Source organism: Pristis pectinata, chromosome 1, assembly GCF_009764475.1.
Source record: "Pristis pectinata isolate sPriPec2 chromosome 1, sPriPec2.1.pri, whole genome shotgun sequence".
Classification (NCBI taxonomy): domain Eukaryota; kingdom Metazoa; phylum Chordata; class Chondrichthyes; order Rhinopristiformes; family Pristidae; genus Pristis; species Pristis pectinata.
The window spans coordinates 33191150-33335328 of record NC_067405.1 but is presented as its reverse complement, the minus strand read 5'-3'; the positions used below and the strand labels follow the sequence as shown (position 1 = coordinate 33335328).

Sequence of the window (144179 nt, the reverse complement as noted above, 5' to 3'; positions counted from 1 at the left end):
TATTTGGCACTTTTCTAATGAATTGCAAAGTCGGTTTGGAATTCATTATGGCAATGATCCAATCTCCAGAGGTGAGGAATATTATGACCATATGGGTCACATTCACTCCTCTTCCAATTGTGTAATAAACTTATTGTTGACTGATAGTGTTAAACCTGACTTCATGGTATTGCATTAATTTTAACATAACAATGCTCAGCAATGAAATTTGATATAGTGGGATCAAAAATTTATAAATAATTATTGCTATTCCAAAATTATTGTTATAGACACTGTTTGTGGTTTTCATGATAAATTGAAATGAATTGTAGAATATGATTCCAAAATATCAGCAGAGTGAGAGAGAATACCATAATTGGTCTAAGAAAATTTGAGTAACTGAGGCCAAGTTACACCCACTATTCTTTCTCTAGCATAACTCAAGTAGTAAGCTATCCACATGTATCTGGCATAATTGCACTGAAGTTAGCTGCTCTTTCTTCAGTTTCTGTTAACTTACATATGTTGTTTGCATGCCAGAAAAGTCCTTCCCTTTGAATTTGGTGCTTGTGCCAAATAATAGATGGGATATAACTTTGACCTGCTGGTTGTTGTCAGAAAAAATGGCTCTCCAAATATATACATGCTGCTGCACAGAAAAAAATGTGAAAATGTTCCTTATAAGACAAATGAAGGGATAGCTTTGCAACTACTAACATTGAGTTTCCATAAGCTAAGATGTGTTCAAAAAGCACCCTGTATTGTGTGGCATTTTTAAAGTAGCAAAATATTGCAACACACTCTACAAGAGCATTGGCTTATTGTGCCAGTATTTGGTTGGAGGAAGTTTCTGCTCAGCCATGTTAGGATAAACAATGGACAATTCAGAGACAGTGGTGGTGTCAACACTGGTAGTGAAGTAAAGCCAGGTACCACCTGCAAACACATTCATAATGATGCCGGACTAGAAATTGAATCCACGTACATGTTTTTCATCTGGAAATTGCACATAAAAGTGATTTTCCCAGGTAATGTTGTGCTAGTGATCATTTCCAGATGAAATTACACCTATTGGGAAATTGGCCAAGGCTCTTCCCTATGCAATTCACATTAGCGGGACTGATGTTTCCCTGACATCATCTGTGCATCTAATGACATCACAGGTTGTGCTCATGTCCTCCCATTCTGACATAAATTGGGGCTTTTGGGTGCAACCTACTGCCTTCATTGAATACACATAAAGGAACTAGGAGCATATCATACTGTGATTGGCAATGAAATGTCAATTTAAGTGCACCTACTATGACATCGATGGCTTGCACACAGCATCTGCTAATCTCAGGTTTCAATGCTCAGGATAAGAGAAACATAATCTCTGGTTGTTCAATCGTTGATTGCAGCCTCTTTATACACTTCACATTTAACTTACATGCTGTGATCCTTGGTTCCTTGATCATTCACATTTTGCAGTGGCATGGAACTTCTTGCAGTACGGGACAGATCATAAATGTGGGAGATGGGGTAGCCATACACACAGGAGATTAACATCTATTCCCAATCCCATATTTTCCCTCACCTCTGTGGTAGCCTTTTACACACTGGTCTGTGATTGCTACTCTGATGCACCTCCCAATTATGAGCGAGGCAGTGGCACAGCTATTGTGTGCCCTTAAAATCATGGAGTCATACAGCACAGAAAGAGGCCCTTTGGCCCACCATGTCAATGCTGACCATTAATTGCTCATCTACACTAATTCCAGTTACTAGCACATGTTCCATAGCCTTATATGTCTTGGCAATTCAAGTACTCCTGTTGATCCTTCTTAAATGTGAGAAGCCTGCTTCAAGTGTCCACTCAAGTGTTCCAGATTCCAACTATCCTCTGAGTGAAAAAAATTCTTCCCCAGGTACCCTCTAAACCTCTCCCCCTTTACCCTAAACCAATGTCCTCTTGATACAACTGTCATGGGAAAAAGTTTTCACCTGTCTATGCCTCTCATATGTTTGTATATGTTAGGCTCCCAACAGGAACTGCAGACAGAGTGATTCTGTGTGCAAGCTGCTGTATGTTTTTGATGGGTTTTTTTGGCCAATTTCACAATTGCACGTTTAGTGCACCAAGAAAGGGTGAAATTTAATTTCTAGATGGTTGACTTTTGAATAATGCCACTGAGAGGCAGCTCCTGCATGAGAAATAGGTGGGAAGCAAGGAGGCAAGGAGGACATTCTTATGGACCATCAGAGATAACAGTGCATGAGTATGAAGAGAAGTCATTGCAGGAGAACCTCTGGCTATGACTGGATGGATTACCAAACCATGTGAGCACAGTCTCAGTTAATAGGATGTTGGAAGAAAGGCATCATCGAACAGTGTGGCATGAGAAGGAAGAGAAAGAATAGTTTACCTTTGTCCCAGTTACAGAGGATGTTACTTGTATATCTGATAACTGCCATATCAGAATCGTGCCAAAGGCCTGATCAGAGTGATTAAAACAAATTTATTTGAGAAGTGAAAACTAAATTCGTTATGATTGTACTTCAGCATTTACATGGGATTTGAGTAGTTGCACTTATTTCATCCAGGCTTTCAACCCAGAAAACATACATCATTTTCCCATATTATTCTTTCAACATAAAAGGACCCCATTTGGCCCATCGAGTCAATGCTATCTCTCAGCTATCCCATCAATCTCATACCCCATTCGCAATCTATTCCCTCTCACATGCCCAAATACTCCACCCTGATTCTCCTACCACCCACCTACACTAGGAGTAATGTGCAGTAGCTAATTCACCTACCAATAAGGATGCCTTTGGGATGTGGGAGGAAACCAGAACACCCAATGGAAACCCATGCAGTCACAGTAAGAACATACATACTCCACATCATCAGCATAAGAAATCGATATCAAACCCAGGTCACTAGTGCCATGAAGCTTCAGTGTGACCCACTAAGCCACTTTGCTGCCCGTCCTCAATCTGTTTTCACCCTGTAATGCTCTGACATCTGGAGCGTTCAGGACATTGAGAGCAGAAAGCACAGAAGAAGCTTGTTTGATCTGTTGGGTTTATGCTGACTCTTTGGAGTGCTGTTAACTTTAGTCCCACTTCCCAGGATTACCTCCATTACCCTTCAGCCCAGTCCTCTTCATGCCCACTTGTCTTTTGGAAGTTCCAATGGAGTCCTTTTCAAACAACGTATCCAGATCTTAACAACCTTCTGTCTAGAACAAAGTCCCCTCACTTCCCCTCTATTACCCTTGCCAATAACGTCATACCTATAGTCTCTGCTTGTTGACCCAATGCTTGGGAGAAAAGGCCTCCAGGTTTATTAAAATATTTCATAATTTTGAATACTTCTATTTACTCCTCCCTTAAGCGCATTTGCCGTGTGTAGAAAAACCTCCAAGCTCTTTACATTTCCAAGTCCTTCATCCCTGGCATTGTACACAATAATCTAGCTGAGGCTTAACCAGTGACTTCCTATTTAAAAAGCCAGTGTTTCTATTTAAATGGCTTCCTTAACCCACCTTATCAGCTTGCCCTGCCAACTTCAATGATTTATGATGTTCATTTCCTGGTCTTTTATCGCTTGTGCCTTCCAAAGCCATCACCCGTTTAGATTACACCACTCCATGTTGTTTATCGAAGTGTTTCTCAAAATGTTACACATTTGCATTAAATTGCATCTGCCATGAGTCTACCCATTTGCAGTTGTTTAGTAGACAAATAATAACAACCTAATAAAACATATTGCAGCTTGCAGCTATTTTTCTAAGAAAGACTTAGCTCCTTTTAAAGTGTATACATGTGCCAGGATTCCCATGAGATTTAAAGTCTGTATCATAATACAGTGGAGCATTGTAAGGTTGAACTAATTGGCACTTCTAACAATGCTGATGCAGAAGGTCCTTTTATTTTGAGTTTTGAAAGTCAGATAAAATGGTGATATGTCATTTAAATTTAGCCTTATGCATGACCCCAGGTAGCGGGAAGTAATGGTTTGCTGGTATCTATGGAAACAGACTGAATAAGTTGGCAGTTTCTTCTGTTAAAAAACACTCGCAGGATGTTTGTCATTTGTTTCTTCCTAGTGTGTGACTTTTTTCCCTTTTCCATTTCCCTTTCTCCTTCCCCACATGGCATTTTTATTATATAGTCTGCTTAGTACAAACTGTATAACAGCAAGTACATTTTATAAACTGACGCCTGAAAAATAAAAAAAAAGCAATATGGCATCTGTGGCTTCCCAGCGTAATGCCTGTGCACTGCAGTATAATGTTATTTAAAGATCAAAATAGCTTAGACTTTCTAAAGAAAATGGTGGGTTTAGTTGAGCCATTCAGATGAGAGCAGTATGTGTGTTTGAGTCCATGATAATATTGGTCAGAGTGTGTCCCTGTGCTCGGAGTGTGTGTGATTTGCATTTGTGTATCAAGTTGCATGTCTGTGTGCGCGTGTGGGTGCGTGTGTGTATTTTGAGTGTGCACTTATTCTGTGCAGCAGAATCTTGTCTCCAGTCTTGGACCTCCTTGCCATTGGACCAAGACCTCATTCTGTGAAATCTGTGTGGTAGCGATGTACAACCCTAACCCCACATTAAAAAACTTCATACCTAGATGTCTTCCAGTCCCCAGAATTGGGATGGAAGCAAGTCATCCTTAATCCTGAGGAACTTCCCAAGAAGGACACTCCTAGATTTGATCAACCTAATACTGTATTGACTGAGGTAGAGAAAAAAATAAACATGGCCCTGTTCAACCCCAATGAACAAGAAGGACTCTCAAATTAAGCGGCCCATGAACGTTCATCTCCATCCTTTGTTTGCTTCATGATGACATGTAAGCCATGATCCTAACCAATGGGTCGACAGCAGAGCCAATCTCAGTGAAGATTGGTGTCAAACAAGACAACATCATTGCCCTGACATTTTTTTCAATCTTCACCCAATGCTTCACCTCACCTCAGACAAACTTCCAATGAAAGTAGAGGTTGTTTTCAGAACTGACGGGAAACTACTCAATCTATAGTGATTTCACTGCAGAACCAAGGTCACCCAAACCTTAGAGGCTGAACGGCAGGATACAGACAATGTTTGAGTTTGTCTGTGCTCCAAGACCAAGCTCCAAGCCATTGTCAACTTGTTCACTGAAGCATGTGAGAGGCTGAGCTTTGCACTTAACAAGACAAATGTCCTCTACCAACTAACATCTCTGGAGTGCTACACCATCCCTCCAACAGTAAAGGTTTATGGTGAGACCTTGGAAATTGTGGATTACTTCTCTTATCTCGGGAACTACCTCTCAGCAAAGGCAGACATTGATGATGAAATTCACCAGCCACTTCAATGTGCCAGCTTAGACTTTGATCGATTGGTGAAGATTAAGATGTCAGATTTCATACAAAACCCATGGTCTACCAGGTGGCAGTGATCCTTGCTCTCCTATATGCTTCTGGGGCACAAGAAAGATACTACCAGCAATTTCTGCAAAATTCTCCAAATTTACTGGAAGGATAAGTGGATTAACATCAGTGTCCTCTCCTGACGAACATCCCCAGCATTGATTAAACTAGCAAAATTCTGTTGTGCTCCCCATGTTGATACCATGCCTGGGAACGAGAGGACAATGAGAGAGAAGAATTTCTGAGGTGTTTTAAAGATAACTTCTTTGATCAGTATGGTTCAGTCCAGAAAGAATGAAGGCAGTGCTGAATGTAATTATGTGAATGAGCTGAGCCAAGTGGGAGTACTGTTAATGAAGGAGCAATGAGAACACAAACCAACACTTTCTCAGGCAATCGGGGGTGTATAACGTGCATGACTTTGGCAACATTTTCCCCACGTCAAGACAAAGTAAGGAACCTTGGATGAAAATGGTGCCCTGAAGAAAATGGAAGAGAGCATTTCTAAAAATTTGCAAAACACAATATCCCCCTGTTATCTGTTATTGCCAACTCAAATGATTTGGCACAGTTCCTCTTAAGAACTAACAGGACTTGGAATTAACTTAACCACAGGAAATAACTCAAATAAAACAACTTTAGCCTGTCAGTTTATATGCAGACCTGAAATGACCACAATTCCCAAACAGAATGTTGTTGTAGAGTATAGAACAAGATAAAGGAAATAAGACGGGCTGAAATTATTCCAGTGACATCTTCCAGTCAATGCCCAGCCAAGTTTCCATTGTCTCAAACACAAACATTCTGATTTGCTTTTAAGTTTATAGAAATTCATGAATCTTTTGTATATGTCATCTTCATAACCCAAAAATTACCATCAGCTTATAAATTTGTACAGGCTTTAAGTCAGAAAATTGCTTTATGGGTTTGTGATGACCATTACACTTGTACTGCATGACAGCCACGTTATGGTCGATAAGGTCTGCAGGTAATATGATCCACAAATATGAGCTAAAAGAAGTAATGTCAAAAATATCATCTTTAGGAATCATGCAGTAAAAATGCCAATTCTTAATTTGAAAAACATGCATTATTACAGGAAGAGTTTCTCACATGCTGAATATTATAAGAGGACTACTATAGTTTCATACAGTATGAAAGACAGGAAGTTCCCAACTATGAGATTGTTTTTCTAGGTTTCTTTTGACTTCATTTCCTGAAGGAAAGTAAGCAACAGGAGAAAAGGGCTGCCAGGAATTTTAGTGGTACCATGGTATACTGTCCAGACCTACCATTAATTGGCATATCCAACCTGAGGACTTGACCCTGAGACCATAGAGAAAAAAAATTAAAAGATTCGTCCCAACATTCTCTGGTATTTTCCTTGTTAAGAAGGTACTTGGACTAATTTGTAATTCGTTCATACGGGTAGTGTGATGGGGTAGCAATTAAGTTACCTGTCTGGCAGCCAGGGTTTGGACCATTGATCCAGAGACACAAATTCAAATCCTACCATGGCAGCTGGTGTATTCAAATAATTAAATGAATCTGGAATTAAGAATTTACCCTAACAGTGATCATTAAACTACCAAAAAGTCATTAAAAAAATCTGGTTCAGTAATGTCCTTCAGGGAAGAAAACTTAAACAAACTTACCAGGTCTAGTCAATACGTGATTCCAGACCCACCAATATGGTTGACTCTTATATGCTTCCTCAGTCAGGGGGAAGTAGGGATGGGTGGTAAATGCTGGAATTTCCAGTGACCTCTACGTTCTGTGACCAGATAATAAAAGAAGTAATAGTAACATATATATTTCACTTGTATGTAAATTGCAATTTGTTCTGCATTATGTTCATTAATTTGAATCAATGCTTGATTTAAAATAGAAGAGTATCCACTGTGTTAAATGTTTGAATTAACCACATTGATTGCAGTATCTGCCCTGAAGTGAACACCAGCTTACAAGACATTTTTGAGCTTGCAAACACTATGAACAATGTTCCACAGTTCCCTAAAAAAATGTTGATCAGCTTTTTCCCATGATAAACATGATAATATTGAAAATGGGTTATGGAGAGCTGATTTTTTTCTATTGTACTAATGTTGACTTGCTTCCAATTTTATTCATGAATCACAAGCATATTTTTAATGTGGCTCATGCTATTCAGGAAATTATATAGTTGGTACCTTGTGTGATGCATGAAATCTTCTTCTTAGGCAGTTCCTTGGGATGGAAGATTACTTGCTTCCATTCTAATTCAGGGGAGTGGAAGTTATCTGTGTGAAACTTCTTTTAACATGGAGTAACCATTGCACACCAACCACCACATGGGCTTGGAAGAGCGAGGTCTTGATGGTCAGTTCTCGTCTACTGCTGATTTGATGCCATTCCTGTCAAAATGATTTGTGATGATTCAGTTAACACATTGGGTGAGATGCCAATCAAAGGGGTTGCTTTATCTTGGTCGTGTCAAGATATTTGAGTTTGGATGGAACTGCACCCAATTAGGCAAATGGAGAGATCCAGGTTATCTGAAAGAAGAAAGGCACGAAGATAGGGTCATTGTGAGAGAAGAGGACAGGGGAAACATAAATGCTTACGCAATCTATAGCTTGTAAATCAAAAGAATTTGTGGATAACAGGGAAGAGGGTTATGAGAAGAACAATTAGATATCAGCATACTTTTGTCTTCAGTGATCTCTGCACCATCTCGAACCATGGACACTGTATAGGCCAAAATGCTCTTTCAAGCTGCTGAATCAATGGACACAGACTAGTCCCTTACTGTTCTGTTGTTGCTCATGGAATTTATACACCATCTTCTCCTTCAAGAGTGAAGGAGATATGTTAATAATTATCCTAAATATCTTCCAAGGTTAAATAGCTGACCATGTGTGGAAAATAGGAAATGTGAACACAAGGCTTGAAATAGTGGCAGGTCTGTGAGTGTGATAGGGCAAATTGATATTAGGCCCTGATTTTTGGAAGTTGTTGATGGGGGTGTATAGCTTGGAGCACTGTGTGAGGTTAATGATATGGTGGTTGAGAGGCGGGACTTGATACTGTCATTGTTAATCTTGGTCATGAGTATTAAGTTCTTACATTTCTTGCAGCAATGCATTTGTGACTTTGGTGCATCATTAAAGCATTGACCTCTAACAAGACCTCACTACGGATCTTGACGGTATCTTGGGTCCCTGTGAGTAGAGGACTTTGTCAGATAAGCTGTCCAAAGTAATGTTGGAAAACTAGGTTAACCATTTTTGCCTGTGCTTTGCCATGATTTCCATCAATCTTCCCAAATCTATGCAATATCTTCCACCACTGTCCACTCTCCATGGCCATGCGCAGCTATAATTGACTTCAGCTGCTGCTTTCTGCTTTTGAAGTTGGACATCATAGGTATTCACTGGCTGGATGATCCAACCTTCATGATGAGGTGGAAGAATGACATTTGCATCTTTAGTGTTGGTTAATTGTGCAATAAAATCTTAGTGCACATTTTCCGGTGTTATCTAATTTAATGCTCTTTTTTTTTAGCTCCCAGTGAGTGAGCCAAATTTTAGTAGTCACCTTGGGTTTTTTTCTCCCACTATAAAAGACATTTGGAACATTTTGGACCAATATACCTGGGAATGGCGCATGGGAGATAACCTCTGGCTTTACATTATCAAGCTTGGCTTTTCCCACAGCTATCTTAGTAGCTGGCATGCCATCTGTTTAAAAGGATGAAGTCCCCAGAGTAGGGCAACCATGGAAAATGAAGACTCAGTGAGGCAAACATTTTTAGCAGCTTATACTTAAACAGCTAAATGTATACAGTAGAAATGCAAAACAAATATGTCAGTAATTAGCACGGATGTGACATCATACTATTGAAGTACATTTTGGCAACATTTACAAATATACCAGCAACAGCACTCAGATTTGTTAGAACCACAATCATAGGAGCTGCATACATTTCATAGGGTTTGCAAATTGCAGATGACGAATTCATGTTTTGAGGGACTTGGGGATATACGTTAGTTGTATATTCTCCTGTCATCTTTCTCCTATTCTGATATTTTATGCCACCCCTCAACTTAAATCTTCTGTCTCCACCTAAGTTGACCCTCCTTCCCCAATCTGACCCCCCCTGTCTTCCCTTCCCCTTCTCCCTCCCTTATTACAAACACCGTTCACTCCTTTCTCTCCCTCACTCTGTTCCTTCTTCCCTGCTCCAAACTACTCTTCCCTCATTCCAAACCCCTTCCTACATTTCCCTCTCTCCCCTTCCTTAAAATTCCTCTCTATCCCATTCCCCGCCTCTGCTTCCCTCAGCCCTTGGTCTAAACTCTTCCCTTCTCTCCCATTCTGTCTCTTCACCCTCTCTCTCTGCCACTCCAACCTGCACTTCATTCATCCTCTCCCTTTGCTTTTCACTCCCCATGGCTTTAAACTGATGTCCTCTCTCCAACTAATCTCCCTACAAAAAATGGCTAATGACATGGACTCAGATCCCCTTGGACACTGATGACAGACTGCAGCTAGGTGCGTGTTATCAATTATCATGCAAGCGTGCACAGCTCTGGAGATCTGAAGAGCCATTGTGGCAGCAGTGACTTGGCTTTCCCCACAGCTATCCTGGTAGCTGGCATGCCATCTGTTCAAAGAAATGAAGTGCGTGGAATAGGATGACCATGGAGAAGAAGGCAGAGTGAGGCAGACGTTTTTATCAGCTGATAATTAAACTGCCACGTGTATACAGTAGAAATGCAAAACAGATTTCCAAGTAATTACCACAGATGTGACGTCATATTATTGAAGTCACCTGAAGTCTTTGGAGTCCTGACAATGAATTACCATAGATCAAATTCAGAATTAAATGCAGAAAATTTTGGAAACACTCAGCAGGTCAGACAGCCTCTGTGGAAAGAGAAACAGAGTTAATGTTTGAGGTTGATTGGGGAAAAAAAGAGAAAAATGAAGGGTCATCAACCTAAAACATTAACCCTGTTATACAGCACCATACACATTTTAACTAAGCACCCACTTCCACATTGGAAAGAATGGACCCCATGCTGTGTGCCTGCCAAATTGGTGCCAATCTCCTTGGCATAGAATGCAGGCTTTCTGGCAGGCTTCCCAATGCACTGAGCATGCCCTTGTGAACACCAATGGGTGATATTGGGCACCTTCTGCATCTGCTCTATTTCAGTCCTTATATTGCATAGTGGAATTTATAGGTGCTTCATGATACGCAGACACATCTGGCATTACCCTCTGAACTATTCATAGAGTCTGAACTGGTAGCTATGACATTGAAATTAAGAAGGTTCATCACTACCTTCTGGTTGCTTCCCACTGTCTGGCCATGTTGCAGTTCATGAAATAAGAAAAGGCGTGAGTGTAAGGCTATGGTACAGGGAAGGAGAGAAAGTAAGAGGTGCATGCTAATACCATCTGCATCCTAACAGTCAGAAGAGATTTTGGGTTGACAGAAAGGCAGAGGTGGAAAGGATTAGCTACAAGGATTCTATCATCTTCAATATATTCAGACTTGTTGGTGGCCACGGTGTCTGCACGGGCAGGCCAGTAATGGCCAACATGTTCTCTACCATGGGTGGTTAGAGCATATAAGCATGGCTGTTCCCGCCATTTAGCTCTGTCTGTCTCTTGGAGTGTGCCATCTTCTCCAACAAGGGACAGGAAAGTGTAATATTGAGTTCAGTAATGTTATTGGGCGATATGGTTGTTGTAATTGAATAGCTGGTTGTGGGTATAAAGTGTTAGAGAAACTAATAGCAGCATTAAATGTGTGAAAGTGGAGTGGAAGCTTCATGAGAGGTAATTGTTGGTAGACAAATGACCTAAATGTGGTAAAGAGGACACCATCTCAAGCTAGAGCTACCATTGGTGGGACATTTGTCAGGGAGCATCTGTGGCAGCACATCTCAGTACTTGGGGCTACAGAGCTGTACTGATCCTCAGCACTATCTGTTCCCACATGCCTTCTTTCTTTGTGTCAGAAGGGCCTCCTGGCCATTTGTAGGTATCAGACATCTCTCCTACTTTCCACAGCATTCATCAAGGCCTCAGTGTATCTTCCCATAGTCTTGGAGCCCACTCTCTTTGTGTTGTACCATTCCTCATACTTTCACTTATAGAATACTCATCACACTTGATTGCACCTCCCATGAAGAGTGCAGCAAGCTAGATTTGGTAATGTACCTATGTATACAGATATTAAGAGTAGGGTTAGGCTACTCAGCCCCTTGACCCTGCTCAGCTGTTTTATGACATCATGCTGATCTAATGGTAACCTCAACTCTGCACTCCTGTCTAGCTGCAGAGCAGTAACCTCTTGCTTATGGAGTACCTATACACCTTTGCCTTAAAAACATTCAAAGGTTCTGCTTTCACCATCCTTTGAAGAAGAGAGTTCCAAAGACTTACAACTTTCTGAAATAAACAAAAGTCTCATTGTCTCTTCTTAAATGGGCTATGCCTTATTTTTAAACAGTGACCTCTGGTTCTAGATTCTCCCACAAGCGCGAACTCTTTTCCATATGCAACCTGTAATATTCCTCAGGATCTTATACATTTCAATCAAGCCCCTCCGCGCCCCCCCTTCTAAACTTCAGCTGATATAATCCTAGCCTGTCCAATCTTTCCTCAGAGCACAACCCACTCTGTCCAGGTATTGGTTTAGTGAACCTTCTCTGAACTGTTTCCAACACATAAATGTTGTTTCATATATAAGAAGACCAACACTCTTTATTGTAGTTCAATGCTCTGCATGGCTGAATCTGATTTCCTTACTTTTGTATTCACTACCCTTAACAATAAAGTTACATTCCACAAGCTTTCCAAATTAAATGCAGTACCTGTTTATGAATATTTTGTGAATCATGCACATCACTGTATTGGCCAGTTTTAACTGCTGCAAACCACGCACTCACTTTCTCCCCCTGCCCCTGCCCTCTACTCACCTAATGAAACATTCAACCAATGAAGAGAATAGTTTGGACTCTGTAATCTTTATAATGAGCATGCACATTGTCTGCATTACACTGATTGGGTGCAGTTAATTGTACATTATAATCCCATGACTATTTCAAAGCTAACAAATATCACTCCGGTGATATTAATGAAGAATTGTTTGAATATTACTTTACAAAAATATTTAACCTGTGAAAAAAAGTTATGGCAATATCACTTATCATTTTGCTATAGATTAATAAGTATTTTAGTAAATTTATATATTTAACAATGCAGTAATTAGGAAATTTGTTTCTAATAGCAATACAGTTGAAAGTAAATGCAGACACTTTTGACTCAAATAAATTAACTTATTTGTCACTTAATATATATAAGTATTGGGCCGACAAGTCTTAGAGTTTTGGTTTAAGCAACGAGTATGTTTATATAAACTTTGGCAACAATCCTATTTCATGTTATTATTTCGAAACATAATCCACGATTAGATTTGGCTTATGAAAGAAAGGCATGAGTTCAATTTTACTTGGGAAGATGAACTGTTTTTAATCAGTTTTATTTCACTCTAGCACTGTCTCATCCAAAGTTTTTGAAGTTTATATTTTGATGTTTTGGATTTGCCTCAGTAACATCTGGAACTTTTTCATAAATGCACAATCATTCTTTTTATGTTTGTGCAGCTTTATTAAATCATTGAAGGCTTAATTTGCAATGCATCATCTGGATTTAATTAGAGTTAATATGAAAGATGTGGCAGTCAGAATGTAGCGGTAGGGGTGGGGGAGGGATTGGGACATTTTACTCCAAGAAGTTAATGTTCCTTCTGACAAAAGATTATAATCTAATTTAGTCAATCTTACTCTCTTATACTGCTTCAAGTTCTTCTTAGAAACCGCTGATGCAAAACTGTGTCTGATTCCCTCACAGGAACTGGACTGAACCAAGCAAAGCTCAAGTAGAGTCATAAAGGCAAATGCGGTCAAAGGAGGTTGAGTTGGTGTTCTCCAATAGTGTGAAATCAGCTCACAGCAAATCAGCTATCTGCTTTACGTTATGCTAATTTTCTTTTACTTTGAAGTCATTGCAAATAGCCAGTTTGTTTTGTAAAGAGCCCAATGATCTTTTCCATTGACTTAAATGTAAAAGAAAATGTGGGCACTTTACATAATGGGATGGTTATTTGCTATAAGCCCATTTTGTATTCTTGGCACAAGGCAAGTTTTATGCCCAAGTGTTTTAATAGCCATAACAGATTAGCACATATGGAATGTAAGCAAGTTTTTATTCTTTAAACGATGGATTTCTACTGAGGAATTGCTGGGGTTTCTGGTGTGTTTAATAGCTCAAATGGTTTTTGATGATGATGTAGTTTATATCTTCTCTTTCTCCTCAAAGTGCCTGTAGTTTGATTGGATTGGAAGTTCATTTTCTTAATGTCGGGTGAATCCATAGAATTCAAAGTGAAAAGCTCTGCATTATAAACTGCTGGATAAGTACTATAAAGTTTGAATTGATTTGAGTAGATGATTTCGAATAACTGAAGACTCTAAAACATTCCCAGTTAACTTTAGAAATTTATGTTTTTCCAATATGTTTGCTGTCTGCTTTTTTATAATTTACATTCTACTTAATCACCTTCTATTCAGTCTTTTCCTACATTTCCTTCCCTCTCCACTTCTCCCTCCTGCACCTCTGCTTCTGAGGTTAGGGGCAGGTGTAACTATCATTGTTACCTCTATGCTTGTCAGTTTTTGTATTTCAGACTCTTGTTCATATTTATGGACTGCAATTGTGAACGTTTAAATGCAAATAAATATCATTGAGGTTTTTCTGCAAAATGATGCAAGCCCTGTAAAACATCTTGGTAAATAAAGCAGAAGCTCCCAAACTGTGCCATGTTTACCCCCGGAGCAGGGGTCATACCCTGCTTGGCAGGGTCAGCTTGATTGTTGCCCTTGCTTGGACCAGCGATGCTAGCTCAAGGCTGTCGTTGCTGCTGACGCAACAGCTGTTCCTCACCAATGGATATCAATAGAGTTAGGCATGCAGTTATTAATCTGGAAGTGGGTGCACAACACAAAATATTTGGGAGTCTCAATTCAGTGGTAGATGCTCAGAGACTGCATGTGAATATCCTGTTTTTGGAAGTTTGTAATTCTTTTGTTTTGCAGTTTTGAATTCACTCGTCATTGCAAGTTTCTTGGAGACGAACCTGTGCAAGTGGTGTGACTATACTAACCCAATATGCGAGGACAAAGTGTGTTACAGCAATTGTACACTGAACTCCTACTGTGTGAGCTCAGAGGAAATATGTGTGGCCATATGGTAAGTGTTAATTGTAGTCTTAGGTTTGGTGAACAGTGTGCCTTTTGTCTGACTAATCTGAAATTATGGTGAACTGTCATTTTCCATAAATGCAAACTTAACCATAAATTTTTACTGCTGTTGCAAGACACACCCCCAAGGGTTTTGTTCTTTAGCAGCCCAAAGGCTTTTATCTAAGTCAACATTACTTTTTTTATTGTTGTTGTGATTGGCTTATGATGAAGCCCTGCTATTCAAGTGGTTACCATTTTCTGAAATATTAAAGTAGCTGCTTTCTCCAGAATATTATTTACATTAGAAACTGAAGACTACAGTAGGATGTTTTAAAGAGGCCCATTGTCCCCACTAGTATTCATTAATCACATGTTAAATTTGGTTTCTGAACCTCCTGTTATCTGAAGATGAAACAAAAAACGTTAACAGTAATTACTTGCTGCTGACTAAAATGTTCCATTGTATCAAAGTGTTTCAAATGAGATAATGGTCTCCTGCTCAGTTAGTTGTTTCAGAACACATGCAAATTCTTAATATGGAAAGAAAAGCTCTTAAGAATTAACAATTATATGAATTTGTATTGAATAACAGCAGCTAAAGGTATTTTCTGAATTCAATTTTCTCAGTAGTATTGGCAACATTTGCAGAGTAGTGGTCATGCAGAACACAGAGATCCAGTTGCACTCTGTGGTGACATCAGAAAGGGTAGAGACCAGTGAGGAGAAAGATCAGCAGCATTTCACTCCTGGGTTTAAACCTGTATTGCTGTGAGATAATGGGTGAATATTCTCAGGAAAGCTTTACAAATTGTGAATGGTTGTACAAGTAACTGAGTTGAAGTGAAGGGCAAAGCCAAGGTGTAGGGGATTTTCCATATTTTCATTTTTTTTTATACATAAATGTTTTGGTTATTTTCTGTAAGTGTAATGAAAAATGCTATGATGCTGGAGGAACTCAGCAGGCCAGGCAGCATCCGTGGAGAAAAGCAGGCGGTCAGTGTTTCGGGTCAGGACCCTTCTTCGGGACTGAAGATAGGAAAAGGGGAAGCCCAATATGCAGGAGGGAAAAGCAGAGCAGTGATAGGTGGACAAAAGATGGGAGACGGGGTGGGCACAGGGTGGTGATAGGTAGGTGCAGGTAAGAGATAGTGATAGGCAGGTGTGGGGGAGGAGGGGAGAGCAGATCCATCAGGGGATGGGTCAAAGGTAAGGAGAGAAAGGAAAAAAAAGGGGTAGAGAAAAGAGAGATAAGCTAGCAAAGTGAAGAGAAGAAGCGTGGTGTGGGGGTAGGGGTTGTGGGGAAGGGGTGTGGGGATTACTTAAAGTGGGAGAATTCAATGTTCATGCTGTTAGGCTGCAAGGTTCTAAGACAGAAAATGAGGTGCTGTTCCTCCAGTTTGCACTTGGAATTCTCCTGGCAGTGGAGGACGCCGAGGACAGACATATCTGTGATAGTGTGGGAGGGGGAGTTAAAGTGACTGGCAACGGGGAGATGCAGATCGCAGTTACGGACAGAGCGCGGGTGTTCTGAGAAATGGTCACCTAGTCTGCGATTTGGTCTCACCAATGTAGAGGAGGCCACACTTGGAGCACCGAATGCAGTAGATGATGTTAAGGGAGGTGCAGGTGAATCTCTGTCTCATCTGAAAGGACTGTTCGGGTCCCTGGATGGAGGTGGTGTAGGGGCAGGTGTTGCACCTATGGCGGGGGGCAGTGGAAAGTTCCCAGGGTGGCACGGGATGGGTGGGTGGGGGGGGGGGAGAAGGAATGAACTAGGGAGTCGTGGAGTGAGCAGTCCCTGAAAAAGGCAGAAAGGGGTGGGGAGGGGTGGTAGTGGGGTCCTGTTGGAGATGGCAGAAGTGGCGGAGAATGATGTGTTGGATACGTAGGCTGGTGGGATGAAATCTGAGGACAAGGATATTCTTTTCTTTAGGTTTGCATATGAGAGAAGCTGAATCATTGCTGTGAACTTTCCAATTCTTATTTACATGATATAAACTTCTGCCTTTTCTCATAGGAGGAAGAACAATGAATCCACAAGTGTTCAAACTATGTGTCACTATCCACACCTACCAGTGGAGGACATAATAATCACAACTTACAATACAACAGTTTGCATCATGACTGAACAGCCTGTTGGGAAAGGGATGGTGTATGTCTGCGGCTGTACCAATGAACAGGAATGTAATGATAAACTTATTTTTGAAGCTGAACTAAATGGTGAGTTTTCTTTCTTTGAAAGAATCTTTTCTGACTACTATTTTTCATACAATGCATTTATCTTTCTCTTATCCCACACCAACTTTTGCAACTAGAAAACTAATAAATTCCTGCAAGATAACTGACAAATGAGCAACTGAGGGAAACATTACGTTATTTGTTAATTTTGTAAATCCTATATAGTCATTTTACCAAGATTTAAATGAAGGTATGTAAAATGTAAGCTGTGTGTAAATGCAGGATAATTTCCTGTTGTGTAATATACATTTAAAACAACTGGAACCAACAAAATTAAAGTATTTCAAGGCTCCTTGCATGAGCATTATTAAACAAAATTGACTGAGCTTTATAAACAAATGTTAGGGCTAATAAGATAAGGAATGTATTAAAGGAGGAATAAGTGTGCAGAAGAAACAAATGAGGGAGGATCATGGCAGCTAAAAAGCACAGCCAACCAAGGTGAAGTGACTAAATTCAGGGATGTTCAAGAGGCCAGAGTTGGGTGAGCACGGAAATCTTTGGAGGGTTGTAAAACTAGAGGGAATACAGAGAATAAAATTCTCATTCATGTTTACATACAAGATGAGAATTTAAAAAATAAGTAATTGTTAACCAGGAGCCAGTCTGCACAGGGCTGTTGACTGAGTGGAAAAGGGCAAGATCAGACATTAGCAACAGAACTTCCTAAAGTCTACTCAGGGCCAAGAGTTTATGAAAAGACAAACTCAGAGTTTTACTGTAAGTTAAATGTTGACATTTTCTTCCTCTCAAGCCATTGCCCCAAACTTGCATATGAAAATATTGATACACCATATAAGGAAATCCTTCGTATGAGTTTAGAATTCACAAAGGAAAGAGAACAAAGACTTCTCTCATTTCACTCCCCTCCTCTAACTGCATGCCATTAATGTCAAATTTTGTCCACGCACAATATTTTTCATTCATCATACAGCTTTTTTTAACTATTTTTCTAAACTTGTATCCTAGGATATTGTTTATATATTCTCCAGCATTTGTTTAAACAGTTAGCATGGTTAATGAATCATTTTACTTACCACATGTGGATGCAAAAATTAAATACAGCCCATTTCTTTAGACTGTGTAATAGCCAATAGATACCTTTGTTTTTTAAGTGGTCATGGACTCTTGTAGAACTTCAAATTTTGAAGCGTCAGTACTCTTGAAGTAACATGCAGTCAAGCATTGTAAATGTAAATGCAACTTGTGTCTAAGAAGGAATAGCTGCATAATCCACTGTTAATTGGAGAGTCCATTCTAAACATTTAGCTGAGAAATAAAACAAAATGGAACAAACTCCTTAAGAATGATTGATGGAATAATAAACTGGAGCACCAACATATGATGACATGGAGTGTTGCACAATATATTTTTAGTCACCATCTCCACACTACTGAGTTTCCAATAAAAATGTAATTTCTCTTAGCGTATTTCCAATAATAAAAAAGGAAATCAGACCTCTGCAAATGAAAATCAAGAACTGTAAGTACAGGAAATAAAAACAGAAAATGCTGGAAAATCTCAGCAAGTCAGGCAGCATCTGTGGAAAGAGATTTATCATTTTCAGGTCTGGGAGCTCTGTAACACTTCCCAGTTGCAAACAATACTATTAAAGGGTTTAGAACTAAATCAGACACATTGTGATGAGATCTAATTGGTGATAATGATACTAACTTAAAATATAGGAGGTCTTTATGCACCAAAATAGTGCTGACCTACAGGGCACAAATCCTTTTATTCCAAAACAGGTGTGAAATGTCATTGTCAATAAACCAACAAATTTGCTTCTGTCTCTTCAGAGATCCACATAAAATTCTATTCAGTTACTGAAACATTCTTGCTGTCAGAATTGAGAAGTGTTTTTAGAATATTTTCTCTTTTTTTCACTAGGTAGAAATAAAAAATAAACAAAAGTGATGTTTTTCTCTAATAGGCTCTTATGATTTTTGCAAACAGTAAACTGTGATGGTACCCCTGTGATATGGCATAACAATATGATTTCTTGCACAGAAACAAATCCCAATGTACATACTTAGCAGGATAGCGTGACGCTATCACAGCACCAGCGACCGGGGTTCGATTCCCATCGCTGTCTGTAAGGAGTTTGTACATTCTCCCGTGTCTGCGTGGGTTTCCTCCGGGTGCTCTGGTTTCCTCCCACATTGCAAAGACGTACGGGTAGGTTAATTTGGGTTTAAAATGGGCGGCGCGGACTCGTTGGGCCGGAAGGGCCTGTTACCACGCTGCAAATAAAATTAAAAATTTTTTTTTAATTTAAATAACTGAAGATATTCCAGTATTGAAAATTAGGCATTCAAAATGTCAATGTTTGACAGTCCCTTGATGATCTCAATAAAATTATGTGCAACACTCCATGGTCTTATGTCAGGTACAGAATTCATGAATGCTGTGCATCGTTTACCTATGATTTTATACTTTAGGATTATTGTACAAGGTTATTTCTGGAATTTTGTTCTTTCTCAAAGTATATTGAAATCCCATTACTAGTGTAAAAAGGTTCTTAGAAATTAGATTTCACTCATTTTTGTAGTAACAAGTTGGTATTTAGCCCTAAGGCCCAATTGGGACACCTTCTAAATTGGTGATAGTTAACTCTAAAAAAAATTTCAAGGAGAATTTGCTTCCCTCTTCCTTTGATAAAACACCGCCTGTGCATTTCTTGACAGCAGTTATACACGGAGCTTGCAACTGCTGCGTCATTTCTTCACTGAGCACTGGGAAGCAAGATGGCTTAAAGTACTCTCCATGGGGATGGTGAGAGGAGGTCTGTGTGACTTGAGTGTCTGTTGCCACATCCCACTCCTCCAACCTGCATTCCCACCACAGCCATTGGTGCAGAGCCTTTCAGTTACTTGTATAAATACAAGTCACTGCAAGGTACAGACTTGTAAAAATATTGCAATCTCTGATTATATTGACAAGGTACTGTGAGACCCAGCAATGACATTTGCAATGAACTGTGCAGTAAAACCTCTGCAGAGAGCAAAACATTTGTCTCGCACAACACAGTAATTCATATGGGCTTGATGGCTTGCTGCAAAGTTTTCTCCTTTTACGGTGAATTTTTAAATCCAGTTTCTGTCAGACTGGATAATTGATCACAATGCACCCTGATGATGTCAATTTGTGCATGAATGATGCTTCACAAATGGGCTTTTTGCAATCAGAAGTGCCCAGCCCAATTTCCCAGTGGGCAGGATGTCCACCAGAAGACATAGAGACTTACAGTACAGATCAAGGCCACTTGGCCCACCATGTCTGTGCTGGGCAGAAAGAGCTGGAAGGATTAGTTTCCAGCTCTTGTCTATAGTCTTATAGATTATAGCACACGCTGATCCAGGAGCTTTTTAAATGCAGTGAAGGTTTCTGCCTTCACCACACTTTCAGGAAATGAGCTCCAAGCTCCTTTTATTCTTTGGCTGCAGCTCCAAGCAGATCTCCAAGTAGTCAATGTTCATCATCATCATTTTCTTATGGAGTTTCCATTTTGTGAAGCCTTATCTAGAAAGTTATGCATCACATGCCTTTAAGAACAAGTCATTTAGCAGAGCACAGAATTTACCAGGCTTCTTACTTTTTTCTCTCCAATCACAACCCCAACCATCATCCAAAACACTGAAGCTCAAAGTTCCCTCCAGGGCCAAAAAAGGTCGCTGGTCAAAAAACAAAATGATATTTCACCTCATAGTAACACCATCCTGGCAAATCACAGGATGAAGAAAGGAAAGTAAAGACTATCAGTGAATAAGCTAACAATATGAATTCTGTAAACAGCTAAGCTCAGATGTTACATGGGTTAGGTGATGTTGAGATAAACAAAGATTATGTTAAATGTTTGCTTTTGTTCTTATTACTTTTGTTCCTTCTGGGAAGTACTAAAAGTGATGGTGCTCTATTGAACCAGAGGCAAAATTTCATTCCAACCATTTAATTCATAGGGATCACATATGATAAAACATGTACTAAACAAATCTTAATCATGATTTGTACATAAAATAGGGCACTCCAATTTCTAGGTTATTGTGCTTCATTTCAATGATAACAGTTTTTCTTCTTGTTCCAGACTATCCCATACCACAAAACAATGAAGTCATTCCTGTAGCTGTATTGAGCCTTCTTCCACCTATCCTTATCGCTTTCATGATAACAATGGCATTTTATCTGTTTCGCACTCGACAACAAAGAAAAGTGACCAAAGAGTGGCCAGAGGTAGAACACCGAAACCTGACTAGGACCGTTGACAGAAAGTCTGGCGAGTACGAGGGTAAATGCTCTGTGGAGACTGATGATGGTCATTCTGACATCAGTGCAACATGTGCCAACAATATCAATCATAATACCGAACTGTTGCCCATTGAACTGGATGGCATAGTTGGGAAAGGTAGATTTGCAGAAGTATGGAGAGCAAAGCTCAAACATAGCACTTCAGGGCAATATGAGACCGTTGCAGTGAAAATCTTTCCTTGTGAAGAATACATGTCATGGAGGAGTGAAAAAAAGATTTTTTCGGATGTTGATCTCAAACATGAGAGTGTGCTTCAGTTCCTTACAGCTGAGGAGAGAGGAAGGGGAATAGAAAAGCAATACTGGCTTATTACGCCTATCACAGCATGGGAATCTACAGACTTCCTCACTAATCACATTCTGACCTGGACAGAGATGTATGTGATGACAGGATCCCTGGTAAATGGGATTGCTCATCTCCATAGTGATTATACCACTTGTGGAACCCCAAAGATTCCTATATCTCACAGAGACATAAAGAGCACAAATGTACTAGTTAGCAACAAAAGGAATGCATATTGTGTGACTTTGGGCTGGCACTGAGGCTTGACCCATCTCTAACAGCTGATGACTTTGCTAATAGTGGCCAGGTGAGTCTCATATGACACTGGAATCAAAATAATGCACTGTAAGTGATAATCGTATACCACGTCAGTTCTAATATGACAAGGTGACAACTATTAAATAAAACAGCAGAAAAGGCATGTTGAAAATTATTTTATTGCTATGTATTCAATTCCAAAAGCTATTTATGCACAATGCAGCAGATGCACAAAATCAAGCATAAGACTGAATTTGTATCCCCTTTTTATATTTTTGCTTGTTTTACATTGTAGGCACATTGAAGTTTACACTTGCATGTAATAATAGGGCAGTGCCTAATCTCTGGAAAATGTGATATTGTGGATTTATCTGGTACGGACGTTCCCCATGTCAAGCTATATGCCAAAAGCTCTGTAGGCAAAATAAAAAATTCAGTGCTTCAGTTAATGAGGTATACTTTGGTACCATTATTGCGTTGCAGTCATAATTCTTACTGACTATCACCGTTCCTTCTCTCCCTGAAATAATTATTTTTGCTTGCCTACGATGTTACATCAACCAAAAGGCCATTTTATATATAAGCCTAGAAAAGAGATAAAATTTTATTCCATTATCAAAGGCACCACGATACACCTTGATTCTGTCTTAATGTATTTTCCTCATACATATACCATTCAAGAATTGATACCAGAAATAGGGACCTTGGTTGATTTTGGCCCACGATTAGCACATTGATATTGGTTTCCTTCAATGTTTTCATTTTGTTCACTCACAATAAATTAAATCTGACTTACTGTCACAGGAAATAATTGGTAATTGGTTTATTTTTGTCACGTGTACTGAGATACAGTGAAATGCTTTTGTTTGCATGCCATCCAGACAGATCATTCTATACATATGTACATCGACGTACTACAAAAGGAAAAACAATAACAGAATGCAGAATATAGTGTTACAGGACAGAGAAAGTGCAGTGCAGGTAGACAAATAAGGTGCAAGGGCCATGACAAGGTAGATTGAGAGATCAAGAGTTCATCTTTATCGTACAAGAGGTCTATTCAAGAGTCTTATAACAGTGGGATAGAAGCTGTCCTTGAACCTGGTAATACGTGTTCTCAAGCTTTTGTATCCTCTGCCTGGTGGAAGGGGGGAGAAGAGTGAATGACCGGGCTGGGAGGGGTCTTTGATTATGTTGATAGTGGGAAGTGTAGACAGAGTCAATGGAGGAGAGGCTGGTTGTGTTCACAACTGGGCTGTGTTCACAACTCTCTACAATTTCTTGTGGTCTTGGGCAGAGCAGTTGCTATACCAAGCTGTGATGAATCCAGATAGGATACTTTCTATCCCATAAATTAAAGATATTTCCCTTAAAAATGCTTCAATATCTATATTAGTAGAATAAGGATAAATTAATTGAAAACCCTTTTGCTAACAAATGAAGAGAATTACTGCTCCAATATTAAAGCTTTTTTCTCCAATATCCCAGTGTGTAAGCTGAAAACAATAAAATAATGGGCCAAGGCTGTGGGAATGGAAATTCCCCAAAGCTTCCTGAAGCTTAAAGGGGTAAACATATGGAAGTAATGGAAATATCTTAGTTCACAAAAACAGTCAAATGTGCCAATCTCATAAATGTAATCAGCTGAATTATATCTATTGTGTCCATATCTAAGTGGAAAAAAAGCTAGCTAAATAATGTACACATCTTTAAAGGAACCTGGAAAAGGAGACAGCTGTTGCAATATTAGTTCCGACTGTGATGGAACAATTAATCAACTGCAAAGTGTATTTTTTGTATATTTCTGTATTCACGATTAGATTAAGATAAAGGGAAAAAGAAATGAATGAATGGATTAGAGAAGAGGGTAGGTAAATGAATGGAATTGTATGCTTCCAACAATAGTAAATTGCCCAACATGGACTAGTTGGGCTGAATGTCCTTTCTCCATGTTGCAGTTCCCATGTGTTTCCATGAAATAAGCAGCCACAATTTTCCCACGCACAATATCTGTTCTAACTTATTTTACATGCACACAAGATATGACACTTATACTGGATAGTTGTTAGAAACAAGAATGCTTACTCACGGATCCACAGTTGTAAATAGATTACCATCCCATGGTATGGGTATCTGAAACTAGAGGGCATAGGTTTAAGGTGAGAGGGAGAAGGTTCAATGGGGAACTGAGGGCCAAATATTTCACACCAAGAGTAGTTGGTATCTGGAATGAGGTGCCAGAAGAGGTGGTGGAGGCAGGAGCAGTAATAACATTTAAGAAGTGGCTAGTATTTAAATGAGGGAGGCACAGAAGGATATGGAATTATTGCAGGCAAATAGGATTAGTAATAGGTAGGCAAGATCGTCAGCATAGACACAGTGGGCTGAAGGGCCTGTTTCTATGTTGTACAATTCTGTGACCATGACTCTGTTACATTAATCAGAGATCTGAAGTGAACCTTCCTCAAAATTGTATTTGAAAGCCAAGCAAAGGCACTCACTTTGGATCTCTGCCATTCCTATATTCTTCCTGAGATTTTCTTTATTCTGTCTAATCAGCTCTATTCCTTGTTTACAATGACAACTTGAAGTGATTTAAATCCTTTAATGTAGAAAAATGCCTAAAGGCCCTTTAGAGAGGAATAATTTTTGAAAGTGGACCAAGCCAAAGAATGAAATATTAGGAGGGGTGACGAATGACTTGATTGTAAAGATATATTTTAAGGAAAGTCTTAAAGAGAGACTGGAAAATGAAGAAGCAGAGAAGCTTAGAAAAGGAACTCCGGAGTAGGATACCTAGATAGCTGAAGGCATGGTGAAGCAACGAGTGTGCAAGGTTGGAATCTGAGAAACGGCTGGTTTGGGGATGTTGTAAGGCCAGGGGCAGTTGGGAATAGGGAGAGAATAGTCTATGAAAGTATGTCAATGCATAAATGAACACTTCAAATTTCAGGAATGAAAGCCAGTTCCTTTTCATTTAGTTAAATGATACTGGTGACCAAGTACTCCTCTCATTCTATCTTTTCGAGGTTAATCCTGATCTTGATTCCCCAAGATATTGTTCATTATCTGCTGGATCATTATTGTTTTAGCTCTAAATATATCATAGGCTTTTTTTATCTTTATTTTTCAATTCCCTAGTTGTCTGAACACTACTATTTTTGTAACAACTCAATGTATTTGTTATATAGATGTCTGGTTTGTATCCCAACAATCTAATGCCTGAAAAAAATTTCTCTTGTTTTTCCAGAATTTCATCTGCCAGTTTTCTGTTTCACTTTTTCTGGGATAGTTCCCTGTTTAACTTCTTGAACTTGCCTTTTTTTAATTAAGTGCTTTGGAATGTTTCCTCTCCTTTTCAGTTCAGATATACGCCAGTTGTCATGTTGAGATATGAATTCACAACCACTGTCTATTATCTTAACCCTTTCCCCCATGGTACCCTTCTGTCACAGACTGACTTCACTATCCCAGGAATTAATGTTTAAATTTATTATATGTCCCCTAACTAGCTGAGAAGGTAGGAGCAGGCCTTCACCTAGAGCAATAGTTGGGTTCACACTAAATGTATTCATGCACACTGTAATTCATAATATAAGATGCTAATGGGATTCAACAAGATCTCTAACATCTCTAACTTGCAATAGTTTGTTAGCAACTGGTTTTGCTTTTACAATGAGTACTATGCATTATATTATATTTATATCACAGAAAAAGACAGTCTAATGCAATGGCTGCAAGCTGGTGTTTATATTCCACAAAATACTCTTCCTGTCCTTCTACCCCAATCAATCATTGAAAGTTTATGACACAGAGGAACCCATTTGGTCTATCATGTCAGTATCATTTGAATCCAATTTCACTGCAGCTTCTAACACTTGGTCTGCAGCCCCACAAATCCTGACCCTTTAGGAACATGTCCAAATACCATTTACATGTGATCTTGGCTTCCAGGTAGTGAGTTTCCCTTGCCTCTCTTCTAAACCTGTTACCGATTACTCTAAACTTATGCCCTATGGTTTTTGACCCATCTGCTAAAGAATACATGTCCTTTCTATTCACTCTATCTTGGCTCCTCAGTTTTATACACCTCTGTTAGGCCTCCCCTCAGCTTCCTCTGTTCCAAGAAAAATCACCCCAGCCTATCCAATCTTTCCACATAGTTACAATTTTCCTATCCTGGCAACATCCAAATGAATTTCTTCTGTGCACAGTGCAATCACAACTTTCTTGTAATGTGGTGACCAGAATGGTAAGCAGAACTCAAAGAGTGGCCTAACTAGTGTTGGACACAATTCTCATGTAATCTTCCTGCTCTTACATTTTATGTCTTATCTAAAAAGGCAAACACACCTTACGACCTTTTAATGAACTTGTTTACCTGTCCTGTTAACATTGAGGTTGTACACTCCAATATTCCTTTGTTCCTCCACTCAGTATCCTACCATTTAAGACATATTCCCTTGCCTTGTTCCATCTCTCCAAAAGCCTCACATTTCCGTGGATTAAATTGCACTTTCCATTTTTCTGCCCAGCTTCCCATAGTCTACAGTTTTCCTCCTCATTCCCAAGCACACTACCAATGTTTGTTTCATCTGTAACCTTTTTCATGCCCCAAAGGTATTTAGGTTGTGTTCTGAACCCTGTGGGGTCTCAAAGGTAACAACATCCAGTCACAATATCACCTGTCCACTATTATGCTTTACTTCCTGCTATTGAGCCAATTTTGAATCCTTTTTGTCATGTGCTTTTGGGTTCCTTAGGATTTAACCAGCCTGCATTGCGGGACTTTAGAGTCATAGAGTTATAGAATGATACAGCACAGGAACAGGCCCATCTGTGCTGACCAAGTTGCCTAACTGAGCTAGTCCCATTTGCCTGCATTTGGTTCATATCCCTCTAAACCTTTGCTATTCATGTACCAAATACCTTTTAACCATCATAATTGTACTCATCTCTACCCACTTCCTATGGCAGCTCAATCCATATGCCCACCACTCTCTGTATGTGTGTGTGTATATGTGTATATATATATATATATATATATATGAAAAGTTGTCTCTCGGATCCCTTTTAAATCTTTCCCCTCTCAATTTAAATCAATGTCCTCTGGTTTTGGACTCCCCTACCCTGGGGAGAAGACTTTGGCTATTCACCTTATCTATGCCCCTCATGATTTTCTAAACTTCCATAAGGTCACCCTCAGCCTCCTAGGTTGCAGGGAAAAAAGTCCTAGCATCTCCAGCCTTTCCTTATAGCCCTAGCCCTCCAGTCTCGGTAACATCCTTATAAATCTTTTTTTGCACCCTCTCCAGTTTAATAACATCCTTCCTATCGCAGGGTGACCAGAACTGTACAGGGTACTCCAAATGTGCCCTTACCAAAGTCTTGTACAGCTGTAACATGACATCCCAACTCCTGTACTCGATATTCTGACTGATGAAGCAAGCGTGCCGAACACCTTCTTCACAACCTTGTCTACCTGTGTCGCCACTTTCAAGGAGCTATGTACCTGCACCCCTATCACACCCTCCAGAGCCTAACCCATTTACTGTGCAAGTCCTGTCTTACTATGCTCGTCTTACCAAAGTGCAACACCTCGCATTTATCTGAAATAAACTCCATCTGCCATTCCTCAGCCCACTGGCCCAGTCAATCAAGATCCCATTGTAATCTTAGATAACCTTCTTCACTATCCACTATATCATGAATCATAGTGTCATCTACAAACTTATGACCTTGTCAAAAGGCTTATATGAAATGCACTGGTCTCATCAACCTACCTTGTTACCTTCTCAAAGAATTTAATCGTTAGTCGGATATAACCCTCCCACACTAACTGTTCCTCTTAATCTATACTTTTTTTAAAATGAAACTTTATACTGTCCTTAAGAACGGATTCCAATAATTGGCCCACCACCAAAGTAAAAGTAACTGTCCTGAAACTACTTGGTTATCTCTTCCTTTGTAAAGAATGATACAATGTTAACAGACAACATATCAATTATTAACATACCCTGCTGCTCAGTTCTTCATCCCTTTAAATGCATCCATGCCACCTCAAATTAAATAGTATTGCTTCTGAAGAATAACAGCAGAATAATAACTGGACAATAATAACATAACAACAAGCTTGATGCACTGTCATTTTATCCTAGTTTTCAAAACAGCCATTACTAAATTTTTAAATGAAATTTTAAAATAAAGTTCAGTAAAGTTCAGAGCATTTCTTTGAAATAATACTTACATTTATTCATGCTCAAGTAATTATCAAAGTACAGAGCTCTTCCATTACTTGCATTTCAATACAACAGAAAATATCATATATATTGTTACTCTGAGACACAAATTGGTGTGATGAACTGCATTACATGCATAAACTATCATAATTACTTCCTACCATAACATTTTCTTAGTTAATTTTATTATGAGATTAAACAATTCTTCAACTGAAGAGTCATAAAATTGTTTAACATGGTTTAATCTTATTGAAGGCATTACGTAATCAGATTTGAAATTGCAGGATGTTGCCTGGGATGGAGCATTTCAGTTATGAGGAGAGACTGGATAGGCTGAGTTTGTTTTCCTTGGAGCAGAGGAGGCTGAGGGGAGACCTGATAGAGGGATACAAAATTATAAGGGGTATAGTTAAAGGTAGATAGTAGGGAATTATTCCCCACTGCAGAGTTGTCAAAAGCTAGAGGGGATTGGTTTAGGGTAAAGGATAATTGGGCGAGAGGGGATCTGAGGAAGCTTTTTCAGGGGAGCTTTTTACACCCAGTGATTGTTTGGAATCTGGAATGCACTGGCTGGATGGATGGTGGAAGCTAAGAGTATCTTTAAGAGTATATTTAAGAAATACCTGGATAAGCACTTGGATTATCAACACAAAGAAGGCTATAGCCTATGTGTTGCCAAATGGGATTAGTATAGATAGGTGCTTTATGGTTGGCATAGTGGGCCAAAGGGTTTGCTTCTATGCCTTATGACTGTTGTTTTCAAGATTCCCTGCAGAAAAAAAAACTTGTGTTGCAAAGAAATGCAAAGAGTGAGAAAATAATGATCCATCTACGATTTCAGAAGTTTAAAATGAAGATTTTATATCTGATTTTTATTTTAATGTTCCATTCTTTATGGTTACTCATTGTTATTACATTCAATGGTCATAGACTGCCTGGAAACAAAATTTATTATCTTGTTGAACAGGTTGGCACTGCCAGATACATGGCACCTGAAGTTCTGGAATCTCGTGTTAACCTGGAAGATCTTGAGTCGTTTAAACAGATGGATATATACTCAATGGCCTTAGTATTATGGGAGATGGCATCTCGGTGTGAGGTCATTGGAGGTAAGATTAAAGTCAGTTTATCAAATATGCATATTTGAATAATACAAAGAAAATGCTATTGTATGAGAAATAAGTAGAGAAATGGAAGTGCAAAATAGGCACAATGTCCTATTATGAGGACTTGTTTTTCCTTCTATATTATCCTTGCACAACTGTAATTTAAGTGCTACTATCTCTCATACCTTTTGGGAATCAAATGGCAATGCCAGTATCTTCTCATGCTCCTCATCCCTTTGGTTTCTCTTCTGTATCATACTTGAATTTGCATGTTACCCTGACTAATTTTTTGATGATTCAGGACATCAATAAATCTAGTTCAGATGAAGGGTCTCGGCCTGAAATGTCAGCCGTCCATTTCCCTCCATTGATGTTGTCTGAGCTGCTGAGTTCCTCCAGTGTTTTGTGTGTTGCTCCAGATTCCAGCATGTACAGTCTCTTGGGTCTCCATCAATAAAACTGTGCCATGCTATTGCAAACACTGCTAAAGCAGTACCATTCCTGACCTAATGGAGAAATGCAGAACAAACAAGTCCTATCAGTACTACTTAACAGTGAATGCAAACAAGGAAGGGAGAATTAAAGGAAGCTACATTAGATAGCCCCTGAAAATGAACATTGAGATCCCTTTATAGGATTAACCCATGATGGTTGCATCAGCAGCACTGCCAACCATTGTAACTTTTCAGTGTCCCACACCTGAACACTCACCTATCAATAATTGCAATCAATCAGGACTCATGCTGGCATTGGTTCACTTGAGCTTCATGACTCATTATTGTGACCATGTTGAATCCTTAACCAACAAGGAAGGTCAGCCTGCTGCCATGCAGCTCATGCTGCTACCTTGACAGTGATGCCAGTGTTCAAAGGGGCTCTCACAGTGTCACAGTGGTCCAGCAATCTGCCCTCTGATAGCTTACAAGGATTGTTAAGACATTGTTCGGGGTGGGGTGGGGCTTCTATTCCACATCTCAGGATGGCAGCGTTTATCCTCCCAAACTTGCTGCCCCACCATTATCTTTGCTGTAGCCTGTCAACCAGCCAGCCCAAAATGCTGCACATGCGAAAATACTGCAGCTGAAAGCTGGGTCTCTGGTCCTTTGCTGTTATCCATTGTGGATAAACTTCACAATGGTAATTATAACATACGGAACAGAGTTAAAGAATATAATCCATAGGAAAGCTGAACTCCAAAAAAAAATGTATTTTGTTTCCATTAAATATACAGTTCATATTATGCAAACATCCAGTCCTTTGCAGGCAAGTGTTTGACAATATATTCATATTGAATTGACTTTAGTAAGTTTGCATTTTACATGCTAAATGATATTATTATTTCAAATGTAAGTATTATAAAAATGGAATATTATTTTTGAACATACCGATCTTATTACATGCAATTTTGCCTCTTCTGGTTTATTGATTCCAGCTGGGGCCCATTGTATTGTCAACTTATTTGCATCTAAATGTAAATATGTTGTATTTAGCTCATCAGTGACACCTTGTGGTGATATCATGTTAGAACAACTCAGTAACAGCTATACCTCCCAAGTTGTACAAATAAAGTCAAAGTCAAGCTTATTGTCATATGCACAAGTACATGTATGCACAAGTGCAGTGAAAAATTTACTTGCAGCAACATCACAGGCATATAGCATCAGATACACAACATTCACAAGGAAAACATAAATTAAACATAAATTATACAAGTTTATACAAGGAGGAACACAATTAGAACAAAAAAAAAACAAAGCCCATTGTAGTGCAAAGGCGGTCATAGTGTTGCTATACTGAGGTAATGTTTAGGGTTGAGGCAGTTGGTTCAAAAACCAAATGGTTGAAGGGAAGTAGCTGTTCTTGAACCTGGTGGTGTGGGACTTCAGGCTTCTGTACCTCCTGCCTGATGGTAGCTGCAAGAAGATGGCATGGCCCAAATGGTGGGGATCTTTGATGATAGATGTTGCCTTCTTGAGTTAGTGCCTCATGTAGATAGTTCTGATGGTGGGAAGCGAAGTGCCCGTGATGTATTGGGCTGAGTCCACTGCTCTCTGTAGCTTCTTACGTTCCTGCACATTGGAATTGCCGTACCAGACACTGTAACTGTTTATTGTTTATTTTTTACACAGTAAGCACTGTGACTGAATAATGGAGGCAACATCATGATACTCTGCCGCTCCTGTCCCTGCAGGATGAATCCACCCTCATGGGCTGGCAACACACGCAAGGTCCCACCAATGTGGGCAGACATAGCCTGCTGACATCTGGCTGTATGTGTATGTGGCTAAAGTCGTTTGTGAAATTTATTGACGAAGGATCCTGCTTGTGTACAGTTCTCTGGTGATGTAGTTGCTAGGATTGGAGGAGGAGCACAGGATGAATGGAGGGGGTGGGCATCATTCTGGCCAGCAGCTGGAGATTGTGTGGGGGTGGGGAGAGCAGTTATGTATGTGAAAATTCTATTTAAAAATATGATTACAATGATCATATTAAGGGACCTGGGAATACAGATCCATAATTCCTTGAAAGTGGTATCGCAGGTAGATAGGGTCATAAAGAGAGCTTTTGGCACTTCGGCCTTCATAAATCAGGGCATTGAGTACAGAAGTTGGGATGTTATGGTGAAGTTGTATAAGACGTTGGTGAGGCCAAATTTAGAGTATTGTGTGCAGTTCTGGTCACCTACCTACAGGAAAGGTATCGATAAGCTTGAAAGAGTGCAGAGAAAATTTCCACAGATGTTGCCGGGACTCGAGGATCTGAGTTATAGGAAAAAGGTTGAATAGGTTAGGACTTAGGACTGGAGTGCAGGAGAATGAGGGAAGATCTTATAGAGCTATACAAAATTACGAGGGGTATAGATAGGGTGAATGCATGCAGGCTTTTTCTCCTCAGGTTGGGTGAGACTAGAAGGAGAGGTCATAGGTTTAGGGTGAAAGGTGAAATATTTAAGGGGAATCTGAGGGGAAACTACTTCACTCAGAGGGTGGTGCGAGTGTGGATTGAGCTGCAGCGGAAGTGGTAGATGCGGGTTCAATTGTAACATTTAAGAGAAGTTTGGATAGGTGTATGAATGAGAGGGGTATGGAGGGCTATGGTTCAGGTGCAGGTAGATGGGACTAGGCAGAAAACCAGGCTGGCATGGACTAGATGGGCCGAAGGGCCTGTTTCTGTGCTGTAGTACTCTATGACTCTATATAATGAAATTGTTTTAACAATTTGCTTAACTATTCTAGAAATCTGTTTCTGCCTTTGGTTCAGACACCAGCAAGTTGAGCTGCTGCCTCACAGTTCCAGCGACCCAGGTTTGGTCCTGACCTGCTGTGCTGTCTGTGTGACGTTTGCACGTCCTCCCTGTGCTCACACAGGTTTCCTCCAAGTGGAAATTTCTACCAATTTCTACCCACAGCCCAAAAATGTGCAGGTTTGTAGGTTAACTGGCCACTGTAAATTGCCTCCAGTGTGTAGGTGAGAAGTAGAATCTGAGGAGTCATTGGGAATGTGGAGAGAATGAAGTGAGTTTGCACTGGATTAGTGTAAATGGGTAGTTGATGGTCGGCGCAGACTTGGTGGACTGAAGGGCTTGTCTCCGTGCTGTATCTCTCTATGACTGCCTCCATAACGATTACAAGACTCTCCTCTCCAGGGCACTTCATCGGAAATGGTTCACAGGTGCTGGCAGCCCCTGGAGCACCTCAGATGAGTGGCTATTATTAAGAGTGAGCCTAGGCATTGTTTTGACAAGCTATTCTACCTTGTGATATCATGCTCTTACGTCATGGGTGTTTAAGAATGTTGCAAATTTTAGATAGTATTGGCTGGATTTGGATGAGCAAAAAATGTTATTTTAGGATGTGAGCCAAAACCCCTCATCTGTAAATAGATTAATTTCCAGAATCAGTGTGTTCTAATTTTGCACTAGGTAGTTTTTTTCCAGCAACCTCATCGACAGCAGGCAGGGTCTGTTCCCTATTTGCTGCATTTCTAAAACAGCCTATTGATCTTCTACATTTCCAGATGTCTATCCTTCTAAGCTAACACTCTTACAGATAACTAGCAATTTAGTTGTAATACAAAGCCAGTACTAAGTTAAAAAAGAAAAAAAGATAACATTATACTTCAAAACATTCATATCGTAATTTCAGTGTTAGAAAATTATTATACAATGAAATGGAGTGATTTTTTTTTTTAAACTTAACCCACACCACAGGTGTAGTCCTCAGAATTAGTTTTTTTACCCTCCTTTACATGGTGAGGCATACAAGAAAGAAAATATCTGTATTTAGATTGTGCCTCAACACATCGTAAAGTGTATCATAATCAGTGGATTACTTTTGAAATGCGGTTATTGCCAGAATGAGGAAAGTGCATGGAATGAAAGGGTTCTGTTTATTTGGTAGTTTCCTGATACTTTCTGGACTTCCCAAAGGGCTTCAGAGCCATTGAGCTACTTTGTTGTGCACTTGTTGCTATAGGAAGTAACAAATACACACAAATAACAAGTGAAGTAATTACCAGATATTCTGGTTCTGATGGAGTTAATTGAGTGGGGTGTGGTGAGGGGAAGGAATGTTGGGAAGGATACTTAGGGAAATCATTGTTCTAGTTTGTTTTAATTCTACTGCCAGTTTCTCATTCATCAAAATAGGTAGGCTGGGCCAAAACTTAGAATCTCAGTCAAAGTAAAATATCTTTCAACAGTTCAGCATTCCCTGAGAACTTATACATCTAGTTTGTGATAATGGTACATTCTTCAATATTTTAGAAAAATGATGAATTTGTAATTAGCTGATACAGTGAAGTCGTGACACAAAATATGCCAAGATAAAAGTAATTTTTATTACATGTTTTATGGGAACTGCATTTCATTTTAGGCACTGAATGCTTTTACAGTCTTTAAAACAGATTCTTTCTTTCTTCTTCAATCTTTTTATTAGTTGTCAAATTAATACAGATTAATATATAACATCAATGTTTGTACATGTAATACAAAGAGATTAGGAGAACAATCATGGCCTAGATAATCATAAAGAACAATAAAATATAAAAAATCTGTAGATCCAATGATCTCTTAGTAAATGAATATAATATTGAAGAAAGGAAAGAAAAAGATTCATTATATAAATTTAAAAAAAGAGAAAAAAATCCCCAAATCAATAAGAAAAATTATAAACAATATATCAAACCAAACTAAGCTAAACAGAAACATTTCCAAAAAAAACAAACAAAAAAAAAGACTGGACTAAAATTTCTCAGTAGAAACAGAGCAATATCATGTCGTCAACTCCGTTCCTCTAAGTTGGAAAGTTATTGAAAGGGGATCTACATCATGTGAAAATATTGAATAAATGGACTCCAAATATCTTCACATTTAAGCGAAGGATCAACAGTACCACTCCTAATTTTTTCCAAGTTTAAACATGATATAGTTTGAGAGAACCATTGAAAAGTATTAGGGGGTATTGGATCCTTCCATTTAAGCAAAATGGATCATTTGGCCATTAATGTAACAAAGGCAATCATACGGTTAGCGGAAGCAGATAAATGGCCAGATTCTGTCCTTGGTAATCCAAAAATTGCAGTGATAGGGTGAGGTTGTAAATCAATCTTCACGTTTGAAATAATGTTAAAAATGTCTTTCCAATATTTTTCCAAAAGAGGACAGGACCAAAACATATGTGTCAAAGAAGCCACATTCGATTTACATCTGTCACATATAGGATTTATATGGTGATAAAAACGAGCTAGCTTATCTTTTGACAAATGGGTCCTGTGAACTACCTTACACTGTATCAAAGAGTGTCTGGCACACATTGAAGATGTATTAACTAAATGAAGAATTTTCTTCCAAGTCTCTGTAGGTAAAGATGTCTGGAGTTCGCTTTCCCATTCATTCTTGATTTTGTCCAGTGATTCTGGACGTATTTTCATAATTAAATCATAGATTATTGCTATCAAGCCCTTCTGATAAGGATTAAGACCTAAAATTTTTCCGTAATTTCAGTTTTGTAAGGTTTCGGAAAAGAGGGTACAGTAGCTTTTAAAAAAAATTCTAATCTGCAAATATCGAAAAAAAGTGTGATCTAGGCAAATTGTATTTATTAGACAGTTGTTCAAAAGATGAAAAACATTTATCAATGAATAAATCACGAAAACATACTATTCCCTTCCTTTTCCATATGGAAAAAGCTGAGTCAACTCTGGATGGATGAAAGAAAAAATTAGATTGAATGGGACTTGACAGGTTAAGATTCATTGTATTATTTAGTCACGTTGGCACATTGAAGCAGCTGTTCTCCCCTGGACGGCCTTTCATCTTCATCTGAACACTGCAGCTAAAGTGAAAGTGTCAAATGTCAAGAAACAGATCACGTACAGTACATGTGAATTCAATTGGCATGAAGCCTGTGATCTGTGGTCAAACAGTTCTAAGCAGTTATCCAGATTTAGACTTTTCTGAGTAGTATAAAAGGAGTTTTGAATTTAGGCAGGTAACAACAGGACCAACTGAATCAGTAGGTAGTTTTTTTGTTTTTCCGAAATGCATATACTGATTTTCCTGTAAATAAGTTCTAAGGTGAGTTCCTTTTGGAATGTAGTTAGTTGGGATATACCCACCAGATAATATTGTGGTTAGCATGTTATAAGGTTAGGCTGTTTCAGTATTCTTTTAAAACACCCAAAGGAGAAATTAGTTTGTACCAATCATCAACCCAAATACAGGCATGACAGGAGCGCACCTTTTTAGAGTAACACCAGTTAGGAGTACCAAATCATACAGAAGAAATTTAACAACTTAAATAATACTTCCTACGTCCAGTCCCTGTGATATCCTCTGATCAAGGAAAGTGTCAAGCATATTGGCTTATACCACATATCCCTCTAGGGCTCCAGCACACAGACAAAGTCTTGGAAGAGAGGTCATTAACCAGAGCAACCATCTTTCTGTATCAATTTGGCAGGTGGAGTGCCTTTTATTAAGCAGAAAAATGAACAATGATTTAGGCAATTTTAGAATCATTGCATTGAGGTTGGGCGTCTGAGTCTATGAGGTCCCTGGGCACTGGGATGATCCACTGTGTGTGTGGTACTGAGCCAGGAAGATCTCACTCCCAGTGCTTGATTCATAGTTTGTGATCAGTAGGATGATCGCAAAGAACAGCAAAAGAATTTACCTTGCTATTTTTAAATTGGAAATACAGCACCTCAGATCACTATTCGTTTACATCAGCAAATATTATATGTCCTCCAGCATAAATCATACCATTTTGGAATGTGGAAAGGGACCTTCATCTCCTTTGTACCTGTGCTTTAACTGTGAATGAACCAGGAACATAGCCCTACCCTCTGGCCTTGTATTATTTTCATGTGCACGAATTTTGCTATTAAAAGCTTTTAAAGACTATTAATGCAGTTCTGTTTTTGTTGGGAAGCTTATGTCCAAACAATCATGTAAGCAAATAGATCTATCTATCTATCTATCTATCTGGTTATCAACTTCTCTAACAATAGAAGTGGTTTCTCCTGACTCTTCTGATCAAAATCCATTAAAAATTATGAACACTGCATGTCTGAGGGCTATGCAAGACCCTCAGTTTAATAGCTTACTCATCATGTGAAGTCACACAAGATTTGTCATTTAGGTGAAGCATGAATGCCATGGCATGTATGACTATCCACAGAAAAGGATGGATTAAGAAATATTGTTGAAAGAGAAAGTGAGGGACGGAGTAAGATAAATTGCTGAGGAGAGTCAAATGCTTTTGATAGTGCATTATATAAAGGGAAAAACTGAAAGAGATATAGGGTGTAATTTTCAAATTACCATTGAGTAATAAACTGGGAAAGAAAATGAGGCAGGTCCTAAAGCAAGCAAGCACTATATTACTCCAGTAAGGGTGAAGATTACCTTCATCCTATTTTAACATACAAGTATTTATTGTGTTTGATTATATTTAACTCTAATAATGACTTCAACAACTGCACTGAAACATTTAAAGGGATTTATCACAGTGCTTTTCAACATTAATTGTTACCTAAAATATAGTAACATTCATTATTTCTGTATATTGCTATAATGTATTTTTGACTTTTCTTACAGAGGTGAAATGTTACGAATCACCCTTTAGCTCAAAGGTTCGTGAACATCCATGTGTTGAAAGTATGAGAGACATTGTACTACGGGACAGAGGACGCCCTGAAATTCCCAGCAACTGGCGGGTGCATAAAGTAGGTGAAGACTGAAAATAAAATAAGTGTGAATACTGCTAACACTTCATCACAAACTTCCCTTTCAAAATGAAAAACTCTGACATCCACAGAATGATTAGGAATACCATTCTGTACTTTGGGTTTAAAAGAACCATTTTTCCATATTTCAAGAAGAGTGTGATATTAAATATATGTTGTAGAATCAGTATATTTACTAACATAAATCTATTCAATAATGGAGTGATTTTAATGCCAGTTTAGAAAGATAATAATCCTTTGCAAATTTATATCATGAAATATAATTTACTCTGGAAATCTATTATTTTGCTATGTTTACTTCCAGGAAGATTCTCAAATAGGAAAATCCCTACTTGATGACCATTTGTTATATACTTCATCTTCCACTAAGAGTTTGTTCTAATTATTAAAATATACTGTATACTGTAGACTTTTGTTTGCAAGTTCAATTGAGGTGAGGACTTTTCTTCACAGATGCAGATTCTGAACAAAAGTAGCATGGACTGAGATGTTGATTGGGTGATTACATTGATGATGAGAACTGACAGTGGAAGTGTCATCTTTGTTTCTAAACCTGAACATTGGGGGCTCAAGTACCACTCTTGTTATGTGATTAGAAGCCCCAGAAATTCAAATAAACAGACCAAATTTATCAGGCTTTAAAATACTTTCTTCACCTTTAATATGGTGGGTAGATCATCATTTTCAATGCAATCTTTGAATACTGCATGCTGTATTGATATACCCCAGAAACCTGGCATCCAGAACCAATAAGTTATCTAACACATTCAATGCTCCCACTTACATACTGGCTTTCCCTGCTGCAACCAGCATTGGTAGACCCAGCAGCTTCTCTTGGGATAAGAAGTCTACCTGCAGCTGAAAGCAGTTTGAAAAGTGTTTGCCTATGAGGTCACAACCAACAGGGGAAGATGTTATTTTTTAAAAAATATATCCTACTCGAATAAGGAGCTAAAAGAAGCAGGAGTGCTTCTCCTGAACCCAGGCTACCTTCTAGTTGCTTTCTTTTCTTAAATGGCAGTTTTAACTGGCATTCAGAGTTCTCCCAATTTCCTGATACATATTCTTTGGCTTTAATGACTTTTTAAAATCACTGAATCAGCATGAAAGAGACCATATGGGCCATTGTGCATTTGCTGATGTCAGTAGATCTAAGCAATTAATCCTACTCCTGTTCTCTTTCCTCATTCCACCTTTTTTTTTGTCTTCAATTCTGTTTTGAATGTTTCTATTGAATATGCTTCCATGCATTTCAGATCCCAACAATATTTTGTGCAAAAAAAAAAGTTTTCTTGTGTTTGTTCCTGGTTCCTTTGTCATTCACCTTAAATCTGTGATCTTTTATTATGTCAGCAGTTGCCCATAGTTTTTCAGGTCCTCTCTCCACCATATATATGCATTTGTATGTGTTAATTTATATCTATTTTTCTTTCTTTTTCATCAATATTCTGAACATGGAATGATTTTTGGTAGATTTTAGCTTGTTCCAAGATATGCAGGTTATTTTCTTCAATTTAAGTACAGAAGATGCTGGAAACACTTAGCAAGTCAAGCTGCACCTTGAAAAAAAGAAATAGAGTTAATGTTTTAGATCAATGATCATCATCGGAACTTCTATCAGATTATTTTCAGATTCATATTTATTATCACTGACATACGACGTGAAATTTGTTATTTTGTGGCAGCAGTACAGTGCAATACATTAAAAAATCTATAAGTTACAAAAATAGTGCAAAAAAGGGCATAATGAGGTTTCATGGAGGGGTCATGGGTTCGTGGATCATTTAGAAATCTGATGGCAGAGGGGAAGAAGATGTTCCTGAATTAAGATTTTTTTTTTGCAAATGATACCAAATCCAGTGGATGGAAGTTCATCCCAATTTTAATATTGAATCTAGCTGCATGTAATGAATTGTTGAAAAGACTGCCAGTTGGAACAGATGAAATCCCAGAAGATCTTGAGTCCATACTGGTACAGTTCTATGTGAGCAAGATTTCAATTGTTAACTTCATTTTACTAGTTTCTGGAGACTTGTTTTACTGTCACAAGGTTGCAGCGCTACTAAAAAATAAGTAATCTCAAGAGAATAGGTTATGTATGGGAAGTTGACATGCACATTATAATTATTACATTCATCGAAGTCATTATCACTGAGACTGCTGAAATACAGCTCGCTTTCCTCTCCCATGGATACTGTTTGACCTGCTGGGTGTGTCCAGCATTTTCTCCTTAGTTTGGATTTTCAGCTGCTGCAGATTTTTCTCCAGCGTCTGTATTTGGAACTTTACCCTGCAGTAAAAGGAGACGTTAAAGGCCAGTTTTCTTGGGAGTTGAAACATGTTAGAATTAGTATCACGACTGAAGGGAAATACTTAATTAAATGATATTTTGAAAAAAAAACCTTAAATCTGAGATTGATATTTGTTAACCAAAGGTTTAGAGCTCAAGACTTCATTGCAGCCTGGCCAAATACAGATAAAAGAGCTGAACTCCAGTGGTGAAATGAGAGTGATAATCCTTAGCCTTAAGGCAACATTTAACTGAGTGTGGCAGCAAGAAGCACTGGTAAAAACAGTCTGTGGGAACCGAGAATAAAATTCTCCACTGACTGAAGTCAGATGTAGCACAAAGCAGGTTGTGGTTGTTGGGCATCACCCAACTCAGCTGTCAGCCATTGCTGCAGGAGCTCCTGAGGAAGCACCTACCCCTGGCCATCTTTAGTTGCATCATCAGTCGTCTTTCCTAAGATAAAGTCAGGCATGGGTATGTTTGCTGATGATGCAGTAAACTATTTGCTTTAACATAGAACACTACAGACCTTTCGGCCCACAATGTTGTGCCGACATCTTATCCTGCTCCAAGATCCATCTAACCCTTCCCTCCCAAATAGCCCTCCATTTCTCTATCATTCATCTAGGAGTCTCATAAATGTCCCGAATGTATCTGCCCCCACAACCTCTGCCGACAGTGCATTCCACGCACTGACCACTCTCTGTGTAAAAACTTACCCTTGACATCCCCCTTATACCTTCCTCCAATCACCTTAAAATTATGTCCCCTCATGTTAGCCATTGTTGCCCTGGGAAAAAGTCTCTGACTGTCCACTCGATCTATGCCTCTTATCTTGTACACCTCTATCAAGTCACCTCTCATCCTTCTCCTCTCCAAAGAGAAAAGCCCCAGTTCACTCAACCTATCCTCATAAGACATACTCTCCAAATCAGGCAACATCTTGGTAAATCTCATCTGCACCCTCTCTAAAGCTTCCACATCCTTCCTATAATGAGGTAATCAGAACTGAACACAATACTCCAAGTGTTGTCTAACCAGAGTTCTATAGAGCTGCAACATCACCTCATGACTCTTGAACTCAATACCCCGACTAATGAAGGCCAACACTCCATACTCCTTCTTAACAACCCTATCGACTTGCGCAGCAACCTTGAGGGATCTATGGACATGGACCCCAAGATCACTCTGTTCCTCCACACTGCTAAGAGTCCTGCCATTAACCTTGTATTCTGCCTTTGAATTTGATCTCCCAAAGTTTATCACTTCACACTTATCTGGGTTTATCTCCATCTGCCACTTCTCAGCCCAGATCTGCACTCTATCGATATCCTGTTGTAATCTACGGCAACTTTCTACACTGTCCACAACACCACCAACCTTTGTATCATCAGCAAACTTACTAACCTACCCTTCCACATCCTCATCCAAGTCATTTATAAAAATCACAAAGAGCAGGAGTCCCAGAACAGATCCCTATGGAACACCACTGGTCACTGACCTCCAGGCAGAATATGTTCCATCTACCATGGCCCTCTGTCTTCTATAGGCAAGTCAATTCTGAATCCACATAGCCAAGTTTCCCTAGATCCCATGCCTCCTGACTTTCTGAATAAGCCTTCCATGAGGAACCTTATCAAATGCCTTACTAAAATCCATGTACACCACATCTACTGCTCTACCTTCATCAATGTGCTTTGTCACATCCTCAAAGAATTCAATCAGGCTCGTGAGGCACGACCTGCCCCTCTCAAAACCATGCTGACTGTCCCTAATCAGCCTATGCTTCTCTAAATGCCCATAAATCCTGTCTCTAAGAATCTTTTCCAGTGATTTGCCCACCAGTGAAGTAAGACTCACTGGTCTGTAATTCCCAGGGTTATCCCTACTCCCTTTCTTAAACGAAGGAACAACATTTTCCACCCTCCAATCATCTGGCACTACTCCTGTGGCCAGTGAGGACACAAAGATCGTCGCCAAAGGCCCAGCAATCTTTTCCGTTGCTTCCCGTAATAACCTTGGATATATCCCATCTGGCCCCGGTGACTTATCTATCCTAATGTTTTACAAAAGTTCCAGCACATCCTCTTTCCTCACATCAACATGCCCTAGCATATCAGCCTGTCGTACGCCATCCTCACAAATGTCAAGGTCTCTCTCTCTAGTGGATACTGAAGCAAAGTATTCATTAAGGACCTCCCCTACCTCTTTTGACTCTTGGCACCAGGCTTTATAGTTCCTTTCCTTTTTTTTATCCACAATGATTCAGAAAATGAAGCAGCCCAAGCCTTCTTGTAGCACTACATTCAGGCGTATGCTGTTAAGTGGCCGGAAATATTCACATCATAACTATGTATATATCACACCATAACCCACCATCCCTACTATTATGTGATCCTATGATCACAAGACCAAAGACAAAGGAGCAGAATTAGGCCGTTTGGCCCATCGAGTCTGCTTCACCACTTGATCATTGCTGATTTATATTTCCCTCTCAACCCCATTTTCCTGCCTCCTCCCTGAAACCTTTGACACCCTGACTAATCAAGAACCTATCAACCTCCACTTTAAATATGCCCAATGACATGGGCTCCACAGCCGTCTGTGGCAATGAATTCCACAGATTCACCACCCTCTGGCTAAAGAGATTCCTCCTCAGTTCTAAAGGGATGTCCTTTCATTCTGAGGCTGTGCCCTCTGGTTCTGGACTCTCCCACTACTGGAAACATTCTCTCCACATGCACTATATCCCGGCCTTTCAATATTCAGTAGGTTTCAATGAGATCCCCCCTCGTCCTTCTAAACTCCAATGAGTACAGGCCCAGAGCAATCAAACACTCCTCATGTTAATCCTTTCATTCCTGGAATCATTCTCGTAAACCTCCTTTGGACCTTCTCCAACACCAGCACATCCTTCCTTAGATATGGGGCCCAAAACTGCTCACAATCCTCCAAATGTGGTCTGACCAATGCCTTATAACACCTCAGCATTACATCTTTGCTTTTATATTCTTGTCCTCTTGGAATGAATGCTAACATTTCATTTGCCTTCCTTACTACTGACTCAAACTGCAAGTTAACCTTTAGGGACTCCTGCACTAGGACTCCTAAGTCCCTTTGCACCTCCGATTTCTGAATTCTCTCCTCATTTCGAAAATAGTCTACGCTTTTATTCCTTCTACCAAAGTGCATGACCCTACGCTGTATTCCATCTGCCACTTCTTTGCCCATTCTCCCAACCTGTCCAAGTCCTTCTACAGACTCCCTGCTTCCTCAACACTTCCTGCCCCTCTACCTATCTTTGTATCATCTGCAAACTTGGCCACAAAGCCATCAATTCCATCATCCAGATCATTAACATGTTATGTGAAAAGTAGCAGACCCAGCACTGACCCCTGTGGAACACCACTAGTCACCGGCAGCCGACCAGAAAAGGCCCCCTTTATTCCCACTCTTTGCCTTCTGCCAGTCAGTCAGTCAATCAATCTTCTATCCATGCTAGTACCTTTCCTGTAACACCATGGGCTCCTATCTTGTTTAGCAGCCTCACTTGAGGCACTTTGTCAAAGGCCTTCTGAAAATCCAAGTAGACAACATCCACTGACTCTCCTTTATCTATCCTGCTTGTTACTTCCTCAAAGAATTACAACAGATTTGTCAGGCAAGATCTCCCCTTAAGGAAACCATGCTGACTTCAGCCTATTTTATCATGTGCTTCCAAGTACCCCAAAACTTCATCCTTAATAATGAACTCTAACATCTTACTAATTACTGAAGTCAGACTAACTGGCCTATAATTTCCTGTCCTTTTGCCTCTCTCCCTTCTTAAAGAATGGAGTGACATTTGTGATTTTCCAGTCTTCTGAACCCATTCCTGACTCTAGTGATTCTTGAAAGATCACTACTGTCTCCACAATCTCTTCCGCTACCTCTTTCAGAACCCTAGGGTGTAATCCATCCGGCCCAGGCGACTTAACCACCATCAGACCTTTCAGCTTCCTAACCACCTTCTTCTTAGTAATAGTAACTACACTCACTTCTGCTCCTTGACTCTCTCAAATTGCTGGCACGTCACTGGTGTCTTCCGCAGTGAAGACTGACGCAAGATAGTTATTCAGTTTGTCCACCATTTCTTTGTTCCCCATGACCTCTCCAGCCTCATTTTCCAGTGGTCCAATGTCCACTCCTGCCTCTGTTTACACTTTATGCATTTCAAAAATCTTTTGATATCCTCTTTTATATTATTGGCTAGCTTACCTTCATATTTCATCTTTTCTCTCCTTATTGCTTTTTTAGTTGCCTTTTGTTGGTTTTTAAAAGCTTCCTAATCCTCTAGCTTCCCACTAATTTTTGCAATATTGCATGCCCTCTCTTTCGTTTTTATGCTGTCTTTGACTTCCCTTGTCAGCCACAGTTGCCTCATCCTCCCTTTAGAATGCTGCTTCTTCTTTGGGATGAACTGATTCTGCGTCTTCCGAATTTCTCCCAGAAACTCCTGCCATTGCTGCTCTACCATCATCCCTGCTGGGGACCCCTTCCAGTCAATTTGGGCCAGCTCCTCTCTCATGCCTCTGTAGTTACCTTTACTCAACTATAATACCGGTACATCCGATTTTAGCTTCACTCTCTCAAACTGCCAGGTGAACTCTATCATATTATGATCACTGTCTCCTAAGCGTTCCTTTACCTTAAGCTCCCTAATCAAATCTGCACAACACTGAATCCAGACCTGCCTTTTCCCGAGTGGGCTTGACCACAAGCTGCTCCAAAAAGCCATCTTGTAGGCACTTTACAAATTCCTTCTCTTGGGATCCAGTACCCACCTGGTTTTCCCAACCTACCTGCATATTGAAGTCCCCCATGACCACCGTAGCATTGCCCCTCTTACATGCCTTTTCTATCTCCTGTTGTAATTTGTACCCCACATCCTGGCTACTATTCAGAGGCCTGCATATAACTCCCATCAGGGTCTTTTTACCCTTGCAGTTTCTTAACTCTACTCACAAGGATTCTACATCTTCTGATCCTATGTCATTTTTTGCTAAGGATTTGATTTCATTTTTTACCAACAGAGCCACCCACCCACCCCCCCCCCCCCCCCCCACCACCCACCTGCCTGTCTTTTCGATAGGATGTGTACCCTTGGATGTTTAGCTCCCAGCTGTGATCTTCTTTCACCCGCGACTCTGGCAGCTATGACATTGTGGGGATCACAATTTCTAACTGCGCTATAAGCTTATCTACCTTGTTTTGTATACTGTGTGTATTCAAATATAACACCTTCAGTCCTGTATTCACCGCCCCTCTTCTCAAATTTGTCTCCATGTTGCCTGAAGTTAAATTCTTACTCCTTCTAAACTCTGTCTTATTTTTATTCTGGAGACTTCAGTAACCTCTCCTGCACTCTCCTTCCCTTTCACTTTGTCTACAGTTTTCCAGTCTATTGAACTCACCCCCCTACTATTTAGTTTAAAGCCCTATCCACAACCCTAGTTATGCGATTCACCAGGACCTTGGTCCCAGCATGGTTCAGGCAGAGCTCATCCCATCAGAACAGCTCCCTCCTTCCCCAATACTGGTGCCAATGTCCCATGAATTCAAACCCACTTCTCCCACACCAATCTGAGCTACGCATTTAACTCTCTGATCTTATTGACCCTGTGCCAATTTGCACATGGCTCAGGTAGCAATCCAGAGATTACCACCTTTTTAGTTCTGCCATTTAATTTAGTTCCTAGCTGCTCAAATTCCTTCAGCAGAACCTCTTTCCTTGTTCTACCTTCGTCGTTGGTACCCACATGGACCATAACAAATGGATCTTTCCCCTCCCATTCTAAATTCCTCTGCAGGTCAGATGAGATGTCCCGAAACCAGTCACCAGGCAGGCAACACAGCCTTCGGGACTAGAACATAGAACAGTACAGCACAGGAACAGGCCCTTCGGCTCACTATGTTGTGCTAATCCAATTATATTAGCAATAAAATTCCCAGCTAAACTAATCCCTTCTGCCTACATAATGTCCATATCTTACCATTTCCCTCGCATTCATATGTCTATCCAAGAGCTTCTTGAACGCCCCTATTGTATTTGCCTCCACCACCACCCCAGGCAGCACATTCCAGATACCCACCACTGTCTGTGTAAAAAAAACTTGCCCCGCATATCTCCTTTGAACTTACCCCCCTATCACCTTAAATGCATGCCCTCTGGTATTAGACATGTCAAACCTGGGGAAAAGACATCGGCTGTGCCTCTCATAATCTTATAAACCTCTATCAGATCTTCCCTCAGCCTCCGCTGCTCCAGAGAGAACAACCCAAGTTTGTCCAACCTATCCTCATAGCACATACCCTCTAATCCAGACAGCCCCTTGGTCAACCTCTTCTGCACCCTCTCCAAAGCCCCAGCATCCTTCCTATAATGGGGGCGACCAGAACTGAATACAATATTCCAAATGTGGCCTAACTGAAGTTTTATAACGCTGCAGCATAACTTCCTGACTCTTGAACTCAATGCCTCAACTAAAGGCGGCAAGCATGCCATGTCTTCTTTTCTGCCCTATCAACCTGTGTAGCGATTTTCAGGGAGTTATGAACTTGGACCCCAAGATCCCTCTGCTCATCAACACTGTTAAGGGTCCTGCCATTAACGGTGTATTGTCTCTTTACATTTGATCTCCCAAGGTGCAACACATCTGGCCGGGTTGAACTCCATCTGCCATTTCTCCGCCCATATCTGCAACTGATCTATATTCCGCTGTATCCTTTGCCAGTCTTCTACGCTATCCACAACGCTACCGATCTTCGTATCATCTGCAAACTTACTAAACCACCCATGTACATTTTCATTCAGGTCATTTATATCCATCACAAGCAGCAGAGGTCCCAGTACGGTTCCCCAAGGAACACCACTAGTCACAGACCTCCAGCTAGAATAAGTCCTATCGAACACTACCCTCTGTCTTCTACGGGCACGCCAGTTCGGAATCCAAATGGCCACTTCACTGTGGATCCCATGCATCTTAATCTCGATCCTTGTGACAGAGAATTGTATCTATTCCCCTGACTATATCTATCCCCAATTACAACTACATTTCTCTTCTCTTCCCTCACCTTGAATGGCTCCCTGAACCACAGTGCCACGGTTCAGTTGCTCATCCTTCCTACAGACCCCACTCTCATCTGCACAGGGAGCAAGAATCTCAGACCTGTTGGACAAGCTCAAGGAATGAGGCTCCTCCAGCAATTCCTTGTGGATCCCCCTACCTGCCTCACTCACAGTCACACCCTCTTGTCCCTGACCACAGACTGAATTGGAAGCAGTTAATCTAATGGGTGTTACTGCTGCTTGAAACACAGCATCCAGGTAACTCTCTCTCCTCCTCCCCCCACCTGCCCCCCCAACAGTGTCTGAAGCTCAAATTCCAGGTCATCAACTTTGAGCCCGAGTTCCTCGAGCATCCAACACTTGTTGTAGATGTGGTCACCAGGAACCACAAAGGGGTCCACCAGCTCCCACATCATGCAGCTACAACATATTACCTGAACCTGCATCCCTACTTTATTTAATTAGCTGTAATTTGCAATAGTAGAAGTCCCATTCTACCATGCTCCTGTTAATTCTCCAGTGGCTCATTCCAAGAGTTCCCACAGACCAAATTCATCCAGCATTCCATAGTTTGGGCAACTTTCCTTGAGGACAAAAGGAGCATCAACATGGGAATGGAACCATCAACAAGTTCCTCTTCATCGTGCATATTATCCGACTTGGGAATATATCACTTTTTCCTCAAAGCTGGTGGATCTAAATCTTGGGATTCCTTACTCAGTACCACAGTGGGAATATCTCCATCCAGGTACACCATAGTTCACTGACATTTTCTCAAGGACAATTAGGGAAGGAAAATAATTTTAAATTCAGTTATGGGATGAAGTGAAGCTGGCAAGGTCATTCTCTCAGGTTGGCCTTGTCATCTCTCAGGTTGGCCTTGTCATCTCTCATGTTCACCTTGCGAGAAACATACACACACATCCTATGAATTATTCTGTTTTAAACTGGGCTAGAGGTGGTTACATTGGATCAGTCATGATATCACTGACTGGTGGAACAGGCTTGGTAGGCTACATAACCTATTCTTCCTCCTGTGTCATACAATGTCCCTTTTTTTTTAAATCCCTGTCACATTTAACCTTCTATCTGAAATTATATGGGAGAACAACTTTGAAATCCTTACATTAAAATATCTGGCTCCTGTGTTCAACAGTAGAACCAGGACCCATCAGGCCTTAATTACACCAATGAGATAAGGAGCATCTCATCAATTTAGAAACAAAATTGGCTGATTCATAGGTTTAATTAAAGAAATCTTTCAGCCATTGCATGGTAATTATTTTAGATTATTGTTTTAAACATAGAAGGAAAACATTTGTAACATCATTTAATCATCAATAATAATTGTCTGTAAACATTCATATTTTATCATCTATGATTATGGCTCAATAATAGACTACTTGTCTCAAAAGCACCAGGACATTGAGGTTTCTTATTAATAATAGTTTGTTATAGGAATTAATGCAAGTATCAGCCCAATTACAGTCAAAAGTATTACATATAGATGAATATTTGATTAGTATTATTATACTGTGGCAACTACTGTGTATTTTTATTGTTCCCTGTACAGGGCATGCACTTCCTGTGTGACACTATCATTGAGTGTTGGGACCATGATCCAGAGGCACGCTTAACAGCCCATTGTGTGGCTGAAAGGATCAATATGATGGTACAAATGAACTGTGAAGATGTCCTCAATAACAATTCAGCCACTGAAGCAAGAAAGGAAGGAAGTTCTGAACCCTTAAACCTTGGAAACACTGCTGAACATAAAAATATTCAAGTAGTCACAAATGTATGAAAAAATTCAAGCATTGACAGAAGCATGAATTTTGATCTCTTTGGCACAAAAATGACATGTGACTGAATACCAAAAATCAAAAGGCATGTCAGATGAACAAAATTCCCTTAAGATTATGTATTATTCGTAATGACTTCATCTGACAAGGATATCAAGTGTGTGGGACTCCAGATACGTGCACACCTAATCTAAATGAACGTCTGGCTCATGCATTGAACTGCAACGTACCAGGCTGGCAGTGTACAGATTTCCTGTCATAATACTTTAAGTCCACTCTGATATTTCCTGTCTGAATTATGAAAACAATCTTGACATGATATAATTGCCAGAGATGATGTACTTTAAAGTCCAGAATATTAATCACATTACATACACAACTGGTTCTCCATAAGGCATTAAATTACACTTCAAATAAATCTAAATTTATGCCAAGTAACAATGATTAGATGAAATGAGGCATAATTATTATAAGGATCCACTGGAGGTAATAACTATTTATGAGATGTCATTTTCCACATATAGAAGTGTTGCTAAATTGGTTGCACATTTGTTGGGAGTCAATTGTTTATAATGGATTTAGATATTTAATATAATAGATTTGCACATTGAACTTGATATTTGGACATGATAAAGAAAACAGGCAGGGCAAATTTACTGTCAGTCAATTTATGCATTGCATCTCCAATCTCAATTATATAGTATTAACAGTAAGAATTTGTAAAACTGGTTTGTTGGTGGCGATATATGAAACCTTGGTGATGACAGTACTCACAAATAAATATTTGTTGCTGAGCTGTTACCCAAATAAGTATCAAAATGGAGTTATTCAAATGACTTGAGCAGGAAATTATACATGTGTTGTATAAATAAATTCCCCAAACATTTTAGTACTAAATTTTCCTCCAATGATTAAGGCATTTTTTAAAAATGTTAAAACACTCTAAATTTATGTCAAATTCATGTGTTTGCTCATATTTGCATGTATTCATGGTACACCAAAATCCAAATGGATGTAGCCAGCATCCACATTTGACTAAAATGTAATACAGATTTATTTTTCAATATTTTGTCAATGAAACAATGGCCATTTTGTATATCGTATTTGAATAGTATGTGCCATTAAGTCTTTCCTCAGAGGCCAGTGTCAGAGCTGTCACCTCAAATGAACCTCCCTTGGGTCACTATACAGCAGTCAGGAGTGGGAACTGTAACTTCCTTTTTCTACTTCAGAAGCAATGGGACATTATAGCCACCAATACTGAGACCAGGTAACTCAAAAGGAAAGGAAAAGCTCATGAAAACGCCATTCTCCTTGAGATCAGTCAGCACATAACTTTAAGAAAAACAATTTTATGAAATGCAAAATGTCCACTGCTGGGAATGCACATCCGCACATAAATACCCTGCAATTTTGTTTCTCCCCATTTCAACAGATGAAAATTAGGAACAATTAATAGCTTCTCTAAATATGTTCCACGGTGGGACTGTCAGGCATGTGTATTCATGGTTTATATTATAAACTAAACATTTGACAAATTTGTTTTAAATAACCGAGTCTGAGCTGAAGGGAAACCGTGATTGCAGGTTCACTAGAGGTTTCAGGGAGAGTTACAAGCTCGAGGAAATCAAATGGCATGCGTTATCATGGTTGCTAAATTTGCTGATGACACAAGGGACGGTAGAAAAAAGTTGTGAAAAGAACACGAGGAGGCAAAAAAGGATACGAGTAGGTTAAATGAGTAGACAAACATTTGCAAATGGAATAGAAATTGGAAAACTACGAAATTGCCTATTTTAGCAGAAAAGCAAAATTGCCTATTTTAGCAGAGGGTGTAGAGGAGATTTACCAATTTACCAGGATGTTGCCTAGATTGGACAGCATGTCTTAGAAGGATAGGTTGAGTGAGCTTGGGCTTTTCTCTTTGGAGAAAAGGAGGATGAGAGGTGACTTGATAGAGGTGTACATGATGATAAGAGGCATAGATTGAGTGGACAGTCAGAGACTTTTTCCCAGGGCGGACAAAATTTTAAGGTGATTGGAGGAAGATATAAGGGAGATGTCAGGGGTAAGTTTTTTTTTAAACACAAGAGTGATAGGTGCGTGGAACGCACTGCCAGCAGAGGTTGTGGGGGCAGATACATTAGGGATATTTAAGAGACTCTTAGATAGACACATGAATGATAGAGAAATAGAGGGCTGTGTGGGAGGGAAGGGTTAGATAGATCTTAGAGCAGGATAAAATGTTGGCACAACATTGTGGGCCGAAGAGCCTGTACTGTGCTATAATGTTCAATGTTCTAAAACACATTACACAGTTCTTAAATGCTAAGAAATGGCAGAGCTCTGAGGTGCTATTTTAGTGTAATGATTTGCAAAAGGTTAGCATGCAGATACACAAGTAATAGAATAAGGAAAGCTAAAAGAATGCTCTTGTTTATTGCTGGGGAAAGTGAATACAAAAGTAGAAAGGTAATGCTTCAGTTATATTAGCAAATGATGATTCCAGATACGGAATATTGAAATATGGTATTATTTCAGGAATGTTATTTAGTGTTATAAACATTTCAGATTTACGAGACTAATACCTGGAATGGGTGGATGGTCTCATGAGGAAAAGCTGGGTTTGTGTCCTCTGAAGTTTAGTAAAATGTCATAGGCACAGCACAGAAACAGGCTCTTCAGGCCATCAAGTTCACTCCCAACATCAAAACCCCAGCTTTACACTCATCCTACCCTAACCCATTTTCTTCTCTTCGCATTGAGAAAAGTGCCTTGATTGAAACATAAACAATCCTAAGGGGTCTTGATAAAGTGGATGTGGAGAGGATGCTTCACCTTGTGGGAGAATATAGAGCTAGGAGTCACTGTTTAAAGATATGGGGTTATCCATTTAAGAGAGATGAGGCAAAACTTTTTTCTCTCAGAGGCTTAAGAGTCACAGAAGTGGAAGCAGAGTAGGAGCACTTTGGAAAATTTTATTAAAGGCAAAATTTGATAGATATTCTATAAGCAAAGTGTTGAAAAGTTAATGCAGGAAGGCAGGAATGCAGAGATGAAGTTACAATTGGATCAGACACGATCTTATTAAATGGCAGAGCACACTTGTGGCATTGGGTGATGTGCTCCTGTTCTTGATTCATAAGCTAAAAGCATTTGGGATCCTTCCAACTTCATCTCCTGAAGGATCAGTTGACTGAAATAAAGGAATTGTGGCCAAAATTATTTGGTCATCGATAGGGACAGTTGTCAATTTACCTACAGGTCCAATAATGTAGGCAGCATAGTGGCATAGAAAATAGAGCTACCATCTTGCAGGACCAGAAACCAGAGTTCAATCCTGACCTCTATTGCTGACTGTGCAGAGTTTGCACATCCTCTGTGATCACATGGGTTTCCTCCCACAATCCAAGACATGAAGGTTGAGAGGTTGATTGGCCATTGTGTGTAGTTGAGTGGTAGAATCTGGGGGAAATAGATGAGAAATGCAGCAAGAATTTTTTAAAAAATGGGATCAATGTAGTATTAATGTAAACGTGTAGTTGATAACTGGTCCAGATAGGTTCTCCAGCCCACACTATTACCCATGTCAGTATGACTTCATTTATTGGAAGGTGTGGATAGTGATGAATTCCGAAAGGGCTCAGTTATGATCTTTGCTCATTGAAATGAATTGTCTGGCAATAAACACCAGTTAAATAAGGTACTGATGTTATTAGGAGTGGCTGTACAAATAGACATTGCCATGAATCATTTGTAAAAGAAAACAAATTAAAATGCCACTCCCTTTAAAGATAATTGTTGCTTATAAATTTAAATTGTTCAAACTTTTTTCTAGAATTGTAATTTTCTATCAAGTCTTTCAAAAATCAAGTTCTTCCAAGTAGGAATCATCTGTTGATTTTGCATTTCTACAGTAAATGAAGCTTGTGCACTCACGCTGTTCTATATTTCAGCCTTGAGCTCTGGCTCTGATTTGCAGAAGCCCATGGACAAAATGTCAACAATGAGTGTATCTAGACTGCATGTTCATCAAACTAGTGCTTCATACAGAAACATAAAATCTTCAAAAGTGAACAGAACTTGGAAGGAAACAAAAATTTAATAGGATGCCTTCCACCCCTAGCTAAAAGTCAGAAAATAATTACAGATGCGTGTAGTCTTGAGTTTTAACTAACGAAGCCACAACACTCCTGCCCTTCATGCTGACAGAAATAGGATAGAAGGAATTTACAGTCCAGTGTAGAGAGTTCCAAAGCAGAGCATGCAGCAGAATTAAAAGAGGCATCACATGTACACCACAGACCTGATACTCCTACAAAAACTGAAATGCACTTGAGCATGATAGTCATTGAGTAATACAGTATGGAAACAGGCCCTTGCAATTTGTAGCTCACTTTTATGCTCTAAAAAGATTGGCAGAGATATTTGATCTTTCTTTGAAATTACCAGTCTGTGTTGTTTTCTTGTTCCTTTTCAATTTAGTAAATACCCCTTTCTAGTTGTGCAGAACATAATAAATTTAATCACAAGCTACAGTGACACTGATTTGCTGCTGAAAATATACAAGGATCTAATGCATTTAACATATTATTCCTATGGCAAAAATGTAGTGCTTTGCTGTGATGAATTTCCTTTTGATACTGTAGTTGAGACCAGAGGAACCATTATCCCGTGCCTGATGCCTCATTCGTATATATCTGTAAAAATAATGGAATCTGTTGTATGTAGATCTGTCAGTCTGTTTTTCAATGTATTTTCAATGATGTGGAACTACATCACCTTTGAAACTATTTTTCAGGTCTTATTCTGTGCCTTTCCTTTTGCAAATGCTTCACACTGCAGTTGGAAGATCTTCATTAACCAAGCAAAAATAAAGAAACAAATAGTACCAAGAGCAAATAAGGTGGGGGATTCAATAGTTGGCATTTAATAGTATTCAACAATTATTTCGGCAAATGGTTTCATTATGGTACAAATATTGCATTATAAATCCAGAATTTAGATATATACTCCCCCAGAAGATGGACAAGATGCTCAATGCAATTTCTGTGCATCCCTAGCTTCAACTGTGATGATTCGTCAAATCTGCACTCCCTCCTATCTATATATGCTGTTGTCAATAAAAATGAAACTAAGTGTTCAAGTGGTTTCAAGACTGTGGGTTATTTGAGAATCATTAACCTGCTACTGTTACGTGATTCACTGGAGAGGATAGAGTATAAAGGTTTTTTCAACCCATTATATCTGTTGGTGATTTACTGGTCAGTAACACAATTAAAGGATTCAAGTGCAATAGCAAACCATGACAATCAAGCTTGCATGCCTTGCTATATTCCGAGTCCTGAGATTTATGTTACTACTGCTTTATATTATACAATAATGATGTCATGGAAAATCAAAGCCAACTGCTTTTTGAAATGCATATAGACTATATAAAATTCACATCACATTGGTTTTATTTGCTTTACAATGAATTATGATTGAAATTGAAGATATTTCTATGTACTATGGGATAATTACTATTGCGTGCATGTATATATTTAAACTTTTGGGCTGCTTTCATTACTGTTTATATTTTAATCTAATAAATACATTTTAGCATGTTGTCTATCTTACATTTTATTAAAGAACAAGTCTCATTCTTACTAATGCTTTAGTAAAAATTATGAAGCGTTACAACTGAATAAAAATAATTAGGATCTCTTATATTCCTAATATATTATGCATATTCAGGTAAATTAAAATTACAAGCTTTGAGAAAATTAATCATTATTAACAGCTCATCTGGAGCCTCCCTAAGAAAATTCCAAATATTAGCAAGAACCATCCGGCATACTTAATATCATATTCCTTTTCTATTGAATTCAAAGAAACGAGAGCATTCTTGTGGAAGAATTCTTGTGAAAAATATTACTGTTTTATTAAATATTTCAGATAGGAATCCTCTAGAAGCCTTGATCAGACTGTCAAAAGAAAACCATCAGATTCACTAGTGCCCTTTATAGAAACAGATCAGTTTTTCTTACTTGATTCAGCATATATGTGACAGCTGACCTACCCCGCCCCTAATGTGCCGACAACAGACCCCTAAAATACTCAAGTTGAAAGGCAATTGGAAATGGGTATTAAATGATAGTCTATCAACGTCTACGTCCTGCAAACAGGAAGTTCATGGATATAAATCAACACATCTTTCCTATGCAACACAAAAGGCATCACAACAGTATTTATACCTGGAAGCACACCTACTACAGTTGAAAAATATGATATAAATTCTGGATTTATACGAGCAAGTTACATACACAGTCAGAATTCCATTGAGAGTACATTACGCACTGAAACTTGGACTCTTAAAACATACAGATTCCATTGCATCAAGGAAACAACAAAGTACAGGAACTATTGTGGTATTTTGTAAGATATTGATTCTTATACCTACTGGTATATACATAACAGAGCTGACACAACATTACCTCTTGAGCTGCTTCCAACGTTCAATAAGTTGCAAATACTGTCTGATGCCATGGCTGATTCAACCTTTGCCCATTTAGCTGCTTGATCCCCCTATAGCTGCAAATTTAATACTTTAAGGCTAAACATACCCTGGAACTCTGATTTATAATTGCTTAATGGTGGAAAACACAATATTTAGTTCTGCATTTTCCAATCAGCATATTTTGTACTTACTTTATACTTGAAATTCCTCAGCCTAATCCCTTACTAGTAATACAAAAATGTTCCACCTCCAAGAACTTAAGAGTTGTTGTGGAGCAAACATTTCAGTCAAACGAACCAATAATCCTGAGCTATTTTCATATTTTGGAATGAATATTCATAAATGGAGATATTTGAAGGAAACTGGTCAAAGAGATACGTTTTAAAGGCATATCTTAAAGAGATGAATGAAGAGGAATGATAAAAGGATTAGGGGGAGGAGGGAGGGGGGAGAAGGGGAGTGGTATTTTGGTGTCTGGGTTCAAGCCATGACTGCTGTGGCTAAATGAAACTGGTTTCAAAAAGACTGTGGGTTTGGGAGGGAGAAGGACGAGAAGGTTGGAATGTATGACAAGGATGGGGATTGGGAGTGTCACAAAATAAGACTTGGGAATTTAGACTCAAAAGAACTAAATCAGCAAAAAAAAAAATAGGGTGACTAGGACTTGCTGTAGGATAGCACACAGGTAGCAGGGCTCACACCAGGTGAAAACTGGGAGCTTGACCAGAAGAGAAATCAAATTTGGAGGTGACAAAAGCACAAATGAAACACTCAACAAAAGATCTAATGTGGGTGTGGAAGTAGCCATTTTCTTTTGGATAAGTTGTCAAGTTGAAGGCTCTGACTTCTAATTCCAATCTAGGAGGCTGAACAGTCTTGCTCAATGATCACCCCTCCCCTTCTCCTCCATCTGCTAGTCATTCTCAAATTCTTCCATTCACCACCCTCCGTCTCTTTCCAAGCCCCCATTCTCCAGTCTTCTCAACTCCCATTCCTCTAAATAGGTGGCAAACAGGTGAAAATACACAAAATACCTCTGAAAAATAAACATACAATGGAGTTGAGGAATAAGCTAAATGCAATGGACAATGAGAAAAATTTTACATTAGGGCCCTAGTACATAAAACTTAAAATGTTAGAAAGGTAACAAAACCAGAGACTACTATCACTGTGGGGCATTATAAGATGACAATAATGTCAGTGTCATGGCTAAATTCAGAGTTTTGGAAATTAATTTCCAGAAACAGTAAACTAGTGAGTTAAAGACGGCAATCAATAAGAAATACACTTGGTAAAAACTGCTAACAATTCAAACAATACGCAAGTACAACGGGAAAACAACTTGGGATGCAAGCGACAGGAATTATGTATAATACGAACATTACGTTTAGTGATAGACTTCAAATAATCAAGTTAAATTGAGGAAATTCAAATCAGAACTCATGTCTAATGCAAAGCTACTTTATGACTCAACGTACGAATGTCACAACCATCCTGACCAATTATTCATAAACAGCACAGGTCATTAAAAAACACCTGGATAGGGCTAATATGAAAATAACCAGTTTCTCTAGCAACTTGATCAATAACCAGGGTCATATATTTAAGGTAACGTTGGATTAGAGGGGTTGAGTGTTGAGATCTCAAAATCACTGTTTGAAAAGGTATGTGAAGCACAAGCCCTCATGACATTTAAAAAGCATTTGTTTGATCATTTAATGTGTAAGAACCTAGAGACTGGCATGGATACACTGGACCAAATAGCCTCCTCCTACGCTGATGATTTATATGATTCTGTGGATGTAGAAGATCAAAGCATATCAGCAGAAAAAGTATAAAATAGGTTTTGAATACCACAGTGACAAATGGCATTTCAGTCAAGACAAAAATGGGCTGGGAATCATTAAATACAACATAGGAATTAATTTGAATGATTACCTCCTCAACGCGTTCGTGATAATGGTTGTGAATAAGTTGCCCTTCCCCAAAAAGTGCCAAGGCCATGCCAATCAAAACAAGAGAGCTATTTAGTCATATGTTAGTGACATCCATATTCTTAATAAATTATAGCCATGCAGTAAATATTTTGCTTTAGTAAAACTACACATGCTACAAGCATTTTGCTTTAGTAAAGCGACTATACAAGGCAAAAATGTTGATATTTACTGTCCAATTTGTTTAGGCTTCAACAAACCGAACAAGTTCAAAATTCGCCAGGTAGATGCATGTTCTTTCATAAACTACTATCAATCCTGTAGATATATGAAAGAAAATGTGACACTTAGAAATGTCAAATCTCTCAGAAAATGCTGTAAGTACTCTGCAAGTCAGGAAGCATCTATGGACCAAGAAATAGAGCTAGGTTTCAGGTCAAAACTTAAAGGACTTGGATCAACAATCATTAATGAGAAACCACAGGTATCTTCTGACTGGCTGAGTATTCCCAGCATTTACTGGTTTTATTTCAGATTTCAGAGATCCAGAGTTACTTTTGCTATTGAAACTTTTTAATCATGTGGTTGGAAATTCATGTCTGATTTAACCCATAGTGGAATAAAATTTTTTTAGATCACTGAATTACATTTTAAGTTTAGCATATTTTTCCTCCAGTAAACAGTGCTAAGCAATTTGATGTTAACTGGCTACTCAAAGGAGGTATCATTGTGCACAGTCTAAAGCACTTCAGGTCATTGTGCGAGCACATACTCCTTGTGATATCTGGCTGGCCAGCCAGATGTCTTCCCATTTACACAGCCACAATAAGCCAAGGTTGAAATTGGCAAGCATCCTGCCCCAACATTAAATGTAGGCATTAACTCAGTAGCTCACTAACGTGACTGCCATCTCAGCTCTACAGGTAATTAAGCTGTCGATTCTAACCACACACAGAAGCAGAGCTGTGTCACTACAACCAGCAGGAGAAAGTCATTGGACTTCAAAACCCTCAATTAGAAAAGCAAGACTACATTCAGAGATACTGAATCTATCCATTTTTCAAAGAGGGGAACGTTAAATGTGATTGACCTTACTGTGAAATTGGTAAATTGTTCATTCATGGACTTGATGCGACATCAACCAAAAGTACCTTGAAATTGTACCTTACCTTGACGGAATGCTTTTCATGGCACCATCTGTAAAGAGAATGCATATGGTGACAATTGGCATTTCAATAGCCAGTGCATGAAATATGTTCCCTTAATTTTATACTAATCTACTGTAACCAGAAATTGGAACTAAAGCTGGTTCTGAACTGAGACATGATGGCCATTTACAAAAGTGATCAATGACTTTCAATCCAAGACAATAACCAGCACAAAGCTTTAAATTTGTGATAACAGTTCTGTGCTTTTATCTTATTATGTATCATTCTAAACCTCAGATGTATTCAACTGTTCTTGACATATTTTCCAAGTGCAATGATGAAACATTTATAAAACTGATGAATGGAATGTTCTACCATTTTTATAGCATTGTTCATCAGCATAACTACATAGATCAGTTTTATCATCACTAACTACCATTGTTAAGTACCATGTAAAAATAAGGATTTTAAAAAGAAGATCATGAAGTTGGCAGGTTTTGCAGAATATTTAATTCAATCTTTTCACACTTGCTACTACTACAGGAGTGTCATTTTGAGTTTCCTTCAGTGCATTTTACATGATTGCAAAATATACAGGATTGTAGTATCAAAGTGGTGTGAGACAATCAGTACAGTTCAACTTTTATTTTTCAAATACAATGAATAATGATGTTTTCTGGTTTAGTATCTCACCATTGATAGCATAGAATGAACTTTCTATTTCCCTAATACTACAGTAACAAAACAACGTACTTTTGAATTAAGATCTGTTCAGGTAATTTCAATTAAACTTTAAAAAGAAAAATTGAAAATGAAGTTCCACACAAATGAATGGAAACTTAGCTGACATGGAAGACTTCATGACTTAACAGTTGAGTTTAAAGCTATGCCTTACACAAAAACTAGAAAAACAAACATCTTTCACCTGTCATTGCGTGACCACAAAACATTTCATGAAATGTGAACAGTGCTTTCATTGTCACAAAGGCAATTAATTAACAAACTGAAAATAAATTATGTGACATAACATTAAATGCTCAGTAGTAGCTTGTGGTATTTCAGATTTATTGCAACACTCAAGAGCCACACACATAGAATAAGCAAAATAAATCTCTGCGGTGATAGTGGGTATTTTCACTGTGAAAGAGCATAATTTACTTTGTGCTATGAGAAGTCATAACTTATGGTACTTCTATACACATGAAGCAATCATGGTTTCACCATCCATGTTGTTCCCTTGAAAGTAATTCTTTTAAAATCACTTCCTCTTGTTAAAGCTTGTATTTACGGAAGTTTGCTTACTAAGCAGTTTCAGCAAAAAAAAAGTTGAAATAAAATTTACAAAATTCATTACATTTTCAGTTCATGACGAAAATTAACATCCATATTTAAGCTACAACAGATAATGTCACACATACTAATTGGAAGACTACTAAAAAACAAAGGATACAGTGTAAGGCACGCTTTGGAAACAAGTATTCTGTTTTCAATCCGCTTACCCTTTTTGGGGGATTATTTCTTAATTGCCCGCAATTTTTAAAGAAATGTACTTAAAGGAACTTCATATGACAAATTTCTCCTGAATAGACTTTTTCTTTAAAAAGCATCATATGTAATAGATTAAGCCAAAGGGTCACTCTGGCATTTTTTGTTACAATAGTTCCACAGGCTGATCAATAGTCCAGCATTTCAGCCTTTCTTGTCAACTGCATGAACAAGCCAAAAAAGCACTCCACTGTGCCAGTTAGAAATAAATTTTTGTTCTGAGGCAGCAATCATTAAAGTAATACCTTTTTCAAATACAGGTGTCAAAATAATACAAGATCCTTGCCAAAAAGTAATTGTCAAAAGGCTTCAGATAAGATATAAAATGTAGTTGCAGATAAAAATTCACTCATTTTCCTGTAATTTTAAAGAGTCCTTCTGCTAACATGCCAATTGTTAAGCACTCTTACATTATATCATACAGACACACAATATTGAATAAAAGCAGCTGAGAGATTTACTGCATTTTACAATTTAATATGAAATTATCATGGTTAAATAACATTGGTCACAGCTACAGTTGTGATTGCTTATTACTTAAAACCATGTTGCTGTAGTCCAGTTGCACAGAATCTAGGGTGCTGGTGATGCTGTCTCAACGTTGCCTCTTGTAGATTTCCACAGGGGTTTGTAATAGATCCATCCTTCACCCTACAAAAGATAGGTCAAAGAAAAATGTTCATAATTACAAATTACAAAAGAAGATAGAGAAATTTTATACTACCAAAAGCTGTTTCAGCAGAATGGTTAGTTCACCTTCCAAGGGAAAAATCTGACAAAATAGCTGTAGAAAAGGAAAAAGAACCATCAAAAATTAATTAACTGGAAAGGGGCTCTCTTAGTCGAGTCAAAAAGAGATCTGGCCCAAGCGGCCTGAAATAACTGAAACAAAGAAAAGTAGATCACTCGGTCCTCTGAGCCCGCTCTGCCATTCAGCTGGACAATAGGAAACCTTCAAGAGATGGCTCAGTTAGAGAAGACACATAGGGACAGGATACAAAAGCATGACAATCTTCAGAAAACCCTCCTTCCAGGTGAAGCATTGATCGACTTGCATCTCTTCAATTTTAGTGTACTCTATCCAGCATCCATAGTCTTTTATATTTTTATATATAAAACAATGATAGAGTTTTAGCTGGAAAAACATGTTCAGTTCTGGCACCATATATAGAACATCAAAGCCTTAGAGGATCGAAGAGAAACTTACTAGAATTACATTTAAAAAAAAGGCACTGCAAAAACCTGAAGGAATGAAGTTTTATTTGTCAATTTGCAGGACATATAAAACATTCTTCACTTCTGACTTACTTACATATCCTCACTCCCTTTTCCAGTACATTGGTGCTATATCAGTGCCATTTCCTGTCCTCACCCTGAACCAGTAAATTTAATGAACTTTGTTCCAATTTCAACCTTTCTTTTATGACATAATCCATCTCTGATGCTTCCCTTTCTTCAATCTCTTTCCATTTTTGGGGATAGTTTAGCAGCAAGGTACAGTGACGGTGCAGCAGTTAAAAGATTGGACTAATAATCTAGAGATCTGGACCAATAATCCAGAGACCCAAGAACTAATCCCATCACAGTAACTATGGAATTTTAATTCAGTTAATAATCTGAATTTGGAAAATAAAACCCCAAATAGCCTCAGTAATGTTGCCCACAAAAACTGTTAGATTGCTGTAAGAATCCAACTTGTAGAAAAATATACACAATTCAAGAATCCTTTGTTTCACATCCTGCTGTAATTGTGCAAAGGTATTATTTATCAACAGTTGTTTATATAATTTTCCATGAATTATAGGGATATCTAAAGGTACCTCTTGATGGAAATACTTCGTCTTCCAAGGCGTCTCGGTCTCCGCACGGTGGCGTGCTTCTGACCTCTGACGTTCCTCTAGTAAGCTCTTATGTTCAGTTGCCTTTTCTATGTTTCTTGCCCTCAAAGCTTCAGTCACATGTTGCCACAAGCGTCTATTAAACATACAAATTACACTATTAGATACATTGCACTGAACTTTAAAACAATCAAATGTAGGACGTGGACACAGCTTGGAAAGCCCCCATTTATTTCCCATCTTGATTGGCACTTGAAGGTGTTCATGAATTTTCGATTTTAAAATCACATTAGTCACCCATTGCCCTAGGGTGAAGAATTCTAACCCAACAATAATGAAAGAAGGAATAGATTACTAAATAGTCAACATACATGTATGGTATGGATGCTGCATACCACTTATCAACCCAAAAAAGTAAGCCTGACTTGAGGAACATTGACCACATTCCTTTCAAAGACATTGCCAAAGTATTTTTTGAACACTCTGAAGAACCTCATAGCTAATGAAGTACTTTTGAACTACATTAACTGTTGTATGATGAAAAGTGCAGCAATCAGTTTGCATACATCACCATTCCCAAAATAACATTGAGCATGTCCAAAAAATGCTATCATGATATTAATTGGGAGGACACTGGGGGTATCTTACCAGCTCTTCTTAAAATTAATGCATAGAGTTTCTAAATGCCCACACAAGAACAACTTAATTTCTCCTCATTTAGCACATCACCAGAGAGTCAGCTTTCAATTCTGAGCTCAAGACTCAACTACACCATCGTAGAACTTTCTAACTCGGAGAAGGCAGACCCCTGGGCAAATTTGTAATTGGTGCTGGGAGTGGTGTTTAGACACGGTGGGCTTTGTGGAAGGAGAAACAGGCTTGTGAATTGTTGGGTAAGAAAAAGGAACCCACTATTTCCCATCACAGATGGAAGTGCTGCCACTGAGTAAAATGTAACTTGAAGAATAGGGGAGTTACCGCTACAGGTTTGGATAATATTTACCCCTCAATCAACATCATGCAAATAGATCAGTCATTAGCATTTTTCTTGGTACAAATTAGGTGTAACATTTCCTATATGGTACGTGACTCAGAAATCTGTTGCATGGAAAATATTGTGGTATTGGAGAGGGTGCACTGGAGATTTACCAAGGATGGAGAACTTGGGTTAGGAGGAAAAAAAGCCTAAACAATGATTTTTTTTCCTTACGGCCAAAGGAGACTAAGGAGAGACCACTTAGGTGTATGAGATTATTTGAGCCAATACAAAGAAAACTAGAAGCACCTACAGCGAAGAGGTATATAACTAAGTGACATAAATATTGATGGATTAGAGGTAGTGGAAAAAAGGTAGTTAAGAAAATTCATTTTCATCCAACAGGGAGTGGGGGCCCAAGTCTAACTGCACGCAGAAGTGGAAGCATAAATATTTAAAAAGAGTACCCAATGGGCTGTGGAACAGCTGCAAGTTATGAGGCTATGGACTGACAGCAGCAAAATGGGATTGGCCAGCACGTACTCAAAAGGTCAATGCAGTTAAGTTTCTAGGTTCTATGAATGCACTGAAAAAGTGCATTTTCTGTAACATGCTTTGGAAAGAATATGAAAAATGCTACATAAGTGAACATTTCTCCAGCTGTCTTTTCGAACACTGCTGTTTTAAGCCTGACTGCAGGTAAGAATTCCCTGATATCAGGAATCCATCAACAGACCAGGAATCTCCGCTTACTTCCTGCAGTACGAGTTTTCTCCTGCCACCAAAAAGCAGGCCAGAAACATTTTCTGGCATCCAAAAATAAAAGACTGCAATATTGGGTAAAATATAAAAGCCTGCTTAGTTCTCTGTCTAGGAGAAACCAATGTAGCATTTCAAAACGGCAAATATTCCATTTCTCAACACTAACAGGTATTTTAAGAGCACTCTAAGGTATGTGTTGCTAAGAGCAACAACAGGCCAGTTTGGAAGAGTAAATGGCATCATGTTGATCAATAATGGAGAACATTTAAAAATCTGGTACATTCTAAAATAATTGCTCCCTGTCCCATTGATTAAGTTAACAATGGTACAGTGCAGGTAAAATATCCTATTTTCCAGCCCACCACCCACAACCCACCACCCCCCAATCATAGATAGTGGTCCCATTTCAACTATGTAATATGCTTACTTGAGATCAAGAGAATGAAGATGCTAGGGAATAATATGTTTTATTGGTTTTGGCAAAAATCCTTTCACTATTTAAATATATATGGAAAGATAAAACGCAGAGTGATTCTTTCACCATTTATTTGCTTTACAGATATCTGCCAAAATAATGTGTAACACCAGCGAAAATATCTGGCTTCAGCCCTCGGAAACATGAGCAACATTGCACTGAAGTGGAATAACTAATCCAGGTTAGACAATAAAGCTCATGTGGCAATCAACAGCTTCAGCAAGAAACTGTAGCAAAGCCAAATCAGTATCCAGATATGTTGGAGAGCAGAGGGGGGAGTGGGGGATCAATGTCTGGTACATCTCTAATGTGTCACCATTCCTAGTAATTACTACTGATCACAACTGTTGAACAAGTGTAAAAACAGTTCTGAAAAGTTCAAGGCAAATTAAAAAGACTCCCAAATTGTATATTAAAAAGTAATGGATGTATGTAAATTTAAAGTATGAAATGCATTTGCATTCAAGTGTGCAGGATATTTTCTGCAATAATTGGTGCGTGATTTGTGGCTGGTCAACAATTCCCACTGGTAACATTATTGTAGTTCCAGAAATTACTGTTCTGAACGCCATGAGATTAATTTCTTTACCTGGATTCAAAAGGGCCTTGTTTCTTAGTAGGTCGCACTCGCTTTCTGGTGACAGGGAGTTTAGTTACATCTATGGCCCTGGTGTCTCCATTGCTGTAAGTGAATTCAAGCACACCATTCCATTCACCCTGCACTCTGCATACAACAGTGTTTGATGTATTGTGCTTTACTTCAGCTGTCACTCTGAAAAAGGAAGTTGCAAAGTACCATATCACATAATTATCCCATAACACAGATTTATATTGAAGCTAAAAAATCAACTTCAGTTCTAACATCATCCTATGCTATGAATTTGACAGTGGCTCATCATGTAGAGCTGCTGCCTTGCAATTCCAATGACATACATTCAATCCTGACCCTGGTGCTGTCCATGTGCAGTTTGCATGTCCTCCCTGGGACTGTGGATTTCTTCCAGATGCTCTGGTTTCCTTCCACAACCCAAGGATGTATGGATTGGTAAGTTAGTTGGCCACAGTGAATCTCCCTTCATGTATATGTGAGTGGTAGAATCTGCGGTGTTGATGGGAATGCGGGGAGAAGGGCCTGTTTGCATGATGTATGGTTCTATGACTTTAATACAAAAACAAATCAAAATATTGAGACACAACAATTAAATGCAGAACTGAACACCCTGAGCTTCTGCTTCAGTTGTTGTTTGCTGTATGTAACTTCTGGTGTAAAGACTTATTAATACAAATGGACAACATTAACTTTCATCTCTAAAGTTTAGGCAGACTGTGATTTTGCCTTGGCTGCTATCTCAGTCCCAACTTGTGTGATTGATGAGCTAGAGCAGGTCACAATTATTTCAGCAGTTTCTTTCTCCCTTACCCCAAAACCCACTTATGGTTCTATTAGTTCACTTCCAAACTAACCCACCCCCACACACACCTATTTTCAGGCTGCTTGTTCAATATGATCTTCTTTTCAAACACACCAGTCCCCGCCTCAAGTTGTCCTCTCCATCCTATCAAACTATTGCCCACTCTCTCTCTCCATTGTTGTACAGGAGTACAAAAGCATCATTTTCAATCTCCACTATAAACTCTGTTTCATCGTCAATGGCTTCATCTACTTGCCCTGCTTACTTAGATAGCATGGATCAACCCCAGTATTTTGCCTGATGCCAAGTGGAGCTTCAAACACAAACCCTGTCAACTCCCAATTAATGACGACTCAGCAAAATTGCCTAGTATCACTTCTACAGTTTCCAACACCAATTTTTACTAATCTCAAATCTTTCACCCTCTACAAACTTCAGCCACTCAAAACTGTTGCCACCTATGTTCCATCCCACCATCAAACCCATTTTTGCTAACTTACATGGAGTGCCCACTCATTAACGTACCAAATTGAAGTACTTTTTGATATGTTCAAATGTCTCCTCTTTATCTCTGCCAATTTCTTTGCCAATCACTGCATCCCTTTTAGCTGTCTTGGCAACTCCTCACATTTTTACAACTCGTTGGAAGAACCTTCATGCATCGTGGCCCTAGACTCTGGAAATACTCCTTTCTGCATCTGATTTTGTATTATTAAATCACCCTTTTAACCAGCCCAATCTTACTTTGGGAATTGTTCCACTTGTTTTTCCTCCATGAAGCATCTTAGAATGTTGTCCTGTGTTAATAGTCAATACAAGCTGCTGTCAGCAGTGTAATATTTCAGTATTTCTAAACATATCATACTGACCACTCCGCCAAACAGCTTTGCAGATCTGATCTTCAGCCTTTGTCTGAAAAGATCCACAAGTGTTCATGCAGAGTGTGTGTGTGTGTGTGTGTGTGTGTAATATATACATAAAATATATACAGACAATTTTATATACGTAAACCCACATATATAAAAAAACAAAGTTCAAGTGTAAATGTTACCATGAAGACTACTGATGCCCATAAGGATAACTGTACCTGTGAAGTTTTCCACCATAAAATGGCTTTGTGTGAAATGTTATAGCTGCAGAGTAACCAGTCTTTGCACAGTTGACATTAACTTTCCCTCCTAGCTCTACCCAAGGAACAGTTAAAATAGAACGAGCATAAGCACAAGGAAGGGTAAAGGTGTACTCCTCTCCGTGGTCCAAGAGACACAGAAGACCTAAATGATAAATGGATATTTATTAACAACCTTTAAATCAGAATCTCATCTGTTAAAATACAACATAATAACAGAAAATTCTGGAATTACTCAAGTCACACAGCATCTGAGGAAGAAGAACCAGAATTAACATTCCAGATTGACGATTTTTTGCTGGAACTGAAATGAATCCTATAGTGGGGCAAGGCTCATTTTGATGGCATTATGCAGGAACTTGCATGGGTCAATGGGTGAGGCTATTAGCAGGTAAAGGGACATCTGGTAAGTGGAAGGCTTTTAAAAGTGAGATAAGGAGAGTTCAGGGCCAAAATGTTTCTGTTAGAATGAAGGGCAGGACTGGCAGAATTAGGAAATCCTGACTGATGAGGGATATTGTGGCTCTGGTCAGGAGAAAAGAGGTGGCATATGTTACGTATAGGCAGGAAGGATCAAGTGAATCTCCTAAGTACAAGGGATGTAGGAGTACACCTAAGCAAATCAGGAGGGCAAAAAGGGCACATGAGGTATTCTTGGCAAATAAGGTAAAGGAGAATCCCAAGAGATTCTATATTAAGAGCAAAGAGAGAGAATAGGTCCCCTAAAGGATCAATGTGGTCATCCATGTGTGGAGCCACAGGAGATGGGCAAAGTCTTAAATATTTCTTGTCTGTATTTACCATGGTCATGGAAACTAGGGAACTCAGGGAAGAGAACAGTGATGTCCTGAAACATAATTGGCACTACGAAAGGAGGTGCTGGTGATCTTGAGGTGCAAAAGGTGAATAAATCCCTGGAGCTTGAGTGCATATCCTAAGATGCAGTGGGGAAACAATGGAGAAATTGTGGCCCTGGCAGACAAGGGTGAGGGACTGGGAGACTGGAATGTTGTGTCTTTATTTAAGAAGGACTTCAAGGTAAGCCAGGGAACTATAGGTCAATGAACTTAACATCAGTGGTGGGAAAATTACTAGAGAGGATTCTGAAAGACAGGATCTGAAAGGCAAGGACTGATTAGGGATAGTCAGCATTGCTTTATGTGTGGGAAATCATGTCTCATAAATTGGATTGAGTTTTTTTTTTGAAGAGATAACCAAGATGATTGAGGAGGGCAGCATAGTAGTCTAGTATGGGATGAAGATGTAGAGGGATTGAATATCCATGTGAAAATTAGCCAGTTAGGCCTAGGAAACTAGAAGCTGTCAAACTGTAGACGGTGTCAGAAAAGTCAGTGACGCAAGTGGGAAGAGACTGGACAGGGATGGAAGAATAGAATCAAGGCAAGAAGGAAAAGCTTCTGTGAGAGAAGAACAGACCAAAATGATGGATTTACTGGGACAGTCCTGTGGGTCTTGGGAGGCAGTAGAACCAGGCTGTGCACGATTAGGGAATCATGAGGTCGAAGGCCATGGAAGGAAGATCACCAAAGGAAATGAGGTAATTGATTGCATGGAAAGGGATGGTCTAGTGGGGTCATGGACAGGAAGGCAATATGAGGAGATGGCATTCAACTTTTGCAAAGGTCGAGGTCAGTTTCTCTAAACAACAGCATCTTTGACAGGTGAGATAATAAACCTTTGCTGCATTCACTCCATGACAAGAACATCTTTCCTCACACAAAACTCTAGATGGGAATCTCACCAAAACCCTGTACAACTGCAGCAAGATATTTTTGTTCCTCTATTCAAATCTGCTTGCAATGAAAGCCAACATACCATTTAACCAGAGGGAGAAAACAGAAATTGTAAACACAAAAATGCAGCTGTATCCATAAATCTTAATATTGTTCAGGAATGGAGGATTTGAACTAGCAGCAGATCCATAGTATGTGGAAGAAACTATACAAAGAATGCAAGATTATTTCACTGATACACATTCTAACATATCATGTAACATACTTAGTGAGCAGAACTTTTATGTATAATGATCACAGTTCTTTCATATTAAGAAATCTTAAATTCAAGGCCAAGTACAGCCAATTTGGTAAAAAGAACCATCTTAACCTACACTGCAGCTGAACATAGTGCAACAGAAATACCTGCCTTAATTGGCTTACATTCTGCAGGCGTTTATGATATTTCAAGTCAGCCAAAGTTGCAAACGTTTCATAACACTTTACCTCTATGTGCTCATTCTCCTTTCTAGGTGGTTAACCTACCAGTTACATACTACAAAACCTTAACTATAACTGCCACGAGAAACACCAAAGAGATTCACAGTCATAATGCCACCACTTTGGGCCGTTGGCAAACACAGATTTTTCAAGCTGTCAGTCTAATCTCAGGATAGTTAGTTTCCCGACTTCCTTCTACCTTCAGACTCTTGTGTGGCGCCAGAGTATAACAAAAGCAAAATATATTTTGGAAAATTGGAGATTCCAAAATATCTGAATGGACCCTTCCCACAAATTTTGACAAATAGTTATCTCCCTAGTGTTTCACTAAATTTATTATCTCATACACTGGTTCTACACTGAGCTGCAAGAGAAAGGGTGTCCAAAATGCCATAACACCATTGAAATGGTATAATTGATTAGCAGGTGGAGAGGCTTGTCAAGAAGTAAAACTTTTTGAAATGGCACTCTTGAAGGACTTTGACAGAAGTAATTTTTCAATTCCTGATCCACAAATTCAGAAAAAGTCACACACCTTTAGACTGTACCCTACTGAACCCTCATTAACCTTGATGCTGACACTCCAGTAGAATTTCATCCATGTCAAACTTTGGATCAGGCAAAGCTTTAAAAGATGCATAACTGTACATGCCAATAAATTAGGGATCATAGGAAATACTTCACACTTCCAAATCCAGACCATCTAATACAAACTATCACTGAGTTGAAATAACCTACATGAGCTCTACCAAATAGCAAGAAGGGGCCCCTTTGAACACCATTGGAAAGGTGACTACAGTTAAGGTATCCAATGATTTCTGGTGAAAGAATTGTATCAGTAAGTCTGTTACCAATAGTAGCTTGTCATCATTCATAACTTTCAAGCTGTATAAGGAAATTATGCTCCCACCAGCTTCAATTTTGGTTCCACTTTCTCCAACAGCCTACAACGTGAATGGAAAAAAAAATCTCTGTAGAATTTGAAGTGATTGCACTAGTCCTGCGAATATTCCAAAGCCCTAATAATCTGGCTTCAGGACATAATTATTCCAATAATGATGCCTTAGTATTTGAATTATGAGGAAAGACGCTGAAAGAATCTCAGTAGCAAATCTAGTAAGATGTCATGCTGCCATCTGTCCTGGAAATATTTGCAAAACCAGTTTTTTTTTGCTAACATGGGGGGGGGGGGGGTGTCACCAATTAATGTCAAATGTGAAAAACAAATTCAGTCACACAATGCTGAAGTAATGATGTATAGGTATAAGCATTTAGCTGAACTAATGAATCATTATGACTTGAGTTAGTACCTAGATTTACTCTTTTGGTGGATACTTTCCAGGGAGATGACCTTTGTACTTCCAGAGCTTGTAATCGTACTGACAGAACCATCAAATAACCATATTGGAACAAATGTGAAAGTCAACAAAGGCAAACTTCATTTACTTCACAAGAAAACATATCTAGAATTAACAGGTGCTAAAGTCAAAAAATCATGAATTCTTCAAAAAAATTTACATCTTTTGCAAATTACGTATATGAAACTGCAACGTTGACTTGCTTTTTCAAGAAAATGCATGATATTAAAGCTCTGATGGGAATAATTCTGCTGACAGTATTTAACAGAACTGTACAGTATTCTGAGGCTTGCTCATTTCTTTTTTGGTACAGTCACATGAATAATCTATGAATACCAACACATCTTAGGGACTTGGTCCTAATGACTTTTCTCCATCATGACTTGGCCGATCATACAGTATTTAGAGAATGCTGGAATTAAGGATCTGGAAATGAAAACTCTGTGAATCTAATAATCTTGAAAATGCAAAGCTCAAACAACTGAATCAAAATTATGATACCTAAACCATGGCATTTGTTTTAATAGGTATTTGTAATAAGACAATGACTCAGCTCCAAAATATTTCTAAGTAGGCCAAATAACTTAGCCCCCTAATTATTTTGAAAAAGAACATAAATGTAACTAGTTTTAGATATAATCAACAAATTAATCTAAAATAATAAACCATTCAGGACATTTGAACCATAGAATGAGATCTTCTCCTGCTATCCATTATTAAACATCAACCTGGCTTTAGCTTCACATTCACTGCCCACACACTAACCTTTGGCAGCCACACTGGATAAATTGAGCTCAAGCTGGAGTGGTCTGTGAGCATCCACTATGATGCCAAAACATTATGATGGATTTTTGACACATGCTGTCAAAGGCCTTCTCAACTGTTTCCAAATGTTTTTGGGGATCAGAGATATTTAAATAGTTGAAAGAGGTGAAAACAATTGTTTGAAAAATAACATTCAACTAATGATTATTATTTTTAATTTTCTAAAATAAAGAAAAAAAATCCCCTCTTACCTCTTCCATCCAGGAGCCCCATTCAAGTGTATGGCAGAGCCCTATTCATGGCAGGTGTAAAGCCGAGGGGCCAATTACAAAATATATGCATGTCCTCAGCTCAGCATGGTTAAGTTCTGGCCCAAGCTCAGCATTGGACTCTGCCCCTGGATTCGGAAGCACTGGCAGCTGACCCATAATGAGAATGTTTTCAGCAGTCCCCTATTAAAGCTTCAGCAAGGGGCAAGTACATTTTTTCCCAATGTTTAAGTATTATGTAATATAGGATAATAGACTTCAACCACTTCCTGATATAGGAACAGGATGAATAATAAAGTGACATATCAATAGTTCTCTCATTGGGATAGCATTAAATCAAGTTTTGATTCAAAATATTTTTGTGTGAAATGTTCATTTGAACCTGTCAGATTGCTATTATTATTTTCCATTTTTATTGCTAGATTTTTGTTAGATTCTAGCATTTCACACAAAAGTTATATTATCCTAAATCTATAAAACAAGCAGATCACATATCTTCATGTGAACATACAAATTAGGTGCAGAAGGCTACTCAACCCTCAAGCTTGCTCTGCCATTAATAAGATCATGACCGAGCCAATTCTAATCTCAATTCCACATTCCCATTTAACTGCCTTTCTTTCCCCTGCTTATCAAGTATCTAAGTACCTCTAACTTAAATGGTATTCAATGACTCGCTTCCTCAGAGTGGTGGAAGCAGAATTCCAAAGATTCGAGACGCTTGGAAAAAGTTTTTACTTCATTGCTACTTGAGAACTCAAATGTAAACCTACTACTTGGGTAACGTGTACAACCTGAAATTTGCCATAGTTCTCCCATATGGTCTTAGATTAAAGCCTTTGAAAAGTAGTAATACTTTCAATAAAGAGATAACTTTGTTTAGTACAGCAAATGAAGTTCCAACATTGCCTCCTTGGGTACAAAACTTAAAAAAAAAACAAATTCTTTCAGTTGGGGAGCAAATGATTCTCAAGATTGCTTCAATAAAACACATTCCTTCATTCCTCTTTAGCCATTTTCACCATTGCCAAAATTGGTTCACAGAAAAGGCATGTAGACTAATCTGTTCTTGGATCAGATCACTTCAAGCACAGTTAGTTAAAAAAAAAATTATAGACAGCAGTTTATAGATGTATCCTGCCATTCCCCATTTACTGTTTGATATCTCTTCTTTTCACAATCTTGTTAATCTTTTAACTATGTACAAGTTTTTCTCCATGACACTTGACTGATAGCAGAAGTTATTTGAAGGATCGTGACCACTCATATTTTTTCCCTAGGATCATAGGACCCAAAAATCATTACATCACTCCTTAAAGCAACAGGTGCATGCTTCATTGTGCTTTTGGGGCTTTTCACATTAAGCTAATTCTAGGTTCCAATCAAATACTACAAGACACATATATAGCTTACAACTATTGTATTAGCATCAGCTAATAGCACCCATAACACTTGAAAAAGAAATTCAACTATTTTTGTCAATAACCCAGTTACTGTAATTTTGCTGTTTCAAAATATTGTCCCAATTTAATAAGAGGCACTTTGCTCACATTTCTCACTTTGAGACAGAAACAATTGCTTCTTACCTTCTCCAATCATTACAACTCCAATAGACATGCCCATGAACTTGCTTTTTGTCCATACATGAGTGTTTGCACATATGTTTTTCTCTTCACACTCTACATAAAATCCTGAAACAGGTGGATGATGAGACACCTGCTCTGACACAAATCTTAAAAGATAGTCTGACTGGCCTCTTCCCTCTGAGCCATCAGAACACTCTGTCTTCTGCAGACAACTCTGTGATGAGGTATAACATGATTTACTGCTTGTGTTTTTTGGTACGTTCCATGAGCAGTGAAATGTTTCACCAATAATTGGATTGTATGGTTTCTTAGCCACGGCTCCTTTACGGCCTTCATGGAATGAGGTGAGGTAATACTCAACAAAGCGGATCATTCTCTCTTCAGGAGTAGCACCATCTGTGATAGCAATGAAGAGGTCTGGATGGGACATAAAATCTGCATACATCTCCAGTAATGAACGTTTTTCCAGTATAAAGGTTGGAAGAACCACCTACAGTGGAAACAGAAAACCAAATGTTTAAATGCACCCTAAATATGGCTTCAAATTTGGTAGTTTTACTAAATGATATCCAGCAAATAATAACACTTCACAAGGTAATTATGGATTAGGTAAGTCAATTTTGTTCATCTTGACATGTCACTGAAGTTCCTTTACTAACAGCATAAAGTTTCATTGCATAGCCCTTCATAAACAAAGTCAGAAGGCAAATATGCTCATCATGCATGTGGCTCCCTCCTTGTAGCCAACTGCTAACCAATTCATACCTTGCCTTTTCCTCGTAGGCTTGAATTTTAATATATATAATACTTCCTTTGGAAATAGGCTTTTGAAGCCACTTCCACAATCCTTGCAAGAAATACAATCCACTCCTTTACTTGTGATAGTAAAAAAAAACTCCCCTTTTTAAAAATTTTCTTAAACACATCCTCTGATTATAGATCCACCTGCTGAAGGAAATACCTTGCACCTATGCTATTACATAAGGCTTAAGTAGATTGGAATTTAACAACCTGCTTGTTTTTTGTTCCTACATCACTGTAAAAAAAAAGTTAAAAATAGCATCAGATATTTAATAAATTTAAGAAGAAAGTTATTATTTAGTATTTTGGAATACATGCCCATACTTGTACGAAATAGTTATTTCCCTTCATTGCATATATTTGTTTAGCCTACAATTATAACAAAAATATTTATGTACCCACATTTGTGCCTTTTAAACAATCCAAGTCCAGTATTATGCATTTTATTTAAAAGGAATTTATTTTATACAAGCATTTCATGCTTTTTCTATCCCAAATCAAAAGTTCCCAATAAATAAATAAATACATAAATAGATGGTGGGGTTGTGAATAGTGAGGATTATCATCAAAGGATACAGCAGGATATACATCAGTTGGGCATTTGGGTAGAGAACTGGCAAATGGAGTATAATTTGGACAAGTGTGAGATGTTGCATTTTGGGAGGCAAAACGCAAGAGGAAAGTATACAGTACATGACAGGATCCTTAGGGGCATTGATGTACAGAGGGATCTTGAGGTGCCAAGTCCATAGCTCCCTGAAAGTGGCAACACAAGTGGATAGGGTGGTAAAGGCGGCATAGAGCATGCTTGCCTTCATCAGTCAGGGTGAGAGTATAAAAGTCAGGATATCACACTGTATAAAACTTTGGTTAGAACACAATTGGAGTCTTGTGAGCAGTTCAGGTTGCCACACTATAGGAAGGATGTGGAGGCTTTGGAGAGGGTGCAGAAGACGTTCAGCAGGATGTTTTCTAGATTGCTAGATTGGAGAGAATTAACTACATGGAGCAGTTGGACATACTTGCATTGGTTTCTCTGGAAAGCTGTAGGTGGAGGGGGCGACCTGATGAAAGTATATAAAATTTACGAGGGGCATAGATAGGGTAGATAGTCAGTCTTTTCCCCAGGGTGGAAATGTCAAATATGAGAGGGCATAGGATTAAGACGAGAGGGGGAAAGTTTAAAGGAGATTTAAGAGAACGTTTTTTTGTACACAGAGATGCCTGTAGATGTCTGGAACATACTGCAAGGGGGGGGGGGGGGGATAGGAGCAGATATGGTGGCAATGTAACTGGATCCTTGACTTTCTAACAAACAGACCACAATCAGTGAGGATAGGCAGCAATACCTTCTGCACGATTATTCTCAACACTGGTGCTCCACAAGGCTGCGTCCTCGGCCCTCTACACTCATGACTGTGCAGCCAGGTTCTGTTCTAACTCCATCTACAAGTTTGCAGATGATTGTAGGCTGTATCTCAAACAGCGATGAGATGGAGTACAGGAAGGAGATTGACAGCTTTGTGGAATGGTGTCATGACAACAACCTTTCCCTCAATGTCAACAAAAGAGCTGGTCATTGACTTCAGGAAAGAGGGTGGTGTACATGCACCCATCTACATCAATGGTGCTGAGGCAGAAAGGGTTGAGAGCTTCAAGTTCCTGGGAGTGAACATCAACAACAACCTGTCCTGGTCAAATCACGTAGATGTTATGGCCAAGAAAGCTCACCAGCGGCTCTGCTTCCTCAGGAGGCTAAAGGAATTCTGTTTGTCCCCTTTGACTCTCACCAACTTTTACCGATGCACCATAGAAAGCATCCTATCTGGATGTATCACGGCTTGGTACAGCAACAGCTCTGCCCAGGACCGCAAGAAACTGCAGACAGTTGTAGACACAGCCTAGCGCATCACGGACACCAGCCTCCCTTCCTTGGACTCTGTCTTTACCTTTCATTGTCTTGGCGAAGCAGCCAGCATAATCAAAGACCCCACCCACCCAGGACATTCTCTCTTCTCTCCTCTTCCATTGGGTAGAAGATACAGGAGCCTGAGGGCACGTACCACCAGACTTAAGGACAGCTTCTACCCCACTGTGATAAAACTATTGAACAGTTCCCTCATACAATGAAATGGACTATGACTTCACGATCTACCTTGCTGTGACCTTGCACCTTATTGCACTGCACTTTCTCTGTAGCTGTGACACTTTACTCTGTACTGTTATTGTTTTTACCTGTACTACATCAATGCACTCTGTACTAACTCAATGTAACTGCACTGTGTAATGAACTGACCTGTATGATCAATATGCAAGACAAGTTTTTCATTGTACCTCGGTACAAGTGACAATAATAAACCAATACCAACATTTAAGGACGACTTAAAAACAGGCAGGAAATATAGGGATACAGACCATGTGCAAGCAGATGGAATTAATTAGATTGGCATGGTGGTCAGCACAGATATGGTGGACCAAAAGGTCTGTTCCTATGCTGTACTGTTCTATGCTCCCCCCTCCAAGTTAGCCAACAGCAATAGGAGCTCATTTACATGTCTGAATTCCTAAATTACACTAAATTGCCTGGCACAATGAACACAATTAATTTCTCTACTTGTATGGACTTGAGATGCAAAGTATTGCTTTTTCTGTGTGCGTGAACAGAATACCGTTTGTTTGAGATAGGTAACATGGACAATACAATCAACAGCTTTCTGAACTTAAAAGTCTAGTTGTTTGAACCCAATTGAAAAGCTGGTGTTAAATTACAGTTTCAACTACAAGGTTTGTGAACATGCTAACCAAACTTGTTTAATTTTATGCACATATTCTGGGAACAGATGAATTAACATCTTGAGGCAGTTTGGCTGGTTTTGTGCGCTTTTTCACACTAATAATTCTTGGCTCTCAAGAATGGAATATTGTTTTTCACACATGCTTTTCTCCTCACAATGAAACAGAAGAAAAAGCGTGTCCAATTAGCAATCGCTTACAATCCCAGACCCCAACTGCAATCAATTTTTTCCTTCCTTCCACATTCAACTTTAAACTATCAAATACTCTTAACTCAAAAAATCATATCTCAGTGTTTCCTTCCTCCTAGAATATTCAGACATTTTGAATTTCAAGCTTTGGCTCATCTAACCACTATTTACTGATTCACATATAGTCTTTTCCAACCTTGTTGCTGTGTAAAAGTTCCTTCACACTGAGCACCCTTTTGTTTTGAAAAATATCTTGAAATACATTACATGTCAAGGGACAGCCTTTAATGCAGCTGATCTCTTTCTATCTGGGTCTGGAATCATGTACGGAAGGAAGTGGGAGAGGGGATAGGGAAGGTGAACAAACGGAGAAGAAATGCAGGTGGATAAGTATGTGGGTGATGGGCAGATGGAACCCGATGGGGGATGGTAATGTTTGGGTAATTAGTACTGGAGGGATTTGGGGAGGTGGTGGGGGGGGGGGGGGTGGAGGAGGGAGGAGAAATGTGGTGCCAAAGATAAACAGAGAACCTGGGTGGACTGGTGGGAGTGGGAAGGGAATACACGGTGCAGGTTACTCAACATTGGAAAATTCAATGTTCGCATCATTGTGTTGTAGGCTATCCAAGCAGAATAATGAGCTGTTGTTCTTCGAGTTTGTGTTTGGCCTCATTGTGGCAGTGAAGGAGACAGAGGGCAGACAGGTCATTGTTGGAATGGGAAGGGGAGTTGAAGTGACATGCAACTGGAAGCTCAAGATGGTCATTGAGGACAGGGTGCAGGTGCTCTGCAAAACAGTTTATGCTTTGTCTTGCTGGTGTAGAGCAGACCACATCATCAGTACCGAATGAAATAGACCAGGTTGGAGGAGGCGCATGTGAATTTCTGCCTTTCCTGGAAGGGTTATTTTTTTTGGGTCCCTGGATGGTGGTGAGGGCGGATGTGAAGGGGCAAGTGTTGCACCTCCTACGGTTGTAGGGGAAAATGCCAGGGTCAGGGGTGGGTGGATGGATGGACCAGGAAATCACGGAGACAGTGATCCTGCGGAAAGCAGAAAGGGGGTGGAGAGAGGAAGATGTTACTGATGGCAGGATTCCTTTGGAGCTAGCGGAAATGGCAAAGGATGATATGCTAGATACGGAGGCTGGTGGAGTAAAAAGGTGAGGACAAAAGGAACTCTATCTGTGTTCTGCGGGGGAGAAGGGTGGGGTGATGACTCCATCAGCTATAGAAGAGGGAAGCCACGTCTCCGGGAGGAGAACATTTCATAAGTCCTAGAACGGAAAAACTCATTGGGAACAGATACAGTGGAGATGGAGGAACTGAGAGAAAAGGATGGCATTCTTTCAGGAGACAGGGTGGGAGGAGGTGTAGTCAAGGTAGCTATGGAAGTCAATGGGTTTATAGTAGCTATCGGTGGATAGTTTGTAAGGACACATCTGCACCTCCTCAAATCTGTCCTACTGGTCTATTGTGTTTAGTGCTCATGATGTGGCCTCTTCCACATCAGTGAGACCATGCAGAGACTAGCCAACCGTTTTGCAAAGCACCTGTACTCTGTCCGCAACAGTCATCTTGAGTTTCTGGTTGTATGTCAATTCAACCCCCTTCTCATTTCCACACCAATCTGTCTATCCTTGGCCTCCCTCTTGGCCACAGTAAAGCTACAAGCAAAGTAGAAGAACACCATGTCACTTGTGTAGCCTACAACTCAACGGTATAAACATATAATGTTCCAATTTCATGTACCTCACACCCCATGTTCATTACCCACACCAACCAGTCCATTCAGGCTCCCTCTTCCCTTTGTTTTCCTTTTACAACCCCCCATGTCCCCCCCACCTCATTACCCAGACTTGTTTACTCTCCCCTCACCTGGTTCTATCTGCGTATCACCCACATACCTATTCACCAGAGTTTCTTCCCCCTTGGTGACCTTCCCTATTCCCTTCCTCACTTGATTCCACCTGCCCATCATCCCTCTTTTATCACCTACCAGCCTCCATCTCACTCCTCCCTTTCACTTCTATATACTGACTGTCTTCCTTCTACATGCTCAGTCCTGATACAGGGTTTCGACCCGAAACATCGACCATCCCTTTGCCACCACAGATGCTGCTTGAACCCGCTGAGTTCTTCCAGCAATTTGTTGCTTGCTCCAGATTCAAGCATCTGCTGTCTTGTGTCTGTATTATAAGTCTGTGATGCTAAAAGCAAAACACACGTGCAAAAAAGTCTTCATAGCACTTGAAATATTGCAAGTTGTCATGCTTACCACAATAATAAATAATACACTATGTACTTACTCTTGTCAAATCCATACCAAGCTTCAGCTGAGATAACAAGTGTAATATCACACTACGCTGTTCTTCAACAACTTCAAGATCATCTTCCTCCTCATCCTCAACAGTATCTTCTGTTTCATCATCTGGGTTTATTTCTTCAGGTTCCTATAGACAAAATTATGTTAATAAACGTGATGGACAGAACTTTTTCTTTTGAGATGATTTTAAAAGTAAGCATCCTAGAAGAGATTCTTTAGGTTATGTACCAATATGCACGTGATGAAAGGAACCAGTATTTCGGCTTCTCTATCTTGAATTGCAGATCCTAGGACATAGGATTTAAAAGGACTTCATCTAAAAACCCATAGCAAAAAACTTTAATATCAACTTGTACTTAAAATTCCTAATGTATATATTAGACTATTGTAAAATAAAGGCCAAAATGTAATATGGTAATATTGTTAATTTTAATTTTATTTTCCCCAGTATTGTTCTTGATCAGAAACCTGGTGGCTTGCCTTCTGGCAAATCATGTCATTAGTCATTTTTAATTATACAAACCTGGAGAGTGGGGTTCAATAATCTACCAAAGAAGCCATTATACATCACTATGTAATAGGTATCCACAAATCTACATTACCAGACTAAAGCTGTGAGTGAGTACAAGTGAAAATCTTGGCACATTTAAGCAGATATTGGCTCACTGACCAGAGACCAGTTTTGATCTGGGGCCTTTCCAGTTGACTGTATGATTTACATTCTTTGTACCATAGCAATGAAAACCCCCAAGGTTACAATTCCTGTATCAAGTGTAACTATAATATGAAGAAAATAGTGAAGTAAAATGGGAAATTCCAATGCACTTGTAAAAATGGACAAGAGGATATTTGGAATACTCTTTGTGGTGGTAGAAGAATTGTTAGAATATAAACTATTTGACCATAATAACCAATGAAGATAAAGTGAAGGATGAAACTTAAAAGGAGAATTAAGAAGCAAGTAATAACTGCAGTGCATCAGCCATTCACTGAATACGAGGAAACTGATGCACATTTCTAGCTTGTACATCAAGTTAAAAAGCACTGGAAAGCAAGGAGGAACAATCCTGCATTTGAATAGCATCTTTCACATCTTCAGGACATCCCACAATGCTCCACAACCAATAACTTGCAAGAGACTTATGAACTTCTGCCCTTTGCAGAGATGTGCTCACCCAGAGTGCATAGTTTTTTTTTAAAAGAATTTTTTTTAAAACACTCAGAGGGTGGTTGAAAACTGGAACACACTTCCTAAGGGGGAGCGAAGGTAGGTACTCTCACAAAATATCAGTACTTATAGGAGCGCAAGAAATGCCATGGTATTGAAGGCTATGGCTGAATGCTGGAAAATGGCATTGGTATAATTAGATATTTGATGGCCAACACAGCCATAGTGAACTGGAGGGCTGATTTCCATCCTGTACGACTTTATATGCATATTTATTTTCCCTCCTGGGTGAAAAAGAACAACTTTAGGACAGGCTAGGCAAACCACAATTGTGTTTCCTGATGTGTTCATTTTTAGGTTCTTACATACACTGGTTCACAATTGATAACTCATTAAATAACTTTAAAATAAATTATTCATTTTTTTCCTGAATGATATCTCCTGACTTTCTGTTCAATAATAACTATATAGTGATTCATAAATAGTTGGGAATGTAATCCTTAAACTTTGTTCAATGAAATCTGACATAAGTTAATTAAATTAGAAGAGAATAAGTAAACAAGGTTGAGAAACAAACATTGTTTTGTGGAACATAGCCACTAAATCCTGCACAGTATTGGCAAGGGACTGCGACATGAATTTGACAATAAATAGTTACAATTTTAAATAATATTCCAACTATTAATGAATGTTGACAAGCAGAAAAACTGTACACTAGAAATCCAAAATAGAAAACGATGGAAGAAAAGTAGATCAGGTTACATTTGTGAACAGCAAAACAGTCAATGTTTTAGTTCCATGATCTTTCATCAGAACTATGAAAAGTTGGAAATAAATTTAAGTTGCAGTGAAGATGGAGTATTAAGGAGAACAAAAGGGAATATTTATGATAGGGTGGAAACCAAGAGAGATTAAATGACACAATCTATTGGAACCAGCTGAGAGAGGGCGGCGAAGGTGTGTTAACTGCAACCCGTCTGTCTAGATGTATAAATAGAAGATGAGTGAGAACAGAGGAGAAAATAAAAACAATGCCGAAACTGGAGATACAGAACACCGCAGTTGCTGAAAATGCAAAATAAAAGAGGATAGACATAGCTAGCAGGTCAGGCAGCATCCGTGGAGAGAGAGAAAAACTGACTTAATGTTACAGGTCAAAGATCTTTCATCAGACCTGGTCATTTCTGACACAAACTGGATAGATGATTCTTTGAAATTGTTGAATTCAACATTGCATCCCAGGGCTGTAATGTGCCTCATCAGGAAATAAAATGCTCTCATGTGAGCTTACATAGGGAACACTGTTACATTGTTGGAACAGTGCAAGAGCCAAAGGCAGAGATCAGAATGGGATGGAGAACTAAAAGTGACAGTCAACTCAAAGCACAGAACCACCCTTGATAATACACAAAGGTATTTTGTAAATTGGTCATCCAATATGCAATTGCCTTCCAAGATTAGGGGAGACCACATCATTGTCATTGAATGAAGGATATTCAATTTGAAGCAGCGCAAATCATTCACTGCTTCACCTGAAAGGAGTGACTCCAGATAGTGGGAAAGGAAGAGGTAAAAGAGCAGATGTTGCATCTCGGGCGGTTGCATGGGAAGGTAAACTGAAAGAGAATGAGTGTTGATGAAGAGTGAACCAGGGAGCTGTGGTGTGAATGGTTCCTGTGCAATGCTGAAAGGGGACATGATGGGGGAGATTTGTCTGGCAGTGGATTCAGCTTGAAGGTAGCAGCATTAAGGAGGATGATCTGTTAAATGTGGAGGCCAGTAGGATGAAAGGGGAACCATATTCCTGTCCTGGGTGAGAGGAGAGGCAAGAATTGTGACAAATGAAAAAGACACAGTTGACAGCTTTGTCAACTTGGAGGAGAAGCTGCGGTTGAGGAATCACTGATATGAAAAGTGCTATCATCAGAATTGATATAATAGAACCAGAGAAAGTGGGGTAATGGAATAGAGTATCTACAGTAAGCAAGATAGGGGGAAAAAAATGTAGTCAAGGTGGCTGTAGACTTGTAAAGTTATCTGCTGACCCATCCCCTGAAAAAAAGGGAAGGAAAAAGAGATAGATCACAGGAAAGTGAGAGTAAAATGGAAATTGGCAACAAAGACGACAAATTCTGCACGAGAGCAGGAAGTAGCATCAATACAGTCATCGATGCATTGGAGTAAAAAGGAGGTGAAGGAAGGTATCTGGAATAGAACTGAAACAAGGACTGTTCCATGTATCACATGCACAGAGGGGCATAGCTGGGTTCTTTGCAGATTCTAACTTTGATATGTCAGAAAGGAATGGAGTTAAAGGAAAACTCTAGAATGTGAGAATAAGTTTCATCAAGTGAAGAAGGATGACGGAGTGGGACTGGTTCAGCCTCTGTACAAAGAAGCATCACAACTTCATCCCTCAGAACTCAATGCTGAATTCAACAAATTCAGCTCTGGCTACTTCTGATGGAACATCTCAGTTTTTTCTCATTTCACAGACATTGCCTGCCCTGCTGACTACTACCAGCACTCTGTATTTCAGATTTCCAGCTAACACTGTTTTGAATCTCAGTTCTAGAACTTTATTTTCACTCATCTGTCCTTCTGCATCTCCTTATATTTACATCTCCTTCAGACAGATCAGCTGCAGTTAACAAGCCTTCCCCACCATCTCTCAACCCACATCTCCAGCTTGTGTCATTCAGTTTCTTTTGTTTCCTCACCTTATCATAGACATCCCCTTTGTTCTCTGCCCTTCCCCCACTCTACAGCTTAAAATGTGTTTGATTTTTAACTTTTACTAGTTCTGATGAAATGTTATAAACTTGAAACGTAAACTATCTGTCTTTACAGATGCTGCCTGATCTGCTGAATATTTCTTGCATTTTTTGCTTTTATTCTAACAAATGTTTTTCCTCTAATCTTTTTACAATTCAACTCAATGAAATATCTCAAATTAGATACTGGAGAAACACCTTTTGGATGCATTCACATAATTTCACCTTGTATCTGCATGCAATGAGAAGTGGCACAGTAACGTTTCATTCAGCGAGTCACTGAGATTCAAATTTACATAGCATTTTGAAATCTGTCGTGATATATTAGAAGTTAAATCAGTACAAGCATACAACGGATTCTCAGCTTGTCAATTTTTTTTTTAAACACACACTGCCATATAGCATGAGAAGACTAAATATTGGTCAACCTGTCCTATAATTCACAGCAAGCTTTTTAGTCCTATAATTCACAGCAAGCTTAAGCAACTGAAACTGAATAACTCAAAGGCCTGCAGCAATAAAGTTGACCAAATTTTAGCAAGAAAATAGTGAAATGTAGTTAGATAGATTTTGCCTTGTATTTATAAACTGCAACATCTATCATGAGTTTCATTGGCATGGACTTTAGAGGAAATGTGCCAGATTTAAATAAATGCAGCTATCCATTCAACAGGAAACTAGAAGCAATTAAAGAAATAAGACACGAGTAAATAACTTGCAAAATTATCATTGCTCACATGCTGAAGTAAAACAAGAACACGCTAATAAATCAAAATTAAATGGTCTTGTGGTCTTGAGGGGGAGGGGAGGGTTGGAGTTGAAATCTGAGCTAAGACTCCTACAAAGTCAAAAATCTACCAGACAGCAGGGCAGTACCAGAATACTTAAATCTGATCCCTTGACCTCCTTATATAAATAGATAATGTGCACACGGTTTAAAGTGGATTTGTATATTAGAAATGATGACCCGGCTGATCTATAGAAATGGTGGCAAAAAAAAGTTTTGTCAGAAAGCTTTAGTGAAACACCGAAAGCTTCTAAAACAGACTTTACCACACTTGGGCTTCCAGGTTATATTTCTACGTATATCTCAATAAAACCTGATCCAAATCAGCACAGATAATTTGGTACACAAACTTGTATTGAAAACCAAAGAAAATGGATAAAGCTTAATCAAAATTTCAAATCAACAACCAAAGTGAACATTTACTATCCAAGTTAAACAGTTACCATATCCAATTGTCCTAAAACTTCATGCTGATAAAACATTTAAAAGTACTGTGTCAGAAAACTGACATAAAGTAAATAGTACAGAATATCAGGTCACAGCAGAGTGAGTGACCATGAACCTACAGGCCACAGAAAGCAAGTGTTCATTGCAAACTATCTTGAGTAACATGTCAAAACTGTTCTTCATATTATATACACTTTCCATCATTGATTACTGAAAATAAGCTGGTTTTTGATGTTAAGTTGCTAAAATCATTGTGGAAGATACTTTAACAGGTTCTGATAAAAGGAATTTGAGAAGCAATTTGGAAGACTGAATAGAACTGGCCTCAAGTTTCTTTCAGCTGATCATTTCAGTTGCATTACAATACTGTTTAATGGCAACAAAATACCCAAGTACTCAAAAATAGCTTTATGGAGCGATAGCAAGACTTGAGACATATACAAAGTACAGGCAACCCCTCCGTTATGGCAATTCAGGTAATGGAAATATATCCTTACAGAATTCACAAATCACTAAAATCAAAGATCTGGGATACGGAATAAAAATTCACTTACAAAATTTGTGGGGAAAAAGTAAATAAATAAACACATTGTGGCTTTGCATTATGGAATATCACGATGCCGACCATTTTCTGGGAATGCACCCTCCCCCCCCCCCCCCCCCCCCCACAACGTGGGGGTCACCTGTAACATGTTGAATGAATGTTATGCAAAAACTCTTGCCTACAAAAGTTAACATGAGAAAAATAAAATTAATAATCTTTGTCAATGAGCTGACAAATACCAAAGAGCCAAAATCACAACAATTCAGAGCCTTTCATGAAGATTCCCCTTAATGCTGATTGACTGTCAAAGCAAATGAATGCAGAGCTGGTTAATAATTAAATAAAAGGTTTAATAAAAAAATACAAAGTTTGTAACACGTCAATTCTCCAATAAATATCATGCAAATGAGAATAATCCACAATAAATTGCAATAGTGCTTTTAACTTCCAAACGCTGGGTTCAATGTCTTTTTGAATAAATGACGAGGGGAGGGACAGGGTATTGGATAACCATTCCCGCACTTTTCCCACATTGGACAAATTAATAAAAATGAAATGTGTAACAACTTTGTTTACAATTTTATAAGTTTTACAAATTTGTAAAAAAAAAAAGTCAATAACTACATTGCTGCATTTGCAACCAGCAGTTATGACCAATTTCCAATTGGTAAGTCAAAAAAACAAGTATTAATGATTAAGTGATATTAGCACCCTGAAAATTACAGGAGGAAGGGAAAAGTTGGGAGAGAGACAGTTTAGAAGTACTGAAAATAAGTTAAGAGTACAAGATTTTTTAATGAAAACTGACTTCAACATAATGATGATGATAGGAGGAGGAACATGAAGGGCATATTTAAAAAGTATAAGAAATAAAGAAGGAAAGTTAGGGAACTGCAACAGCATGTAGGTTACAATGATAAAGCAGTATACTCTTTTAATAAGTTAGCTGGCACAACAGGAAACAGCTCAAGCAGCTCAAATAGATAGCCTGGTGATTCCTGAGAATACAGACCTTAGGAAAATTGTAATGAAGTACCAGAGGGAAAGTTACAGCTTTCTTATTGCCTAATGCATTCTCCTGTAACCCTGGCTCAGCAAGATTGAATTGGTCACTCCACTTCCCAAAATGATGAAAAAGTATGCAAGGGCATTTCTGTAAGGAGAGATTGGATTTCAAAATTTATAATCTTTATTGCATTTTTAATTCACATACAAATCTACTGCCCCATTTTGTCTTGTGTAGAGTGAAAGCGAAAGAAAAAAATACATTAAAATAGCTTTTCCTTTACAGTACTTGTGGTGTAAATAATTTGACAAAATAGATTGTTTAACTTGGCTATATAAAAATACCTGTATTTTGTGGAAAATTAGTACATTTCATAAATAAGGGTAGGCTGACATAAAATGTTTTGCTATTCTACAATATTTCATAAGTGGATACTTGACCTATAAAATGTAAAGAAAAATTACATGGTAAATTACCAAGTATTAAATCACAATAACATACTTCAAACTGCAGCTGACAATAAAATGCTTCTGGTGGGGATCAGAATAAGAACTGAATCTTTAAGAATTTAAAGTCAGCCAAGTATACTTTCAGGTTATAGGTGACCTTTATTTTATCTCCAGGGCAAAACAATAGAATCTTCTTGAAGTAAACCGCACCCAAAAACCATCCTACAACAGGAATGAATCAAAACAAGATCAAAATCTAAATGATCAAACCATTTGCAAGGCAAAGATATTGCTATATTTGAAATATTCATAAAAGGGCTTGGTAGTATGTTCTTGGGATTAAAGTTGTTTATTTATCTCAGTATATTAAGGTTAAAGAGACATAATAAGATGGTGAAAATTGTAGAAGATTTATTTTTAGAACTACCTTACCCGTGTCATTTGGTAGTGTTCAGAAGCTGGCTGATCTCCACAAGCAGCTTTTGACTGTGCCTTCTCAATTGATGACTGATGTTCATTTCCATTCTTGAGGTGGTCTGATAGTGATAATTTCGGCTCCAACCATTCAATTGTTGTTCCTGAAACAAATGGTAAGCTAGCTTTGAATTTTTTCATAATCAAGCAGGAGAAAATTACCACCATTGAAACTAATCACATTTCTTAGTCACCAAAAAAAACCTACAAACAGAGACTATGAAAGAAGTCTGAGGCAACGCCTACTATCGTCACCACAGGTATCAAGATACTGACTGGTGCATTCATTTTAATCTGTGCCTGTCAAACCTACTGAAACTTGATACTGCCAAACACATCTTGAAAATCAACCAAGACTGGAAGTACCGTGTGACACATTAAATCATTTAAGAACCAGCCCAACAAAAATTAATCTGATATGTTGTGAATGAAAATAATTGAAAATGCAAAACAAAAGCTTAAAAATTGAAAGTTATAGTTATGGTCAGTGTTATGACTACATATAGCTAATCAATAATTAATATTTTTTAGTCACTGACAGTTGAGCATTACAATTTGTAACTCTGGCAAAACAGCGCAGTTAATGTTTCACGGATCTCAAGTTGCTTCAACTGTCAGAGTGGCCTTACTTTCTAATAAATTATTAAAACTATCAGTTTCAAACACGCATCAAAATTACAAGGTTTCAAAAGGTTTTTTTTAAAAAGTCTATAGTCAACATGATGCTTACAATAATTCAAAATTATGAATAGCCTAAAAGAACATCATTGTATTTAGATTCGCTCTATAGGTGCACAGAGCACTAGCAGATTATCTTTGCCAAGACCTCAGACACCCAAGTATCTGTATCATGTTCTGTTCTCAGGGGAAAACATTCCTCTGCTTACATTTAGTGATTGTGGGGAGGGATGCAAGGTGTGGGTGGGGAAAAAAAAGTGAATCTTCCCAGCCTTCCCTGATCTAAGAAAAACTCTCCCAGGTTAAGAACATAAAAAAACAGCGGCAACGTCAACGACAGTCCTGTACCTCATCTACTTTTGGCATCAGAGTGGTGTAGCAGGTACTGCTGCCACACAGCTGCAGTGACCCAGGTTCGAGCCTGATCTTGGATGCTGTCTGTGTTGAGTTTGCATCATCTTAACATGACTACGTGAGTATCCCCTCCATATCCCAGGGATGTGCTGATTGGTAGATTAAATAGTTACAGCAAATTACCCTTAATGCAGGTGGATGCAGGGCAATTGGGGGTGGGGGCGGGGGAGTTAATTGGCATGTGAGAGATGATAGGTTGCAGGGAAAATATTGGGGGACTGGGACTAATACTAAAGCTCTGAGAGTCAGCATTGACTTGATGAGTTGAATGGCTGCCTCCTATGTTGTTAAAAAAAAACTGACGTGTTAACCAATATCTACTATAAATCCATCGCCTCCCACAGCTATCTTGACTACAACTCCTCTCACCATGTCTCATGTAATGATGCCATCCATTTTTCTCAGTTTCTCCACGTCCACTGCATCTGTTCTCAATGTGAGGTTGATGGAGCTCTCACTTGCATTTCCTGGACATCTACTCTCACCCTACCCCTTCCCTTTCCACAGGGACCACTCTCTCCATGACTCCCTGGGCCGCTCATCCCTCCCCACCCACCCCTTCCCGCACCCTGGCACTTCCCCCTGCAACCATGGGAAATGCAACACTTGTTCCTACACCAGTATCCAGGAACCTAAACAGCCCTTCCTCATGAAGCAGAGATTCACATGCCCCTCCTCCAACCTCACTTATTGCATTCAGTGCTCTCAATGTGACTTCCTCCACATTGGCGAGACCAAGCATTGACTAGGCAACCATTTTGTGGAGCACCTGTCCTCTGTCCACAATGGCCATTTTGAGCTTCCGACTGCATATTAGAGAAGGGAGTTGAAATATTTCCACATTGATGTATCTGGCCTCAGCCTTTTCCACTGTCACAGTGAGATCAAATGCAAACAGCAACGCCTCATATTCTACTTGGGTAGCCTAGAACCTAACGGTATGAACATTGAATTTTCTAATTTCAGGTAATCTGCACCCCCTGTGTTCCTTTCCCACTCCTACTAGTCCACTCAGATTCTCTCTCCCTTTGTTCACCTTTTCCACCCCTTCCCCCATCCCACACACAATCCTCCTTCCATTACCTAGATTTGTCATTCTCTCCTATCTAGTCCCATCTGCTCATCACCCACAAACCTATTCACCTCAGTTCCTTCTCACTTGGCCTATCCTTTCTATTCCCTCCCCCATCTGGTATCACCTGCCCATTACCCCTCCCTTATCACGTTCCATATCACCTTCCAGCCTGTCTCAACTTTTCCCCCTCTCCCTCTACCTGGCTCCATCTGCCCTAATATTTTTTTTTAAATCATCTATTTCCACCTATCACCCATTATCTCCATCTCTAACTCCTGCTCCCACTCCCGGCTCCATCTGCCCATCATCCCTGACCTCACCTGTCAGTCCGTTTCAGCCCTCCATCACTTCCTTATACTGGCTATCTTCCCTCAGCACTCTCAGTCCTTTCTTTGCCTCCACAGATGCTGCTTGACCCGCTGACTTCATCCAGCAGTTTGGTTTTTGCATATGTCGCATATGTCTCTATTCACCAAACTTTCTCTTAGCCATTCTGCTTCCACGCTGGCATTATCTCTAATTCCACGAGCTTCGATTTTAAATACATGCTTTGCTTTTGCAAGCCATTTACAAAAAAAGGAAAGGCTATGAGCCATACTACCTTCATCAATCTTTTACTTCTGAGAACATGATCAAAGTTATCAAACACCACTTTCCCTCACCAAATCTGTATGTATGGTTATTTGCTCATCCATTTCCAAATGTCAATTAAGTTTATCCTGCATTATTTTGTTTCTAAAAGTCACCTCACCATTGACATTGGGTTGATTGGTCATATGCTGTTTTTCTCTCTTTTATTTTAAAGGAAGACAGAGAAATTGTGCAATCATTTAGTTCTTTGGCATTCCCCACATCCAAGGAGGATTGGAAGAACCACAGTAACTTTCATCCTTGCTTCCCTCGGTACCTTGTGATGCATCCATCTATATTGGGCAACTTATCAACTTGTGCTCAGTCAACATTAGAAGTTCCTCCTTGCTTTTTTTTTTAAATATCTTATCCAATAATGTTACTGTCTATTCCTCAATGTCAAATTTAGCTTTTTTCGTGGGTTTAGAGGAGAATAGATATAGATGGGCATTTTTAAAACAGTGAGAGAATGTGCCTGTTCAGAAGGACCTGATTGTTCTTGTACACAGATCACTAGAAGTTAACTTGGAGGTATAGCAAGCCATTAAGGAAAATGTTATGTTAACTTTTATTGCAAAAGGACTTGAATACAATTAAGATTGCCTGCAACAATTAAACAGTGACCAGTTGGAATGGCAGCAGGAATATTAGCCATATACTGTCTCCATAAAAATGTCTCACTTTTCTCCTCTAATCAGCCTTCTTACGTTGACCCTATTGCAATGTATCTGTTTATGGACGACTTTGGGTTCTCTTTTACATTAGCCATTTGCCCATTCCTTCTCTTTACTTCTCATACCTGTTCAATTGTTTCTGTACTTTCCATACATTTCTTTGGTTTCTCTAAGCTTTTAATAATCAATAAATGTTTTGGTGCAGTTAGTTAAAGGGGAAAAAGTAGGCTCAAACACTGGGAGAACACTTCAAAGAGAGACAATGGAATATTTAACTTCACTCTGATAAACAGACAGGTTTAGCATCTTATTTGCACTAGGTCATTTCCTCAGTTCTTCACTGAAATGTCAGTCTATATTAAAAATTGGATTGTGCACTGGGGCTGAAATATGCTACCTTCAATTCAAGAGCCACAGTATTTGAATCAAGCTGTCTTGTATATACAAAGAGCAAATGTAATCTCCTAATGCTCTCAGTGGTACTATTCCAAAGGCACGTTCTAAGAACAGAGCAAAGGGTCGGTCACTACTACCAGCTTGCATCTTCTGAAGGGAGAAATCTGCACATTTCCATTAAAGTACAACAGTACCACCGATACCCAACTGCCCATGAAAATGTGTTATTCAATTTAAACAGAAAATTTCCAATAAAATCTGAAGAATGAGTTTTTTTTTTAAATTCTACCTCTTTCACACGTAGAAAAAGAACTTTTCTGGTTGGCTGCCTGCTGAAGGTGGAGAATATGGAAACAATCGCTTAAGCAGTTCATTGTTGCCATTGTGGTAGCTTTGAGCATAAGCAGATCTTGGTCCAGTGATGATATTTGTTCTCCAAAGGGAGGAAGTCCTTCAATAGTTCGGACCAATTCCTTGTGTTGCCCTTCAGCCTGGTTCATCATCTGCTCAAAGTAAAACATCATTGATGAGTACACTCTTTGTGCAATTGCCATTGACTCATCTACCAACATTCACCAATCAGGGCACAGACCTCATATTCACAGGTCCAATCACTTCCTCACTCATTTGCCACGACCCCAAGCCTCTCATTCACATCTTTCAGTTTGCATGGCCAGCCACACTTTCTAAACACATTTCATGGTATTAATATAGATCCTGCTCTGGCAGAAGAATGAAAAACAGAGTCAAAGTAAAAGTAACGAGGAAGCAATCATCTTCAACTAGAAGAATCAAGTAGCTAGTCTATCGCTATCTCCTCCTAAAGACCACACCATTACACAAGCGAATTTGAGCATCGAGGTATCATAAAATGTCGCTAAGTATTGAAGAGAGCAAAGACTGCCCGCATAATACAGGATAAATCTATTCTCCATTTGCCTTCCAGTAACCATCAAAGTCATGGAAAATATAGTTGACACTGTTGTCAAGAGTTACTTCCCATAGGGTGCTGAATTTTGGTTTTAGGCATCATTACAATAGTCCAACCATGAATTTAAGAATTCAAGAGGTAGGATGAAGTGACTATTCCTGACATCAAAACAGCTTTTGAATGAGGGTGACATCAAGGAACCTCAGCAAAAATTAAGTTCATGGGAATAAGTTCAAGCTGTGGATCTACTTGGTACAAATGAAGGCTGCTATAATTGTTAGGGAATAATCATCTCAGTTCCATGACATCTATGGAAAAGTTTCTCAGGGCAATGTACTAGGCCCAAATATCTTCATTTGCTTCATCCAGCCATCTTAATGTTAGAATTGGAAATGCTTATGATGACTGCACAAATGTTCAATTCTAGTCGCAATTTCTCAGCTAATGAAGCAGTTCATATCTGCTTGCAGCAAGAACTGGACAACATTTACACATAGCTGCTAACTGACAAGTAACGTGCTACACAATTGCCAAGTTGCAAACATCCCCAATGAGAGATGTATATGGCCATCTACCTATGACATTTAATAGCATCACAAAGGCATCAACATCTGGGAGGCATGACTGAACAGAAATCTGATGGGACCACCAGATAAAAAGTCTCTCTACCATCTACATAGCACATCAAAAGGATGACAAGATACTCTCCACTTGCCTAAGTGAATGTAAATGCTGAAACACAAGTTGTTTGACACCATCAATAAGAACAATATAAATAGAAGCATGAATAGGCCACTTGGTGCTTCGAATCTCCTCTGGCATTCATCAAGATCATGGCTGAACTTTCACCTAGAACATAGAATAGTACAGCCCAAGAACAAGCCCATCGGCCCACAATGTTGTGCCAAACTAATTAAATGTCTAACTAAACTAATCCCTTCTTCCTACATAATGCCCATATCCCTCCATTCTCTGCATATTCATGTGCCTATCCAAGAGCCTGCCAAATATCCCCATCATACCTGCCTCCACCACCACCCCTCACAGTGCATTCCAGGAACCCACCACTCTCTGTGTAACAAAACTTGCCCTGCACATCTCCTTTGAACAACTCCTCTCACCTTAAATGCGCGCCCTCTAGTGTAGGGCATTTCAACCCTGGGAAAAAAGTACTGGCTGCCTACTCTACCTACACCTCTCAATCTTATAAACTTCTATCAGGTCTCCCCTTGGCCTCCGCCACTCCAGAGAAAACAACCCAAGTTTGTCTAACCTGTCCTCATAGCACATGCCCTTTAATCCAGGCAGCATCCTGGTAAACCTCTTCTGCACACTGTTACGTACCAGCAACAATAAAAACCCAACGAGCCATGATTGTCCTCCCGATCTCTTTGTATTACATGTATAATTACCGATGTTATATGTATTATTCTGTACTAATATGAAAATTAATAAAAAGAAAAACCCAACGAGCCATGTATAAGTGTTAGAAACTATTTTATTAATAACTACTTGTAATAATAAGAAAAGTAAAAACATTGGATATTAAACATAGACCCCACAAATCTAAATTAAGTGTGTGTGTGGCAAATTCCTAAACTCCAAGTCTAGGAATAGTTCTCAAAGTTCAGTTCAGCAAGTCAAAAGGTAGAACATGAGCAAAGGCTTTCGCAAAACCACAGCTGACTGGAGAGAAAATGTAGAGAGAATTTACGAAATCCACATGTTCCATGATGGAACCCATACGACACCTCAATCACCGAAGATCTCCATTGCGTTGTTCCGAAGTATCTGCCACACCGAGGGCATTCGATACGTGGTCGCCCACAGAAATACCTGCTTAACGACAAAGTGGACTCCACTTGATTGCTCCAAAAATCCATACATTGATTGTATAGTGACAGACACAGCTATTGTTCTTCATCCATAGATACAGAGACTGGCAGTCAGTCTCTCTCTCTCTCTCTCTCTCTTCAACTTTGTGCAAACAGCCAGTACGCTCCAGTTATAGTCTTGCTGTCTTGCAGATAACACCACACACACACACTAGTACACTACTGTCCAGGTGCCTTAAAGGGACATTCACCAAGTAGCAACCTCCAGAGCCTCCACAGCCTTCCTATAATGGGGTGACCAGAACTCAATGCAATACACCAGATGCAGCCTAACCAGAGTTTTATAAAGCTGCAACACAACTTTCTGACTTTTAAATTCAATACCTCTACTAATAAAGGCAAGCATACCATACACCTTCTTTACCACCCCTATCAACAGCCAAGTCACTGTGGATACCTAAATGCCAATTTCCTGTACTATTCCCATATCCCTTCATACTCTTAATATCCAGAAATATATTCTCTACCAGCTACATCACTGTGCCACCTTAGCGCACTTGAAGTCAAAAAATAATGTAGAAAAGGCAGGAGCTCATCTGGGCAGAACAGGCTCCCACAAATAATGATTTTCTATTTCTAGAAAAGGGACAAATATTGGAAATAACTCCATGGATTCCTTTGCATCTATGAAGGCAGACAGGACTTTTGTCTAACATTTCAGAAGACTTCCAGAAGTGTTGTACATTCAGCAGTTCACTCAAATCTCATCCTGGATTTTTGTATTCGTCACTGGGGTGGGATTTGAACCCATAATAGAGTGACACAGAAGAGAGGCAGTTGATAAAGGGACCAATAAAACTGAAAATGAAGTTATATACTAACCTCTCGAACATCCGCCAAATGGTCAGGTTGCAAGGTGTGGGATCGCTTTAACAGTCCCTGCGTCTTATGATGAGTGACACCAAAAAAAGCTGCAGCATTCTGACTTGCTCTTCTCTGCACACCTGGAGAACTACTTCCTTGAGAAACCAAGGGAAAACTTCTTGATTTCAAGGGTGGATTATTCTAGAAAGTAGGATTGTAAGAAAGTAGAAAATTATTTTGATAGGGAGCCCAATTTCACTATAAAGTACTACAGGGACAAAAAAAGTTATTTACATTTGCTTCATAAGGCAACATGATCTAATCAGTGCAAGATTTTACTTTGACAATTTAGATGGGAATATATAAGGTATGATCAGCTAGTTTGAAAATTGATTGCGTTACTGATAGCGAGGAGGCATGTCTTGGCCTAACGGATGATATTGATCAATTAGTAAGATGGGCAGAGCAATAGGAGATGGAATTTAATGCTGGCAAGTACAAGGTGATTCATTTTGGTAGGATTAATAACGTTAACACAGATACAGTGAATGGTAGAGCCCCTAAGGTATATTGAGGTACATAAGGGCCTTCGTGTACAAGTCCAAGGATCCCTGAAGGTGGCAGTACAAATAGATAAGGCAGTGAAGATGGCATATGGGATACCTGCCTTCGTCAGCTGAGGCACAGAATACAAGAGCAGGGAAGTAAGACATTGATTAGGTCACAACTGGAATACTATAAGCAGTTCAAGGAAGCACGCTCTTGGAAGAGTGTTCTTTACACTGGAGACGGTGCAGAGGAAATTCACCAGGATGTTTTCTGGGATGAAGTAGTTCAGTTAGAGGCCAGACCAGGTAAGGCTGAGTTTCTTTTTCTCGGAGCAAGGGAGACTGAGGGGAGACCAGGTAGAGGTATACAAAATTATGAGGTGTATACATGGGGTAGATAATACAAAACTTTTCCCCAAAGGTGTCTAAAATTGGAAGGCATGTGTTTAGGTAAGAGGTTTAGAGGGGATCTGAGAAAGAACTTTTTCACCCAGAGGATGGTTGGAATCTGGAATGTACTGCCCAAGGGGCAATGGAGGCAAAACTTTTCTCAACATTGAAGTATCTAGATGAGCACTTGAACGACCAAGGCATAGCAGGCTTCAGACCAAGTGTTGGTAAATGGAATCACAGTGGATCAAAAGGGCCTGTTGCTGTGTGGTATGTTCTCTGACTCGAAAGTCTATATTGGTACTAAAGTTGCTATCAGCTAGAAGTTCCCTTTTTGTTTTGTAGTACTTGTATACTCTAACGCAAGAATGGTCGTACAAATAATGCAATTGATAATACCATGAATGTGCCCAAATAATTTTAGTGGAAAGCAAATAATCTACCATACAAATGTTAATTATTACAGAAAGCATAGGAAAAAAATATATAAAATTCTGGATTCAGAACAAGCTTATCTCACCTTCCCAATAGCTTCTGTGTGGTGCTGAGTACAAATCTGAAGTCTACTGACCCAGTGTTGACGTTCTTTTGCATCAGTAGCTGGAAAATACATTTAAGTCTACTTAAAGTAATTGTTTCTTGATAACATTACATTCTTACCCAAGATCATGGAAATTTCAAAATAACATTACAAATGAAATGTGCTCCACCAGAAGCCTAGTACAAGAAAGCAATAAAATACAGGATGCAGCTAAGGATCAAGAGACAATTTATGCTTCAAGGATGCTCAAAAATGGTCCTCAACTAATTGTTATTTCTATTTAAGTACAGTACTATTATCATGTAAACAAACATGGCAACAAATGTGCACCTATCAGGTGAGATGAAGGACAAATTTATTTTTGTTGAAATTAACTTAAGAGGAATAGTGCCCAAGATACTACAACTTTTGTTAATAGGCAGATAACTTCTTGTTTCTTTCAAGATCAGCCCAGATTGGGTTTTCAACAATGGCTATGATGCTAAATACCACATAAGGCATGCATGCTACCTGAACTAATCTAAAAAATATACTATTGCCATACAATGGAAAGTCGTGCCTGACAAACCTTTTAGAGTTTTTTTGAAGAGGTAACCAAAAAGGTAGATGAAGGTAGAGCGTTGCATGTTGCCTATTTGAAATTTAGCAAGGCCTTCGACATGGTCCCACATGGTAGGCTGGTCTCGAAGGTTGGGTCCCATGGAATTCAGGGAGAGCTAGTTAGGTGGATTCAAAATTGGCTCAGAGGTAGGAAGCAGAGGGTGGTGGTTGAAGGTTGTTTCTCAGATGAAGGACAATGACAAGTGGTGTGCCATGGGGGTCGGTGTTGGGACCTTGCTATTCATTAATATAAATCAATTGGATGCAAATGCACAAGGCTTGATCAGTAGTTTGATATGAAATAAGGAGGAGGTGTTGATAATGAAGAAGATTATCGTAGATTACAGGGGAATCTTGATCAGTTAGGGAAGTGGGCCGAGTGGCAAATGGATTTCAATACAGTTAAGTGTGAGGTGATGCATTTTGCAAAGTCAAACCAGCATAGGACTTGTACTATGAATGGTAGGGCACTAGGTAGTGCAATGGAACAGAGGGACCTAGGAGTACAAGTGCATAGTTCATTGAAAGCGGTGTCACAGGTAGACTTGGTGGTGAAAATGTTGTTCAGCATGCTGGCCTTCATCAGTCAGGGCACAGTCAGGGGAGTTATGACATTATGTTACAGTTGTACAAGTCGCTGGTGAGAACACACTTGGAGTACTATGTACAGTTTTGGCACCTTGTAATAGGAAGTATGTGGTTAAACTGGAAAGAGTGCAGAAAAGATTTAAGGATGTTGCCTAGAGGACCCGAGTTATAGGGAGAGGTTGGCCAGGCTAAGTCTTTATTCGTTGGAACGTAGGAGAACGAGGGGCGACCTTACAGAAACGTTTAAAGTTATGAGAGGCATAAATAAGGTGGACGGTAACAGTCTTTTCCCCATGGTAGGGGAGTCCAAAACTAGGGGGTATAGATTTAAAAGGGACCCGAGGGGCAACTTTTTCCACATAGAAGGTGGCAAGTATATGGAACGAGCTGCCAGAGGAAGTGGATGAGGCAGGTACAATAGTATCATTTAAGAAGCACTTGGATAGGTACATGGAGGGGCAGGGCTTAGAGGTACATGGGCTGAACGCAGGAAATTGGGACTAGCTGGGTGGACACCATGGTTGGCATGGACTCATTGGGCCGAAGTGCCTGTATCTGTGCTGTATTGCTCTATGATTCTCAATGACCCTAATATTACCATGCAATAATGAAGGCTTATATAAAGCTAATAATTGTGCAGTAGTGAACATAAATAATTAGATGTCCTAAATATACAATAAATGGAACTGAATTAACAAAGGCAGAAAAAAAAACTGGGAAACAATAATGAATATAGAGACAGGAAATGCTGGAAATATTCAATACCTGAGGGAGCATCTATAAATACAGCAAGTTTAATGGACCAAAACTTGCTGCTAGAAGGGTCTTTTTGCCCATAACTGCTACCAACCATCAAACACTTAATTGATTTTTTTTTATTATACAATCGCTAAACTGCCTGAGTTAGACGCATTCAGTTATGTCCTGCATTGTGCAAGGCCAGATGTAATGTAACTTAGACTTGAAAAGACAAAAATAAGCCAGTCTCAAAAAACCATCAGATGGCGAAACTATGCCCCAAACTTTGGTTCAAATTGGCAAGGTTTTTTGTTTTAAAAAAAAGTCATGGATGTCCCCGACATCCAGGTGCTACAAAACCTAAAATCAAATGAACACTTAAAAAAGTGAAAAATGTAACAATCAAAAATCACTTACGATTAAAAACACCATATCTAGCACAAATAACTTATTAAAATGTGGCCATTGTTATTCTTATTCGTGTTACTGCCCACACTAAAGCATACATTCAAGTGAACTTCCACTTCTGAGGGCACATTGCCCCATGTAAGTCCTTGCAATGTCTAGTCATGGAGATGAGCTATGAAATCGCTGTCAGGGCACAGTCAGTAATTTTGGATTTCAGTATTTGCACGAGAGCTCCAATCTTGTTGGCACTTAGAGAATAAATTTTAATTATTAATGCAGAACTTCTTTGCAAGTTCCAGTCCAGTGTTTCAGCCATTTACCTTTGGTTAGAGTTGGGAAATGGTTATAAATCAAAACAATTATGATGAATGGTCTTTGACATGAAACATTAATTCTGTTTTTCTATCTACCGATACTGCTTGATTTGCTAAGTATTTCCAGAATTCTGTTTTTATTTTAGATTTCCAGCATCTGCAATATTTTGCTATTGAAAGTGTTACAAAATGGAGGCGACACAGGAAAGAGAAAAAAGTCGATGACATAGTGGAAGACAGTCATATTCATTTGAATAACAGAACTATTACCAGCAACTACAGTCTGGAAAAAAAATGGAAGCATCAATTACTACCCGAAACTTTTGAACTCAGTTGAATTTGGGAGTTTGCAAAGTGCCTACAGAAAGAACTGCTATCCTACCAGGCTTCCTTGGATCTGCAAAAGAAGCAGTGATCAGAGATAGAAGGGATAGAAAATTAAAGAGTCAAGCTCAGGATCACAATTGCAAACATCACTTTTAATTACCAATGTGGCAAAGTAATTAAAAAGCAATGCAGGCAGGATGCATGAAATTAGTTTGTATTTGCTTGTGTTCGGAAGGTTTGGTGATGAAATAATCAAAGTTTTTAAAATGATAAACTAATTTGATAAAGTAAATATAGAGAATCCAGAACCAGGAAGCATAATCATAATAGTAGGTCATTGTGAAGTGAAATTAGGAGGAAAAACTTTACAGAAAAAGTAGTGGAAAAGTGGAATAGAATTTGTTCCCCAAAAAGCTTTGGATGCTATATTAATTGCAATTTCAAGATTAAGTCTGATGGAACTCAGAGGTAAGTGTTTCAAAGGATACGGAGCAAAGCTTAACTGATGGAATTCAGGTACAGGTTACCTGTGATCCAAATCAGTGGTGGAACAGGCTTGAGAAGTTGAACCACCTACTCCTGTTCATATTTCCAAGTGATAGGTTCACCAAATAATGTACCAATTGCTAGGCAAGAGAGTGCGAATGAAAAATCAGTGAGTAAAACAAGGACAATTACTGTTATTTAAATGTTATTCACCTATATTTTGGTTGATACCAAATAAATAAACTGGTACTGATTTAGAATATAGCATTTTTTAAAAAATTTTAATCTGAACCACAAGATGCTTCAGAGCCAGCCAGCACCGAAATTCAGCAGCATGTCATCTCGAATTCTAACAATGGTGGAACACCGAAGTGGATGCTATGGGAGAAAAATGGATGGAAAGTGTTATTTAACATGGGTGGTCACTTCTCTGCAGAGCAAGAGCCAAATGATTCACTCCATTGTACAATACCACACAAAAACAGAGACTCACCAACATAATCTATATCAAATGGACTACCACGCACATTATTGTACCTCTTAGCTTATACTGTTCTCCAACAGCTGCATTGACAGTAAATGTGTGAGAGTCTTCATCACTTGGTGAGATGACAGCCCCTGCTAGCTGTAAAGTGCCTCTTGGCTTCTGACTTCTGGACTGCTCATTGACAAAATATTCTAGTAATCCAGCTTCATGATTTAAAACAAAGAATCTGGTAGAAGGGAAAATTAGGATTCAATGTCAAGAATGAAAATAATGGCAATTTTCTTATTTGATGTGAAGACCACACGTAAGATTGGGAGAAGGAAGCCATTTATGTAGTGACCACCTGCTGCTAGGAATTAAAGTACTAAGGATTAACAATTTAGGTTTCTAAATCAGCTCAATAGTCCACTGGTGCATAGGAAGATTTCAAACTCAGAAAATGCACCATACAGCCAGTTAATTTCTTTTAGACTAACACTGCAATCTAATTTATTCTTTCACAGCTGACTACCATACAGTCATACCTTAACATTAGATCCAAAAGACATCAATATTGACATTGCAGAACTTACTCAGTACTGCATTTGTCAGTCTAGATTATGTACTTAAATCATAGAGGGAATATCGATTCCACAACCAAGATTCAAGAGAAAACTGGCATTACAAGCTGCAATTTTAAATAATAAATCAGTCTAGGAATAAGTATTACTTTTGTGATACAAGTTCATGTTCAAGGACAAGGACAAGCTAAATAATTCGTTACAGTACAAATGCTTAACCTAGGATGAAGGAAAATGAAGGTATGCCTGCTATGCCAACCATTTCTATAATTAAATATTTCAACATCTTAAAATATCCAAATATTAAAATACTAATTTATACCTCAAATATTCATTCAGCTTTATTCACAAGATGTTATGGTCCAAAGGTACTCCATTAACTTACACACTGGGTAACAAAATTCCAATAATATGTATATTAGTATCCTACAAATGAATGAATTAGTGTCTTACAAGTAATGAATTGACCTGTACAGTCAGTATGCAAGACAAGTTTTTCCACTCTACCTCAACACAAGTGACAATAATAATAGGGTTTCCTCTGGGTGTCCTACTACATGGATACAGGCCCTTAAGCCTGCCAAGTCCAGGCTGATCATCAAGCACCAATTTACACTAATCCCATTTTATTCTCCCCACATATTCCCACTGACACACCAGGGCAATTTATAGTGGCCAATTAACCTACCCGTTCCCATGTCTCTGATGTGGGAGGAAACAAGAACACCCAGAGGAAACCTTATTATTATTGTCACTTGTACCAAGGTAGAGTGGAAAAACTTGTCTTAAATACCGATTGTACAGGTCAATTGATTACACAGTGCAGCTACATTGAGTTAGTAAGAGTGCATTGAGGTAGTACTTGTAAAAACAATAACAGTACAGAGTAAAGTGTCACAGCTACAGAGGAAGTGTAGTACAGGTAGACAATAAGGTGCAAGGTCACAAGAAGGTAGATTGTGAGATCAAGAGTCCATCTCATTGTATAAGGGAACCAGTCAATAGTCTTATCACAGTGGGATAGAAGCTGTCCTTGAGCCTAGTGGCATGTGCCCTCAGGTTCCTGTATCTTCTGCCTAATGGGAGAGAAGATAGAATGACCTGGGTGGGTGGGGTCTTTGATTACGCTGGCTGCTTCAGCAAGGCAGAGAGAGATAAAGACAGAATCCATGGAGGGGAGGCTGGTTTCCATGATGCGCTGGGCTGTGTCCACAACTCTCTGCAGTTTCTTGCAGTCCTGGGCAGAGCAGTTGCCATACCAAGCTGTGATGCATCCAGATAGGATGTTTTCTATGGTGCATCGATAAAAGTTGCTGATACAGTCTAAAGGAAGAATGTGCAATCTCCACATAGACACCACCACAAGTCAGGATTAATCCCAGATCACTGAGTTGAGGCAGCAGCTCCACTAGCTACACCACTCTGCCATCCTAGATTAAATAGCCACATACCCTCATTTTTCTTCATCCTAAATTAATTTGTACAGTAACAATTCCGTTTGTGTTTGTCTCTACACCTGCATTTTGAAATGCAGATGACAAATACATTAAAAAATCTGCTCACAGACATCCTGACTGTCCACAAACCTTACTTCCTGATGGGAAGATGTATGGTCATGATTGAATTAAACTTATTACTGTTACATAACTTAAACTTATTACAACTTCGTCACTAGGAGACCACAATCAGTACAGATAGGAAACCTCATCTCCTCCTAACCAACCACCAACACAGGCATACCTCAGGGCTACGTGCTTAGCACCTTGCTATATTCTCTCTAATACCTTTGACTATGTGGTTAAGCATTGCTCTAATGCCACCTACAAGTTTGCCAATGACATTACAATTGTTGGCAGATGGTGACGAGGTGGTGTACATGAGTGAGCTAGTTCAGCTGGTTGAGTTGTGTCACGACAACAACCTTGCACTCAGTGTCAGCAAAACCAAGGAACTGAATGTGGATTTTACAAAGGGGAAATCAGCTGAACATGCACCAGTCTTCATCAGAGTTTGCAGTGGAAAGGATGAGCAGGTTCAAGTTCCTGGGTGTCGACATCTTGGAGGATCTATCCTGGGCCCAGTACATAGATGCAACCACGAAGGCAGCACACCATTGTCTCTACTTTCTTAGAAGTAGAGAGAGATTCAGCAAGTCATTGAAAAATCTGACAACTCCTACAGGTGTACAGTGGAAAATCCACACATCAAGGTTCAACAACAGCTTCTTCCCCACTACTATCAGCTTCTTGAACTGACCTGAAAAACAATAACACTACCTCAGACTGTATTTCCTTTCTCCCCCCCCCCCCTCTCAACTTGCACTAGTGTCGTTAAGTTTATCTAGTTTATTTGTCATGCAAGTTATGGATAATTTGTTAATTTAAATTGATGTTAACTTACATTTGTAATGTACTGTGTTTTTGCTGCAAAAAGCTAATTTTCATGGTATCTATACCCTGGGTATGTATGCCTATAACAATAAACTCACATCAATACTTCCCTTACTACCAGGCTCAAGGACAGCTGTTATAAGACTATCGAACGGTCACCTAGTATGGTATGTACGGACTCTTGACCTCATCATCTACTTCATTATGGCCTTGTACTTTATTGTCTGCCTGCACTGCATTTTCCCTGTACCTGTGACACTTTATTCTGCATTCTGTTATTGTTTTCCCTTGTACTACCTCAATGCACTGTTGTAATGAAATGATCCATATGGATGGCATGTAAAACAAAGTTTTTCACTGTACCTTGGTACATGTGACAATAATAAACCAATTTACCCTTTCAATGTTGACCTTGAGTACTATCATATAGTTGCAGGTTCTGGCCACTAGTGGGCTCAAAGAATATTTTTACTCAATATTTTGCATATTGTCTGCATGTATTCTAAGCTGAGCAAAAGCATTCTTGGTGAGGTGCAGCTCTTGAAGCCCATTGATGCACTTAGTCAGAAGGCACCCTCCACAATGATTGCTTCCACACAACTGCAAGTTGGGTTAATTCGAAGACCACAGCAATGTTAGTTAACTACATGGAAGCTCAAATAGGTCAGAAAGAGGTTAACATAAATGCCTTCCTCCTTTTCCCAATACCATCTATGGTCTCCACATCACACAGTATATAGCAGAACAAATACAGGTTGTCGAGTACTGAGGCTGGTGTCAGACATCAGCCTTCCTGCCACAGGACCTCCTTAATTGTGTCCTGTGAGACAGCAATAACCTCAAAGCAAGCATCTGGAGGGCTGAAAAAGTCCTCTCAAAAAAAAAGAGGCAAGCTTCACGTTACTCCTTGAGTAACTTGCTTCTTACAACATTTCTCCTGATGTGAGGGGGACAATTTGGTCCAGAATTGAGAGCTATGGAAGTTGATCAAACCCATATTGTTCAATTAAGCTGGACCTTTGTATATGGGAAATCGCATCTCACAAATTTGATTGAGAGGTAACCAAAAGGATTGCGAGGGCAGGGAAGTAGATGTTGTCTACATGGACTTCAGCAATACTTTTGACAAGGTCCCACATGGTAGGCTGGTCCGCAAGGTTAGATCACAAGGGATCCAGGGTGAGCTAGCCAATTGGATACAAAATTAACTTGATGGAAAAGTCAGAGGGTGGTGGTGGAGAGTTGTTTCTCAGATTGGAGGCCTGTGATCAGTGGTATGCTGCAGGGATCAGTGCTGGCTCCCATTGTTTGTCATATACATTAATGATTTGGATGAGAATATAGGTGGCATGATTACTAAGTTTGCAGATGACACAAAATTGGTGCTGTGGTGGATAATGAAGGTTATCTAATATTACAATAGAAAGTTGGCGAATTTTCCTGAACTTGTCAATAAAGTCAGAGCACGGTGTGATTGGATGGTATCTGAGGAGTTTTCAGGAACCTATTAATAAATACTGCATGTTCATGTTTACTTTCTTGAGTGACTCTGAAAAATGTCTTCCCAGAAGTTGTAATAGGAGAGTGCTCAAGAAGGATTGGAGAAAGTTCTTTTACTTTGCAGTAACATTGTGTATTTCGCAGTTTGCTTTCCAAATTGCTTGCTTGTTCATTGTACTTTGCAACTGCCTATGTCATCACGAGTACTGCTTGTATTGCGACACTGAGACACAGGAGTGGAGAATGATGCACAACATCAAGAACCTCAAGCAGCTCCTTATGTTTCTGGAGCTGCATAGGGGAAAGTTCGAGGGAGATGTGCGAGACAAGTTTTCTACACAGAGAATGGTAGGTCTGCGGGGGTGGTGGTGGAGGCAAATATGATAGAGACATTTAAGAGGTTCTTGTAAAGGCACATGAATATGCAGACAATGGAAGGATATGGACCATGAGCAGGCAGAAGGGATTAGTGTAATTAGGCATCATTAGCTTAATTAGTTCGGCACAACATTGTGGGCTGAAGGGCCTGTTCCTGTGCTGTACTGTTCTATGTTCTAACAGGATCTAGATCAACCAAGAAAGTGGGCCAAATAATGGCAGGTGGAATTTAACTTGGATAAGTGTGAAGTGATACATTTTGGGAAGTTAAACCAGGGCAGGTCATACAGTGATTGACAGTGCCATGGGAAGAGTAGTAGAAGAGAGAGATCCAGGGATACAAGTACATAGTTCTCTAAAAGTGGCACCATAAGTAGACAAGGTGGTGAAGGTGGCGTATATCACTCTTGCCTTCATCAGACAAGGCATTGAAGACAAGAGTTAGGACATCATGTTTCAACAAGACGTTGATGAGAGCACACCTGGAATATTTTGTGCAGTTCGGATCACAATAGTGTAGGAAATATATGATTTGGCTAGTGAGGGTGCAGAACAGATTCACAAGAATGTTTCCAGGACTAATGGGCTTGAGTTATAAAGAGAGACTGGATAGGCTGGGACTGGTTTCCCTAGGGGTGACCATCTAAAGGTTTATAAAAATCATGAGGGGCATAGATAAGGTGGATAGTCGCACAGTCTTTATTGCAGGGTTGGGAGTCTAAAACTAGAGGGCACAGGTTTAAGGCAAGGGTAGAAAGATTTAAAGGGGTCCCAAGTGGCAGATTTTTTCCACAAAAAGGATGGTGGGTAAATGGCATGAGTTGCTAGTGGCGACTACAATTACAATGTCTAATAGAGACATTTAGGCAGGTTCATGGCTAGCAAAGGTTTTAAATGATATGGGACAAATGCAGGCAAATGGGACTAGCTTAGGCAGGTACCTTGGTCAGCTTGGACAAGTTGGACAGAACAGCCAGCTTCTGTGCTGTATAATTCTATTAGTCTACTGAAATTCTTTCATGGTTTTACTCCTCATATTTTTGTGATCCCTGCCAGTACTATAACTCAAATAAAAACCAAGTAATCTGAGCCACATTTTGCATACTAGAACTGTTTTCATACAGTTAACTCTTTCAAGCAGTTTATTAGCCAATACTAGACCACTGATGGTCTACAATTAAGTGGGGCAACCACAACTCAAACTAATGACCAGAGATGCAATGTTGCAAATTAATTGCATAAGTTCATCCCCTGGAAAAAGCAAATCAAAACTGTATCAATGTACTGTTTATATTATACATGTAAAACAGCACAAAGCAATTTCCAGTTCTGATGCACAAATTTGAATCTGAATGAATCCGAGAGCCTGATCACTTGATTGTATTATTGTACTCAAATGGTACTAAATAGGTCTTGTATTAAAGTGAAGGCAAATCTGTTTTAAATCAACACTTACTTTGAATGCAAAAGAACCCTAAATAATGAGCTTAATTGAAGAAACAAGCAACTCACCGATATTGCCAGCCTGTGACAAGATTAGTATATTTCATCAAGTATCCACATACATTCTCCATATGATCACTGCAGGAGAGAGAATAAAATTCAGAGACAAAACTACATAAACAAAGAAACAAGTACAGCATCAGATCATACATTGCACGCAACAAAATAATTGTACCCTCATAACAGCAAAGCAAGGGGACAACAATATGAAGTTCAATTTGTTTACTGCACACAGGAAAATTTTAAACAGCCATTAAATCTCAGGCATGACCTAACATTTGGATGGATGGAAAAATGAAGAGGTCACACTAATCATTAAAAAGATCCAAAAGCTTCGCCACCAATTGTCCCAAATACTGATGCTGGAGCCCACTGCCCAATTCTGCCAATTCCTGTCTCAAGGACAGGGTATCGATGCCCTGCTCACCATCAGCCCAGATGTACTGTAAAGGGGTTGGTTGGTTATTAACAAGTGGGTCGATGGCCATTTTAACCATACATCTGTTTTAATTAAATGAAATGTTTCAATAAAGTTTCCTGTACACAGAAATCTACAATGAAAGATTAAAATTTGCTTTGGCCAACAGAAGAAAATATGATAGGAGAGTAGGTAGAAATTTTGAAGAAAAATATAGCAAAGAAAAATATACTTCGTTTTGCAGCAAAAAAAAAATCAGACTGCTCAAATAACTCAACGGGCCAGGCAGCATCTGTGGAGGGAAACAAACAGTCAACATTTCAGGCTGAGACCCTTCATCTGGACATACTTTGTTTTAGTTGTCCGATTATAGAACAATCTTTGGAGCCAAAAAGAGCCACAATGTTGTTTCATTTATGCTAATGAAGAGAGAATAAATTGATGTTCTTTTTAGGAAAAAATGATTAAGGGGTAGTTTGAAAGAAATAGAAAACTTGTAAAGGGTTGAGGAGGGCAAGTAATAAATAGTTATTTTGTTTTATTTGTGAATCCATAATACGACAGCATTGGTTTAAAATGAGTATCAGAAGCATACAAGAATGTTTTAGAAGAATATTTTATGCATTTTCATAACCTGAAGCATATCTAAGCTTGGATTGAAGCTGTACTCTGGTCAGCTGGGTGTCTGATTGAATTTTAAAAAACCATGAATATTAATGACAGCTCAGATAATTAAACAGTCCAGTCCTGCATGCACCAAGACATGGACATATTCAGGCTTAGGCAAATATTTAGCAAGTTCCAGACAATAGTTCACTCCAAAAAGAGTTGAACCTCCTTTGTCATCTTCAACATACCAAGGTCATCCTTGACTAGACCTTAATTAAATCAGCTACATTGATTTTGTAGTTTCCACAACAGATCACAGGCCAAGTACTTCATGGCAAATGATTCATTTCTTGACCCCTCAAAGCCTTTCCTCATCTACAAAGCGCAAATTGGGCATATAATAGAAAAATGATCACTTGCCCAAGGAGTGCAGCTCCAACAACATTTGAGTAGTTCTGCAATATCTAAAACAATGTAGACAATGTACTGGCACTCAATCACATTAAGCAGTTATATATCTTCACTATCAACACACTGTGGCTGTAGTGTGTTTCACCTAGAAAATGCACCAGCAATGCTGAGCAGCTTCACCAGTCACAACTTCCATACCAATAATGTCCAGTACCCAGAAGGGCCGGAGTTCCAGAGAATCACCTGCAAGTTCCTCTATAAGGCACACACCTTCCCAATTTTGAAATGTAATGCTATACTTTGGGTCAAAATCCTTGAATGCTACCTGACATTATCAAGATGAGACCTTTCATCACAGGAATGGCAATAATACAAAATTACCACAGCTATTCTAAGGCATTTAGGAGAGGACACAAAAATATCGGCCTTGTTAGTGATGCTCACATCCCATGCATAATTCAAAAAACACCGATTGGCACAAACCTAACATACCAAATAACTCTATTCTGTTGTATAATTGTCATGATTCTCGCATAGCATTTTAAAATTATATAACTGAAGTCACAAAACCATCATATAAACCTACCCCATATAAAAGATTTCTGATCTGGAAAATCAACAAAATTTGGGGTAGATAATCTGAGTATAATTCTTTAAGTGTCTTTTGGACATGAAATCAAAGTCCCATCTTCTCTCTCTCAAAAAAATATCCAATGTGCTGCTCTGGTGAGCAGTTGGGTAGTGATCATAAGTGCCCTGGTTGATAATTAAACCCTTAGTCAAAATCACTAAAAAAAAGAGCCATTATCATTTGCTGTTTGTTAGTTTCCCCATGTGCAAAATTGACTGCCATATTGTTTTAGATTATTATTTTAAATTACAACAGTAATTTGGGGTCAAAACTACTTCACTGGCTGTAAAACACCAGTTGGGGTTACTACACATCACTAACTGTATTACATTTGATTGGCAGTATTAAAAGCCAGTTCCTACACCAGACAAACAATAAAAAATTACACTGATTATTTTTCAGTTCTCTAAAATAATACTTGGAAGAATGTCATATTTCCTTCTATGTAATGAGCCAACATCTGATGCTTTAATCTGGCTCAGGACTCTCAGGTTCTAACGGACCAAAGATATCCTATCCTTGAAGATAATATTTTTAGCATCTGTGTCACCATATCTTCCCAGAAAGTTGATGTTAGCGACATACTTACTTCAAATTCTGCCTGCTGAGAAAATGCGGGCACAGATCGTAAGATTTATGCTTGAAAAGTTGAACAAAGTTATATTGGCCTGGGAGAGGCGCCTAATGATGGTTCACTTAACCTTTTAGTGAATTTGGAAGATTTTACGGAGGCAGGATTGGTGGTAATTGTCCAGTGGCTCGAGATTCCTACTTTAGGTAGGCCATGTATGGGAGGGCAGGGATTACACTGTCAGGTAGACCATGAGCTTTGTACCAGGTCTGACATCTTGATTTTCAAATACCCTTTACCTCAGCTGACCAAAGATTGTGTTGGTGCACTGAAGACTAATGAATTTTGTCATCAACGTCTGCCAGTGCTGAGGTGTGGCTCTTGAGATATGGGAAATGATCCACATCTTTCAGGGATTCATCAGTGTTGAAGAGCAGTGTGGTGCATGACCTTTCTCTTGCAGATGTTGAATGCAAGGCTCATTCTCTCATATGCTTTGGTGAAAGTGTTGATAACAGGTTGAAGCTCAGCCTGTGTGCAAAAATGCAACTATTAACAAATAACAAATGCGAGTTGTTTTTTTTTAAGGATTCCTGACACATTATGTGGACAGGCCGAATAGAGGAGAGGCCATTCTGGACCTCATACTAGGCAACGAGCCTGATCAGGTTTTTGATCTCTCGGTGGGAGAACATTTTGGAAATTGCGACCATAACTCCTTGACCTTTATCATAACCTTGGAGAGGGATAGGAGCAGGCGATATGGGAAAGCATTTAATTGGGGAGGGGGAATTATGATGCTATTAGGCAGGAACTTGGGAGCCTAAATTGGGAACAGATGTTCTTGAGGAAGTGCACAGTGGAAATGTGGAGGTTGTTTAGGGAGTACTTACATGGGCTTCTGGATAGGTTTGTCCCATTGAGGCAGGGTAAGGATGGTACAGTGAAAGAACGTGGTTGACAAGAGATGTAGAACATCTTGTCAAGAGGAAGAAAGAAGCTTACCCGAGGTTTAGAAAGCATGGATCAGACAGGGCTCTGGAGAGTTACAAGACAGTCAGGAGGGAGCTCAAGAATGGACTTAGTAGAGCTAGAAGGGGGCATAAGAAGTCTTTGGCGAGTAGGACCAAGGAAAACCCCAAGGCATTCTAGACATGGGTGAAGAATAGGAGAATGACCAAAGTGAGGGTAGGACCGATGTGGGATGAAAGAGGAAACATGTGCCTGGAGTCGGAAGAGGTAGGGGAGGTCCTTAATGAATACTTTGCTTCAGGTGTTCACCAGAGCGAGAGACCTTGACGTTTGTGAGGATGGTGTACGACAGGCTGATACGCTAGGGCACGTTGAGGTGAGGAAAAAGGATGTGTTGGAAGTTTTGAAAAACATTGGGATAGATAAGTCACCGGGGCCAGACGGGGTATATCCAAGATTATTACAGGAACGAGGGAAGAGATTGCTGCACCTTTGGCGATGATCTGTGTGTCCTCACTGGCCACAGGAGTAGTGCCAGATGATTGGAGGGTGGCAAATGTTGTTCCTTTGTTTAAGAAAGGGAGTAGGGACAACCCTGGGAATTACAGACCCAGTGAGGCTTACTTCAGTGGTGGGCAAATTACTAGAGAAGATTCTTAGAGACAGGATTTATGGGTATTTGGAGAAGCATAGGCTGATTAGGGACAGTCAGCATGGCTTTGTGAGGGGTAGGTAGTGCCTCACTAACCTGATTGAATTCTTTGAGGATGTGACAAAGCACATTGATGAAGGTAGAGCAGTGGATGTGGTGTACATGGATTTTAGTAAGGCGTTTGATAAGTTTCCTCATGGAAGGCTTATTCAGAAAGTCAGGAGACATGGGATCCAGGGAAACTTGGCTGTGTGGATTCAGAATTGGCTCGCTCATAGGAGACAGAGGGTGGTGGTAGATGGAGCGTATTCTGCCTGGAGGTCGGTGACCAGTGGTGTTCTGTAGGGATCTGTTCTGGGACCCCTGCTCTTTGTGATTTTTATAAATGACTTGGATGAGGACGTGGAAGGGTGGGTTAGTAAGTTTGCTGATGACATAAAGGTTGGTGGTGTTGTGGATAGTGTAGAAGGTTGCTGTAGATTACAACAGGATATTGATAGAATGCAGACCTGGGCTGAGAAGTGGCTGATGGAGTTCGACCCGGTAAAGTGTGAAGTGATACCCTTCAGGAGATCAAATTTGAAGGCAGAATACAAGGTTAGCAGCAGGACTCTTAGTAGTGTGGAGGAAGAAAGATCTTGGGGTCCATGTCCATAGATCCCTCAAGGTTGCCGCGCAGGTCGATAGGATTGTTAAGAAGACGCATGGTGTGTTGGCCTTCATTAGTCGGGGCATTGAGTTCACGAGCCACCAGGTAATGTTGCAGCTCTATAGAACTCTGGTTAGACCATACTTGGAGTATTGTGTTCAGTTCGGATTGCCTCATTATAGGAAGGATGTGGAATCTTTAGAGAGGGTGCAGAAGAGATTTACCAGGATGTTGCCTGGATTGGAGACCATAGCTTATGAGGATGGGTTGAGTGAGCTAGGGCTTTTCTCTTTGGAAAGGAGGATGAGAAGTGACTTGATAGAGGTGTACAAGATAAGAGGCTTAGATCAAGTGGATAGTCGGAAACTTTTTTCCAGGGAGACAATGGCTAACACAAGGGGGCATAATTTTAAGGTGATTGGACAAGGGGGCATAATTTTAAGGTGAATGGAGGAAGGTATAAGGGGGATATCAGGGGTAAGTTGTTTTTTTATATATATACACAGAGTGGTGGGTGTGTGGAATGCACGGCCTGCAGAGGTTGTGGTGGCAGATACATTAGGGACATTTAAGAGACTCTTAGATAGACACATGAATGATAGAGAAATGGGGGGCTATGTGGACTTGCACACAAAGTTGGGCTGACACTTCAGTGCTATCGTTTTGGTGAAGACTTTAAACTTAGATCATGCTTTCCTGTCCTAAGTATCCTCTAAGGGCACTTGGATCGTATCCTCCTCCAACATTAGCACACTGGTTCACGTCCTAATATGTAAAGATTCCACATTATCATTCAAGAGCAAAGAAGTTCTCCTGGTTTCTGATAAGATTTTTTTCTCAACCATAATCACCAAAACATGTTGTCCAGACATGTATCTTATTTGCAATTTGTAGGACCTCAACAATAACATAATGGGTACCCAGATCTGTTGGCACTGCAAAAAGTAATCAATTGATCATGAAGCACTTTTTAAAATCTAACTTTGCAGTGACCTCTGCTAAACATCAGGTAATGGATGACTAGTCTTTGAATCAGAAATGCACTCAATTAAAGGACAAGAATATGATGTACAGCTGTGAAGCAGCACCGGTATAGGGCAGACATCTTGGCTTTAAGAATCGTGAACCCTTTATCCCAATTCACCACCTCCCATCTCCCTATATCACACAGATATAGACTTTCCATTCTTCCTTTAACTGATATGCTAAATCATTCATCCATACTTTTGTACCAGAATAACCACTACATTATTACAACATTTCAAATCAGATCTTAGTGAAAGCTTAATGAGAATTAGCTGCTGAAGGAATCAAGTACTTAATCATTTTCCAATTCCTTGATTTAATACCAGTTATCAATCAGCCTGCTTTTATCCATAGTTGAGATAATTATTAGTTGAGACAATTTGAAGAAAACAGTAAACCTAAACTTCAAACCATTTTAAATGAATACTATTAAAAGTTTTGAGAGTTCTACCTTCCTAGGTTGACATCTAAGCAACACTGTCAATTTTCTATCGTTGTGTGGAGCTCACTGGTGAGATTACTAGTCAAATTTTAAATTTTAGAAAATGGCCAACTTGCTACAGAAGTCAAACTGGTGTGAGTCTTACTGATTATTGTGCTCTTATTGAAAAAAACTTGACATTCCACGGTGTCTAAATTACATATTTCCTCCATTCATCAGTTAACATAATAATTAAAATTATGAGTGTCCATGATAGATTTTGACCCATAATAATTAAGAAGAAACAGAAGTCCTTCATAAACCACGATAAAAGAAAATCAAAATAGCTTCTGAAATTTTTTTTTGCCCAAGTTCTGCTGCTGCTGCAAAATAATCTGCTGACATGATAAAAATCAAACTGGCTCTCACTTCCCTTCCATTAGGAGTGCTTGTATTAAACAAATTTTGATAGATGACTTCACAGATTTACTGACTAGCTTGCATGTGTTTATGAGACAGCTGCAGAAACCCTCATGACAGATTCCAATAACAATGGATACTAAACGGAAAGGCCAAATGAAAGAGCACCAATGGGCTCTCCCATCTTTCGATAAGTATGATTCCAAGCAAACTCATCACCAAACTCCTAGAACTGGGACTCAACACCCTTTTGCAACTAGATCCTTGACTTCCTGACCAATGGACCACAACCAGTAAGGATACGGAGCAATACCTCCGCCATGACTATTCTCAACACTGGTACCCCACAAGACTGTGTACTCAGCCCTCTATATACTCATGACTGCATGCCCGGATTCTGCTCTAACTCCATCTACGAGTTTGCAGATGATACCCCTGTAGAGGGCCATATCTCAATAATGAGGAGTTGGAGCACAGGAAGGAGATAAAGAGCTTAGTGACATTGTGTCATGACAACCACCTTTCCCTCAATGTCAGCAAAACAAAAGAGCCGGCCATTGACTCCAGGAAAGGGGGGAGGTGCACGTGCTCCTGTCTACATCAGTGGTGCTGAGGTCAAGAAGGTTGAGAGCTTCAAGTTCCTTGGAGTGAACATCACTAATAGCCTGCCCTGGTCCAACCATGTAGACACCACAGTCAAGAAAGCTCACCAGCGCATCTACTTCCTCAGGAGGCTAAAAAAAAGTACAAAAGAAAGCATCCCATCTGGATGCATCACAGTTTGGCATGGCAACTGCTCTGTCCATGACCGCAAGAAACCGCAGAGAGTTGTAGACACAGCTCAGCGCATCACGGAAACCAGCCTCCCCTCCATGGACTCTGTCTATACTTCTCGCTGCCTCGGTAAAGCATCCAGCATAATCAAAGACCCCACCCACCCAGTACATTCTCTTTTCTCCTCTCTCCCATCGGGTAGAAGATACAAAAACCTGAAAACATGTACCACAAGGCTCAAAGACAGCTTCTATCCCACTGTTGTGAGACTATTTAATGGTTCCCTGGTACAATAAGATGGACTCTTGACCTCACAACCTACCTCGTTAAGACCTTGCACCTTATTGTCTACCTGCACTGCACTTTCTCTGTAGCTGTTACACTTTATTCTCCATTGTTATTGTTACCTTGTACTACCTCGATGAACTGTATAATGAATTAATCTGCATTAACTGTATGCAAGACAAGTTCTTCCACTTTACCTCAGTACATGACAATAATAAACCAATTCTATTTATTTATAATTTTTTATTCCAGCTGCATGCAGGCACTCCAAAGTAAAGTGTTTTAAAGTTACCCAAGGCCAGTGTGCAATATGATACCATCAGTGCCAACACCAAATACCTCATTGACACAATGGACCTTCTTTTACACTGCAAGTATATAAGACTGCTTTCTCAAAAGGGAAGTATTTCCTCATTACTTTTTTATGTGGACTATAATTCACCAGCAGCAACTGCTTATTTCAAAGAATAAAATGTTTGTGTTTTCAAGATAATAATTAAAGTCAGTCAGAGATAACAGAAGCAAAGTTAATCTCCTGGCCCATTAAAGTGCATCATTCATAATTAAAGTTTGTATTCCAGTCTTTATAAATCCACCCTCTACTATCACATGACATTCTTCTGTTAGCCATACACCAAAGCTGTTTAATTACAAAAAAAATCAAGTATGTCCAACAACTTTGAAACCTGAAAAGCCCTCATTATTGGAGATACAAGAGAGAGCAGATGTTAGAATCTGGAGCAACAACCTGAGGGAGGAACTCAGCAAGTTGAGCAGCATCGATTGGGGGGGGGGGGGGGGGGGGGCGGTAGGAATTGTCGATATTTGGGGTCAAAACCTTGCATCATGTCCTGACCATCTTCGACAATTCCTTTCCTCGTACAGATGCTGCTCGACCCTCTGAGTTTGTCCAGCAGATTGTTTGAAGCCATTATTAGTCAGAAACAGGAGTTTCAATGGAAAATTCAAATAGTCTGATCTATACAAATTGAGACCTTAAATAAAATAAAAGCCAAAGTTGTAACATCATCCACATACAAGAATCTATATACAAAATATAACCCAGACTCTGAAGTTGAAGAGCACTACACATACAGTACACACATAGCTAGACTGCCCAACACAAAAGAACAAGGATTTCATACATAAAAATAATACAAAACAAGATAATCCATGTTAAAAACAAACTTTTCCACAGCCAGTCCCCAAACCCTTTCCCTCTCCGATTGTTTGAATACTGATGTCGTGCATTAGAGCCTCAGCTGCAGCCGAAACATTGTTGAAGTCACTGTGTGTTTGGCATTCCTGACCATGTATTATTGCTTCAATATTGAAGCAAAATAATTTCGAGCTCTGCTTCTGCCCTTTGTTGTGCCAAAGTAAATTCTCAAATGGAGAGCTGATGCTTCTCCACAGGGATACATGAAGGGAAATAAAACAAAGCTGTGTGCAACTGAGTACAGGCTCACTATACACATCTCCATTAGCCAATTCATAATACTATTTGCAGGGATCTGCATTACATGACGACATGCCCATCTTCTCAAATAGGTTGAATGAGCAAAAGTAATGTATAAAGGAAACATTTTCAAACTGTACTTGGGAACAAGTTTAAAAAAAACTGACTCCATAAATTTTCAGAAATTGGCTGATCACAAATTACGTCAGCTGCTACAATGGCTGTTCTGTTTAAGGTGCAGACTGGTACCTGACAGTTTAGGGGGTAAGCAATAAGCGAAAGAAATTTAACAAGTTTGTTTTGAAGTCAGATATAAATTAAGGTTCCCTTCTATTCTTAAAAAGTCTTCAAGACCTTTTAAGCACTTACTGTGCTTGTTAATTTTTGATGAGGCTTTTCAGTATGTCCTTGCACAAACTGACAACTAGCAATTTATTTTACTTGAAATTTCCACCCAAGAATACAAACAATTACAATATCAAAAAACAGATGGTAAATGAACAACATTAGCCCAAACTGCAACGGTTGGGCAGAAGTTTGGTTAGTTGGGTTTTGAGCCAGGATCTTTGAGGAGAAAAGGAAAGTAGAAAAGTTTCAGAAAGGGATTCCAGAACATTGAGTCCTTGGCAAACAGCTGTATGTGGAAAGTCATGAATAGCAATTTTAAATTTGAAACACAACAGCTGGGTTTACAATGACATCCAGAAAGTAGGCTGTAGAGGGCAAGTGAATGTTTCAAGGTAGGATACAGGCAGTAGAGTTTTGGATAAAATGAAGTTTCTGGCATACAGAGCCAACCAGGAGCACTCCGTCAGTTCTGAAAGTGATACAACACATTTGAAGATTTCCGCAAATGGTCATGGTGAAGACACACAATGTTAAGGAAGCTTTTAACAAACAAAAAAGCATTAAAAGGAATGAGCGTCGATCACAACTTTCAAGGGAAAGTGGTGGTGTGGCTCCTCTTCACTTACCCACTGGAATCTGTGTTATCCATTATCGTCATTAGTTAAGGTTCAACTGGGTCATGTGTATACAAATGGAGAATCTCCTTCTACAAAAGGATATTAGTGAGCGAGTTTGGTTTTTAAACAACAATTTGAGAACAGTGATATCCTGAAGCACACTGACATTATGAAAGACGTGTTGGCAGTCTTGAAGTACATAAAGGTAGATAAATCCCCAGCGCCTGACTAGGTGTATCCTGGGACATTTTGGGAAACAAGGAAGGAGATTGCTGGGGCTCTGGCAGAGATTTTTGTATCTTCACTAGGGATGAGTGAGGTACCAGAAGACTGAAGAAAGGCTAGCGTTGCATTTATGAAGGGCTGTAAGGACAAGCCAAGCAACTACAGGCCGTTGAGCCTTACATCAGTGGTGGGAAGGTTACTGGAAGGGAGTCTGAGGGACAGGATTTATTTGCGTTTGCAAAGGCAAGGACTGATTAGGGATAGTTTTTTTGAGGAGGTAGCCAAGATGATTGATGAAGGGGAGGGTGGTGGATGATGTCTATATGGACTTCAGCAAGGCCTTTGACAAGGCCCTGCATGGTAGGCTAGTCCAGAAGGTTAGAATACATGGAATCCAGGGTGAGTTGGCAAATTGGACACAAAATTGGCTTGGTGGAAAGAGGCAGAGGGTGGTAGTTGAGAGTTGTTTTACGGATCAGAGGCCTGTAACCAGTGGTGTGCTGCAGGGATCATGGCTGGGTCCTTTATTGTTTGTCATATATATTAATGGCTTGGAAGAGAATGTGGATGGCAGGATTAGCAAGTTTGCAGATGACACCAAAATTGCTGGTATAGTGGACATTGAAGAGAGTTGTCTAAGGTTACAACAGGATCTAAATCAACTAGGAATGTGGGCAAGGGAATGGCAGATGGAATTTAACTCAGAAAAAAGTGTGAAGGGATGCATTTTGGGAAGTTAAACTAGGCTAACGAGTGGCAGGGTCTGGAGAGTGTTATTGAATAATGATACCTTGGGTTAAAAGTACATAATTCTCTAAAAGTGGCATCACCGGTAGACAGAGTGGTGAAGAAGGTATATGGTATGCTTGCCTTCATTGGACAAGATGTTGAGTACAGGATCTTGTCCTATACAAGATCCTATACTCAACATCTTGTTGAATGAAGGAAAGCATACCATATACCTATACTCAACATGACATCATGTTACAGTTGTACAAATCAGTGGTTAGGCTGCACTTGGAGCATTGTGTGCAGTTCTGGTCACTACACTATTGGAAGGATGTGATTAAGCTTGAGATGGTGCAGAAAATATACACAGAAATGTTGCTTGGACTGGAGGGCTTGAGCTATTAAGACAGGTTGAATAGGTTTGGACTGTTTTCCCTGGAACAGAAAAGGCTGAGGGATAACCCTATAAAGGTTTATAAAATTATGATGAGGGGCATAGCTAGGGTAGGTAATCATAGTCTTTTTCACAGGTTAGGGTAGTCTAAACGGGAGGGCATAGGGTTAAGACAAGATGGGGAAGATTTAAAGGGGATCTAAGGGTTAGACTTTTCACAGGGGGTGGTGGGTGTATGGAACAAGCTGTCAGAGGAGGTGCAGGAGACAAGTACAAATACAACATTTAAAAGACATTTGGACAGGTACGTAGATGGGAAAGGTTTAGAGGGATATGGGCCAAACGTAGGCAAACAGGATTAGTGTAGAAATCCATTTGCCTTAGTGTAGAAAGGCATCTTGGTAGGCATGGACAAGTTACGTCGAATGTTCTGTTTCTGTGCTGTGTAACTCTGAATTTATGAAGAATTAATTTTAGTTAATCAAATAGAGCAGCTAATGGAAACATTATTGGTCAACAAGCTCACTGGTATAGAAAATTAACTATTACAAATATTAAATCTTAATTCTTCAATATTGTCATGCAGATTTAAATAATTAAAATATTTTCTTTAAAAATTTTTTTCCTTTGTCTTCTTTCTCTCTGGTTCCATCCATCTCCTTTTCAATTTCTGTCCCGATTAGCCATTGATATTACACTTATAGATTTAGACTCTGTGCTTCTCATTAATGTGGTTCTGCAGTTTTATTTGCTAAGGAATATGTGCAGTTGCTTGACTTAAGCAAGTTTGTGTCAGCATGACATCCAGTGAGAAGTCCCACTACAAGTGTGCAGAAAAGTACAAATACAGTGAAGCGTTCAGCTGTACTTATCTGCAGCAATGGTGCATGTGGATTTATCAGATTTAGGAAAAATAACTCAAGCATTACTCAATTGCTGCTTCTATTACTTAATAATTCCCCACACAATTGCTAATTTAAAACTTTACAGCTTGATATTAAAATCACAGATGGGAAGTTATTTTAGATTATGTAACAACATACCATCCAACAGAATGCACTAATTTAGGCACCACGTTCAAGAGCCAAGTGGGCATAACGTTATTTACATACAAAATCCATCAAGAATCAGTATATAGTCAAATTAATTTGGAACATTGTTTATCTCGAAGAAGCAAATTACAATATATTTGAATTTTGGAACAGATTATTAACATGATAAACTAAAAGTTCATTTGCAACAAATAACTGTTGAACTACTATTTGCATAACATGAGATAGAAGCAGGAATGAACCACTTGGCCCTTGGGCCTGCCCTGCCACTTGGCAGCATATGGACCAATTAGCAAGCATTTTGCAACAAAATATCTTTAAGTGCCGTGACAACTAACTGTTGACGATGAGTAAATTAACCAAAGCTCAAGGGAAAGTTATTCCAAAACTGTAAACGTAACACCATAATTTTGTTTTTACGTATTCTTTAACTAGAGCTGTTCAACATACTCAATTCTCAAAAGAGATCAGAAAACACTGGGCTATTCCAGCATTTAGAACATAAAACAGTACAGCACAGGAACAGTCCCTTTGGCCCACAAGGTTGTGCCGATCTAATTAAGCTAATGACACCCAATCCCTTCTGCCTGCACATGGTCCATCTCTCTCCATTGTCTGCATATTCAACGCCTCTATCATATCTGCTTCCATCACCATCCCTAGCAGCACATTCCAGGCACCCACATTCTCTGTGTTAAAAACCTACCCCACACACCTCCTTTGACCTATCCCCCTCACACCTTAAATGCATGACCTTTAGTATTAGACATTTCAAACCTGGGAAAAAGATACACACTTTGATCAGGTCACCCCTCTGCCTCCAATGCTTCAGAGAAAACAATCCAAGTTTGTCCAACTTCTCCTTATAGCTAATATTTTCCAATCCAGGCAACATCCAAATGAACCTCTTCTATACCCTCTTCAAAGCTTCCACATCCTTCCTATAGTGTGGTGACCAGAACTGCACACTATACGCCAAATGTGGCATAACCAAAGTTTTATAGGAGTGGTACTCGGAGGTAATTAAAAGTAGAGCGTCTTTAGGATTGAAGTCAGGAAACACTTCTACATGCAAAGGATAGTAAACATTTGAAGATAGCAAAGAATGCTGGGTAAACATTTTTAGTTTTGATAGTGACAGATTTTTACATAATAAAGGATGAGCAAAAGTGAGTTTATAGTTTTAAATCATGGAGCAATCATGACTTCGCTGACTGACAAAATGGGCTATAGGGCAAATAGCCTACTCCTAATCCTACAATCTGTGTTCAGAGCTAAATGATGACCCTACCTTAAATAATGCCACCTGATATATTGAGCAGCCACCAGACATGAGAGAGCAGACATCTCATGAAGTACAGAACTCTGTCAATCTACAACTTCCTTGTTCAAGGAGCAACAGCAACAGGAAACATTTCTTAGGTAACCCATTGGGATTGAGAACAACTTGCTTCCACACTGGTTTTATGGGTTCTGACCTGGCTGATGAGGTCAATGTTGGCACCAAGACTCATCCATAGATAGGGTAGGTGGTGCATGGCAGGTGGCAGGGAGCTGGTTTCAGGGGTGGTACATTCCTTCCAGCACTTGTGCACCATTTCTGTGAGCTCTCAATGGACTCGAGGTTTTTATTACCATCCCAAATGCACCTTCTCCATTTTGAACAGTCATAGGTGAGAGATTTCCAAGACTCAATGGGGAAGATACATTGCTTCAAGAAACTGAGTACATCCTTCATTCTTTTCTCTGCCTCACCTTGTGACCGAGTTCACAGTAGAGTGTCTGTTTCAATAGTCTGGTATCAGGCACATGAACAAACACAGCCTTCCCAAGTAACAACTTCAGTGTAACTAGGAACTCGAAACCGGGAACATTGGCATGTGAGAGGATATGAATACTGGTTCGCTTTTCCTTCCAGCAAATTTAAAGGATTTTGCAGAAACAGCATTGGTGGCATTTTTCCTCGAGAGTGCCTCGAGATGGCTCCTGTAGGTAGTCCAGGGCTCAGCAGCAGATAGGAGGAGGGCAAGGATCACTGCTGCACAGTAGAGCATGAATTTTGTGTCATGCCCAACATCTCGCTCTTCAAATACCCTTTTGATCAATGAACTAAATACTTTGCTGGGACACTGCAACTGATACTGTAGCAAAGACCATAAAACTCATTAATGGGTAACATTAGTCTCAAAAGAACTTAACTAATGTGTCATAAAAGGTGCCATTTTAAAACATCTTTGCTTTTAATATGATTCATTGGCCTATTTTCCATAAATGGTTGGCTCCCAAAAATACTTCTATGAAAGGAATATGTTTTTTTTAATTATTGAATATAGATAAAATAAATAAAGAAATTTGTTCTAGAATATATCTAAGATTGGCCCAAATATTTATATGGATATTTTACAAAAAAGTCACCAACTACCAACAATGTCAAAACAATCATGCAATTAGAACTTTTTCAGTTCATTCCAAACTAAGATCCTTTAAGTACCCAATAGCATATTTGCAGTTCTGATGAATACACTGTTCCACAAGCATCCAACTGTCAGATTAGTTGACCATAAATCCATTTCCTTGCCCATCATTTTTGCTTTTCCAGATTTTCATTGCCTGCAGATTTTATTATCTGGCATGAATAAAATATTTTGTTTGATTTCAAAGTGACTGTATGACGAAGGATTAAAACATTTAACTCCTTTATTGTAAATAGTTTTAACATTCAAAAGAGGTTGACATTTGTTTAAAAATGCTGACACCAAACTATTTTTGTTTTCATTATTTGTTTAAAACGTCAGCTCAGTCAGCAGCACCAAGGTCACTAATGACATCCTTAGCAACTGTGACACATTACCTTTCCTTGAACACAGTATCCTCCTTTAATAACACCCATGCAATCCTCAATTACATTTTGCAAAACCATGTATTCTCAGTTGCCTGCTGTTCCAAACAACATAAATATGGAATCAGCTGCAATATTGAATCCCCACCGACTTCTAACTCTGTAACATAGTTTTCCTCAGTTATTATCTGAGCCAATTCACTGCTTAAACATTTATTCATGCCCGGCTTACCTCCAAACCAGAGTTCAGATGAATAGTCTCAACCCAATATGCTGACTGTCCATTTCCCTCTGCAAATGCTGTCTGACCTGCTGAGTTCCTCCAGCAGTGTTTTTTTTTGCTCAAGATTCCAGCATCTACAGTTTTCCCGTCTCCATTACCTCCAAACATTAACTGTCAACTTAAGTTCATCTAAGACACCAATCCTCAATTTCTAAAATGCACCAAGTCCCATTCATGCACCCATCCCCGTGCCTGGTTATCCAGATCAGCTTCTGGTCTGTCAAACACCTTGATTTTAAAACTCTTATCCTTGAAGGTGTCTACAGCCCTGCCCTCCAGATCTCCACTTTCTTCCAGCACAACAACCTTCCAAGATACCTGCATGTTTCCAATTCTAGTCTCTTCAGACAACTCAGTTTTAATCACTTTATCACTGGTGGCTGGTACTTTAAATCTCTTGTATTCCCTACCAAAATCTCTCTAAGTCACTTTGACCAAACATCTAACATATTTCTTTGCAGACCTGGTATTTAATTTTGTTGGATAACGTTCTTGTGACAGACATACGGATGTTTTGTTATATGAAAAATGCTATATTGATACAAGGTGTGAAAAATTACAATGGGTGTTGCACTTCAAAAAAAACCAACTTCTCAAAGTACCTCATACTGAGATGTCCTGTCATTTAAAACTATGTTCCATCTTTCCTTAAAATCTGTTTCTTTGACCAACCATCAGCCACCTTGCCCAACAGCATGTTCTTTAGTTTGGCAGCCAGCTATTGTTTATTATCCCCTTGAGGTCCTTTAGGATGTTTTTCATGTTGATGACCCATATAAATACAGGTTGTAGAAATACATTGCAGCAGGGTAGGGAACATTTATTTGAAATGCGACACTTTGGGCCACCAGTGTCCACTTATGGGATGCAAACAACTCCCTGGCATAATCTGAAGAACACTGAATCTCCTGCAATGTCCTGATTAATGCTGTTCCCTCAACTCTCAAAAATAATGCCCTGCTCCTTCAGTTTTGTTTCGTGGTAGGATCTTACTGTGCAAAATTAGTCAATAGTTTTATCCTGCAAACAAGACAGCTACAGCTCAAAAAGCTGAGAAACATATATAGGTCCTCCCCAACCTACAAACACCCAACCTTTTTTCAGCTTGTACATACAAACAAGTGTTTGGGAAAACAGCAATGTGGATTGTCCGACTGCTGTGGGCAGCAGGCAGGGATTGGTTCTGGGATCTATCGATATGTGACTTGAATGAGAACGAAGGTTGGTCTGATTAGTAAGTTTGCTAAAGACACAAAAACTGGTGAAGTTGTAGATAGGGAAAAAGGTTGTCCAAGGATACAGGAGGACATAGATCAGCTGGGAAGTTAGGCAGAACTGTGGCAGATTAAATTTAATCCAGACAAGCATGAAATAATACATTCTGGAAATTCAAATTCTGGCAGGACATATACAGTAAGTAGCAGGGTTGCTGACGTACAGAGAGACCTTGGTGGGCAAGTTCATAGTCCCCTGAAAATAACACCACAGGTGGACAGGGTGGGGAAGATGGCATTTGGTATGCTTGCCTTCATAAGCCAAGGCAAAGAGTACAAGAGTTGCAGCTATACAAAACATTGGTTAGGCCTCACTGGAAGTATTGTGTGCAGTTCTGATTATCACACTACAGGAAGGATGTGGTAGCATTAGAAAGAATGCAAAAGAGACTCACCAGGATGTTGCCTGCAATGGAGGGCTTTAGTCATAAGGAAAGATTGGATAGGCTGGGTTTGTTCTCATTGGAGCATATAACATTGAGGGGTGACCTTACAGAAGCTTAAGATTACAAGGGACTTTGGGTAAAGTCTTTTTTCCCTAGGGCAGGGGAGTGGGGAGTCAGATTTAAGGAGTGGGGAGAAATTTAAAAGAGATCTAAGGGGCAAGTTTTTTTTTAAAAAACGCACAGGTTGGTTATATAGAATGAGCTGCCAGAGGAGATTGTGGTCACAGATAAAATTACAATGTTTAAAAGGTTTCTGGATAAGTACTTGAATAGGAAAGGAGTAGAGTGAAACAAGCAAATATGATTAGTGTAGGTGGGCATCATGGTCAGCTTGGACAAACTAGGCCAAAGGGCCCATTTCTGTGCTGTACAGTTCTATGACTCTATTGTGTACCTAACAAAAAATAAATGCATGGACTATTTTCTACATGAAAATCTCTCTTAAGAAAGATACCTCAGCATATCTGGGCTGTAGAGATGAAGGGGGAATATATATTGAATCCCCATTCCAGATCACGATTAGGTGATGCTGGTAGAAAGTGCATACATATGACATTAGCTAAGGACAAGTCCAACTCATCTGCAGTACTTCCCAATCAGGGAAGGGGCTATACTAGACCTTGAATTGGGAAATGAACCTGGCCAGGTGATCAGAGTTTCAGTGGAATAGCATTTTGGGAACAGTGATCATTACTCCGTAAGTTGTCAGATAGTTATGGACAAGAATAAGACCGGATGATGATATATGTATAAATGATTTGGATATGCCTCTCACTGTCTTGGTGAAGCAGCCATCATAATCAAAGACCCCATCCACCCGGGACATTCTCTCTTCTCCCCTCTCCCATCAGGTGGAAGATACAGGACTCTGAGGGGACATACCAACAGGCTCAAGCATAGCTTCTATCCCACAGTTATAAGACTATTGAACAGTTCCCTTACACGATGAGATGGACCCTTGACCTCACAATCTACCTTGTTATGACCTTGCACCTTATTGTCTACCTGCACTGCACTTCCTCTGTAGCTGTGACACTTTATTCTGTATTCTGTTATTGTTTTTACCTTGTACCACCTCAATGCACTGTGTAATGAATTGATCTGTACAAACAGTATGCAAGAGAAGTTTTTCCACTGTAGCTCGGTACAAATGACAATAATAAACCAATACCAATAAATGGCAAGACCGCAAGACCATTAAGAACATTAACATACAGAGGGATCTTGGGGTGCAAGTCCATAGCTCCCTGAAAGTGGCAATACAAGTAGATAGGGTGGTAAAGAAGACGTACGACATACTTGCTTTCATTGGTCGGGGTGTTGAGTATAAAAGTCGGGAAGTCATGTTGTAGCTGTATAAAACTTTGGTTAGGCCACATTTGGAGTATTGCAAGCAGTTCTGGTTGCCATACTACAGAAAGGATATGGAGGGCGCAGAAGAGGTTAACCAGGATGTTGCACGAATTAGAGAGTATTAGCTCTAAGGAGAAGTTGGACAAACTTGAATTGTTTTCTCTGGAGTATCAGAGGCTGAAGGGCAACCTGACAGGTATACAAAATTATGAGAGGCATAGACAGGGTAGATAGTCAGAGTCATTTTCCCCAGTGTGGAACTGTCAAATACTAGAGGACATAGCTTTAAGGTGAAAAGGGTAAAGTTTAAAGGAGATTTAGATGGGAAGTTTTGTTTTGCAGAGAGCAGTGGGTGCCTGAAACATACTGCCGGGGAAGTGGTGGAAGCAGATATGAGAATGTTTAAGCAGCATTTAGACACATGAACAGGCAGGGAATTGAAGGATATAGACCACGTGCAGGCAGATGTTCAGTTTAAATTGGCATCATAGTTTTCGAAGACATTGTGGAGTGAAGGACCTGTTCCTATGCTGTACTGTTCTATGTTATAAGTTAACTCTTGAGCAACATTTAAAAGTAATATACCACTGAAGATTGGGAGTTTTAATTAGGACCCGATGAAACACCAGCATTACCAAAGGGAAGGAATTTAATTCATTGCCCTTCCTTATGGATTAACATAAGAAATACATTTTAAAAGATAGTACAAATATTTCAAAAGAAAGGTCTAAAAATTTTTCCTTCCCCAAAACTAAAAATCTTTAAATTCATAGATTCTAGAACTCCATGAATATCTGTTTTTTTAACCTTCCGAGAAGTCAAACTATAATGTCACAGCCTAGAGTACAACGTATAACCTGCTGCTGAGATGAAATATACAATGCACAAAAAAACTCCTCAAATCCATAGAAGTGCAGTTAATTTTAATGTAAAGTATAAACTACTCTAATCAGTACCACACAGCACAGAAAAAGAGACAGTGAACAGTGAGACAGTGGACTGGTCCATGTTCAAGGACTCAGCTGCCAGCCTTGATGAGTATGCCACCACCATCACAGACTTTATCAGCAAGTATGTGGCGGACTGTGTACCAAAGAAGACAATCCGGGTGTTCCCAAACAGGAAACCATGGATGAACCGAGAGATCCACTCCCTACTGAATGAGGACTGCTGCACACAAATCTGGTGATCCTGATCTGTACAAGAAATCGAGGTATGACCTTCAGAAAGCTATCAGGGATGCTAAGAGGCAATACTGACTCAAAATAGAGTCCCTGACCAGCAGTCAGTTATGGCAAGGCTTACATGACAAAGTTGGGCTACATAGCTAACAACAGCGAATCCCTTCCGGATGAATTTAATGCATTCTATGCGCGCTTTGAACAGAAGGGAAGTGGATTGTCACCATCCACCCTGACAGCCACCAATGAAGCTGAACCTGTGATCACAGTGGAGGACATAAGATCAGTCTTCCGGAGAGTGAACACAAGGAAAGCACCTGGCCCAGACGGTGTCCCTGGCCGTGTGCTCAGATCTTGTGCTGATCAGCTGGCAGAAGTATTTGCGGACATATTTAACCTCTCCCTGCTTCAAGCTCAGGTTCCCACCTGTTTGAAGAAGACCACCATCATCCCGGTACCAAAGAAAAGCAAGGTAACATACCTCAATGACTACCGACCAGTGGCTCTGACATCCACCACCATGAAGTGATTTGAGAGCCTACCAGACAACCTGGACCCATTGCAATTCGCCTAGCGCTGAAACAGGTCTACAGTGGATGCCATCTCCCTGGCCCTACATTCAGCTCTGGAGCATTTGGACAGTAAAGACACATACGTTAGACTATTGTTTATTGACTACAGCTCTGCCTTCAATACAATAATCCCAAGTAAGCTTGTCACCCAACTCCGAGACCTAGGACTCACACCTCCCTCTGTAACTGGATCCTTGACTTTCTAACAAACAGACCGCAATCAGTGAGGATAGGCAGCAATACCTCCTGCACGATTATTCTCAACACTGGTGCTCCACAAGCCTGCATCCTCAGCCCTCTACTCCCTACACACTCATGACTGTGGCCAGATTCTGCTCTAACTCCATCTACAAGTTCGCAGATGATACCACCATTGTAGGCCATATCTCAAACAGCGATGAGTCGGAGTACAGGAAGGAGATAGAGAGCTTAGTGGAATGGTGTCATGACAACAACCTTTCCCTCAGTGTCAACAAAACTAAAGAGCTGGTCATTGACTTCAGGAAAGGGGGCGGTGTACATGCACCTGTCTACATCAATGGTGCTGAGGTCGAGAGGGTTGAGAGTTTCAAGTTTCTGGGAGTGAACATCACCAACAGCCTGTCCTGGTCAAATCACGTAGAAGCCACGGCCAAGAAAGCTCACCAGTGCCTCTACTTCCTCAGGACGCTAAAGAAATCTGGTTTGTCCCCTTTGACTCTCACCAACTTTTACCGATGCACCATAGAAAGCATCCTATCTGGATGTATCACGGCTTGGTATGGCAACTGCTCTGCCCAGGACCGCAAGAAACTGCAGAGAGTGGTGGACACAGCCCAGCGCATTACAGACACCAGCTCCCCCTCCTTGGACTCTGTCTTTACCTCTTGCTGCCTTGATGAAGCAGCCAGCATAATCAAAGACACTACCCACTCAGGATATTCTCTCTTCTATCCTCTTCTATCCTCTTCCATCGGGTAGAAGATACAGGAGTCTGAAGGCATGTACCACCAGACTTAAGGACAGCTTCTACTCCACTGTGATAAGACTATTGAACAGTTCCCTTATACAATGAGATGAACTATGACCTCACGATCTACCTTGTTGTGACCTTGCACCTTATTGCACTGCACTATCTCTGTAGCTGTGACACTTTACTCCGTACTATTGTTTTTACCTGTACTACATCAATGCACTCTGTACTGACTCAATGTAACTGCACTGTGTAATGAATCGACCTGTATGATCAGTTTTTAAGACAAGCTTTTCACTGTACCTCAGTACAAGTGACAATAATAAACCAATACCAAAACTGACAAATTTTGAAGCATAGTTTAGACAAAAGATTACTCTGCTGTTGCTTAGAATGTCATGCTTCATGCTCACAACTTCACATCAATGGCAGATGGATCAGAAACTGTTGATATAAGCATTCTGCTACAAATTATTTTATTAAAATATAAAAGACAAATTCACAATGTTGTGAAATAGTACCTCTCAGTTAATTTGACCTACTTAATTTTGAGGGTTTAAAAAAGCTGTCCAGGTTGCTGTTTGACAGACATACTGTAAATCAAATCGATGACAACATAAGGGAAGGCTTTTCTATGCTGGAACACTCAAACTAGTCAAAAATCAACTGAGGGACCAATAGAAGCAGTTAGCATAATGGTGCTTCAGGAGCCAGAACAGCATGGCCTGAAAAGGCAGTCAAGGTTGCAAAGAGTTGTGTCATTGTGCAGCTAATTATGAGCCAGTTTTGGATTTAAAACGAGATAGCATGACAAACGGATCCATTTGAGGTTTCATCATTGAGTTAAAACAATTCTAAAGTTTTTTTTTAAAATGTCCTTCCAATTGGGATTTGCTGAACCTTAATGCTCCAATGGAAATAGGAAGAATTATTTGAAGAGAAAAAGTACACACAATGTCAGACTGCAATCACATCAAAAAAAAGAGGGGGAATAGGATCAATTGAATGAAGAGGAACAGAGACAACCATAAATACTTATGAGAAAAGTATGTTAATTTCATCATTTATAGACATATAAATTGACCTTACATACAAGTTGGCTTACATAAGTATAATTTATCCAGGTTTCTTAACAACAGAAAGTCAGTTGGGAAAGAGGCTGCAAAAGACCATAGATAGATGGGCGATTGGTCATGCGGAGCCATAATGTGGGGAAATATTAAGAGACAAGTATTGTTACTCAGAATGATTTGGGATTCTATGTGCACTAATCACAAGACGTTAACAAGCAATTAAGAAAGCAATTGGTACGTCAGACTCCAATGCAAAACTTTTTTTTAAATAAAGAGTATGTGGTAAGAAAATCTTGCTGTATTAAATCAGACTTTGGTGATACTGCAGTTTTGGCCTCCTTTCCCAGGGATGAATATGCTTGGTTGGCATAGAAACAGTGCTCTATGAAGATTCGCTAGATTGATACCCAAAATAAGATGTCTGTTGCATGAAAAGTGATTGCCATCTTTATTTTATGCAGTTCAGCACGATCTAGGATTATCTCATTGGCATAAATAAAATCCAATAATTAATGAAAATACAATAATGTTGCTCCAGAGTTTCTGGATTTACCTAAACAATTTAAATTTAAGAAAGAGAAGACACCATGAGATGAAGCATACAGTTTTAGAGCTGATCTCTGAAATGAACAACCAGCGTATAATCTGACAAACACATCATTGTGATCTTGGGCTGTGTTACACTGGCAGGTATCATCTTTTGGGAATACATTAAAATTTGCATTTGCCTGGTAAGGTGCTCACAAAATGTCCTGAGTGCATTCCCTGTGCGTTGGCCAACATTAACATTTGAACCCACACCATCAAAACAAATTAATTTCTTACTTGCATTTGTTTTCAGGACCTCGTATCAGGCAAAGTAACTTCTGCATTAGCTGATGTAATTTTTTTGGTTTGAAAAGATTTTACAACATCCTGTGGAAATGCAAATTCTTTCATCCATGTTATTTGAAATCATTAAAACAAAAACCTTTGAAGGGAAATATAGAACATCACAGGGACTGAATTATGAATAACTGTTTTATTGGTTTATTTAATGGAAGATACCAGGCCACTATACCCAACACTGGGACATTCACATTCAGGTTCTCTTGCAAGGAAGTCAATTTTGAACAGTAATCACCATCTACTAAAAGTCTTTTTGCATCACAAAGCAGGCTAACAAAAGAGCATGTATAAACTGACCTTTGCCATCAGATGAGAGAAAATAGGGCACTACCCAGACAATTCCACTTATTGCACCATCAATGCCCTGAACAAAATTCCTTCGCTTGCAAATTTAATGTATTTATTTATTTTTCAGGATGTGACCATTGCTGACAACATCAACATTTGCGGCCCATCCTTAATTGTTTCAGAGTTTGGTGGTGAGCCACATTCTGGAACTACTGCAGTTGTCTGATGACGGTATACCCACAATGTTACAGGGTAGGGAGTTGCAAAACTTAGACCCAGTGAAATTGGTGGATAGGCTGTATATTTTGAAATTAGGATTGTGGTGCAATTTGAAAGGGAACCTGCAAATGGTGGTTGTCCTATATGGCTGCTACCCTTGTTTTTCTTGGTGATCGATATTGCAGATGATGCTATCAGTGTAGCTTGGGCAAGTAAACGGAGGCAGCACATACTACCATCACTGTGCACTAGTGGTGGAGGGAATAAATGTTCAGGACGGTGGATCGGGTGCCAAATGTGCAGGCTATTTTGCTTGAATGGCATTGTGTTTTGAGTGCTGTTGTAGTTGCAAGCATCCAAGCAGGCCATGCTCTTAACTTTTTCCTTGTAGATGATAGAAATGTTTTGTTATGTCAGGGGGTGCGTAGAGGCGTGTTACTTACACAGGACACCCAGCCTTCAACCTGCTTTTGTAGCCACATGTGTATGGCTAGTCAAGTTGAGGTTCTAGTCAACATGTGGAAGTTGTGCCAATAATCAACATTAACAAAGCAGCAGACCCCAACGCCTGTCACATCATGGCAGGAGACTTTAATCAGGCTAGCTTGAAGAAGTCTCAACTACTATCAACACATCACCTGCGAGGCTTGTGACCTCCCAGTATGTTGGTGGTGGAGGCCTTGGTGATGGCAATCCCATTGGTGATGGCAAGATTATCTTGCTGGGGGTGGTCAGTGCCTGGCACTTTTTGGTGCCAATATCGCCGCTTATCAGCCTATACCTGAATGTTGTCTGTGTCTTATTGCATGCTACATACATTTAGTGAGAAAGTGCGACTAGAATGGATTATTGTGCAAATCACCAACAAATAACCCCACTTCTGATCTTATGAATCAAGGAAGGTCACTGATGAAGCAGAAGGTGGTTGGGCCCGAGACAATGGGAATGAGGAACTCCTGCCACAATCTCCTGGAACTGGGACGAATGCCCATCAAAAACACTACCACCTTTCTTTGTGCAAGGTATAGCAATTAGTGTTTTCCAATCCAAAATTCAATTCAAAAGATGGCACCAGAGAGAGGCAACATTTTACTGGCAGCCAAACGAAATATACACAGTTATATACTCAAGATCTTACCTTTTAAAACTGAAAACTGTAATGTAATGGCACTTAAATGAATCAGCAACCTTACGAACGCAACACAGAAAACACCACCCAGAAGGAGAGTATAACACATGCAAACATCGGGAGGCCTCCATTGTGATAGAAAATGTGGTCGCCAGGCAGACTGAAGCATAGGGGCTCAAGGCTCCCCCCAGCATCCTTCTGGCCTATGTACAATCGCTGGAGAACAAGATAGAAGACCTGAGAACAAGATTGCTTTATCAGAGGAACACAAGGGACTGCTGTGTACTCAGTTTCACAGAGGCGTGACTCACCCCCAACTCTCCTGACACAGCGCTCCAGCCTGAGGGTTTTTCAATCCACTGCATGGACTGGATGGTAATGTAATGTAAGAGAACAGGCAGCGGTGGCGTCTCCCTTATGATAAATTCGTCATGGTGCACTGACATGGTGGTTTTATCCCATTCTTGCTCCCCCGATCTGGAACATCTAGCAGTGAAGTGCCAACCATTCTACCTACTAAGAGAGTTATCTGCTGTCATCCTGACTGTTGTCCATATCTCACCTCAGGCAGACAGCAAGCTAGCACTTGAGAAACTAAGTGCCATAAGAACAAAGCAGCGTACCCTGATGCTTGTCACATCGTGGCAGGAGACTTTAATCAGTCTTGCTGGAAAAAGTCTCTGCTTAACTATTATCAACACATCACCTGTAATGCTAGAGAACCCAACACACTCAACCATTGCTATACCACCATCAAGAATGCCAACCACTCCATCCTTCCACATGGCCGACCACATGGCCGTACTTCTTCTACCTACATTCAGACAGAGATTGAGGAGCATGGCATCAGTGAAAAGGATGATGAAGAGCTGGACAGGAGAGGCAGAGGAGCGAATTTGGGACTGCTTCGAGTCAGTGGACTGGATGATGTTCAAGGATTTGTCAGTGGACCTAAATGAATATGCCACAGTCACCACTTCATAAGGACATACGTGGATGAGTGTGTACCCAGAAAAACATTGAGTCTCCCCCAACTAGAAGCCCTGGATGAACCAGAAGATTCCTAATCTGCTGATGGCTAGATCCATGGTGCTTAAGGCTGGTGACCCAGAGTCATACAAGAAGTCCAGCTATGACCTCTGAAAGGCCATTGAGAGCACAGAGGCAATTTTGGACTGAATTGAAGTCACAGATGGATTCTCAACAGCTGTGGCAGGGCTTGCACAATATCATTTTCTACAAGGCGAGATTGGTTAGCATAAACTGCAATGACCCATTACTCACTAATGAGCTCAATGCTTCTTATGCACACTTTGATATGGAGAACTATGGCACATCCACACGAGCCCCCACATCTGCGGATGACCCTGTAATCTCAGTCTCTGAAGCCGAAGTCTGGGTATCCTTCAAGAGAGTGAATCCACAAATGGTCCAGACGGCGTACCTGACCAAGTACTAAAGATCTGTGTGGACCAACTGGTTGGAGTACTTACAGACATATTCAACCTCTCACTTCTGCAGTCTTAGGTTCCCACCTGCTTCAAAAAGGCATCTATTGTACCAGTGCCAAAGAGCACAGTGTCCTGTCTCAATGTCTATAGTCCAGTAGCGCTTACATCAACAGTAATGAAGTGTTTAAGAGGTTGGTTTTGGTGCAAATCAACTCCTGCCTCAGGGATTCCTAGATCTACTTCAATTTGCCTATTGCCATAATAGGTCAACAGCAGATGCGATTCCGCTGGACCATCTGGGCAATAGGAACTTATACATCAGGCTGGTGCTCAGCATCCAACACAATTATCCCATCCAAACTTATCATCTGGACCTCTGTACCTCCCTCTGCAATTGGATCCTCGACTTAGTCAGCAGCAGACCTCAATCAGTGAGGATTACTAACAACATCTCCTCCTCGCTGACCACCAGTACAGGTGGACCTCAAGGCTGTGTGCTTACCCCCTTGTTCTACTCCCTATACTCACATGACTATTTGGCTAAGCACAGCATCAATGCCATATACAAATTCACCAACACCACTGTTGTTGGACAAATCACAGGTGATGAGTCAGCATACAGGAGCAAGATAGGACACCTGGTTGAGTGGTGCCGCAACAACAACCTCTCACTCAATGTCAGTAAGACTAAAGAACTGATTGTTGACTTCAGGAAGGGGAAGGAGGACGAACGTGTGCCAGTCTACATTGGTGGATTGGCAGTGGAGAGAGTCAGCAGCTTTAAATTCCTGGGCATTAACATATCAGATGACCTGTTCTGGGCCCAGCATATAGATGCAATCACAATGAAGGCGTGCCAGTGTCCTTACTTTCTTAGAAAGTTAAGGAGGTTCAGAACATGCTAACAAACTACTACAGATGTACTGTTGAAAGTATCTTGATTGGTTGTATCATGGTCTGGTATGGCAATTCAAATGCACAGGAATACAAGCAGCTGCAGAGAGTAGTGGACTCAGCCCAAAACATCACGGGCACATCCCTCCCCACCATTAAAAGTATCTACAGGAGGCACTGCCTCAGGAAGGCAATATCTGTGATCAAAGATCCCCACCATCCTGGCTATGCCATCTTCTTGCAGCTACAATCAGGCAGGAGGTACAGATGCCTGAAGTCCCACATACCAGGTTCAAGAACAGCTACTTCCCTTCAATAATTTGGTTCCTGAACCAAGCTGTACAACCCTTATCACCACCTCAGTATAACAACAATATGACCACTTTGCACTACAATTGACTTTTTTTGTTCTAATTGTGTTCTTTCTTGTATAATTTGTTTAATTTGTTTTTCTTGCAAATGTTGTGTCTCTAATGCTATGTGCCTGTGATACTGCTGCAAGCAAGTTTTTCATTGCACCTGTGCATACATGCATATGACAATAGACTCAACTTTGACTTCCCCTGAATACCAAATGACTTCAATTTGTCTGATGTCAGACTCAGTCAAATAATGCCACGATGTCAGGGTTAGTCACTCGATCCTCACCTTGAATTCAGCTTTTTGGCCCATGTTTGGACCAAATCTGTGATAAGGTTTGGAGCTGAGTGGTCCTGACAAAACCCAAACTGGGCAGAGGTGAGCAGTTGTTCAAGTGCAAGTGCTGCTTGGCAGACTGTTCAATGACACCCTTGATCATTTTAATGATAGCTGAGAGCAGACAGATCAACTGGTAATTAGCTGGACAAGATTTGTCCTGTTTTTTCCTTAAAGGACACAAATGCAAGCAATTGTCAGATAGTTGTCTTTTGCTCTACTGGAACACAGTTTGGAAACAGTTGCTAAAAAAATAATCAAAAAACAATGTAAAATCTGACAAAAAGGCCTTTGACTTGAACTTTTAACAGCTTCACGTTCTATAGATACTGCCTAACCTCCCAACTGTTTCCAGTATTGTGTGTTTTTGTGGTCATAGTCACAACTATTTCTAAAGTGTAGGTATTCAGTACTATAGCCAGGATATTGTCCCAAGTCTCTTGTTGTATCCAGTGCTCTTAACTGTTTCTTGCTATCACAGAGAGCAAATAGAATCAGCTAAAGAGTGGGGGCTGTCATGGTGAGGATTTCATAAAGAAAACAAGATGTATTACTCAATTGATACTTTTGTTGAAAACAGTAGCAAATACTTCAGCCATGTCTTTAGCATTGACATGCTGATCCCTGCCATTGTTGAGGATAGATATGTTCTCAGTGCCTCCACCCATTAGGTGTCTAACTAGCCACCACCATTCGTCACGTGATGCAACAAAACTGCAGGAGCTTTGATCTTTGCCTCCTGATTTTTGTTTGGCATGCATGTAGTCCTGTGTTGCAGCTAAAGTGGGTTGGCATCGTTTGTAGGTGGTGCTGCTCCCAGCATGTCCTTCTTCTATGTTGAGGAGGGATGATCTTCTAGTTTGATAAAATGAGGGACATGCTGGATCACGAGATTACACATTGTGGTGGTATACATTTTTGATACTGCCGATGGTCCATGGTGCCTCATGAAAGCCCGGTTTTGGACAGTCAGATCTGTTCCGAGTCTGATTAGGCAATACTGTAGTACCACCAACACATGGATCACAAACTTGTGCGGCAGTATTTTAATTTCATTGACATACAAAGATTAGTTCAGTATTTGTTTTCAATCCTGCATATACATTTCAAATGAACACTTCTGTAGGGTACAATTGAAAAATTGTTCTACGCTAGACTAATAGTTAAGCTGATTTAGAAATACAAGTTCAAATTTCACTTTGGGAATGGAGAATTTAAAATCAGTGAATTAAATAAATCTGGAATAAAAATAAACTAGTATTGCTAACGTTGATCAAGATTATTACAAAAACAAAACATTTGTTTTAGAACACAGAACAATTACAGCACAATTCAGGCACTTCGGCCCACAAAGCTGTGCCCAACATGTCCCTACCCTAGAAATTACTAGGCTTACCCATAACCCCCTATTTTACTCAGCTCCACATACCGATCTAACAGTCTCTTGAAAGACCCTATCATATCAGCCTCCACCACCGTTTCCGGCAGTCCATTCCACACACTCACCACTCTCTGAGTAAAAAACTTACCCCTGACATCTCCTCTATATCTACTCCCCAGCACCTTAAACCGATGTCCTCTTGTGGCCACCAATTCAGCCCTGGGGAAAAGCCTCTGACTATCTACCCTATCAATACCTCTCATCACCTTATACACCTCAATCATGTCCCCCCTCATCCTCTGTCTCTCCAAGCAGAAAAGGCCGAGTTCCCTCAACCTGCTTTCATAAGGCATGCTCTGCATTCCAGGCAGCATCCTTGTAAATCTCCTCTGCACCCTCTCTATGGCTTCCACATCTTTCCTGTAGTGAGGTGACCAGAACTGAGCACAATACTCCAAGTGGGGTCTGACCAGGGACCTATATAGCTGCAACAATACCTCACATTTGTTTTAAATGTCAGTTAGGAAAGAAAATACACTGTCCTTGCCTAGCCTGGCCAAACAGCAAAAATAAACAGTTTGGATAAAAAAAAGGGACAAATGTTTAACTGTTTCTCATTCTACAGTTATTGTGTGATCTATTATTTCCAGCATTTTATTTAAACAAAACCTCCAGTACACACAGTATTTTGCTTTTGTACAATTAAAACTCTTATTTGGTGCCAGTTAACTCAAATATTTAAAATAAAGCAGAAAATGTTGGGGATACTCGGTAGGTCAGACAGTATCTGTGGATAGAAAAACAGAGCTGACACCACAGGTCAATGACTCTTCCTCTATTTGATTATAATGTAAACATTAGTATTAACCAAGTGGGAAAAAAATGGTGTTACTTGCCTAGTTTGATGGATCAATATAGCATTAAATATTGCTCATATTGCTATCCTTCAGTGCTTCAATTGCTGCAATAAAGCTCAGAATACCATCCAGACAGAACACGCCTTTGATAATCAACCAAAACACAGGACCAGAAAGCGACAATTATAATCAGCTCCAAATATTCCTGCTAGTCAGAGCAAGTTTCTGTCAATGACTGAAGCACCAGTGATCTTCGAATCATACACGCAACGGACGTTTCACATCCTCATTTTATCTCAGTCTCATGGAGAGCCGCTTCCCTCACTTATCCTCACACCCCGATGCATTGACGGGCCCGCTCTTTGCCGACCATCAGGACATACCTATATTGCCAGCCTCTTCCTCTTCCCACCGGCTTGTGGACAGGCGCTTCTGCTTTCACATCGGGGTCAGGCACTTTCATGGAGGCTGAAGCTGCGACCGTCACGTCCCCTCCTTGCATCGTCGAGCGGCTGAAGCTCCTCAGCAGCAGCGGCGGCGGCGGCTCGCCACCGAGCACCGGGGACTCGGGTCTGAGGGTGAACCCGAACAGCAGGGGGGGCGGGTGGGGGGGGGGAGGGGGAAGGGGAAGGGGAGGGGCAGGAGAGGAGGGGAGGAGAGGAGGGGGGGCGAACACTGATCCGGGCCACCAGCCGTCCGGGCAGCTCCAACCACCGCCCCTCGGCCACAAACTACAGACGCCCCTCGGCCCCTCCCCACATCGCGGGCCAGCAGGATGACCCGGAACCTGTCAAGGACACCCGATTCCCCCCGGGGTACAACCGGTCCCGCCGACAACTTCACAATAGCCCGGTCACGTGGGGTGACATAACTCCTGAGCAGCGCTTCCGGATCGGGGTCGGGGCAATTTCACCGGGTTGTTGACGGCCGCCCGCCATGCTTGTGCGGGGCACAGCCCCCGCCGCTGCCGCCCTCTGCAGGAGGACTGCCACTCCTGCATTTACCCCAAGGACATCTGGGCTTTCTGCTCATGAATGCCGACTCATTGCTGTCTCCGCTACCGGTCAATAAAAAGGCTGATTCGTTTTGTTTCATCCATTCTCCCTTTAGAGCGTAATTGGAAGTTGGTGACGGGTAAACTTGGCTTCTGCTGGATCCTAACTTTAAAGGTCTCGCTAAAAAAAAGTCTTGCTTATGTCTATTCTACAAAAGCCTGAAAGCACATACCACTAGGCTGGAGCACAGCTTCTTTCTTGCTGTTATAAGATTATTAAACAGAGCTCCTGTACAATAAGGTGGACTCTTGACCTCAAAATCTTCCTTATCATGGCCTTGCCCCTTATTGTCTGCCTGTACTGCAATTTCTCTGTAACTGTAACACTTTATTCTGCATTGTTATCGCTTTTCCTTTGCACTGATGTGATGAAATGATCTGTATGGATGGCATGCAAAGTTTTTCACTGTACCACGGTACATGTGACCTGAATAAACCAATTTATTCTCAGAAAAAGATCATCTTTAATCAAAATTCATCTACATGCTCCTACTTCAAGAGATCATGTTTAAATACTTCAAGTAATGGCTTCCAAAAGAAATATATGAGGACACAAAAGAGGACATGGCTGTGAAATGTGAACATAAATCTGCTAAATCCTCTAACAAACCTAAGCGGATTTATGTTCACGTTTCACAGCCATGTCCTCTTTTGTGTGAAGGTGTATCACTCATATATTCAAGCACTACTAATTCCAATTCCTCTCACAAGGTCCGCTGACACTTCCCCATCTGCCCACTATTCCTCCCTTATTTGGTTCCACTCTTCATGTTCCTTTCTTATCAGATTCCATAAACAGCAGCCCTCTGTGGAATCCACTTATCACCTCCTAGCCTCTATCGCTATCTCCACCCTTCCTTCCCCCACCTGACTCCATCTTCCAATCAACCCCTCCTCAACTGCATGCAGCTATCTCTTGCCCCACCCCTCCCTCCTCTCCTCTTCATACTGGCTATCTTCCTTCCGCTCTTTCAATCCAAATGAAGGGTCTCAACCTGAAATGTCGACTGCCTATTTCCCAGCGCAGATACTGCCTGACCTGCTGATTTCTCCAGCTTGTTTTTTTTTAACTACTAATTCCCTGTATGTCTGTGAATTGATTTTAGTATTTTTGTTATTTTCAAACCTCCCCAAGGCCATCAGCTCTAATGACTCATCCAAAAGACAACACCTTCAACAGTGCAGCATTCTCTTAGTACTGCACAGAGTATCAACCTTTGACAGTGCAGCCCTCCTACACAGAGTGTGAAACTTGACTTGCTTTGTTAACCTGAGTAATACAGATTGTAAATTGTTTTTCCAAATGTAAAGTAAAAATGTTGTAAATATGGGAAATTCAATAAACTTTAAAGAAGTCCTGATTTATAAATTGTAGTTCCATCTGTTTCTTAAAGAGCACTGGAAATATACAATTGTACAGAGTTCATGTCTTTTAGCACCAGTCACTTGCAAAACTTTACAAACAATTTAAAAATATCATTGTTGTTGTTTTGCTTCTTAATTATCCTATCAACATCAGTACAATTTTTTCTCTACTAATTTTAATACGGTATCATTATGAAAAAGTGATTGCACTAACATATGTCTAAGAGACTAGTATGTTTCCATTGATACTAAAATCTAATCTTCTTGTGTGCATCCACCAATATTGTCGATCTTTCCATGATGGGCAGGCACAGAGCAAAGCTCGCAAGTTGATCTATGTGTGGACTGACTTTGAGAGGCTGACATCTCAAAAAAGAGTTTAATGGTCTGTTTTTCTTCATGACTAGAAGTATCAGGTATTGTAGCATGGTCTCTTTTCATCATGTTGTCTCTTGATCAGCTGATGGTTCTAGGGTCTTCCAATGGTCCTTTTCTCCTCTGTCCCTACAAAAAACTACTCAATTGCCATCGCATGTGGAAGGCATTGGGCATCCTCTATTTGCTATTTCATTTCTCCTTCACTGGCTGCAGCTCTCCAGATGTTTGGTGGTAGCTAGTCTGGTGAGGATGGATAAACTGTTATCACTCTTTGGCTTAAGGCAGCTAGTGATGATTCAGAAACTGTCATTTAGAATTAGGCTTGACCACTTTTGCATCAGCAGAATATTCTCATATCAGGCAAACATAATCAGCACCTGAGTAACATAGTGCATGGATGGCTGTGCCCCTTATTTTGAATTGGCAAGCCCTTGGGTTATGTTGCTTTGGGCTTTAATTTCTCATCATTTCTTTTCTTTTTCAATCTTTTTATTAGTTTTCAAATTAATACAGATTGATATATAGCATCAATATTTATACATGTAATACAAAGAGATCAGGATAACAATCATAGCATATATAATCATAAAGAACAACAAAATATTAAAAAAACTGTAGATCCAACAATCTCTTAGTAAATGAATATAATATAAAAGAAAGGAAAGAAAAAGATTTATTATATAAATTTTTAAAAAACCCAAATCAATAAAAAAATTATAAACAATATAAACTAAACAAAAAAAAACTTTTTTAAAAAGCAAACAACAAAAAAAAAGAGAAGAAAAAACTGGGCTAAAATTTTTCAGTAGAAACAGAGCAATATTATGTCGTCAAGTCTGTTCCTCCAAGTTGGAAAGTTATTGAAAGGGGATCTACATCATGTGAAAATATTGAATAAGTGGACTCCAAATATCTTCACATTTAAGCGAAGGATCGACAGTACCACTCCTAATTTTTTCCAAGTTTAAACATGATATAGTTTGAGAAAACCATTGAAAAGTAGTAGGGGGTATTGGATCCTTCCATTTAAGCAAAATGGATCGTTTGGCCATTAATGTAACAAAAGCAATCATACGGTTAGCGGAAGTAGATAAATGGCCAGACTCTATCCTTGGTAATCCAAAAATTGCAGTGATAGGATGAGGTTGTAAATCAATCTTCAATACGTTTGAAATAATGTTAAAAATGTCTTTCCAATATTTTTCCAGAAGAGGACAGGACCAAAACATATGTGTCAAAGAAGCCACATTCGATTTACATCTATCACATATAGGATTTATATGGTTATAAAAACGAGCTAACTTATCTTTGGACATATGGATCCTGTGGACTACCTTAAACTGTATCAACGAGTGTCTGGCACACATTGAAGATGTATTGACTAAATGAAGAATTTTCTTCCAAGTCTCTGTAGGTATAGATGTCTGGAGTTCACTTTCCCATTCATTCTTAATTTTGTCTAATGATTCTAGACATATTTTCATAATTAAATCATAAATTTTTGCTATCAAGCCCTTCTGATAAGGATTAAGACCTAAAATGTTTTCCGTAGTTTCAATTTTGTCAGGTGTCGGAAAAGAGGGTATAGTAGTTTTTAAAAAATTTCTAATCTGCGAATATCAAAAAAAGTGTGATCTAGGCAAATTATATTTATTAGACAATTGTTCAAAAGATGAAAAACAATTATCAATGAATAGATCCCAAAAACATACTATTCCCTTCCTTTTCCATATGGAAAAAGCTGAGTCAACTCTGGATGGATGAAAGAAAAATTTAGATTGAATGGGACTTGACAAATTAAATTTATTCAATCCAAAAAATTTACGAAATTGAAACCATATTCATATTGTATGTTTAACAATTGGGTTAGTCGTATGTTTACTTAACTTGGTAAGTACAAAAGGGAGTGAAGCACCTAAAATAGAAACTAATGAAAAGTCAAGAACTGATTGGTGCTCAAGGCATACCCATTTGGGGCATTGAATTATATCAGAATCTTGTATCCAAAAAATTAAATATCTAATATTAATTGCCCAATAGTATAATCTAAAGTTAGGCAAGGCCAAACCACCATCCTTTTCTAATTTTTGTAAATATTTCTTACTTAACCTTGGGTTTTTATTCTGCCAAATATATGAAAGAATTTTAGAATCAATAGTGTCAAAAAAAGATTTCGGGACAAAAGTTGGAATCGCTTGAAATAAATATAAAAATTTTGGTAAAATATTCATCTTAATCGCATTAATTCGGCCTCCCAATGATAAAGACAGTGGAGACCACTTAGTAAATAATTGTTTAACATGGTCAATTAAAGGCAATAGATTAGCTTTAAATAAGTCCTTATGTTTCTTGGTAATTTTAACACCTAAGTACGTAAAATAGTCAGTTACCAATCTAAAAGGTAATTGGCTATAAATTGGGGTTTGCATATTCAATGGAAAAAGTTCGCTCTTATTAAGATTTAATCTATAGCCAGAAAAAACACTAAACTGATCTAGTAGTGATAGTACTTCGGGGATAGATTCGTCCGGATTAGAAATATAAAGTAACAGGTCATCGGCATAGAGAGATATCTTATGAATCATCTGTCCGCGAGTAATGCCACATACATTTGAAGAGTCCCGAAGTGCAATAGCCAAGGGTTCTAAAGCAATATCAAATAATAAAGGGCTTAACAGGCAACCTTGTTTAGTACCTTGAAAAAGACTAAGCAAAGGAGAGCTTTGATTATTAGTAAGTATTGAAGCCATAGGTGTATAATAAATCATTTTAATCGCAGATATAAATTTAGGGCTAAAATTAAATTTTTGAAGGGTAGTAAATAGATATTCCCATTCGACTCTGTCAAACGCCTTTTCAGCATCTAGTGAAATTTCTCATCACTTCAAGACGGCTCTTTTTAGAGAGCATGCAGTCCAGGATTATTCTTAGATAAAATAAGTAAAATAGATGCTATTCCAATTGAGGTCTAGTTTTATATTCCCATCGCAACTGTACAGGTGCAAGAGGCTGCGATTTGTTTGGGTAAGGTTTAAGTTGATTACCAGCACAACAGTCAATCAGCCTAACTAGTATAGCTGCTACAGTAACAACTGGAAATACAACACTACCAATGAAGACTGAGAATTGGGAATGTGAAAGTCAACCCGCATTGTAATAAATCAGACAACAGCAGAACCATAGAACGTACGATTAATGCTTTATTATTTTAACGCTAGCGGGAGTGAGGGATACAGAGAAAGAGTAAACAGTGTAACCCAAGCTCTGTACTGATCCCCACTTGGAGATTTACGTGTTAGTGTCCCTACTTTTATACCTAATCCGTGGAAAGCCTCAGTGGGAAGTTGAATATACTAAAGGCAGTTGCTTACAGCAAGCTTTTAGCAAAACAAGATAGGTCTTAAGAACTTCTTTGTTTCTGACCAGCACCTGTACATTCTACAGTCATAACTGTAGTCACTATATGTCTGAGGCAATATCACGCCATGGGAAGAATAGCTGCACACCATTAACCCTTACATTTCCAGTTGTTAACCCTTCCATTTCCAGTTATCTTTTACAGGAGAAACATCAGCGGAGGCAAACTAGCTGAACCCAATTCATGACCTCATTTTACCAAACTCTTGTTGCAATGAACACTGGAAATGAGGCTACAACCCTGATCTCACTTTTCCCAGCATTCATACTGCAGCATTAAGCTGCCAGGTGTTAATGGACCCATCTCATATTCTGAACATCACCCCATCAGGATCCAAGTCCATACAGTTGTAACATCAAAATTGCCACATTTCCATTATCATTTCCATTTCAAGAAACTGGTAGAATTTCATAATATTCCTAACCAACGTAGTGGTAGACAATAAACCTCATCTAGAAAACTAGGAGCAGTCTAAAAACATTAAATTCTGATCAATTCTAATAAATTAATCTATATCTAGAATATAGATCAATTTATATTCTAAAATTTATATTTTAGAACATAAATTGATCTATATTCTAATCAATATAGATTACTATCTTTTGTTCTGTTTTTTTTCTTGTAAAAATTGTGCATAATTTACGTTTAATTTATATCTAACTTGTGTGGAGAGGCTGCATAAACTGAAGTAAATTTCTATCCAGCATTCTCTTCTTAAAGAGTTAGAAAGTAAATGGCTGTCCTTAGGCTTCTACAAAGGCCAGGACATCCCTTTGCTGCAGCAAGCTTTGTATCAGGTGATTCATAGGCAGATTGACTTGGTGGCAATCATTTCCTCTCCAAGTTATGCCAACTGCCCCTGGTATTCAGAGCCAGACTCCTACCCGAGCCTCAGTCTGCTTTGCTTCTGTGATCACACAGAATCAGGCATTTTGAGACTAGTACTAATTCACTTTAAGGAGCACGTGTGCAGATAATAAGGTGAAGGCACAATTTGGCTTAGCATGAAAATTCTGCTGACCTTCACTGTCTGTTCAGGTGACAAAACTTGGGGATGTCAGCAAGGTAACAGATTGTGCTAAGTACCTGCATGCCAACCCTCGGTGTTTCGTGCACTAGGACTCTCAGATCCCTTTATATCACAACAGGCTGCCTGGGGTAGTGATGGAAGCAGATATGACAGTGGTGTTAAAGAGACTGTTAGACACATGGATATGCAAGGAATAGAGGGATATGGATCATGTACAGGCAGAAGAGATTTAGTTTAATTGTGTTCAGCACAGACATTGTGGGCCGAAGGGCCTATTCCTTGCTCTACTGTTCTATGTAACTATGTAACAATTTAGAGGCTCACTCCTTTTAAGTAATAATTTGCTTTTTCATTCTTCCTTCCAAAGTGGAAAACCTCACGGTACTCATTTAACACGGTAGTGTAGCAGTTAGCGTAACACTTTACAGCGCCGGTGATCCAGGTTCAATTCCGGCCACTGTCTGTAAGGAGTTTGTACGTTCTTCCTGCGTCTGCGTGGGTTTCCTCCGGGTGCTCCGGTTTCCTCCCACTTTCCAAAGACATACCTTAGGAATTGTGGGCATACTATATTGGCACCAGAAGCATGGCGACACTTGCAGGCTGCCCCCAGAACACTCTACGCAAAAGATGTATTTCACTGGGTGTTTCGATGTACATGTGACTAATAAAGAAATCTTAACCTATCTATATTCTCTTTCAGGCTCTTCACAGCTGGCCAACCCACCTATATTTATACTGTGAGCAAACCTGGCACATTCAATCCCTTCATCAACTCATTAATATAGATTGTAAATTGATATACATTGATCCCTGTGGCACCCAACAAGTTACTGATTGCCAATCTGAAAATGACTCATTTATCCCAACTCTCTGTTTTCTCTTAGCCAATTCTCTATGCTTGCTAATATAGTACCCTCAACCCCCTGTGCTCTTACCTTGTGCCTTTAACCTTTTATGTGACAATTTAGTGGATACCTCCTGGAAATCCAAATA

The 144179-nt window shown here is 39.5% G+C and overlaps 2 protein-coding genes across 3 annotated transcripts in view; one reads left to right on the top strand and one right to left on the bottom strand.

Annotated features, from left to right (window-relative positions):
• Window positions 1-49432, top strand: part of tgfbr2l (transforming growth factor beta receptor-like) — a 60716-nt gene extending 11284 nt beyond the window's left edge. Inside the window, 7 exon segments of the mRNA XM_052028197.1 lie at window positions 14535-14688; window positions 16699-16901; window positions 21004-21729; window positions 21732-21814; window positions 28972-29113; window positions 37212-37339; window positions 48332-49432. Of these exon segments, the coding sequence (XP_051884157.1) occupies window positions 14535-14688; window positions 16699-16901; window positions 21004-21729; window positions 21732-21814; window positions 28972-29113; window positions 37212-37339; window positions 48332-48562 (1667 nt within the window). The 3' untranslated portion in view covers window positions 48563-49432.
• Window positions 49433-58628: 9196 nt separating this feature from the next.
• On the bottom strand, window positions 58629-136980 carry osbpl11 (oxysterol binding protein-like 11). 2 transcript variants are annotated; one of them, XM_052025409.1, is made up of 14 exons: window positions 136325-136818; window positions 105512-105580; window positions 99222-99397; window positions 95203-95282; window positions 93763-93945; window positions 90404-90617; window positions 86206-86351; window positions 85331-85471; window positions 78582-78725; window positions 72491-72980; window positions 66237-66423; window positions 64327-64509; window positions 61507-61660; window positions 58629-60337 (listed from the first exon to the last, which is right to left on the bottom strand). In XM_052025409.1, exons 1-14 carry the CDS (start codon window positions 136441-136443, stop codon window positions 60260-60262), a joined length of 2364 nt encoding a protein of 787 aa, XP_051881369.1. In that variant the 5' UTR covers window positions 136444-136818; the 3' UTR covers window positions 58629-60259. The 2 variants fall into 2 exon arrangements, with proteins under 2 accessions (XP_051881369.1, XP_051881378.1); XM_052025418.1 differs by lacking the exon at window positions 85331-85471 and having other exon boundaries at window positions 136325-136980.
• Window positions 136981-144179: the final 7199 nt, after the last annotated feature.

Excerpts from the sequence above, each read along its gene's own strand:
- osbpl11 (XM_052025409.1), bottom strand. The coding sequence starts at position 136,443 with ATGCAAGGAGGGGACGTGACGGTCGCAGCTTCAGCCTCCATGAAAGTG. Across the intron at positions 64,510-66,236 it reads TATGGTGGAAAACTTCACAG|AGTGACAGCTGAAGTAAAGC; the intron begins GTACAGTTATCC and ends TTCCTTTTTCAG. Across the intron at positions 60,338-61,506 it reads CGAAGTATTTCCATCAAGAG|GGTGAAGGATGGATCTATTA; the intron begins GTACCTTTAGAT and ends TATCTTTTGTAG.